This window comes from Larus michahellis, chromosome 1 (assembly GCF_964199755.1).
Source record: "Larus michahellis chromosome 1, bLarMic1.1, whole genome shotgun sequence".
Taxonomy (NCBI): Eukaryota; Metazoa; Chordata; class Aves; order Charadriiformes; family Laridae; genus Larus; species Larus michahellis.
This window is the reverse complement of record NC_133896.1, coordinates 93,775,176-93,895,782: the sequence shown is the minus strand read 5'-3', so window position 1 is coordinate 93,895,782 and position 120,607 is coordinate 93,775,176. Positions and strand designations below refer to the sequence as shown.

Below are 120,607 nucleotides of genomic sequence, written 5' to 3'. Positions count from 1 at the left end.
TTTGCTCTTTGCCATTCTTTTTCTGCAGTTCTAAAACTGAAACAGGGATGTTGTCAGGAGCCAACATTTTCTGGATGCCTCATGCTAGTCTGCTTTTGCTACACTCAGGGGCACACAGTGCAGCAGGAATTGATTTGAGGAAGCAAGGAGAACCAACAGCTTTTGCTGAAAGGACTTTTCTCATATTTTTATCATGATGATATTTCTGGTTGTGGTTGAAAAAGCATATTCAGAATAACAAAACCCGAATCATTTTCTTCTCCTTTATCCCTCTCACTTTTCCCTCTTGTTTACTCTTCTGCTTTACTTAGCAATGGGTATAAGGAGGAGAAAAGGAGGTGAAAAATAAACAAACAATAATATTTTTTTAATAGAAGGGAGAGAGGGTGCTTGTATTTCTGCCAAACAAAACATAAACGTTGCATCAAAACAGAAAAATCTGTGAAAGTGGTTGTTGGGGGAAATTCTGTCAGACTATTTTTATTGGTATTTTTATCACCATCATCATTAACACACTATGCTTTCAGTGCTACCTCACACTGTTAGGAAGACTGATGATTTCTTCAGAAGTCCTGGAGCGGATCCAAAGACCTAACTCCTGAGACGAGGTCAGGCCATAAAAGCAGGAGGGTGTCAAGCAGTGTCGCAAGGGCAATTCCAGCTGTGGAGCTGGTGATGCACTGCTCCTGTCCCTGGACTAATGGCCACCTTTTTCTCATCACATCTTGATCTTTCACTGCCACAGAGCACAAACGACAGGCAACTCTCAACCAAGAAAGTAGTCCTTTGCCAGAAGAAGTCACCTCGAAATGCTCTGATGTTCTGACCGAGGGAGATCTCATCCAGTCCCTGACTTTTCCTTTCCTCCAAGAACAAGGCATCTGGCAAGGACAAGCCAATGCTAACAGCACTGTCAGGCCTAAAATGCTAGGGACATCCCCCTGCAGGAAGCTGGGCTGCGTGCTGTGCCCCAGGGTCTCCTTAGGGCCATGGGCAAAAGTCAGTACCCTCTGTAGGAAACTGCTTAAACTCAGTACTGATCAAAGCTGTGGCTGTCTAGACTCTAAGACTAAGAAATACTCATGCAAGTTTGCTACTGAGCAAGATCAAGATAACGTGCTGTGACAGCCTCTCCCTCCAACAGGTCCCAGGGAAGACACGTCCCACCACAGCATCACATCTTGCATTGCGTGCCTGTGCATCATGCTCAGGGCATCTAAAAAGTTTGTATGAGCAGTATGCTACACGAGCAGCAGGTCAGAAGAGTTTGTCCCGAATCTTTTCACAAATCTAGATGTAGATGCTGGATGCGTTCACCACACGTTTGATAAAGCTGGTGCCAGATGCAATACAGGTTCACTCAGACAAGACAGAGATGCTGGTATTTGGAAGAGGTTGTACTGTGAGAAAATATGATAAAAATCCATAAGCTGTCAAGTGAAGCTATTTGCTTGACTGCTATCAGAGGTGGGAGGGTACAGTCAGAGGTAACTCTACTCTGAGACTGCTCTGCAGGCCAGAAGGACCTTTTCCATCATTGCCTGACAAAAGAGCAGCATTGCTGTCAGGAGCAGATCTCACTCCTGTGACCCATCTGTGAAAACTACGTCTAAGAACAAGGAAATCAAAGGTTTCAGATTCATAATTTCACTGATCTTAAAACATATGCAGGAGATTTTTAAGATTAGGGGGTCAGTTTTCCTGCTTTTCTCAAGCTCTTTCTACAGCAAAGTAGAACAAGGAACGGTCAAGGAGCTGATGTAGTCCTACAGGACAAAGCAAAGGGATGGGAAATGGGGTCCTGCCCTGTGCTTGGGAGGAGTTATACAACATATAAGAAAGAAAAAGTACTTTGACTTTGGTGACTGTTGTGCAGACTGAGTGATTTATCATGTTTCAATTTTTCATTTGGATTTGAGACAAACAGATTTTGGCGTATTAGCTTCTCCCATGGGTATATCCCAGTCATTCTCACTCTTTGGTGGGGAGGACTATCATGGAAAGAATTAGGCAGGTTGAGCAGTGAGTCACTGCCCTTGTTCCTTCAGCTGATGGGATGTGTTCCGTCCCCAGGGAAATTACAGAGAAATGCAACCTCCATATTAGTGGGTCGAACAGAAGAGGCATCCCAGCCACCTGTGAAAGGCTGATATAGACATAACAACACTAGGCTTTGACATTTCCCTTGGACTCATTCAGTTTGTGACCATGCGCTGTGGGCAGCTCTGGTCACTGCAGGGACTGGTGGCCTGTGCCACGAGCAAGAGGGAGCTGCATCCCTGAAGCAGCTTGCAGCAAGACCAACGCAGCAACAGAAGGTGGGGATACCACGCCTGTGCCTGAGCAAAGACAAACTCGCTCCTGGTGGTACAACGACACACGAAGAAAGGAAGAATTAACCATGCAAGGCATTTGTACAGAGATGGACGGGTCCTTCTCCATAGCCTTCACCGTGTCACTGGCCTGCAAAACTAAAAGGCTAGTTGCAGAAACTGAGTTCGATCTGCCCTCATGTGCTGAGAAAACCAGCAAGCAGCATGGTGGCGGCTTGCATTCCCTTGGCTTCAGGCCACAGGAAGACTCTAAAGTAAATGAAAGCAAAGTAGGAAGAACGTGAATGCCCCTGCTCCAAATGTGTCGCGTATAGGTTGCTTGACACAGAGCTGATGAGAGGAAACTGAGAGCACAGTACCACAAGGCTGGCAATTACTATCTGCTAAGCATTTTGCAAGTGGTTGCTACCATGACTGGAGCTTCTTGTGAAGACGCTTGGAAGAAAGTGAGTGAGATACAGCCAGAGAAGAATACAGCCAGATGCAGCCAGAGAAGACTGAGCAGCAAGTGAAGGAGGCAGAGGAAGTCAGAGTATTTTCAGAGCCCCACAACAGTGGTTGGAGTGTGAGGAGAGGACTGAGTAGAAAAAAAACATCTGCAGGTGAGTAGAGGGGAAACAGAAGCACGTACGGGGATGAAGTGAGGGGCAAGTAGGAGAGAGGGGAAAGCACTGTGTCTAAAGGACCCTGCAAGGGTCCCCCCAGAGGTAGAAATCTTTCCCTTAGGGGTTGCAAATCACAATTACACTGGCTGGATGATGGGGGCATGCCACTGTAAACAGAAGTGCTTTATCCAAAGAGCAAACCTCTCTGCTAAGAGGTTACCTAGACAAGTATGGAGACATTAATTTAGGAGGCAATTTTTAACTTTGGCAGCTGCCTTACCCATTCTCACCAACAAGCCAGATGAAACCTGATGGATACAGGGTTCTGCAATGCTAAGGGATATTTCTTGTTTAGTTAATGTTCCTGATTTATACAATGATAACAAGAGCCCAAGGAAAGCACTGCTCTGCATTCTATCTTTATAGGTCAGAAGTTTAAGTTTTTTGTATTACCATCATTTTATTTTTTTTGAACATTGAAATACCCAGGCTGGACACTGTGTCTCTTTCCCACTAGCTGGCATTCTGCAGCAACAGCCTCATTTGTATTCTGTCTTTTACTTGAGCAAAAAAACCCCCACTCTGCATTGCCACAACTAAGGACTTCCCAACTGCGATACAGAGATTGCCAAACAGTCACACTAAATTCATCATGTCCCTGCTAACATATTTTATTCATATTGATGGTCTGCTTCACAGTATGTTTCCAAAGACTTGCTTTAAAATTTAAGCTCCAGACTTCCAAAAAATATAAAGCAAAATAAAATTAGTATCTTTTTCTACGTAGATGTACAATGGAGCTGCCTCTCCTTCAAGGCTGACCTATCACAGATTCCAGGCTGGTTTTTTCCCCACACAGAGCTTGAATGTTTTCCTGTACAAAGGAGAAATTTGTGACTTCTTAAAGAGTTATTGTCTATAAAGTCCTGTTCCTTTTCCAGTTAAAAATGAATTTTGGGCCATGGAGAAGTTTCAGACTGGATGATCCCACAAAGCGAGGCTTCCTCCAAGACCATGTTCATGAGTGGACCCCACCAGGACACGCAAAGTCCCTGACACTAAACCAGCCCTTGGGGCACTGTATTTCTGTCTTGAGCAGCAGGGGTGGCCATATCTGTTGGGGATTAAAGTCTCACTGGCCTCTCTTGGATGGATCTTTGCACAGTAGCCTTTTCCTCACACTCTGATTTTGTTTGTGAAAGGAAATCCAGCTAAACCCATGAAGTAACTTCAAGTAAAGCGTTGCAGGAAATCTGAAAACTTTGTGGGCCAGAGCCACTTTTCATAGGGCTCTTCCTTGCTGTCAGCAAGTCCAGGGTTTCCCCCATGGGTCTGGGGAGAACTTACAGAAGCATCCTCCAGGTACAATAAAGGCTGTGTAACATTTGGCATTCTGACACACATTGGATACTCCTCGGTCTGGGAAATATCTGGGCTAAACTAGACTCTTTCCACAGCCCACGGGAAACACATGATCTGCACAGGATGGCTCACAGCCTCTCAGACATGTCTCAGGGTAGGAGGACTCACCATCCAGAGCTTCCTCCATCATGTCAGAGAGATGCAGACAGCATTCACAGTGAGAATCACTACTTTTCTGATACTCAGACTGAACAAGGAAGATGTATCCTTTCTTTCATGGACAAAGCAAAACACCTGGGGAGAAATGGGGAAAAAAGAAACATCAGCTGCTGGCGGTGATCTGTGTCAGGAGCAACAAACCAGAAAAGATGCCTCCCCTTACCCTGCGTGAGATATTTCCTGCAACACTTGGAGTTTCCACTCACTGACTCTTACTGCAGCCACTTTTTGAATTTTCACTGGCATCACTATGAGTCCACCCTTGGTGTTACATACGCTCCCTACAGTCATGAGGTTGAACACTGCTCCATGAGTCACAGTGCAGTCCAGGGACTGCAAGACTGGGCTGCTCCATGGGGGAAGGTGAGCTGTGAGCCAAACAACATGATCAGGGCAGGTCCAGTGGCAATAACTACGATCAGCCACAGTCCAGGGATGTCCAGGCAAGGCCAAAGTGACAAGGAAGGTCTGAGGTCAAGCTGGGAACTCGAGTCACTGCAGTCCAAGGCTGGATGCAACACACACTTGAGATAGCTCAGGCAAGAGCTAAGGTCAAGGTACCAAGCTTCAGTGCTGCTCCTGGGCCTGCGGGTGATGAAAGGTCCAGAGGAGGCTGGTCAGGGCAGTGACAGCTTGCTGGTGACAGCCATCACAAGGGGAAGCCTAGGAATAATGTTACCCCTTGGCTGGTTAAGCACTTCTAACCCTTAGACAATAACAGTACTTATCCTCAGATATTCAGCTTTTAAATTGCCACCATACTTTATTCTAAGAACTCTTCCTTTCCCACTCTTTGATGTTACATGACTATTAATAGCCTCTCCCACAAGGAGCTGGAAGCAGAGGGAGAGCTAAGAAGATTATATTACGAAATGCTACAATCAATGCCCTGCAAAGGAGTGGAGAAGAGATGCTCAGTGCCAGCTTCTCCTTCTCCCAATGGAGCCTCCCAGGCGGCACCAAGCTGCTCGGGCAGCTTGGCCACAGCTATAATTCAGTGTGAGTCAAAAATTCTATTTCAGCAGGAAAAGCTGAAACAGCAGAGGGCTTCTTGTCACTGTCTCTGGACAAGCCCAGGAGAGGCAGAAATGGTTTGTTTAATGCCGTCTCTCATTATTCCTGGCACTTTATGACTCATTAAGTGTTCTAGTTTTGTAACTAACTCCTGCTGAGCTCAACATTTGATACACATTTATGGGTGGCCTGTTGGCTGTAATAACGATTGAACTATTCATAATTCCCCAAACCATGTTAACTCCTTCCTTTGCATGCCAGTTTTTCCTTTAAACAACTGTAAGATAAATATACTGGGGACTTCAGTTCTTAACACAGAATTAATTTCATTTATCTGGACAATTTATTAGCATAGCTATGCACTAAAATTAGACACACTTGTCCTGGAGCCTAGATAAAATATGCTGTGTCCCAATATCTTTTACCCTGCTCCCCTTCTGTATCCACTATTTTTTTTTACCATGGATTTATCAATGCAGATGGATGTCTGATATCTATTTCCCTCAGAAGAAGGTTGGCAGCACACACATCAGTATTCATTCACTTGTATGGAATGGGAACAGGAGCCAAAAGACCCCTCTTGCCCATAACAGGTGGGAATTAGAAGGAAGGGACTTCTGTTCGGGAACCTTCTTGTGTTATGAGTGATCTTGTCGGCTTCTGCACTGTTTTCCACCTTGCCTTCTTTGCAAAAGGTCAATGAGAATTCAAAACAGAGCCCAGCAACATGTTGACGCAGCCTGCAAACTGATGCAAACAGGGCAACGGCAAGCGGTCAGCACGAGTTTGACAGACACAACTACTTTTGGAGATGACAGCACATTTAACCTGTCTCTTCTGAAAGCCTTGTGCACAATCACCTTGGATATAGGTAGATGGGTCAGTGATTTAGGTTAATGCTCCTTTCATTCACTTGAAGCACAGAGTCACTTAGCCTGGCCACTCTGAAAAGATGTGACTTTGTGTCTACAGTCTAACAAATTCAGTCTGTGTATATTTTGAAGCATGACTGAAAAGTCACCAACAAAATCACACAGGTCTAAACCAAAGGTCTGTATCGTGGTCTGCTTTAAATTCAAGCTGGAAGTTATTTGCAGCTTCAACCAAAGAGTCTGACATAGAAACGTGGCTGATTTCAGACTTCTGACTTGGAGGAAAACGCTCTCAGAAATTATCCTGTGTGTAGGACAGTATTCAAGATGGCCTTGTAGTGGGTCTAGCTGGGATGGAGTTAACTTTCTTCACAGCAGCCTGTATGGTGCTGGGCCTTGCATCTATGGCTAAAACAGCATGGGTAACACACCAGTGTTTTGGCTATTGCTGAGCACTGGTTGCACAGCATCAAGGCTTTCTCTCCAATGCTCCACCACCAACCTCAAAGGTCTGTAGGCTAGACATGGGCAAGAGTTTGGGAGGGGACATAGCTGACCAAAGGGATATCCCATACCATATGACGTCATGCTCAGCAATAAAAACTGAGGGAAAGGGGGAGGATGGGGCGGGCATTTGCGGTTATATCGTTTGCCTTCCCAAGCAATTGCTACATGTACTGAGGCCCTGCTTCCCAGGATGTGGCTGGACATCTGCCTGCCGATGGGAAGCGGTGAGTAAATTCCTCTTTTTGCTTTCCTTCTGTGCACAGCTTTTGCTTTTCTTAATAATTGTATCTATCTCAACCCATGAGCTTTTCTATCTCATTTTCTCCCACAGTTCTATTGAAGCGGGAGAGTGAGAGAGCGGCTGGGTGGGTGTCTGGCAGCCAGTCAAGGTAAACCCACCACAGGCTTCTGGACAAGTACTAATTTTCTTGGCTAATTCTCTCTGTTTTGGTTCCTGATGATCACAAAGAAAACAGATGATGTAAACTTCAAAGGCATTTTCATATGAGAATTGTCAATTTGATTCAATACTCCCAACCTCAAACATTTAGTAATTATCAGTCCTGATTAAAAAGAAGAAAAACACTTGGGGTCTTACCTTTTAAGTCTTGGCATTTGAGCCTACAAGGATGTGGTTTTATTACCGGTACATTCTAGTTCAAGCCTGTGTCGCCCTACTGAGAGTGTCCCCACTCTCACAAGTGCCTGCTTTATATTCCTGCTGCTTGTCTTAGGTCAACACTAGCAGTCAGGAGGAGAGTCAAACAAGCTTCATGATCTGGCCGGCAAAAACAGGGACAAGAAGGGTCTCATTCATTCTTGCAAAATACTGTGTTTCAAAGGTGGTTTGCAGTCAGGAGCCAGGCTGTGTTAGGAGTCTGCCATAGGGTGGCCCAGGAGGAGTGGATGACGCAGGAGGTCTGCACAGGAGTCCAGTTTGTCACTGCAGCATTTCTCACTGTGCGCAGCAGTTCCTGTCAGCAGGAAAAAAACAGTCACTGATTTCTGTCAAGTGCTTCAACTGCAGTATTTCTGTCTTTGTCCTGCATTGTTTTATGCAAGGGTTAGACATTTGTCTCGGGCTTTTGCTGAAGGATGCTGTTTCAAAGTTAGAGACATAGCTGTTATGATATGAAGAAGATGCACAAAATCACCTCTGGAGGAGTGAAAACAACAAATTGCAATGCACAGGCTTGAGTGTCAGCAAATACACATCTCTGGAAAGGATTTAGTTATTTTCTTACCCCATGAAACAACTGACATCTCTCAGGAAAGACTCCCTGTGGGGAACTTGATCCTTTGGGAGGGAGGATGAGTTAGTGATCAGGGATGGAATGCAAAGGTGTTTTCAGCATAGCGCCTGGTTGCTCCATTTTCTAATACAGTACATTATGTTGTTAATGGAAATGTAGCTTTGCACCTTCTGTTTTTCTCCCAGTAGAATTAATTTCAGCACTGTTTGCATGCCAAGCATGCACACTCGCAGCTGTGAGCTCCGGGGAGAGGGAGAAGGCACAGCTTGGACCTGCCCAGATAAGATCACAAAAAGTCTGCAACAAGGCCAGGAGCTGAACCCGCTGCTTTTGCCAAGTGACTTCACCACAAGACCATCTTTGCTCCTGCCCACAGGAACTGTCCCGCGCCATTACAGACAGACCTCAGGAGCCAGACAACGGAGGGGGGAAACCATCTGGCTGTTTCAAAGTCCTTTGGGAGATCCACAAGATGGGTAGTTTTCTGTGCCACTCTGTGATGCAGCAAAGAGGGGAAAAACACCCATTTCCCACTGAGCAGCTATCCCTTCCCAGTAATCCAACCCGCACGCCTGTTCCTGCCAGAAATCTCGCTGTTTCAAGGCTGCATGTGTCATTGATTAAGAAATAAGACAGAGCAGGGAGGAACAGCTTTTAAAGAATAAGGCCATGCACGGGCAGGGGAACAAGGGCTGCTGAGTGCTTGGGAACCCTCAGAGATGAAAGTTCCACAGGACTGCCACATGGCAGTGCTGCTGGTATATCTACCATGCAGCTAAAGGAGTTCTCCACGTGCCGGTTATGGAGAGAGACAATCCTGGAGCTGGAGACGGTCACAGAGCTCACTCCATCTGACGGTCATGAAAGGGGAAAGTAAAGGGAGTAAATTGTTCCATGCAACAGGAGACACTATCACAAGCTGGAAGCCATGGGAAAGAAAGCAACAGGGTATGGGACTTCCTTGGGAGCTGACTGCGAATGAAGCAGCTGAAGTTTCCACTTGGATTTGCAGCTGCATGTTTGTGCAGAAAATAAGGGTGGAAAAGCTGGAGAAACACCAGGAGAGAGTTTCTGAGAGGACTGCAGGCTTGTACCCAAGAGAGGGAAAAGCACCTCCTGCTGTGCTGGTGTGCTCAAGGCACACAAACTGCAGGAATATCGACTCCTATTTCGTCCTGCTTGGAATCAAATCACAAAGCCCCAGCTCTCAATTAGCTGCTCAAACAAAAAGGGAGATGATCTATTTTCCAAGCGCTTAGGTAAAAGAAGAGTGAAATCATAAGATGTGAGGCAGAGCTTCTGCTCTGTTGTTGTGGTGCCAAAGCACAGCGTCTTAAATAAAGTCAGCAATATTATTTTGTGTGTGCTTAGGAGCAAACTGTAATCCCTCACCTAACATTACCTGAGTCTGTAGAGCTACCCTGGTGTAAATGAGTCCATAACTATATATACACAGCCATCAACTTACTCAGTTCCCATCAGCATAACTGCTGTCATTGCTTTGTATACCAAAGAAGAAAAAACAGCAGAAAACTTGTTTCCTGGCACGTTTGTTTCCAGAAAGACAGCTTGCATATATTTTTTTTACATCTCTGGAGAACAAAGCCCTTAATACTGACCAGACAGAAACTTCCTGAAGTCAAAACCTCCAGGCCAGAGCTCGCTTTCTTTGCCTTAGTATGTTAATGAGCGGAGGGCGATTTGTGAAGCTGTCAATAAAGTTTATCAGGGCGGTGAGTCACCACACCATAATCCTGAAGGTTATCTGGCGGCTTATCTAAGCAGCCTGGCCTTGGTTAAGGAATCAAAGAGATGATTTGACGCCGAAAGTCACAGACAGTGGGATTTTGCAACTCCCCGTTCGCCTGCAATACAATGCGTAATTTTGGATATTCTGTTTAAATGTGCGTAGCCACAGGGCTGCGGAAGAGAGACAGCGCAGCAATGGCTGCCCTGCCACCGTTATCCCCTGTGTACCCAACAAATCCAACAGCGGGAGATTTAGATTAGGTATCAGGAAGAAATTCTTTCCTGTGAGGGTGGTGGGGCACTGGAACAGGTTGCCCAGAGAAGCTGTGGATGCCCCATCCCTGGAAGTGTTCAAGGCCAGGCTGGATGGGGCTTTGAGCAGCCTGGTCTAGCGGGAGGTGTCCCTGCCCATGGCAGGGGGGCTGGAACTGGGTGATCTTTAAGGTCCCTTCCAACCCAAACCATTCTATGATGCTATGACACCCCCGAGCGATTCCATGACACCTCTGTGACGCCCGCGAGCTCCTTTTAAGAAATAAAAAGGGGGGCGGGGAGGTGACAGGCCATTTAACCTGCTGGGACTGTGGCCGACAAGGGACGAACCTTCCCTGGACGCGACCATCGCCCCCGCTAGGCCTCAGACACGCACACCCCCCAACCCACCGCGGGGTGGCGGACGGACGAACGGACGGACGGACGGTGCCGCCGCCAGCCGACAGGGGGCGCTCCCGACGGGGAGCGGGGCTCCTGCGGCGGCGCCAGACCGGCATCGTCCCCCCCCCTACCCCCCCCTTCCCCCCGGCGCCTGCGCTTCCAGGAGCCTCCAAGATGGCGGCGGGCCCGCCTCCCACCGCCGCCCAGGCCTACCGGCCCAACCGCTTCGTCTCGCTGCCGGCCGAGCTCGACCCCGAGACCTACGACTTGTCGCCGGAGAAGCGCCGCGCCGAGGCCGAGCGCTTGGCTATCCGCGCCCGGTTGAAGCGGCAGTACCAGCTGCAGCTCAACAACCCCAACCCACCCGCCATCATCGTGAGTGGGGAAGGGGGCCGCGGGCGGTTGGGGGGGGGGGCGGGCCGCGGGAACGGGGCGCCTCGCCCAGCGTGCCGGAGCGGGGCCTGGGGCTGGGCCTGGGGCTGGGCGGGCAGGGTGATACCGTCCTCATGACCTTGTCACCCGTCCCGGCCTGGTCCCGGAGGCAACCGGGGGCTTTCTAGGCCACTGCCCCGCCGCGGGGGGTAAAGGGGGCTGCCCCCAGTCGGGTGTCCGCTGCAAGGTCCCTGGGCCCTCACGGTGGCTTTCTTTCCAACCCCAGGAAGATCCTGCCTTGATCCGCTGGGCCTATGCTAGGTCGCAGAACGTCTACCCTACTTTCCGCCCGACGCCCAAGACGTCCTTTCTAGGAGCCGTTTTTGCGATAGGCCCTATCCTCTTCTGGGCTGCTGTCTTCAAAGCTGACAGGGTAAGTCCATTGACGACACTGAATGTCGGTGGACGCCACTGATCTGCTTGGAGACTTAATTGGTGGAATTCTCTTGCACCTAAGAATTATTAATACCATTAAAGTAATGAGGAAAGGGAGACTGATAGCGAGCCTGCTAGCTCAAAGCGTCGGAACTGATTGCAAAGTCCTGCTGCGCTGAGAGCCCTTGTACCCTTGGGTATGGCCAGTCACAGTTTCCCTGATCAGGATATTTTGCTATAATAAAGCGCTCTGTAGCACTGACTGTAAATTAATTATAAGGGCTGTTGACACACAGTAACTGTGCATTCTAAAATAAATAAATAGAGAGTTTATGGCTGACAGACCTAGTGAGGTCTCTGCAAATTGCTTAACCATTTCTCTAATCTCATGAAGCAAGTGGTGAGGAGTACTTACACTGATTACAGTGCCTGCTCTCACATGGATTTTTAAGGTTTTGGAAGGTTTATCTTGCTTCTGTTCTGAGTCCTGAAATGTGGACGTCAGAATCTGAGCAATGGTAGACTATTCTGAAAATACTCATCTGTATACATACATAAGAAAGTGCTAGGCGACTGGCAGACAGCGACTGTTTTTACCAGTGCATTTGTGGCTATTGTAAAACACTCTTACTTCCCTCTTTCACACAGAAGTAGCATTTTTAGATTAAGTCATAGACCAGGAAGCACAAACATCAGTTAAAATCAATAGCATATTTGTAGGGAATGCTGTTTACTAGGAAAATTAAAAAAACAGGTTTAGGAAACATGCTGAGCATGTTGATATAAATCTCTGCAGTATTTTTGTCATGCTGGTTTGGTTTTGTACACAAAGCCGCACTTGAGCTTAGCCACCAAGTGTGGCTTAGTGTGTGAGTGCTTAAAAATAAACCTGTGTGAGTGAAATATAGACATACTTGCCTGGCAATATTTAAGCTGAAGTCTTTAATGTAGTCTTCAGGACAATTTGTTTTCCATTATTCCAGTTCCCTTACTGATTGGCGATTTGTCTTTTGTTTTCTGTTAGTATAGAAAGCACAATAACTATTATACTCTTTTCTCTGAGGAGTGTTTGTGGTGTGTCTGGGAAAGCAAAAGATAAATTGCCGAGTCTTAAGCAAGTCTTCTGGTTTTACCCAGCAGAAGGAATCTGTGCAAAATCTGCAGTGTCTGTGTACTGTAACAATACCTGTCAGAAAGGTACATGACTGCAGAGTGAGATACAAATGGGCTGAAAGTGAACGCAGGCACGTTTAGGCAAGTTTTACTAAGAAGTTTCTCTATAATTAGATCTCTAAACTGGATTATTCAGCAAGAAGGAGGAGGTAGAAACTAAATGTATAAATTAACTGATGCAACTAGTTTGGTAAAAAATACATCACAGGAATTGGTGTCTGCTGGCCTGTGGGAGTGGATAGATGTGCAGAGAGGTCAATCTGAGCATGTCTTCCCTGGCTGGAATGCCGTGTTCTTTTTTTTGCTTTTTAATTAAACAATGGCTGTTACCAGAGTTTGTGCTTATAGAATCATTTAGGTTGGAAAAGACCCTTAAGATCATATGGTGCTATCTTCCTATAGGCTGTGCTGAGATACTAGAACTGCTTTTCTCTTATCCCAGGCTGATGGAGATTTCTTCTCTAATAGGATAATGATGAATGTTCTCTTTCTTCCACAGGATCGTAAAGAGAAGCTTATCCAAGAAGGTAAATACAAGCGACCGTTCAGTGTATTTTAAGTCCTGGAATTGCAGTGCTGTTCATGGGATATAAATAAAATAAGATGTATTGTGTGCTGACATTTCTCCTTCATAAGAATAAATCTTAATTGCTCGTTGGTTGTCTTGCATCTTTAACAATTATGGAAAATGCAGAAATACAGGATCTTTAATGCAGATAGATACAGAGAAGGTGTCCGGAACTCAGCTAGGGTACTCCTTTGGTCTACATGCAGAGGCTCCTTTTAAACTGTGGAAGTTGCTGCTGTCAGAGCAGCACAGGCTGAAGTTTAAAATTAGTAGCAGGCTAAAAAGTTGAGCAATCCCAAAGCAGTTTCCCAAAGAAGTGCTACTTGCCTACTAGGTATTTCTTCCTGGCGTCAGTTTGACTATGTAGTTTGCACTAATGGGATAATAGGCAAGTTCTGCAATACATTTTTAATAACTTTAGGAGCCTGCCTGACTGCTCTCAATAAGTTGAGTTAATTTTTGTTTTCCCTAATAAAATACAAGCCTAAACCATGCATTTGTTTACTGTAATAAACTTTTCGGTAAAATTACTGTACCAGACTTGGAAATAGTGGGCTTAACATTGTCATGCTATGTGTAACACGCATTTCCACTAATTCTGCGATTCCTGTGAGCGGGAGACAAGAAGTAAAAAGAAAGGATTTTTATTTTTGACACTGATTCCCTTACAGTATAGGAGAATTCCATTTCACCCCTGCAAATGGGCTGTGATTAAAAAAAACCAACCCACAAAGCATAACTGAACTTTGTACCTGCAAAGATGTCTTTTCTGCTTATTTTTATAAGAACCCAAGTCTTTTCTGCCCAGGTCAACTGGTATAGGGGACTCTGGAACTGTGAGCCAGTTTGTCACTTGCATGGCAAAGTACTGCAAAGAAAAGATTTTTAATTCAGACTTGAATTTTCACGTGGCCTGTAGGTGCCATCATGATCCAAACAACCCTCAGTCTTCAGACATTATACAGGAGTGGTTTCCCGAACGTTGAGGTCAATGCCAAAAACTTAATCTGATGCAAAAGTTGAAAAAAACCTTCCCTCCGCCTCCTGTGAAAGCAGCCTATGTTCTTGACAGTGAAGTCAGCAAGAGCAGGTCTGATGAGTCCCTTTGCTGCATGATTAGGATGTAAATATGGGCTGTTCGCAGCCCTTGTTCATCAGAGTGAGATGATGAGCTTTTTCACAGAGTGGCTGAGGTTGGAAGGGAGCCCTGGAGATCATCTGGTCCAAGCAGGGCCACCTTGAGCAGGCTGACCAGGATGGCTTTTGAGGATCTCCAAAGGTGGAGACTCCACAACCTCTCTGAGCAACCTGTGCTAGCGCTCAGTCACTCTCACAGTAAAAAAGTGTTTCCTGATTGATTAATTTTATTATTTTTTTAAAAGTATTTCCTGTCGTAGCTCTTCCCTTTCCTGTCTGTCTCATGAAACGTTCAGGCTTGGCGCTGAGGCTCTGTGCAGCAGCTGTGCAAGGCCATGGCCTGCTTTTGCATTCCCGTATGTGCTCTCAACAACCCTCTCTGCACCTGTCTCTGCGGCTTGTTCTTCTGCTGGCTTAACGAAAGCAAGCCCAGATTATTCTCTCTGCAGAACAGCTTCTAAAAGACTGTCACAAATGATATTACAAGGTACGTCTGTGGGTCAGTGGAGAGAGAGAGGCATCAATGCATGGAGAAAGAGGTATTTAGGGAAAGAAATAATTGCTTGTCTGAGCATGCTAAATTAACTATCTTCTTGCTGCCACGGACTAATTTGATCTCCCAGGACCCATTTCCTCCAGCTAATTGGAACTTGAGTTGCCACACATGTAAATTCTCCCTTGCAGCTGTATTTGTTTCAGGCTGGTTGAGCAAATGGTTTGGGATGGGTTGTGGATGGGCGCTGCGTCTCTTGTCTTTCAGGCCAGCTTTGGATTGTTGCTCGTGGCGCCTGCCACAGCCCTTTCCTTTGCAGATGAGAGAGTCTGATGCTACGTCCCTGCAGATTTGAGCGCGGTGCTTGGGGAAAGGCTGCCCTACTTTTCCTCTCTCCTTATTTGCAGAACTCCTCCAAGCTGTTTTCTTGCAAGGAACGAACGTGCTGTGCTACTGGAGGTGGGGTTGGTGCTTTGAGGCCGTGGTGATGGGTGCATAGAGGAAGGAAAGGGGAGTTTCCCTTCAGAAATGTAGGGTGAAGACCGGAGAGTGAAAGTGCCTCATGGAATTTTACCCTTGACTGATGTGTTACCACCCGTGTCTGCTTCAGTCTATAGGAGGAGAAATTCAAGCCTGCAGGTCACTGGATGATAATTTAGGCCCCAAAGAGAAAACAAGCTTGTCCCCTCTGCCTATGAAACATTTAGACCTCATTTATCCCTGGATCAGTCTGATTAAATCAGCTTCTCTGGCAAATTGATTCTCCTGAACGTCCTTTTCTGAGCTGGCTATTTTAGAGTAAACATCTCCCTGTAGATTTTATAATGTAATACTTTGCTCAAAGCCAATGCTTTTTTTTTCCCCCCAAGGATCTGGTGCAGATCCAAAACCGATGATGGATGTAACTGACAGAAGTTAGGTGTTGCAGTTCTACATTTCATACTCTTTTGGAAGATTGAGCATTTCTTCTCTTGGAAAGTAAGAAACATAAATGCTGATGGCACCAAGCTTAGTAAATGTTGCACATGGGTATGTGCTAAAGCACAGGCCTGAGGTTTGGGATCTTGGGCTGTGCTCCTGGTTCCCAGCCTACTTGGGGCTTTGCTTTCTGCCTCCACCTTGTGGAACTCGCCACCAGGAGGTGAGGCTTGCGTACTCCAATGAATTTTGAGGTCCTCTGTGATGTCTGCTCTTGAACTTTCTTCCAGGTACCGTCCCAGGAACAAATGCATGGATTGGCCAGAGAAGCCCCTTGCACTTGCTATGCTGCAAAGTAGCTCTTGACTAGGGAGAGAATTTGTCAAACGCTGACAAACAAGTTGATGCGGAAGGACGGCCAGAGCGTGAGGTTGGAGAGCAAATTTGGATTCTCCAGCCTTTTCTAATTTGCAGTCTACTTTTCTGACAAGTCTTTCCTTGGCAACCCTCCACAGAGCAGCAAGTTGAAATCGCTTGTCTAATAGGAGGCTTAGGTCTGGTAGAGCCTTCAGCTCTGCTTGGGAAGCTCTTCCCCTACAAACAGCATAAAATGCTTTATTGATCCCTAGTTTCTCCCTGTGAAAGATGCACCGGGTTGTATTTTCAGGAGGCCCTGTGAACGGGGGCTGGCTGTTACCTCCTATCCGCACAAGGTACAGCGTTCACACCAACTACACATAGTGGCAGCCACACAAGTACTTCAGCTTCAGCGTGTCACCAGGAAAGCTTTAATTGGGTACTTGAAAGTTAAAAATAATGGTGGTTTTTTTTTTTACTGCATTTCCCAAGTTACATAGGGATGATCATTTTCATGGCTCGGTGGCTGCTGGAAATGCCGTTCTGTGCTGGGGCACTCTGGATAGCCCGAGTCAACTGTGCCACCACACGTAGGTATGCTGGATTTGCCTGTCTTCACTCACTCATTGCAAGCGACAAATACTTCTCTTTACTTGCACTTTGGGTTGAAATGGCTTTTCAGAGGCTCCCAGCACTTGTAGTAGTTTTTATCTAGGCAGTTGGAGGTCTGGAGGCCCCATTTGGTGACGGCCAGACTGAGGGACGATTCGAACATGAAGGCCTGTTGAGAAGAGGGAAGGTAGGTTAGGGCAAGAGAGCAAGAGTTTGCATCCAGGCGAGGTGGCTCTGCTCTACCACAGACAGGAGTTGCGCATGTGGTCCAGCCCTGCCAGGTTCTGCCTCCATCCCGATCAACCCAGGGGGAGAAAGCTCTTCAGAGCTGGCATTGCAATGCTGGTGTGATTCCCTGCATACCCGGGAAGGATTCCCTGCATACCCGGGAAGGCTAGGTTGTTCCAAAAGCTCGAGTTCAAGGTCTGTTGATGATCATCATTAGATTTTAGGGGGTAGAGAAAGGAGGACCATTAGGGGTTTCGTTTCTTTGTCCATAGGCTAACACAAAAATTAAATAAATCAGTATGAAAATTCCTAGCTTCCTGCTCAGGCAACAATTTATGTGGGACGATGATCAAAGCTGCCTGGCATCGCATGTCTCCAGGGGAGCTCCTGGGAGTTGAGTGGTGCTGATCGGTAAGGGAGGCGAATGCTGCAGCTGTTTGGTCCAAGTACTTTTCCAACTTGCCAGCAAGAAGCTAGGCTGTACTTGGAGAGCGGCACAGCCGCAGTGTGCCATGCTGTATTCAAAATTTTACCATCTCTCTTGGCTCCTTACCATGGTCCCTTCTGCAACCCTCTCAGGTTCCAGCTTGGCTTTGCTCGCCTTCTCAAAGCAGTCAGCATCCGGCCCGTGAGGAGTCATCATGCTGTGCAAGCTGCCCCCTCCAGGCTGGAAGCCTTCCTCCTTTGCTTCGTAGTGGCCTTTGATGAGCCCCATGAACTCGCTCATGCAGTTCCCTGCAGGAGGCATAGAGAAGAGGCTGCAACCCCAGCTGAGCTGTGAGCTCCTTGAAGCCCACGAGCTAAGCTGGGCCAGGCAGTGGGTGGAGTGGAGGTTCCTAGGCAGGGCATCACAACAGAGGACATCAGGGCTCCTACAGGCAATGCTTGTAAAGCTGTATAGGTTTTATTCCGCTCTTAATTATCTGGATTCAGAAACTGGCAGCTCCCTAATGAAGGTGCATTGATGTTGGTAGACGTGTGTTTTTCCTACCACCTGGCGCTGTGTAAGTACGGCACCTGCGTGGTGTAACCTGATATTTACAGACTCGGATTAGAGATCTTAAAGTGCTGGAAAGAAAGTTCAGTATAATCATCCCTGTGTTACAGGCACTGAGGCATAAAATGCCTGGCCATCAGTCTGGTGAGAGAGGCTGCTCTGCTCTCCCAGGTTGTAAGCTTGAAATCATTTTGTTCGATATTCTTCTACCACCTCCAGTCCAGCCAGGTGCTTTCAGTACTTTATGCTTTTGATTTGCGCATCATTTACTTATTTCTTGAGAGCCACTGTGTGCCCAAAGACAAGGAGCCAAATTCATCTTTCCCCAAGGAAGAATACTTTTAAGTAGACCCTCTGAAACCAAAGGAGTAATAAACGACTAACTTAGGTAAGGATGGCTGTATCTAGTCATTCAGTACTCACTGAGTTATGCTCCCTGGAGTACTTTAGTACTTTAACAAGTGCCATCCCAAGGTTTCAGCTTTAGTAGACCTGATGTGACTAAACAATATGGCAACTTTCTGCTTAGCGGTCAGTTTCTGCAAAACCAGGACACGCTTGTGTAGCTATGTTATATATAGCCCTTTTTAACCACTAGTTCAGTCTTTGTTAAGTACAATCCAGGGTCTGAAACATTTAACAACAAAACTAATTTGGCTCAAAGCAGACTTGGCCTATATACGTATGCAAACATTTATTAGTTTTCATCCCAAGTTGTCAGTATCTCATGTAAGACTGGATTGTTATGGGCTTTTCATTGAACTCGCTCACGTACTGCACTTGGTGTGCTCAGACGGCTGTACAGACCCTAAGAGCTGGAAATCCAACGCGTCTGCAACTGGACTCATGCTACTGCTTAGGAAGAGTGGGCTGGTGAGCAGGAAGCCAGGCGAGGACTTAAGAGATGAGCTGAGTCCAGTTTCTTATTTGTTCACAGATTTCCTACCCGCCCCAAGAACTTAGGCGCACCTCCATTCCCTGTCGGTAAAATAGCATTGTCCTCTACAAGCAGGATGCTGTGAAGTTAAAATCACTTAGTGGCCGTTAGATTCTAGGTCCCACTGAAATGAGAGTCACACAAGTACTCTCCCAGGCACAGGGGAGATATATGGTATAAAAGCTGTATCAGACACATTTTTCAACCTGTGGTGCAAAGACCCTAGGACTAATTCACAGGCTCCAGGGATGCAGAAAGGTGACCAAGAGAAGTCAGTATTTATGAGCCGCACAGACACCTTTGTATGTGAAATTGTTACCACGTCTAGGGGGAAACTTCGGGCAAAGCTAAGGCTAGACAAAAGCCATGACTCTGAGTGCACCAAAGTTCTCTGAACACAGGCTTTCCACTGCACCTGAGAAGAGGAGGCAACAAGGGATTTCTGGCAAACAAAATGGGCCTCTCGTAAAATATCTGGAGAGAGGAGAGTTCAGCAGCACTGAGCTCATGCTACTCCTACCCCAGGGTTGCTCGGTCCTGTTATGCCTCTCTAATGGTACAAGACTCATCACCGCCCTAATTTCAGAGGGAACTAAAGTGCAGTGTCTTGATAATTAACTGTTGTGATGTCTGCCTTACCCACTCAAGCTCTGCCCCTCCATGGCTGGGCTAGAGTAGACAACCAACCTGCTCATCACTAATTTACTGCTCAAGCCTATGGCTGAGATACTGTGGTCAAGTGAGTAGCTGTGGTAGATACGGGTACTCTTAGCTCACAACACAGACAGAATGAGAGTTATTTCAACCATCTTTTACCACAGACTAAGCAAGGTCGAACAAGTTTATGTTGTTCAACACAACGTGTCTGTGGAAAGTTATCACAGCTCTGCTGATGCCCAGCAACTTAATCATGGTAAGGTGGCTGTGTGTCCCACCTTTTAGGGTCTAATAAAAGAGGTGACTGTGACCTGGCACTGTCCCAGCCAGTCAGGAGACACGTTTCCATGTCACACATGGAATCATTGCGATTGAAAGCAGAACAACCGGGCAGGACTTTGCCTGTGGGATTTACTCAGATGGCAGCACAGCTACCTACGGTGCTTGCAAGCGCCACTTAATTCTGCCAGCCCCCAAGACGCTTGGAAATATGTCTAATAGCAAGAGGAGCTGGCTATTAAACTGTGGTTAGTAAGTATGCAGTAAGTAAAGCCTCTCAGCACTTCAAAGTAACCATAGGGCGTCCTTGGTAGCTTCTGAGATGGGGCCTTTTAGCTGTCGACAGAAGGGGTGCAGCATGAGCAAGCTTTCCCCCTCAGTCTCATAGAGCAGGTTGCCTCATCCCTACCCTGGAAGGGCGAGCCCATGTGGGCAACTGATTTCTAGCATCTATTTGGCGCAACGTGTGGCTGTGCTCTGCCAAGATGAAATAAAAAAACTGCCAAAAAGAAACTGTCTCTGGTGATGGCAACCAAATCCCCCCCAAACCAACCGGCTGCCTGAGAAGGAGCTCAGTTCCTGATCTCTGACTTCTTAAATGCCAGAGGTACCTCCATCACTGTGCAGATGGTGAAGAATGGCTCAGGAGAACCAATTCAGTCCCTTGCTGTAACTTTGGTCTCACCCTGTGAGTGGCCTTGGGCAGCTCTATGTCTCTCTCTGCTTCTCGCCACCTGTGAAGTTGTATTTTCCTTTCTCCTGTTCTTCATCTATGTACTCTAATAAGACGCTAAGCAATTCATGGCTGGACGACAGGACAATTTCTGACGCACTTGTGCAATGCCAAGTTCAATGTGCACCCGGTCTCAGTGGGAGCCCCCTGAGTACAGACGCATCCACCTATGCAGACACCGCCAGCCCGTCACCCCTGAGTTTTCCTGAGATGCTCTAAATAGGAACATCTTTGGGTTTGTTCGTTTTCCAGGGAGGACTGACTGACTCCAAGAAGCTGACTCTAACTGTGCCAAGGGCAAAAAATCAGACTGCTTCTTCCCCGCTCGTGCTCTCCAAATAAATGGAGGCTTATTTTTTCCCTGAAATCTTGTACTCAAGCATAACCAACAAAGAGCAGACGTACGGTGGTAGTATGGTGGACGGAAGGTGTTGTTAGCTACCCCCCATCGTGGGGGGAATATGACAAAGTCAGCGAGTGCCACCCCAGGACGAGTCGACTTGGCTGTCAGGACAGTGAAGATAGAAGGATCCTGAAAAAAGCAAAGCAAAAAGCATGAAACAGAGCAGGGCTCTGAGCTGTCTGCTCAGGTCATCCAGCTGGTGAACCTGACTGATACAGCCTCTCCCTCACCAAAACACTTTTACCACCTCCACCTGGTGGTATGGGTGATATTTGTGACCCTGCGTGACAGCACCCAGCATCTTGATCCCATGCTGAACATGGGAGGCCAGTGGTGGGACTGGATGGTTCTTCCTTTAGGCGGCCTTGGAGAGCCTTCCCTGACCCAGCAGAGGTGCCCCTGCAGTCAGCAGCACAGATGCAGGGGAGGGACAGCCCTGAAAGATGGAGTACTGTAATACCAGGAGAAGCCTCCAGCACCTCTCCTACGACAGAACCGTACCTCTTCCTTAGCCAGTTACAGAGGACAGGAACATGCTCCGGTGGCATCTAGCCTCACAGCCCTGTTAGTTTACAAACAGGGGGAACAACACACAGAGAAATTGTGGCTTGCTTCAAGGATTTTTGAAGCCTCTAGTCCTGTAAAGTGATTTTCTGGGCTTTGATCCCAAATCCATCCTTCTCCTGGCAGGTTTTTCTGGAGTTTAAACAATTCTTTCTGGTGGTTGTCTCACTAGAAATTCTCCAGTCTCCTTGCACACCCACTTGCAGAAGCAGCGCCAAGAGATGGCATTGCTGTGGGCACCTCTCCCACTGGGCTGGTTTCCTTTTTAGAAGAGCTGCTCACATTAGTTTTGGCTTTAGTTATTTTCCATAAGATCTCGAAATTATTGCAATGAAAGCTGCCAGCTCTTCAAATGAATTTCAGTGCTGGGCTCAGAAGAACCAGGGGAAGGAGCCTGTGCCATTGCAAGAAATAAATCAAGGCAAGAATTTGAAGGAAAATTCTTTTTGCTGAGTTGCACCGTGTGTGTTGGCTTCGGTATTCAGCTCTCTTCCAGGGTGCAGGAATTCTACGCTAAGCTGCATAAAGCTGTTTAAGAAGTGGATCAACCTCCAGTTATGTCTTTGTACCAAAAAGGAGGTTGTCTTTCTCTACAAGAGCTTGGTTTGGGCCCAGAGAAAGCAGCATAGGAGATTTCACACTGTTTCTTAGAGCGCAATATATTTTTTAAGAGGCGCTAAGCCCATGGAGTTCAGGGTGCGTTTGGATGCTACGGTGCCCACGCAGCATTGCTCTGCCTTGCCCAGCCCCAGAACTTACCGCGTGGTCAAAAGCAACAGAATTAATGACCATGAATTTTTCCAGATGGTATTTGTATGGCGTGTAGTTCCCGTGCCAAGCTACAACATTGAAGGGGGAGAAATCCTACCAAAGCAAAGAGACAGAGGGTTACCATACACAGCCCTCCGACTTGCTGCACATGTGCAGGGCACTGCTCTTTCCCAAATTAAAAATGGGTTTTGTGGAGGTGAGAGGTACACCGGGAACCTGGAGCACGAAGCCCTTTACGCGCAGCCCGCCACTGCAAGGAAGTGTTTTTTCTCAGCATTTCCACTTAGTGAGCCTCATCCCTCCCTCTGGGGTTTGGTCTCCAAGGGCTTTTGAGTGCCCAGGCAGTGCTTGAACAAGGCCAGCTGCAACACTGGCTCTCTGGTAAGGAAACCCTGGCTTTTCACAACAGCCCCAGTTCCTCTTTTCTACTCTCTCACTATAAATGTATGGAAACAGTGAGGGAAAGACCATCTTTGAGTCTTTGGGCCGCAAAGTCTTCACAAACACTTTTTTCTAGGCTGTGGAGCCTCAACTGGGAAGATGAATGACCCAACAAGGCAAGGGCTCAGTCCTGCTCCACTTGACCCAGCAGGACCTCCTGAGACTACATGCATGCTGCTGAGTTGCATATCCCAGGCCATGCCCTGGCAGTCGCTGCGCTTCAGCATTACCTGTTCTCCTGGGGCATCCTCACCTGCTGGGCTGCAAACAGCTTGCCCTGGTACTTGCTGATCACCGTGTAACCCCCTGGCACTTGGCGGTCCTCGTACCATGCGACAGGCACCAAGAAGTCACGCGGGTTGGCCAGGCCGTTGGCTCCTGCGAAAGAAAGAGAGATGCCAGAGCCCTTTGGGCAACCTGCTAGAAAAGTGAGAGGCTGGTGCAATTTCCTGGCTTTGTGGGTGCCCTTCTGCATTGTGAATGACCGTACTGCTTCTTGGCCCACCACAAAACCTGAGAGTCATGTACTTCTTGTGCTCCTACAAGTAGGTAATTGTAATACATCCGAGCGTTTAAGTCCATGCTCCCCTTATGTGACTAAGACAGGTATCCCTTAGTCGCCTTCTGAACAAGATTAGTACATCATCCTCAATTAAAGGCACACAACAACTAGGAATTAAGCAAAAAAAGGAGGGTGAATTGTTCTCTGCTCCTGGACATCCTGCTGGTTGGACACATAGCCGTGCAGAGGTTACGAGGCATGTCATGAGGGGGCCAAATACATTTCTGAATGCTTGCAGGAAGAGTAGTAAAATAAGGGCTAGTGATACCTACAGACTCTGGGCATACTGAGGGGTTGGTTGTCGTGAGGAGTGCATTTTCAAAGTGTAAAGCACCGTATGGGTGCTGAAGTATTCTTCTTCTTCTCATTAGTATTATTGTTACGAAGGGTTTTTGAATTTCTTGGATAAAAATGCAGACATTACTACCTGCTGCTAGGGTTTAACAGTCAGTGCTTTTCTCTAGCTGTCATTTTTTTCAAGTGAAAAGTGAAGTCAGAATAAAGTAAGACTGAAATACAAAGGATCTTGGTCTCCGAGGGGAAGGCGGGTAGGTGGTGAGAAGAGGAGCTCTTATAATTACCACCTCCTGAAAAGGTTTACAGGCAAGTGCACTCATTTTCTTTTTCTTCACAAAGTAAACGTTATAATAGATTCCTGCCTTCTGGAGACCGAAAAAAATCCCACCCCAGTCTAACAGTGTCTGAAAAACTAGCTAATGGGAAAACTTGTTGCAAACAGGCTGGGGCAACAATATCAATAATCAAGTGGAGCAGGCACAGAGCGCGAGAAGCGGGTGAAGGCAGGTAACCTCAGCTGGCTGAAAGGAAAGCTGCTGAAAAATCACTGTAGGCTCGATGCGGAAAGAGCTGTGCAGTGTACGTCACACGGGAGAGATGCTCGAGACGGGTCCCATTAAATGGCTGGTTCCTAGGGGGCTAGTTCCCCCCTGCAGGAATGACCAGCTTCAGATTGACTATGGCTATGAGATGTTTACAAATGCCTTCTGAATGCAGATGGTCCAGACCAAGCTGGTTACTGGTTGGTAATACCTAGTCAGTTGACTTCAAGCATAGCCAGTCTTTTAGATCTCACTGAGAGTTATAAAACAAGCCCAGTCAGGGAGGTAGCGGGGGAAGCAACCTAAAATGAAAAACAACCACCAACAAACCACCAGTCTGAAGATGGGAAACTATTGTTACTGGGTTTGTAGTTATTTTAGCCGTTGCAAGGGAAGTTTCTTTTCCCTTCCCTGGGGCAATCTTAGTAGCACTAACCAGGAGGTGTTTTCCTGAGTAAGAAAACTTTGGAGGCAAATACTGCAAGGATAAGGAAAGTGAAATAACCTGAGCTGAGCACCGCCAGAAAGCTGGCTGGGAAAACACAGAGGGGTCGGCAGGGCTTCAGATGCCGTGCACCCTCATGATAGCTTTGTCACAGCAGCAAGAGACTGTGTCTTCGCGACCTGCGACATTGCACGGACCAGGAGGCAGCTGGCAGAGAGGATCCGTAATTTCTGAGAGCTAGGCCTGTGCTCGGGGAAAGCAGATCCGCCCTGGCAGCGCAACACGGAGATGCAAACGTGTTGCTGATCCTAGTCCTGTGCTGCTCGTTTTATTGATTTCTAATTCTCCAAGAGGAACAGCTTCTGACACTAAGGTGTTCTGGCTCTAGAGCTCTAAGGCACCTCTGATAACAGGGGTGGGGGAAAAACACTACTTGATTAAATCTAAAATGGGGCTTCAAGAATATCTGTTGACTCTCAAATCTGCCTTTCCTTTTACCAGGTAAATTCTCCCTATTAACTCCAGTTTATGCCATATCCGTAAGTAAGAGGCATTGGTGATGATGGCCTTTTGAGTTTCTTTTGGTAGGAACAGGTTCAGAGCCAGCAGCTGGGGACTCCCGAACCAGAAGGAAATAGAGAAAGTGGAAAAGGGGGTGGGAGAGAAATAGTCACTTCAGTCCCAGGGGAAAATTGGGAAAACTGAGCTGTCACATTTTTGGGGGAGAACGCTTGCTCTGCTGGGGAATAACAGTGTTGGGATGGAAAGTGTCTTTGGGAAGAAGCGTGTGCATGGGAGGAAGTATTACATAGGAGATAAAAGGCTGGATTAGGGCTTGTAATTCCTGGCTGTATCTATGAAATTCACTGTAGCTCTGATGGGAGATTGTTACCGATGGGTCCCAGATCAGGCAGCTCAAAGTGTGCCCCATACACCTCCAGGATGTAGCCTCTGGTCTCTCCAAACACCTCCACGCTGAAACGCATTCCTTGCTGGAAAATAAAGGAAGATACTAGCATCCTCACAGGACTTCCCTGACAAACCACAAATAGCTGAATGCGGGAGCTGGTTTGCTCCAATGTCAGGCTCTGAGACACAGGCAAGGTGCAGCCAGACCTTACCTGGATGACACAGATTTCGTTGGGCTCCACTAGCATCTTCCCAAACTCGGTGGTGATGAGCAGTTTCCCTTGCTGGGGCACTGTGGAAACAAAATGCAGGCAGAAAAGCTGAAGCAACGTGGTGATTGCCGCCTTCTCTGTCCCCCAAGAGCACCAGGCTCCAAGGAAGAGCAATGGGCCCTTTCTGATCCTGCTTCACAGCAGGACCGGGCTCCCTCTCCCATGCAGAGCCTTGCAGCAGAGATGCCCATACTGGAGGGAGAGCTTCCAGACCAGCCCCATGGCCCCCACATCGCAGCAGGTCATCCAGCACCTCATGCTCCCTTAACATAGGGTTTGTGCCACAGTCCAAATAAAGGAGACTTGATATATTTGGGCTCATACCTCTCAGTCTCATGATCTTCACGCAAAATGGTGCATGTGCCCATCCTTGTCATGACTGTGGCAGTGTGAGATGTCTGGGAATATCTAATTCTCCCTGCTTCCTGAGGCTAGAAGTAATGCTTCGCTAATGTCTGTGTTATTTTCCTTGACTGTCCTGGTGCAGAAGAGCTCACATTTTGACTTTAAAAACTAGCAGATTTACAAAACCTGCCCTGGCACTTTTACTTCATGGTAGTGAGGGAGGTGAGCGAGAACAATTTAATAGCTATTTGATGGGAGAAATGTTTCTTTTGGTGACCCCAAGGCATGTCTGTCCCTTCGTCAAGAAAGATACAAGTAAATATCAGGCTTCTGATACTGCTCAGAATATTTTTCAGTGTGTGTGCACGTTATGTGCCAACCTCAACACTCATCGTGGCAGTCTGGTTGCCTGGGGCTGGCGGAGTGCAGGAGCTAAGCTGCCGTGCCAAATATTCTTGGACTGAAGCAGAGAAGGCATCTAGCTGTAAGCTGTTCAGAAATCCTGAGGCTTATGTTTTCCAGAAAACCTCCGCCTGTGGTGCGCCTAATACCAATCTGGGGAGCGCTGGGAAACGATCCCTGAGCACCACGCCAAGGAAGCTGGGTCACTGCTCAAAACCAAAGTTGAGGTCTGGCACAGATGGGCGCTCTCTGAGCTGCAGGAGAGCGGCGCAAGCCACCCGACAGCCCAGCTGGTGCCAGGCCACCGAATCTGGATGGCATGAGGGTGCAGCCAACCCTCTCCTCAAAATCTTGGCTGTAGGGACCAAGGCTGTGGAGGAACAAAGAGGCAGGCAGGTGGCAACCCAGATAGACCCTCGTGGGAGAAAGGAAAAGCCAGAACATCAACTCACCAATCAGGAAATCACCATCCGAATTATAAAGACATCTAAAGAAAAAATAAAACAGGAAGGTCAAGGTGCCATAAACACCAGGCGCTTGCACATGCCACGACCACAGCTGTGGAGGTCTGAGCTAGGAGACTGGTGTGGCAGAGGTCTCCCCTTCAGCACCCGAAAAGCTACTTGTGGGTCAGCAAATGCAATATACAGACAGGGGCAGAGGAGGCAGGGAGGTTTAATGTGCACGCTCTGGAAGCAGGATCTCCTCTGACCTCTGCCAGGTCCCTGCCTTTGTGGCCATGGGTGCATCAGGCGCTGTAAACTGGGGAGCAGGGCTGACTTCCCCCATGAGCCGTTGCAGGGGGTAGCAATGACCACCAGAGCCTGTGTACGTGTTGACCTCTGAGGAGCATCTCTGGTCCCTGGGATGAGAGCACCTGAATCCAACGTATCCCCTCTTGCTGCATCCCCATGCCCAGCTCCTTCCTTCTCTTGGTGGCTCCCCACCCACTCCTCCAGTGCTCAACCGGGGAGCACAACTTGCTTCACCAACACCTGACGTGGACACCATGGACACCTTCGCCTGTGCACACAGGCACACAGGGACAGAGACAGCACTGCTGGGAGCAGCTGGACTGAAGCACCGCGGTGACAGACATACACAAGCAGGCAGCCAGCCTGGGGCAGCCCAAGCCTCCGGCGTGGCACTCACTGACCTGTTGAGCATGGAGGTGTTGCAGATGAAAATATGGACGGCGATGCCATTGCGTCCTCTGGGCTCACCGGCGCCGCACAAGGTGTGCAGCCCCTGCGGGCAAACCCAAAGCATGGGGAGTGAGCGGCAGGCAGCGGGGCAGGGGACAGACCCCTTTCCTCCCCTCATCCCACCCCCTTGCTGGGGCTCACCTCCCTCTCCCCGCTTCCCATACCACTACCAGCCTTCCCATGGATGGCCTTTTGCCAAATGTGTTGGCTTTTCTTTAATATTTTAGGTGTTTCTTAAAAATCCATGTAAGCTGGTGTTTTCCAGCCCAGGGACTGGGGAGAGCTGGGGATTTGGGCTTTTTTTGGAAGAGTTCCTTGAAAGCCGATGAAGGTAATAAGGTCCACTGTCAGTTGGTTGAAATCCGGGATCCTCTCCCCTCCCACGGATACTCTGCCAGCCCTGCGGTGTCAAAACCACTGCTGTTAGCCCAATGCCGAGCATCCCATGTGCCCCACTACCCCCCCAAGGGGAAGCAGAGATGGAGGATCCCCAGATGCCCAGGCCCCCCTCAACTTACGCTCACAAAGTCCAGCTTATTCTGAGGGACTTTCGGGATCTCGAAAGGTTTCCAGCGCAGCTAGATTGTGGCAAACAAAAAGCAAAAAGGCGGTGGCCAGTGGTTATAAAGCAAACAGTGGCAATTTGAAAGGAAGTAGAACCCTGCACGCTCCCTGCTTCCCTGCTCTCTGCTAGCTGAGGTAGACTCTCTTTCCTCATTGCCTTGCTTAACTTGGTTTACAGGTTTCTTTTGATTTATGAAGCTTTTTTTCCTTTTTAATCATAATTTTGTGAAATATTTGGCAGGCTTGTGTAGTGCCAAGGTTTAAAAAAAAAAAAAAAAGTCCTATTTAAAAGCTGTCTCTTCCTTTATTACTAACAACACTGTTGAGGGCAAAGAAATTCAGATGCGCCGGCTTTCCACATCCAAATTGTCACGGTCCTGTGCTCCACTCCCTGCTGGATGATTCACTTCATCCATGAACCAAGCATATCACTCCTGTTTGCTCCACCTCATTTTCCCCACATCCGAAGCAGAAATATCTCTACCTGCGTGAGCGGGAGCTCTAAGCAGCACTAATTACTTCTTGCAAAGCCTGTTGAGATCCTCAGGCAGAAGGTGCCAGAGGAGTCCAAAGTATTTACTGCCTCTAATATCGTATTAAGGTTTCGGCTTTGCAGCTCTTGGGAACGAGGTGCTGTGACTGACAGCCCCTCACTGGGGTGGGGGGGTTCAGTGCAGACCAGCCCAAACACCCCAAATTAGGAGGATGTTGACATGGCCAGCTGCCAGATATATATCCCCTGCATCGATACACTTGACCCCAGATGAAAGTGTCTGTGATTCTGGGCATCCACGAGAGCATTCTCTTGCTTTTAGCTACCCGACCTGGCAATTCTTGATACGTTTTTAGGCTGGTGCCCTCAGAAAACAAAGCTTATGGGACTCTGTGCCTGTGCCTGCCTCTCCCACTAATTTTGAACTATGTGAAATTTCAGCTAAATTTGAATAATTTCCCCCATGCCTCATGGAAGTTTTCCAGACCCAAATCAAAATGTGGGTGGCCGGGCGACTTGTCAGGCTCTCCTGGAGAGCCGGCCTTGGGAGGAAACAGGGAACTGTGCCCAGCGAGTGCATCTGCCAGTAAAGCTGAGCGAAGCAGGGGCTCATCACTAATTAATCAGCTGCACCCCAGGCCTGGCCCCGCAGCTTGGCCCTCTCCGCTCTGCTCTCTGAAGCCATCTGCTTCCTGAGGGCATCCAACCACTAGCAGCCTTGGGTCACCTGGGTTCAATCCATCCCTTGTTCCTTTCTCCCCCCCATCCCATCTGCTGCCAGGCAGAACCGCATTTTCCTCCCCAGGACACCCGGGCGGCTCCGTGATGGTGCCTGCTCAGGGTCACACTGCTGGGGTGCCTGGCGGTGGGGAAGAAGCTGATGGAGAAGTCACATGTTCTGGATGGAGAATGCAACACACCCACCAGCAGACCAGATGTGACCCTTGCAAGGTATCAACACCTTACTGATGAGCCAGTAAGAGAGCGCTGAACCTCAGGTTTTGCTTTTGGACTTCTTTAAAGCATGTTTTCCTTTGGTTTCCAATCCAGTCTTCCAGACATGAACCAGAGCCAGCGCAAAGCATGGTCAGAAGGTGTTCCTGAGCCTGCTGCCACCCCCCGCAGTGGGATCTTCCCCTTCCCTGTTGATTTCATGGCAGCTGTGAAGGCCAGTGGTGACATCTCAATGTGAACTGTTCCTCTAATGGTTCATTTAAGCCTCCAGGGCTGGAAGTTGTGACCCACTTGACAGAAACCATTGGGAAATACTGACAGAAAGGACACAGGGAGGGACAAAGACAGAAGACCCTGAAGACTGGGGGGAGAGACAGACAGGGAATGAGAACAGGCAAAAGAAAGGAAATAAATGTCAGGTATAAAGATGGTCTTTTCTCACTGGGGAATACAGAAGATGACAGTAACTCTACAGATGAAGTAATAAGTATAGTGCAGTTCCTACATAACAGCTTCATTTTCACTTTGGTCCCTGTGGGCACCTCCACAGCTGTCATTCCTGTGGGACAAGGAAAGTGGGAAAAATGATCCAGCCCACTGGTTGCAACCAAAAATGGTGTCTGGCCCCTCTCCTCAGAAACGCTTGCAAATTGCTAAGCTACTGCCCGGGTCTGCACGCCATTCATCTGGTGTTTCTCTGCTGCATTGGGCTTTCACTGGTGCAAGAGAAGAACAAGTGCCCTGAGCAGAAGAGAAGTCTAAGACAGCCAGCGGCTGCCAGTGCCTGGTGCTTAAAACAAGGAAGCTTTTAGTGTTGTTTCCCTGCTGTATGATCTGTGAGCCTCCTGAAATACAGCACCTCGGTACTTACTATTACTTTATAGGTTTTCTCTCTCCAAGGTTTGTCCAATCACTTTTCGAACCCACCTGGATCCTCTGGCAAGAAGTTTCACAGTTTATGCTTTTATTTATTTTTTAATGTGACATTCGTTATTGGTATTCATTTTCTTCCCATCTCTCAATCATAGTTTCTCTTGGTCATCTCTGTTCCAGGCTGGAGAGCCGTCTTCTGTTTCAGCATTTCTTGCATGGATGTCGCTCCATATTTTTTCATCCTCTTAGTCCCCTTTTCTGTTTTGTGCCCTGTGCCTTTTATAATTCTGCCATTGTCTTTGGGCAACATTAAGGGATTTTTTTCCTATTGACTTCAATGAGCTTTGCATAAGGTACCTCCATATGTCCATCCTTTTAGATGGATAATGATCAGGAAAGCTCCTTAAATGAGCTGGGCGAAACACAGAGCACTGCAGGGAAGTGTTGGTCTTGTCCAACCAACTGAACCTGGCCTCTGGCTCTGGTTCAGAGAGGATGAGAAGGGAAGGATGAGAAGAAACTGGATGGCTCCCACTTGCTGCTGGGAAATAACCCCTCCGGGTGAGAGAGAGAGTGGGCAAGAGTCTCATTGCTGTTCTTTTAGGTAAAAGATGTATTACACGTAAATATCTTGAGATGTTTGAGAGCTAGGCATCTTGGAATTACCGTAATCATAAATAACCGTAATGGTAGATGCGGGCTGCGAAAGGGCGTCAGGGATGGATGAGGTGGTAACAGAAGTCATTGGAGCTTCATGTAGGAAGGAGCACCAAAGGGTGCTAAATATGAGCCTGTCACCGCTCCTTGGTCAGTGGCTGGAAAACATATTCCAGCAGAACTGGGAAAGTATTTAGACAAATGGCAAGGCTGCTGGGAGACTGGAAATTAGCTAATGATGATGCATCAAAGGGCAAAACCTGAGAGGAGTAAAAACCGATGACCGTGATATGATGCTGAGAGGAGAATGGCAGGAGGAGAGAGTCAGATTAACAAGCCAAATGTTCTGGGGCTGGCAGGGAAGAAATCATGATTAAAGATGATAGCGGGGCTGTAACAGAGGAAGACAAATGCCACGTCTCTGTGTGACTCTCCAGAATGAAGCTTGATTTCCCATGAGGCCTGCAGGGAAACAGGCTGGCAGCCAGCAGCCTCAACGAAAGCATGGGGAAGGAGGGGATGGATGGCAGAGACATGCTGCTGCTCTACCTGCTGGGCTGGGGCATGATGAGCCTTTGATGGGGGAAACTGAAGAGGAAGAGGGAGCAGCCTGAGGGGTGGCCAACAGGACCCCCCAAGGGAGGTACTAGATAGCACAGACCAAACCCTGTGACATTGCAGCCGTGCTGGGAGGCAGCACAAGCATCCATCAATGTGGGAAGCAACAATCTTCGAGGGCTTTGCGTCGAGGGCTGTCCTTCCTTGGATGACCCATAGGTGAGGAACAACAGCTGGCAGAAAGGATCCAGCTCCTGTGTTGGCCAGACCCCCAGCTTCCTACTGCTCTCCTCAGACCTCTTGCAGCTCAGTGCCTTTGCACCCCTGATTAGCTTAATATTTGACTGTCCTCCTGGCAGGACCAGGGCTCTTCCCAGCACGGTTACCTGGTTGGGGTCAGGCTCAACTTCATCCCAGTCATGTGTCAAGTGGCCCTCCTTGAGAGGTTTGAAGGGTTTGTGGCAGACTGAAGGTAGGATCCGATACAGCCAGCTATAAAGAAGGAAAAGACCTGGATTAGCCTGGGGAAGAGGTTAAATCCTCTGAGTGGTGGCCAGCTGATTGATCTTCTAAAGGTATGAGTAACATTTACATTGGTGGCAACTGGACCAAAAGGTGTATTAAATATCAAACACCAGCTCACAGCCAGAGACTTCCAGAGAAATGGCTTTTTATTATAGGCTCTAAATAAAAATCTATGCTGTTATATGCAGGTAAATGTCTATATGTGTGTTTACATATAATTACGTATGTTTACATTCACACACATGTATATGTATATAAAAATAAAAGATACAGCTATCTCTGAGGTGGAAAAAAACCCTATTTAAACACAGCTACAAAGCAGCTCAGACAAAACAGGGACAAGCACAGTATCTAACTACAATACAGAGGAGCTTTCAGGAGGCAGAAGGTTCACAGCCAGTGTCTGAATTTGGGTGGATTACTGAAAGTAGCATCCTATGCCTAGCTGGCCACACCCATAGGACCACCAGTGAGCTGATGCAGAGTCCGGATCACCAGAGTTTTATGTGGGATGACGCTTCCTACTGCTGTAGGAGGTCCCCCATGCCCCCACCCCTGCCTGGGACCGTCACTCTCCTTCCTTGCTGTCTGATGTGTCCGCGGCTGCAGCCCCTGCCGCTCCCACCACTCCGGCAGCCATGGCCGGCATCCACACACCACACACCGGCACGGCCAAGCCCGAAGCTGGGTTTTTAATCAGGTGGGAGAGCAGAGGTAATCAGGAAAGCCTGAGCTGGGCAGGGCTGCCAGCGCCTTTGATGTGTTAACAGCGGTGGTTGCAGTTTGGGTGGGTGGGAGAGGGGAGGAGGGAGCTCTCCCTTGAGAGCTGGAAAATTTCCATCAAGGACATCTTCGTGCCGCAAACAATGATTCATCCCTTTCCCACGCACACTGCGAGCTGGCACCAGCCCGGAGAGCAGAGCTCTGCTAGGTAGCTCGGATGATGCATTTGCCTTTCATTTGAACGAACAACAGAAGGGACAGAAGAGCCACCATGGGAGAAGCAAAACGAGAAACCCATCTTCTGCAATCTGGTCATAGCTGGAGCACGATGACCGGGACAGAGCTCTGGGATGTTTGCTGCCAGCTGGAACAAGCTGTCCCCAGCTCTGCTGGGAACGGCGGGTAGTCACCAGAGTGCTGGGTGCCTGGCGCTGCTCTGAGCCCCTGGCCAGCCCCAAACCAGGTACAGCCTGAGCTAGTGCCTCACTGGCCCTGGCCAGTCTGCAGGAGCATCCCTTAGGAGGAGGGAAGAGTCCTGCTCGGAGGCTCGGTTTTGACACTGTCCGTCAGGTGCTTACCAGTGCCGGTAGCAGCAGTGATGTTTTCTCAGTGCCATCAGGGCTGAGACCCCGAGGTTGTTTCACGCAGCACACAGCCCCCTCGAGACCCTCTGGCCCCCATGAATGTCCCCTCCCCTTCCTCTCCTCTCTCAGAAAACCATTTTCTTCCCCATCCTGGCACCTTCTTTTTCAGCATTTTCACAACCCACTCACCCCACCTGACCGCCCTGCCCCTCTCCTGTGGTTTTCTGCCTTTGCCCCTCTCCCAGCACACAGTGGAGGTTTTCCGATGCGTGTTTCTTTGCCTCCACCCACCCAAGCTCGCAGAAAGCTCTGGTGGCACAGAGGCAGGCTCTCCATCGCTCCCCGTCCCTCACCCCAAGCTCCCCACGTCACCCACCCGCTGCCGGGAGTCACCGTACCTTCGCTTATTCGTCGGCCGGGGACAGGTGAAGGCAGAGCCCGAGAGCTGCTCAGCGTACAGGCCATACGGGCAGACTTGCGGGTTATTCTGAGTGGGAGGAGAAGGAAAAATAAGGAGTAAGAGGCAGCGGCATGGGGTTTAGCTCTGGAACCCCCATCAGTGGGCTGCAGACTGATGCCATGGGGTGGACTGTGCTCCTGAGCCTGTGCATCAGCCCCAGTAGTCGTATCTCCTTGCTCCCGTGAGGCTGAGTGCCCTGAGGGTACCAGCCAGGCCCCAAAACCCATTCCCACATGCAAGAGGCTTCAGAAGTGCCCTAAAGGAGTCGGCGCAGCCATTGAGGCAGCACGCCTGCTGCTGGAGCAAGTGGTGCTCGGTAGGGTCAGCGACAGGAGCGTCAGGGAGAAGAGGGTTATTCCCGATGCTTACAGACTGCAAAGCAGACCATCATTATGCACAAACTTTTTTGGGACCAAGTGTTCAGAGGGGTTGCCCCAGACCACTATGTCTGTCTGGCTTTCCAGAGGGCTGATAACGACTCGCAGCAGCTGCACCTTTGTTTCCTCCCTCCTACACACTGAAGGTCCCCTTCTCCTCCTGCCCTCTGCCCGGGGGAAGGATGCCCAGAGCGGGGATTTTGGTAGCGTGCTGCTTCCTCCTGCCAGTGCCGTTTGCTGCCCAAGAGTAAGAGTGACCTGTGTGGGAGTCTTTGCTTTTCCACAGGGCTTCTGCGCAGCAGCAGTCCTCCTTTGGAGTACAAAGGGGGCACTTTCCCCTTTGCAGAGCCGTGGGTGTGACTAGCACAGGTTTAGCAGCCCTTGTGAGTTCATAACTGAAGGACAGATTCCTCCTTTTCAGAGAACAGAAACGAGACATTTTGATCTAAGTAGGCCAGCGTCTATTTGAGATCAGCAAGAAGCAAAGGCATCCAAGAACTGCAGGAAATACCCCGGTGGGACAGTCATACGCCATTTGCTGTCCCATCTCCCTCCTGCAAGGTCTAGTTTAGCATCCTCTCGTCCTGCTGCGGCTGAGCGGATCAGCCATCCATACAGTATCAAACGCTGCCCTGACAGGTGGGCAGGAGGAAGAGGTAAAGCTCTCATAATGCACGCAGCTTCCAGCCCTCAAACTCCATCTTGTCGGTACGGGTATGCAGTGAAGCAGGGGGATCAATAGCCCTTGTCATTTTTATCTTAGCCAGCACTACTGCAGATGCCAGTCTTATAAATACTGCAGAGGAGAAAGGATCCACCCCTGGGACTGGAGACTTTTTTTGTCTAATTTGTTTTCAGATTTTTCTATTAACTCTTTTGACACCGAGTCCAAACTCTGTCCAGATGAGGGTACCTCCACCAGGAGCTGGAGGGGTCTCCTCACCTGCAAAGTGGTGCTGCTCTGGGAAATCACGAGGAGCACATCCACCACAGCCCACTGCCTATTCAGACCAGCAGTCACCGCTGTTGATCTCCCAGTTTTAAGGGGCCTCTTTCTTACGTCTTTTCTCCCCCCATCTGCTGTAGCCAGTCCCAGAAACAAGACACCCCACCGGCTGAGCCATCAGTCTGATCCAGCACAGCAGTTTTTCTTTCTTGTAGGCACACCATAGGCTGCAGTGCAGACCTAGGGGGTATACATACGCATTTCATGTGTCCTAGTGTTGTGTGTTACTGTCCACACTGACACACAACATGTAGAACATCAGAACCGGGGGGATCCAGCAAACTCAGGAAAAGCGAAGGGTGAAGTTCCCTATTTGACCTGAATTCTGCTGGCCGCCTTGCACAGAGGATGAAGAGGAGCTGACTTGCACCAAGGGGTGCCACTGACTGAGCGTAAAATGCTGCCATCCAAGTCCAAGGGACTGCAGGGCATGCAAGGGAGGGCACAGTCAGCCTCAAAACACCAGCAATAAGGAGATGAGAGAGCTTTAATTATTCAGGGTTTCATCCTTGCCTCTGCAGACCGAGTGGCTAGCATCACACGCGTCACTGTTCCTTCCCTTAAAGCAGAAAGACCCAACGTAATTTATTTTATTCTAACATGCTCAGAAGTTACTTACTTTTAAGAATGAATCTCTCGGCTTATTACTACAGGCGTTCATGTCCCCTCCCTACAAAGAAGCTGCTGTCCTGACAAAGGCTTCTAAGCCAGCTTCACCAAACCCAATTCCTACAGGAATCCCAAAAACCGCATCTCCTGCATGATCATGTCTCTCTGCCAACCTTCAAACTTCCGCTCCGGTTTATTCCAGAGCTGATGGCTTCCTTCTCGGTGCGGCAAAGACACTTTTACTGCAAACTCCTTTTGGAAAAAAAACCCGCTGTTGAGCAGAGGTAATTCAGAAAAGTCTTAATCCCCTAGGTGAAACTTGGAAGCTCACAAGTAACTTAAAAATAGAAAGCATGAATGGAAATCTTTAATTTTGATTTTTGCCAGCATGTTATTACAGTCCTGCATAAAGAAGGCTCCTGGAGACTTCTGTGGTGGCAGAGAGAAAGGAAACATGTTAAGATGAAAAGAAGCCCAGGGAACAGATATTCACTCTATTCCATGTCATTTTAATAAAGCGCTTAAAAAACCTCAGTACCTGTCCCTCTGGTAAAGCTCCTGGACAGCGTGGATCCTCAGAAACATGTTCATTTCCAAATCCTGACATGTACTGTAAAATAAACCACACAACTCGTCAGTGTTTTGAATGAACAAGCAAAACATCTCCAAACAAGCCATCCATTGCTTCCCATGCTTTTTTTCCAGGCTCAAGTCATCAAGACTTTCCCAAGTTATCTACTTGCGTATTGCCATGGGCCTCCTGGGTTGGCTTCGTTGTCTAACCGCATGGTGGACTAGGAAGGACAGACAGGATTTGCTCTTCTGCTACATCTGCATGTACATTTTGACCACATCTGCACCGTGAAGGCACTTGAGAAATATACCAAATATCGCATACGCAGTCAGCCTCAAGAAAAACAGGATGGTGTATAGAAGAACTATGCATCAACATTACGGAGGTGGGCTAGCACCATCCTGACTTGGCTTGAATAGCGCATGTTCCAACATCTGCAGACTGCCTTGTAAATTCATGCACTGAGTCATGGCCTTTGGATGCTCAGGGACTGAAACTGGGAGTCATTTGGTTGTTGAATTCTTGCCATACGTCCCCATGACCACCACGAAAAAGGTCAGGATGTAGTTGGGATGAGGGAAGAAAGGAAGCTCTGCTGGGACTCACACTGTGTTACTGATTTGCCCTAAATGAGTATCACCCCGTTGGGCGTGAACCATCCACCATGGTAGTAAGCAAGAATTAAATCATTAGCAGGTGATAATCTGATTTTCTAGGGCGATGCATACCCGAGAGACCCATGGACTGAACAGACCTGCATGCCCTCCCATGCCTGCCCTGCCTACGGCCGCTGTGGTCTGAGCATGGCTAAAAGCCACAGGACCCCACAGGATGTGGCTCCCAGCTTTGCGGCACTGAGAGTAGCCCTACAGTGAACCTGAGACACGTGAGGGAAGCAGGTATAACAGAGACCTTAGCTTCGCACTGACAGAAATGTAAAGACAGTCCCTCCAGATGCTATAGAAAGGTATGAAGCAACTCAGCTGAACTCTGCATGAACGCAGAGGTGTGTTGGCAGCGATCAGTGGTTCGGCTCTGCGGCTTGGGGAGAGAGTTAAATATTAATGCTTCCTTCTATCAACTGCGAGAGTAGCCGGGCTGCTCGTCTGCCTTCAAGCAGTGGCTCTGGGGTGGCAAAGCCCAGGCATCCCAGCGCTCGGCTGACACATGCGTGCTTGCGGCGACAGGGTGGCTTCATCGCTGCGATGCTGCTGCTCCCCAGCAGCTGCCTCGGGGCTCTGAGGAACCCCAGCGAGCGGCGGGCACCCTCCGTCCCTGCGGTGCGACACCCCAGAGGGCAGAGGCCTGACACGAAGGTGGAGGCACAAATCCCCCATCCCTGCTTTATTATATCCTTGTAGTGCCTGGATTAGTTCCCCCAGGGTTTCTCAGCCTTGTGCAATTTGCATCCCTCCCTAGAAATTTCCCAGTGTGGCAGACACTCGGAAAGCAAACCTGAAACCTCCTGACAAGCCGTGTGCTCTCCTCCGGCACCTTTCAGCGACCCATAAGAAAAGCCCATTCCCAGGAGGAAGCCAGGCTGGCTGGAAGCCCTGCTTAGCCTGAACCTGAAAACAGCTCGGTTCCTGTCAGATCAGGGAGGCTATTTCTCTCCTTCTTATGAACGAGCGTACGCCGCTAGGACTCTGCTCTCCACTGGGTTCTGCAAGAAGCATATTGATATGCAAAGCAGCAGGTCACCTAAGCAGCCTTGGCAAATGTATTGTACTGGAGCGGGTTTTTTTTCTTTTTTTTTTTTTTTTTTTTTTTTTCTCCCCTCGTTTAAAAGGAAATGCAGCAATATCTGATGGGACTGCAGCAGTTCCAGAATTAACCGAGACCTCCGCACTGCATCCTCCTCTACCTGCAGTGTAGAGGTGGTTGGAGCGTTTGCCTGAGGGACAGCCTTGAAGAACAGGGGAGGAAAGGAGGAAGAGGAGGAGAAGGAGGAGGGGGGCATGCTTATTTTCTGGAGGCATAGCCAGCAGGGCCCAGAATGCTCTGCCATTAGCACAGCAAGGAGAGGGTTAATGCAACATGCAGGCTGCTTTGCTTGAGCACCACCTGAAAAACGCTCCACTGAGCTGGTGGAGAGCTGGGAGGGGATGGTTTGTGGTTCTTCGGTGGGTTTGCGTATCTGGTAACCAGCGTGTGCTCCCCGACAGCCCCCTGCCACGGTGCTGGGGCGAGGGGGAAGGAGGCACAGAGGTGATATATCCATCCCCCATCCTTCAGGCTAAACAGCCGGTGACCTGCCCAGCTGGCCTGCCCTTCCGCATCCACAGAAGCCCCTTTACTTCTGCTTGCTGGGATTAGGAAGGGGGTGGGGAAGGAAAGAAAAGAAACTCAGCAGCCAGCATCTCATGCCGGCAGCCGCTGTGTGCCCGTGTTGGTGCTGCACGGCTCCTCGCCAGCCCCAAGCACAGCCATGCAGGCAGATTCCCAGCGGGCTGCCAGCCGGAGAGCTGCTGCCTTCCTCGGCTGGGCATCACCGGGGGCTGCAGAGCTGCTGGTTCTCGCCCAGCGAGGAGGCAGGGTTGGGGCAGGGGAGCCTAGTCGGGGAGGAGACGGTGTTTGGGAGAGGGTGGCATCACCCCACTGCCCCCAGGGCCGGGGCAGAAGCTGCTTCATCATTGTTTGGTCAAATCAGTTCTTCTTTGCCAAGAAAAGAAAAAAAAAAATTAATCCTCAGGTAACTGCATCGAGGGCTGAAAAAAAAGACATTGGCAGGACTGCAGCTGCGGGAGGGGAGACGTCGTCCTGCTGGTGATTTATCACCCTGTGTGGCTCCAAGGCTTTGCCTGGATGCTCAGTGTGGCTTTTCTCATTCACTCGTTTTATTTTGCCTTTCCCTGTGACAGACCTCAGAGAGGCTTCTCTCCTCTCCATGCCCTTAGGGTTTGGTGTCAAACACTACTTGGGCTGGCAAAAATAGCTGCGCAGCTGCGCATCCAGGGCTCTGGAGCACCACAAGGGGACCCAGCGGATGCAGGTCGGTCAGGAACAACAACACAAGGGCCAGGCACACAATGGCCCTTCTCCTTGCCGACCCTCTGAGCCCGCCTCCACCTCCCAGTCTGCGTAGTACAGGGTGGCCCCGAGCCAGGAGAAATGACCCCTTTCTGCCTGCCCGGCACCGACACCGGATCACCCTTCCCGTGCAAAAACATCTGGAGAGATGGAAACCAACCCTTCTTCTCCATGGCACGGCGATGGGTCGTTAGTCCAAACTGACCTCCATCTAGGTCCCTGCCTGGCCTCCATGGTTCCTAGCCACGTTGTGAGTTACTCCAGGTCGGGTCGGTTGATGAGAACTATTTTGGTAATTGAGCTAGTGGTTTCATAAAACAAAAAGTTCTCTGCGGTCCTTTGTTTTCACTTCGGCTTTTAATTCCTGCTGTTGTTATTTTGTTCGAGATCCTGTAGCTTTTTATGCAAACGGGATCTTAGGAATTCATCTGACTCCACTTTGTTTTTTATTTTGTCGTTTTTCAATAAAATGGGAGAGATAAAAGCCTGGCACAGCATAAAAAATTCAGCAAAGCTCATTGATTGGGATAACCAGGATGCAAAACAGAGTGCTCGCAATGGGTGTCATGCTCTGACCTATAAACCATAACCTTTTGTTCACCGGATTAGACAGCAGGCATGGGAAAAAGGCATTTGAAGTCTGAACACATAGACTGCAAAATAATTAAGGCCCTTCTTCAAACGCTGCATAATACATTTCTCTATCAGCTCCTGCTGCAGGACACAGGAAAACAACATTCATCTCTAGACAAAAGGCATGGCACTTCGTATCAGCTCCGTTCAGTCAACACCGGAGCATCTAACACAAACCCGCAGAAAGAGGGACATGAGCATTTGGGGCGATGAGCAGAGCAAGTCTTTCACCTTCTGCATGGGGCTCCACAGCCTCTTTGCGGGGTTGAACCAAAGCACCCACACCGGAGCTCTGCCCTGGTGCTGCCATGGTCCTGCAGGGCCAACATCCCTGGCAGGAGCTGACGTCTCCCCGATGTCTGACCAACCCTCTGCTCTAAAAGTACCGGGGATGGTCCAGGGCCAGGCCCTTCCTGAAAGGACCTGCCCAGCTCCAAGGTGGGTCAGGGCACTCGGTGGAGGAGGGAAGAGAGGGATGGACGCCAGGAAGAGCAGAGAGGATGGGTGAAGCAACTCTTTCCTAGGAAAGACTCAAAGAGAAGATTGGCTGGGGAGAGGTGATAATGGGGTATGGATGTATGTGATATGTATATGATATGTATATGAGGGGAGATGCTGGCAGAGCAGCCCGTTCCTGTGGGCAGCCCTGGGCAGCCCCATGCTCAACCTGTGGCCAAAGTCATACTGGCCAACAAGGTGCTAGGGTCTGCTAGGGATGAGTTGGAGACAGGGACATGGAAGATGCTGTCATGACCGTGACCAACACCTGTCGGCCACTCATCTGGAGTGGTATGGGGGCAAGGCTGCCCCCAATGCTGAAAGAGGACATTTCAGAGCTGTGGGGTGTCAGGGACAGGCAAGGAAGAGGCGCAGTGAAATTCTACTGTATGAGGAGACAGGACTCTTCAGAGAGGCTGGCCCTGGCGCAACGACAGCGAGGTGACGATGAGATTCAGGGCTGTGAGCCTCATGTGAGCCTGGGCGTGAGCCACCCGCCACATCCCAGCCTTCTCCCCAAACTCCCCCATGCTCTGGCAAATGGTGGTGGGGAAAGCTCCTGCTGGCTGCCCCGCTGAGGCTCGGAGAAGAGGGCATGGCCGGAGCCCCAGTGTGCCGGCATGCCCTGTGCGGGGCATTGAGAAACTGCCCCAGGACGGAGCTGCTGCTCCCCTGGGCTGCCGGGGAAGATGGTGGCCAGGGTTGCAACATCTGGGCAGATGTTGCCAGCCAGATTTCATAGGCTGAGGGGGAAACACCCCCCTGGCAGCCGGGGCAGGAGGAGGGGTGCGTATGGAGGGCGGGGGAAGGACAAATTCCCCGATGAAGAAGTCCTGTGCTGGGACAGGCTGACCAAGAACAATTTCCAAAGGAGGAGAAAAGGGAAAGAAAAGCCCATTGGTAGAGGAAACACAGCAAAAACCTTTACCCCAAGAGAGCTTTAAAACACACCCTGAAACACAAAAGAGGGCCACGCTGAAGTGAAACAGACGCCAAAAATTCGGTGTCAGCGGAGAAGGGGTGTCCACAGCCAGCACTGGTGGGTCGCAGGCGCCCAGCCCCTTACCTGCAAGCCCGCCATCCTCCTCCTGGTCCTCCTCCTGTGGGAGCAGACACAAACCCCAAGCAGGTGTCTGGCCGAAGCAGCCCGCCAAGCAAAGCCTGCTAGCCAGTCGAGCGAGCCAGGCCGATGGCAGGCTGACAGTGCTGGAAGTGAGAAAGTCCAAGGGAGTTTTCAACCTGTTTGCTCAGCCCGGTCTGTGTTTAACCAAACGCCAGCCCTTCGCCGCAGAACCAGCCCCGGGATCGATTTGAAGATAATAATGGCGGGGGGGGGATGAGTGGGAATGGGTTTCCTTGCCACTCTTTTTCCTCCTTAGATGTTAAAAAAGGGGTCGTAGTTCCCACACATAGGGGGAACGCCCCCCCCCTCACCCCCCCCGAGGTGTTTAAGAACAAATAAAAGTAATTTTTGCAACTGTTTTATCAGCTTCTTCCATAAATCATACCTCTAGCAACTTTCATATTCAATCCTCTAAATGTGTAACAAATATGTGTTCATTATGCTTCCGAGCTGTGTTACATTGGGGACAGAAAGGATCACATCCCTGTCCTGCTGAAGGTGGTGATACTTGTGAAACACGTTACACAGCAGTTTGGGGCCAAAAGCCGAGGAGGATTTTGTATTCTGGTGATTAGAGCTAGTGAGGGGCGCTTACAAATTCTGAAATATTAATATTTTTCAAGAAAGCTGTTGCTGAGGCAGGAGCAGCAGCAAGCATTTAGCTATAGAATACTAATGAAAGTAGCTCTGCGTTTCCAGAAGCTGCAGAAAAAAAAGATCAATTGATTTTATTTGATTTTTTTTACTTTGAATTCTCCTCTCTCCTTAAAAAAAAAAAAAGGCCAATTTTTATTGTTTTTTCCTTTCCATGACCTGCTCTACTGTAAGTCCTGCCAGGAGGAAATCTCTAGGAGGCACAACTGAAATTTGAACATGACCCTGGAGTTAATGTCTCCCCCTCTCCTAGAGAGTCCTGGAAGCCTTTGCTCCCCAAAGCAATTACCAGTTTGCGTGGTGACCGCAGCAGCCAGCGAGAGCTTGGTCTGCAAGAGGGACAGGTCTTAATTGTTTTGTCTTCTCTAAAAACTGGAACTTCCTCAAACCACCCCGAGTAATATGTCAGAGCCACCGAGAGCTGCCACTTTTTAAGGTCTGATGAATGAGGCTGGCTGCTACAAGGGAGATGGTGTGGTGCACGAAGAGACGGTGGTTATTGGCAGGGGAGAGGTAGAGATAGTCTTCCTTGGTTGTCCCCTCTGATCTTAGGATGACAGGATCATGAGACAGTTCAGGTCAGAAAGGACTTCAGAAGGTCATTAGTCCAACCTTCAGCTCCAAGCAAGGTCAGCTCTGAGATCAGACCAGGCTGATGACGACTTTATCCAGTCTTCTCTTTAAGACCTCCGAAGACTGAAACTGCACAGCCTCACTGGGCAGCTTGTTCCACTGCTTGGTTGCCCTCACGGTTGAAAAGCTTTAATTTATATGCAGCTTGAATTTCCCTTGTTTTGATTGATGGCATTTGTGTCTCATCCTTCCACCAGTGAAGAGACAGGCTGGATCTTCTTGCTAACCTCTCCATAGGTATTGGAAGCTGCTGTCTGGTTCCCCCAAAGCCATTCTCCAGGCTGAACAAGCCCTCGCAGGATGTGGGCTCCAGCCCCCAACCATCTTGGTTGGCCACTGCTGAACTTGCTGCAGCTGATTGGTCTTTCCTGTATTGGGAGCCCCAAAACCAGAGACAGGATCTCCACTTCCCCTACAACACTTGCCTCCCTAAAGCAGGAGCACCGCAGCCCTGGAAGGCCACATCATCTTCACCTACTCTTCTTTATTTCTTCATTTGCTTGTCTACTCCGCTAAGATGTTTTGAGCCAGTTCTGTCATCATTTTTGCATACTGTTTTGCACACTACAAACTGAGCAAATAGCAACAAAGCAAGCCCTGGAGACATGGTGTGTGTGGGAATTGCTTGGAAATGGAGATAGAGAGCTGCAGTTGAAGACTTGTCTGGAAAGTAGCAAGGCTTATTTATTGGTGGCACGTGGTGGAGCTGGTGCCTCACAACCAACAAGCAGGAGTGTTGTGGAGAGATGAACTAAGCAAGCGAGTGCCCCATCCTTTCCTAAACTCTGCGGGGACTTTCTGCCTGCTTGAGAGCCACCTTGACCCACTGCCTCCAGCACCCTCAGCTCAGAGACCATGCAGGGGCTGAGCCGAGCTCCTCTGGTATCATGAAGCCAATGGTTTTATCGCATAATCACCAGGAACAGGCTCAGCTAACCCGGCTGTACTATATCAGGTAGCAGTGCCTCACTGATGCTTGCTCTAAAACAGATAAAAAATTAGCCCCATTACAATGTGGGTGGGCTGAGGATGAGTACAACTGGGAACTTACATAATTTTATTACAGCAGTACCTGAAAGTCTTGAACCGTAGAACTGGACTCCCTTGTGTTAGGCTCTAGAAGAATATAGACTGAGTAATCTTTAGGTCTCCATTATGGCTTGCTGTCTTACCATTTGCCCAGGACAGTACTCTGGCCTCTGCCAGCTTTCCTACAAAAAAATTGCACCAGCAGTGAGCAGTTCTCCAGCTCAAGGTAGAGATTGCAAATATGTTAGTTCACCCTGAGCAGTGATTCATCATTGCCAAAGAAATAAAGTACCCGGCACCTGCCACCTACCCTTGAGACTCCTTTCCTACCAGACAATATTTAAGAGTAAAGAGTTCATCTCACTTGTTTTCTGACAGTGAAGAATTACAAGTTTGACCACAGTTTTGGAAACTGAAGTTGCAAAGTTTCAGAGGTTTCCAAGATCCCCTTCCCCTGACCCATGCAGCAGGAGAGGTAATGCCGCATTTTAGCTTACATTCCACTTTGAGAACCTACATTGCGCCCTGTTCACACCTCTTTACAGGCCCTGCACTCTTGCCTTCTTCTTGTGGGACAGATGAAAATAAAGGTGTTGCTTTTTAATTATGGGTAGACCTACTTCCTGCTTGTTCTTGTTTCCTTTAAAGGAAGGAGAAGGTATGATTCCTTTACTCACCTGATGGCCATGTAAGTGTTTTAGAGCTTATTAGGCTGTCTAACCTTGCTTTTCCATTACGTAGAGGGAAAAACATTCTTTCATGATAGACTGTTGAACTGACACTGTTGGCTTTTTTGATTTATTGACCTCCAAATTACATGAAGTGCAGAAAAGAATGTTTCTTAACACTTTTGTGGCGTTTCTGACCTAGCTCATCCCATTTAAGAGTGAAATAATAAATCCACGCTGGCTACTTCCAATCGTCTTCATGTCCAACATGTGTCTGGAAATGGTTGCCAGGATTAGTTGCCTTGAAATGATGGTGGATCCCTTGGAGGGATGGAGCATCCCTTCTCAGGCATGGAGGTGAGGCTTACTGGCCTGTAGCTGTGGATTTTCCTTTTTGCCCTTGAATGTGAATATTAAGTTCTCCAGATCCTCCTTTTTGCCCATAAACATGAATATTAAGTGGCAGTCAAACACTGGAACAGGTTGCCCAGAGAGGTTTTGTATTCTCCAACTCTAAAGATACTCAAAACGCAACTGGACACGGTCCTGGGCAACCTGCTCCAGCTGACACTGCTTGGGCAGGGGATTTGTACTAGATGATCTCCAGAGATCACTTCCAACCTCAGTGATTCTGTGATTTAGCTTAAACAATCCCTTTAGTTAGTTGCAGCAGCTCTTAAATATAGATCTTATAAAACATTAAGTATAGATGTACTTCATTAATATTTTAGCAACTGTCTTTGTTATCACATAAATATGATGCAGAAACACAATGAATTGCTATCACATAAACATGATTCATAAACACAATGAATTAAGGGTGGAAGAATGAGCATTAAAAGCGCTCAGTGTCTTCTCAGCTATCTTTCTGGGTTTACGACACCTATCCAGTGCATGGCTCCATGTGGCCTTTACCCCAAAGAGATTTTGGCTGAAATACATGACAAGACCCAGGAGAGATACGTCAATGCAACAGTATCGGCTACCACACGATGTATATGCGCATCTATGGTACCAGCAGCTTACTAGATGTGAACTGTTCTCACAGCCATCATAACGGAGACATGCAAGGAGCTCGTCTAAGTCAGGCAGAGTGAAAGTCTCAAGGGGCTTGCTTGGAAATTTAACAGCTTGAAAATGGCATCTAGCATTCAACATCTCAGTAGTGAATGAAAGATGAGGAGAATTGGCAAAGCCTTTTAAATAGAAGATGAGGCAGCTTGTATTTGATACAGTAGGCAAAGGGGACTAAAATAATTCAACTTCATAGCATGTGCGTTAAGAGGCCTTTTGTTTCCTGCCAAATCATTTAAGAGTTCAGGTGGTGAGCCATTACAGGGGTGAATGACCTGGGAGAGAAGGGAAAGGAGAGACAAGGGACAGCAATCCTTTTGCTTCCCTATGCTTTCCATGGGCATTTTCCTATGCAATGTGTATTTATGCCATGTGACGGAGGTAAGGCCGTATATTCTTCCTCATCCCTTTCCCTTAATCCTTGTTTATTAAGGTATGTGCTTTCCGGAGCAGGGCCTACACCTTCATAAATTTCTACTCAGTGCTTAGCATGGGGCTTCCCAGCATGGACGGCACCCTGCCCGTCTGCCCTGATGAGTACAATTACTGGATCACGGCTCACCATCACTTCTTGTAGCGAGTGGTTGTCCAGTCCCCAAAGTAAAGCTCTTCTATGTCGCGTGTGTTGATCTGAACGTGTTCACAAGGCTCAGAAAAGGAGACCAGCATGAACAGAAGGAGCCAACCGCACACTGACGCAGCAGCACAGCTCAGCAGTGGTGGGTTTTGTCATTGGTGAAGGCAACCAGCCCTGCCAGAAAGCTGGTGTGACGTCTTCAGCTGATGTCACAGAATAGTCATAACCAAAACAGATGTCACCTGGGAATGAATGATTTGAAATGTCTGTGAATTTTACTCAGGTAAACTGCCAGATTTGGCGTGTGTGCACAACATCTGTGCACAACTGAGAGCGACAAATTCTTTCTGATGTGGCCACGGACCTGCTGTTGCAGTGGCCCACTGCTTTTCACAGGGATGTAACTTCTTTCTAAAAGGACCAATCTCTTCTCCTGCCTAACTTCGTCCAGCTAAAATGCATTCATTGATGTACGTAGTTATTAATATGTCTCTACGATCTCAGCTTCCCCACCTTGCACTTCTTCTCTGCATGTTAACCCTTCACACACTGCCAAGTGGGACAGGAGCTCTCTAGAGCAGCTGTCTTTATCTGCCAGTGTACTACTTAGTACCAGAGGATTTAATCTCTTTTTTGAACCTTTCATCATAATATAAGAAAATGAAGCAATATTATTTATACTTTTTTATCACTGCCAACAGCTTTGCAGCAAAAAAGGCTCTTTTTAATAATGTACTTTTTTGTTGAGTGGCTCTTATGAAATACGTCCTTGTCATTTTTCTGGGACCATTCAGCAGCAGATGCCAGACAGGTTAATTATTATCATTTATTTGTGCAAGAAAGGTCATAAAAGTTGTCTGCAGTGGAAAGCACACACTCCTTGTCGCCAAAAAGCAGATGCTGGATGAACAGAGGCTGGAGAAGCCACCTGCTCACCTTGCTGTGATGCTTCTGCCTTCAGGCTAAAAGAACCACTCCTAGGAGGCAGGAGAAAATTTAGTCACCTTGCCCTGTCCTGTTCTGTCCTCCCACTCTGGTGCAGTGGCTAAGGAGGGTGCTAATTTTGGGTTGTCACTGAATTTTGTGATCTGACCTTTTATTCCTCAGGAATAGGACAGCCCACCACATCCACATAAGCCACCACAGAACAAGCCTCAGGAAGACAGGATGGTCACAGACAGCAAGATAAAAATCTCTGAATTTAGTCCTAGTCGTCAAAGCTACTGGGCCCCCTTGTCCTTTAATAAATCTTTAACCCGAAGCCAGCAGTGCTTTTCCACTTTGTAAATGTTAACTTTCAGGTCAAAGGGAATGTAGATGTGCATGGGTTAATCACACGCTATTTCACTTCATGCTCCTTCTCCTAGTCAAAAGAAACGACTGAACTTCGAGTTGGATTGCCCACCCAGCCCAGACTTTCATTTGGTTGATCTAGTCAGGAAAGAGCATGTGTTTTTATTTACGAGCTTGTCTTGTATTCGACATCTTTATGAGAGAAGTCCATGGTGATACGCTGAGAAGGAATTACGCTGTGCAACTTCAGTAGGTATGGAACCAGGGTTTCTGCACATTGATAATCCCAAGGGGCACAACAAGCTGTGTCTCAGTGATATACTGGCAAGCCAGGAAAAATAAAACACAGTTGTGCATTTAATACTACTTGCAGCAGGGGTCGGCTAAGCAGTGAACTGCCCAAGCTAGATTTCACAGTCTCTTTTGCTGCCACAGATAGCTCTGATCATCTGAACCAACTTCCGTACAAACACACTGGGGTACTTTTCCTCAAAGCTGTGTTAAAGCACATCTTTCAGAAAACTGACAAAGCCCAAATGATGACAAACCTGCTTTTTTCCGCTAGTTGTTTCAGGCGTTATCACTCTCACTGTTAGAGAGCTACCTCTAATTTCAAGATCCTTTTAGGCTTGGGTTCTGAGAATCACAGTTTATTGAAGCTTTGCCTGTACAACTGGAAAGTCCTTACGCTGCCCATATGCCCATGGTTAGTGATGAAGACTCTCCTTAACTTCTTCATTGGGTTCTCATGTACCATAATGAAACATTTTCCCCATTTGCTGATCAGATGTTAGAATAAATCCACAGTAGCGCAAGTGGATAATAATAAAAATAATACTTCAGGTTTTGTTCTCCTTCCTCTCTTCCACCTGACACCTACCTGATGTTTTTTTCCAAAAAACAGTGTCTATCTGAGGACCCAACGCACAGCACTGCAGGAAAGCACACCCTAAGGAAAGCTTTACCTCCGAGCGCTTTCTGGTAACTTGCCAGCCAGTGACAGGTTCATCAATAACGATAATGGCTTTTTGTCAAAGAAAACTGGCGCACTAAGCCACAGACATGCTCAACCCTATAAAGGAATCAAAGTAACTGGCGTCCTTGTAAGGAAAGTGAGACAGGAACATGACTTCTAATGGGAAGAGCTGGCTAACAAAAGAAATAGAAGGATTAAGCTCCCTTTGCTGAACAGCAGAAGCAGGTTTTCTATCGGTAAAGTCTGTCACCTCCTTATCAACTCAGAAACGAGGATTCAAGCGCCGACTTCATTATACCTCACTGAAAAGATCTGACTTGACTGCAGGCTACGACACAGCAGTTCATATCTCTTTTGTGATAAATGGAGCGTATTGCAGCTGCCGCTGCAAATATTTATGGTTGCACCCAAACCCCCATTACTGGTTAGGTTTCATACTCTTAAAGCCAGGGGCACCTTTGCTAAATGTTGCCACAAGGAGCAGGCAATCCTGTTGCTACGAGAACAGAGACATATACTCAAGAATTTAAGGTTACTACTGTACACGTGGGTTTCCTACTTTTCTGCAGGGAAATCGAGAGGGGCAGATTTGGGGGATTTTCCAAATTTAGGACATATTCATGCTTCTGACTATCCCCTCAGTCATCAAACTGGCCATAAATCAACCAGAAAGCTCTGCCGAGCCCTTTGGGAAGAGGGGAAGCTTATTAATATTTGCTATACACTTCACCTGTGTGGAAGTCTAACACAGCTCAAATGTACCTGACACCTGGTGGCATGAGCCACCTTCACTGACACCTCTGGTACACAGCACCTGAGTAAATATTTCTGCCTTGGAAATAACACAAAGAGATTGAGTAGCTCCGGTTTAAAGGAACCAGGTAAAACTGCTTTGATGTGAAATGTGTGTGCTTGTGACAGACACCAGAGAGACAGACAGAAGGAGAGATGCAGGAAAACAGAGACACATGGAGATAGGTGAACAGAGGGACAGAGATTGATATCAGGTGGTACAGCAAGAGAGACTAAGCATGGTGGAGGGAAATGGAGAGAAAAACAGAAGAAGAAAGGGGGAACCAGAGAGCAGAGTGGGGGGAGCACAGAGAGAGGGGTCTTTGTGACCCCTGGTGACACGAAGGGATCAGACAGGTGGGACGTGGGGAGAGAAAGTGGGATAGAAATTGGGAGAAAGGGATCTGGAGGAATGGGGGCATGGGTGGACAGAGGTAAGAGACAGAAGGCGAGACAGACAGAAGTGTCATAGAGGGCATGAGAAAGTGGGAGGGAGCAGAGAAAGGAAAGGTGAAACACAGACGGAGGAGTGAAGTGTGGCACAGAGACCACAGACCTGAAATTGGAGGTGAGCATTTTTTGGGCAGCAGAAATAGGTGAGGTGCAAACAGCAACGCAACTGACTCCAGCTGCTCATGTAGTCCTGGTTCTGACAAGAAGCTAGCACTTCCTTTGAAAAATAAATGTAACATCATCAACATACACGACTCAATTACACATCACTGTGACCTAAAAGGAAAAATTATACTTAACTGTGGTTACCTGATGAGATATAAACAAATAAGATACTTAATCTGTACTGAAGATCTATTTGTATCAGAATAGCTAAGATGTTGGATTCATGGCACTACATTAACACAGGTGTAAGGCAACCAGTACACTCACACCCATGATCCAAAAAACTAAAAAGGATTTGGCTGGACAATGAATATTTGTCAACTTCTTTTTAGTGACAACTTAATACCGATGTTCAGACATTTTAAGATAGAAGTAAAGCAGAAGCACAGAAGGGATGGCGCAGCGAGTAATGGTAAAGTCAATGAGAACAGCTAGGGATGGTCATGCCACATCACCTGCTGGATGCTGAACATTTGATATACACCACAGCAAGTGCAAGATATTCTTGCTCTATACACACCAACAATATTGGTACAGCAAGGTACGGTGCTAAACTGGTGGCACTTGCATATGGTGCCACTATCCCTGATCAAAATACATATGTACCTAATCCCACACTACACCCAGTCAGCAGATTAATGGTGCCTGCAATGGCTTTCTGCCAGTTCCCATGGTTTATCTTATTTATAATTATCAGTCCATTCTGTCCCTCCATTACATTTAGGAAAACAGAAGCTACCACTCCAAACAAAAATCATACGGACCTATTTCAAGAGAGCTATAGTGCTCTCTTGCCTTGGTAAGTGCCAGTCAGGTAAACGTGAAAATGACAAAACAGGCATAGTGCAATTATCCAAACCCCAAGCATGGGAAAAAAACCATAAAATTTCAGGATTATACTTAGATGTAATTTGAATATGCTAATATCCTTAACTTGGCCCTGATGAAATACTGGAAGAAGAAAAGTAGGCAAAAATACATGGAAAAGCCCACACAGGTGTTTTACACAGCAACCCATTATAATCTGGGACCAGAAAGGCTAAAGCATCGTAATCATGGTCAAATGGGTCTGCAACCATTTCTCAGGGCTACTGATGGAGAACAGCACAAAAATTTAGCCTTTACCCTTTAGAATTATAACCAAATGACAGCTACGTAAAGGATTTCAGTGCATTAAAACTAACAAAGACGGCCTACAGGAAAGACGGAGAGGGACTCTTTATCAGAGATTGTAATGACAGGACAAAGGACAACGGTTTTAAACTGAAAGAGGGGAGATGTAGGTTAGATATTAGGAAGAAATTCTTTACTGTGAGGGTGGTGAGGCACTGGAACAGGTTGCCCAGGGAGGCTGTGGATGCCCCATCCCTGGAAGTGTCCAAGGCCAGGCTGGATGGGGCTTTGAGCAGCCTGGTCTAGCGGGAGGTGTCCCTGCCCATGGCAGGGGGGCTGGAACTGGGTGATCTTTAAGGTCCCTTCCAACTCTAAGCATTCTATGATTCTGCGATTCTATCATTTGTTTATGCAGGACAGAGTTAAGGTTCGTGGTATCAGAATAAATACTGTGACAACACAAACAACATGAAACAACTCTGGTACTCGTTTTCTTCAAGTTAAACATCCAGACTAAAATTAAAAAGGGTAAACTCTTTAATTCCAAGTGTCCTGAAAGCACTACAATTTGACAAACAGATACATCAGAACCATGCCTCCAAGGAAGCATCCTTCGCTTTGCACAGGGGACAGTGAGACTGACCATGAAGTCACTTGTCAGCTGGTCATTTCAAGAATGGACGGAGATATCCTGGGAGGAGTTTTATGGCTCATAGCTGAATGAGTGAGCCCAGGAAGACTTAGCTGAGCCTAGAGCAGGAGCCACAGCCCCAGGCAAACTTCTCTCTCAATCTGCTAACCTGCTACCGCTTGCCCATGTGCTCTACTTTTCCTTGATACTACTCCCTTTATTTTCTCTCCCTCCTATCATAACAGTATCTCTTTCTAATTTGCTCCTGGATACCGACTGCCATAACCTACAGTCCCACTGATGCACAGGACCTAGGAATTCTCTCCTCCTCCTGGAGCATGAAATGACCTTCATGAGATTTTCCATGTGAAGACTTTGTTTCTCCTTTGTGGAGCCTCAGGAGTGAAACGCACAAATACAGGTAAGCTGCAACTAGGGCTTACGCCACCCTACAGCATACTGAGCAATGTTCCTTTTTTTCATTAATTGAAAGGGGCTACTTTGGAGAGTTGCTTATTGCAACTCAAAGACCTGTGTAACTGTTGCTTCATGCAGCCTCTTATACTAAATGACCTCCCTTACTTTGCAATGCTTCCAATTCTCCCAAAACCATAGGGTGACAGAAGAAATAGGCCTAGCTTTCTTCTGTTCTGCAGTTCCTTGGTAACCTGAGGGAGCATAGTTCTACTTACCCTAAGACAGCACCTGACCTTGAAAAAATAATTCCAGCTTTTATTGTCAAGGGAGCAGAGAGACGCATCGGTGCTGTCATGAGCTGCATAGCTCAGACATGGGTTATCTGCTATGAATATTTCAGTACCTTATTTTCCCCTGGTTATAAAGTAAAGGTAACCTAATAACCTATTTCATACAGGCATCTAAAAAACTTACCGCCGTCATGTTTGCAAATGCTCCAAGACCTTTCTGGAAACAGCGTAAGGAAAAGCAAAGTATCCATATTTTTAATAAGTTTGACTGGTGCACCTAGCTGTCATTTTTGTGCCTGATTAGTGGCAATAAGCAGTTTTCCATTTATTTCCAGGCAGCTGCTAGAGAAGAGCTGCAGGCAGATGTAATCTGGAGACTGCAGAACTCTGCTCACTGTCAGTTTCACACCAGCATTTTACTTTCTTCTATCCCCATTTATTATTAATCTGTATTTATATCTAACTCCAGCTCTTAGTTAGCCTTTGCCAGAGGCTTAACCATTAGAGGTGACTGTGAGGAAGGAGGGGAAAGAAGAAACTGCGATAAATCAGGCTTTTACCACTCCATATAATTCTAGGGAGGTGAGAAACCATGCAAAGCTGGGGCTACTTAGGAAGACAACAGCTTACACAGTAGATCAGACCAGGTCAAGTCTCCTTTATCCTTAGTACTAAATATGAAAAGGAAACAACTCTATCACAGAACTTTCCTTCTAATCATGCTCAGTTCCTACTTTTTACGGGCCTTTATATCCCTTCTAAATTTCTATCCATTCTAATTCAGAGGATGTTCTTACATTTCATGTTTTCTGAATCTGCGAAGCCCCGAGGCTCAGTAAGACCATGTCACATTTGTTCCAAATAAGCACTGTATAAAAACCATACTTTTCCCAACAGCTTTCAATGCACTGCCTTTTGATTTAAGAACAAGAACACACTCAATTATGAAAAGATAAACAGGAGTACCTGATTCACTTTGTCATCTCCAAAATAAACAATTTTAATTTAAGCAGCAGAATTAATACCATGTTTTCTACTCATAATTTTCTTTTTAAGGCTTCAAATCTTTTTTCATGTCTGCCTATTTCATTTATCCCTTTTGAATAGGGCTGAACAGTGTGTTCCAGGTGAGACACCACCATTCATTTAATGAAGGCATTCTATTATTTTCCAGACCATTTCTTATCCATTCTTACATTTTGCTCACTTGTTTTGTTCACTTTACCATAAATAAGAAACCCACTCAGTGTCATCTTTCCTTTAGAGGTAAGATGAATGTAATTCATTGCAAAGACTGTCCATGAGTTTTCCAAAATGGAGATAAAGATGTCACGTATATTTGCTGTGTATGATAAAGTTTCCCACAGCAGCGCGAGAGGCATTCAATTTATGGCACGCTTTCCCCAAATGTTCCCATATATCCAGACAGTCTGCAATGCCCAGAAACACTGTAGGCTTCAAATTAGATTTTCGGAAATTCTTCCCCAAGTCTCTTCCAGTAAAAGTAGCTTCAGCAGTCTACTCGGCCAAAGCATAATACCGTTTTACTCTGCTTGACAGAGGCGTTATTGTCTTTAAGCATCCAGTCGAAATGGGAATGTTGTTAGGAACTTGGAGAAGTCATCTTCCACTTCTTCAGTGTTCAATCATAATGAAGGCTCTTCAGTGTTGCCCCTCCAAACCTTTTCCTTTCAGAGAAGCCAGGAATCTAGAGACAGGAAAGATAAGTCATCATGTCAGAATCAGCATGAGCTCCCTCTAGCCCACATTTGAGTGGCTGTTACCAAGCCAACTGCAGCAATGCCTTCCTCTTCCACGTTGTCTCCAGAATCAGGACTAAAATGTTTCAGCCTACTGCTACAGGAGCACCGTCAATTAAACAAGTCACAAAACCTGAGTATGGCTCATTTGTCCTATGGACCTCCTTAATCCTTTTTGGCAAGGGTTACAATGAAAAGCTTAATTTCTTGGGCAAATCCTGAACGAGTTAATTACAGATTTCAAAGTCTGTAATTCAAATTCAGATTCAAATGCGTACAAGAATTTCTCTTCCACTCATTTTTAAAACTATAAAATAGTATTACCAAGTTCTATTAAACAGATGTTGAGACTTTACACCTTCTAACCTGAGACAGCAGCACTTCACTGATGGTTGAAAGTACAGTTTTAACAACTGCTGAAAGCTTTAAGAAAACCATCGGAATAAAAATGGCCACAACAATGCAAAGGATTAGCACTCCTGCTTTTGCAGCCAATCTGTAGAAACTGCTTACGCCGAGACAATGAGTGCTTGCAAAGAAAATCTACTTGAAACCATCAGAAGCTTCTCTGGCTTAATGGTATTTCAAACAGATCTGCGATCCAATGCACCTGTGAATCCCACAGAAGAAAGAGATGTACTGCTTTCTAATAGGTATGTCTGTCCTATTGGTGGCATCATAAAACTATTTGATGACAGCCCAGAATAACTTCTAAATATCTAACCACATACAAACAGGAACAACAGACCCAATAAACACACCCTCCCAAAACAATTCCACACAGTATATTAAAATGGAAGGTGTCAACCAAGCACTACAAATCACGCCAGGAGAACATGGGCATGTATGGATAGTATGGGACGAAAATGTAATTAACAATACCAAGCAGGTATTAGGTTACACGCTTCATTGGTAAACTGAGAAAGCTAAAGAGCTCACCCAAAATAAAAATCCACCAAAACGCCCACAATTTAAATTTAGTTAGGGTTTTCCGGCACAAAACTCAAACAGATATGCAAGGTATTCATTCAGGAATTGTTTTGTTCATCTCTGAAAAGCAATCATCTCTAAGGGAAAAATCAGGCAGATTTTGCACAAAGTTGTATCTCATCAAAACTGCTTTGGGAATTCAAAAAAGAAAAATGCAATCATTGTAACTAAAAAGTAGCAGGACACCGTAGCTAAAAACTTATCTGCTTTAGCATTTTTTATATCAAAGTCACTAATTAAGAGTAAGAATTATTTATCAGAGATCTGATCAAAGTCGTAGCTAAAAACAATTTGAAACTTATCATTCTTTTCATCCTGAAGAAGTCTATAATAGAAATACCTCAAAACACGAGTGATCGAAGAGACCTATTGTAGAAAACCCACAAACACATTTGTAAGATTTACATTAAGTAGATAATTTCAAATAATAACATTAAGAGGTTATAATGAAATCTCCAGTTCCAATTTGGATTTTGCCTCTTTAAATATGACTGTCCACTACATAAGATTTGTTTTAAGCTTTTGAGCTGTTTTCAGTGAGGCAGATGAAAGTAGTCCTCAGAAGGCTGTAGTCTTTGGCGCGTGGCCATAAGGAATATAAAGTTAATCCCTAGCTAGCCACTAAAAATGATCAAATAAGAAAAATAAAAATCATGCGTCAAAGACAACCAGCACACAAGCAGATTTCTGCATTAAGCTATTATCCCCATGAAAGGGAGACTTCCTTTCACTAGAACGTGGGAAGGAGGGAGAGGGGAGGAAAAAAGGCATCATGCAGAACTGAAACAGGAAAAAGCAAATTTATTTTTAAAAGGCATTTAAAAACACTCAGAGAAAGTAAGCATTTTGTAATTCGTGACTATTTTTTACCCCGCTCTCCCTAAGGGGCTTTCAGCACGGCTACATCTAACCATACATTCAATTGTATTTCAGTGGTGCTACTCACGGCAATTTGCAAGCACCTCACAGACAGGGTAAGTGGAACCTCACTATTTCCTGCACGGTAGACTGTGCATGGGAAGGTGGGGGGCACAAAAAGTTAAAATGGCTTGCCCAACCCAGGACAGTAATTTTTCTAATTCTTTACTAACTGTATTGAAAACAGCTAATTCTGCCATTTAGAAATGAATTACAAGCTGGTATCATTACTACCATTTTCCTTGTGGCTCCACTGGTTCTATGAAAACTACCTGTACAAAACATAAAATGCTAGTTCCAGCTGTGCAAAAAAAGCCTTTTCTTTGACCTTCAGGACAGCATCTCTGGCCTAATTCTGCAATCAGGCAGTCTGAAGCTGACAGATCTGAAAGAGATTATATTTGCCCATTTTACCTCACTCTTGCAACTTCTACTATGTTAGAATACTTAATTATTTCACTGCCAAATACTTCAGCTGACAAGTCAGCCATTTTTCTGTCTATCCAAAATTGCTGTGCTCCCACATATTTAAAAACTCAGTTACCAGCATAGATTATCATTTAAGTCACATGAAGCCCATGTTTTATACAGGACTCTGTCAGCAGTTCACATTACGCAGGGAGAAACGAAACAAAAGTGGAAGAAAAATGACAAACCTGATTGCCATCTCTTAAGAAGTATCTCTTCTCTATGACCTGGGAAAAACAGAGGATGATCTTAGTTGGCACAGCATACGCATAACCTCAGATTTCAATCAACATTTCACATGTAAGCACCAAAACTCACGGCTAACTGGGACAAGGTCTGAACCCACACGCCCTGCTCCAAGCCTGCTGCTTTAAGTGCAATGCTCTACTACTAATAGAAGGAGTTGCCACTTCCAGCCATTCTTAGTAAAGCTGTGTTGTCCTCAACTGCTAGACACCTAACTGAATTAGCCCTCTTTAGTAATGGAGATGATGGTTTGGGTGTCTCCTTATTGCATCAGAGTCAGTTATTCCCACCCCTCTCTGCAGGCGCAGCAGTTCTGAGTACCAGCAAAAGCTGACTCTGCAGGTGCATAACAACTCCAGTGGCTCCAAGTAGCCCCTGGCCATAGGTGAAGCTTGAGAAGAGGTAGCCCAACTCAGCCTCTGAGAACGATGCACAAATTGTCTGTGCTGAAGAAGACCTACGGAGGCAGTACCATTGATCTAAAAATCAAAAAGTGGTTTGTATCACCCTGTACAATCTACACCCTCCTCTGAAGAAAATTCAGGCCAAATTTCTTCTAAAGCATGACCTGTTACAGGAGGTGATCTGCTCCACTATGATCTCTTTGTCCAGGGTATGCTTAAACCAGAGCATTCCCCTTTTGTCATTTTCACAGTTGGCCTTGATGCTCTCTTGTGCAGGAAGGGAGAGTAATATGCCCAATTTCTTAATTCCTACCAGGAGCAACAGTGTCTTGTACTCCCCACGTTGCTACCTCAGCACACTGCAAACCTTCTGGCCTGCCAAAGGACTCCAAAAGCACATGCAGAGTGTCTTTGCACATTTGTGAGATTTTTTTCATTGCTCTACCCACATCAAGAATCAAACCGTCAAGCAGATCAGCTATTTTCTGGAGGTTTCCAAAAGCAGATTAATCTTTGGCCTCCCCAGATCTGGCTTGAACCAACTCAAAAAATGGAACACGAAAGGAGCAGCTAACTGTTGTTCCACATTCAAATCACGAATGGTGTTCAACATATAGGATAAAACATAATTTAATTGACTTGGCTTACCTTATCAAAAAACCTGCTTAGTTTGACAGCATTGGATGAGCCTGCAGCCAGGTAACGAGGATTGGTGCAATCCTAGAACACACAAAAGGCAACAACAAACCGAGCGCAAGGAGATCAATGCAAGGAAGCCATACACATGGAAATCAACATACCCTTTCCCCTGACACATGCACATGCAATCAGCTAGGGAAAACACTGTGTATCTGCTGATTTCTCCTCCACAGTCATCTGAGAGAAAAAGCCAACTTCTGTTCTACGAATCAACCGGAGAATTCTAAGTACTCCACTATGCGCTCCACGTATTCCTTCTGCCACCAGCTATACAGTCAGCTAATACTTTATACAGCCTACACATGAGACTGTGCGTGCATGTGTATGCATGTGTGTGTATACACGAGCATTCACACAGCACATGTATATTTTTATACATATATACACACACACGTTATACATACATATATACATATATAAATAAAGTGACCTTGATGATTCTTTCAAAGATAGTCTGTGTCAGAACTAAGAATAGAGAAGAGAAAATTTAACTCACAACCATCAATTCTAAGCTTTGGTGATCTTACCCAACATCCCCTATACCTCCCTATAGTGAAACAAAGATGATTGTTTCATCAAGCAAGAGGGACGGACAACCAAAGTGTGCATGACTCCAGCACTGCGAGCGTCTCATTTACTGAGAAAATCTCCAAAAGACCAATTTTTGTAACAGTCTCTTTACTTACTAAAAATCAGACTCACTCCTGTATAAAAGCAAAATAACACTGGTGACAAGGATACTAACCAAATTTATCTCTTCAGCATTGAAATCCTCAGCCAAGAAAGCTGTTCTGGTCAAAACTTCATTCCGCTTAGTTTCTGGGATCTGATCCAGCTTAGTTCCTATTACCAGCAGTGGAATCTGGTTATCAGCAAACTGCTCGCGGTCATAGTCACTGATGAGGGAAACAAATATAATGCTGAATAAAGCATTGGTCATGTAAGTGGGCACAGAGGTGCCATCAGCTCCCCTGTTCCTTTCAAATACTGGTCATTTATTTATTAATGGTCATTATTTGTTTAAGTGAGAACGTGCTATATCTGTAAATTAAAGAAGGGCTTCTGCATCTAAGTCACTACACAGGAACTGAAAGGAAAGAGAAAAGAAACCACGAGTTGGATTTCTTCTCTGCACAGATGAACAGCAGAAGAAATGCTAACACAAGCAGGAAAGAAAGAGGAATTCCAGTATTGCACCAACCGTACGCAGCCACCAGAGACAGATCAGGGAGCTGGCACCTCTGAACATCTAAACTTCCTACATACATACACTTTTTAAAAAGGGACAATGAAATAAATTGCAACTATGAAACACTACCCCTTTCCACCTTAGACCAAAGAGGGCTGCAATAACAATTGTGTGGTGTCAAGTTACTAATTCTTCTACATTCAAGTAAAGGTAGCCACCATAAGCTATATTCCAACAAGCCTTGATTCAGATATGAATAATGATCAAAGACAGCCTTTATAAAATAGATAATATCGCAATTAAATGTCATCACAAATCCAAGTTCAAATCATTCTCCTCAACTAAGATAATCACTTGTCTTTCATTTTTACCTAAAACAAGCTTTCTAGAAAGTAATTTTACAACGAACAGCAACAACTTAACCGAGCAATTGCTAGTGGCTGAGCATCTGTCGCTGACAGAAGTTAAGCTTTTGAAAATTAAAATGATTGTCAAAAACCTGCATGTGGAAAACCTGGAGAAATTTGCAGTTTATATAGTGCAAACCCTCCTTCCCTTCTCCCATGTTTCTACCGAAACACCTGCATACCAGCATAGGCAGAATAGCAATTGATATTCTTCCCACGAAAAGCTACTCCTTATTATTGCTTCCCTGCTCATATGTGAGGTTGATCAATGATCTTAAAACCTCCCTGACTACATGTACAACAGGAGCACTGAGGCACAGGAGGAAATACTTGATATGATGTTGGAAAGCTAATTATGAACATGCTGCTTAAGCAGAGTTTTCTAAGCCCTTTTTTTAGCCTGAAATAATTCCCCCACTGCCCCAAATGAAAAATAAAGGGAACTTCCTCAGTTTTAGTGCACAGACAGAAAGCCTTTTGGAACAGAGTCATATCCCATGACACTTCCTGATGCTTTGCACATCTCAGTAGAGACACACAAGTCTTCAGGTATCAGGGACTGGACCCACTCTCACAGAGGCCTCAGACAAAAGAAAGACACAGTAAACATCTTTTCCCTTAAAGCAAGGTCTCTGCCACACAGTTCAGCAAACTACTGGCAGAATGGCCTGATTGGCAGCGTAAAACAAAAAGAACAGCAATTTTCTTTGATACCTCCCATTTGTTTCCTTTCTTTCTTAAAAGTCTAGGCACACCTAATTTTGTGCAGACTTCGAGTAGCCTTAGAGATGAACAAAGACTTCCACAACAGCTTGGAACTACTGTGTCTTAACTCTGCACGTATGTTTTTCACTTACCCATTTGTCACAAGAACTCCTGTTGGAGCAACATCTCTGTTGAGTGCTTCCAAAGACCAGCGATACAAATTCTGGGATGATTTCTTGTTGGTTAAGTCATGCACTAAAATTATCCCTAAAGTAAAAGAGAAGGCAGCAAGATGCTATTTAATGATATATATTTTTTTCCTTATCTTCCAAAATGACATCTGCAGGTTGCCAGATATCTGAGAATGAAGAAAGGGAAGAATAACCGGTTCAGTTACAGTGAATGCGTAAAGCTGAACATATCAGGATGCAACAGTTCTTTTAAAGCTGCTTATCAGGAATTGGATAAGAGCTAAGAGAAAAATCTCATGAAAGGAAGAAACGAACAGCCACGTCAGGGTTTAATCTGCAAGAGGCTTGCAGGCATTCCCTGATTCTGCTCTGTCTAGTCCTAATGATATTGAAACTCTATATTATTGTAGCAGAGAATTTTGCCTTTCTGTTTTGACTAATTGGTAAACATAACTCTTTTTGTCACATCATCTAAGAAATCTAAAGGTTCTTTCTTTGTTTCAGAGCTTAGAGAGCACTATTGCTTTCCTGCATTTTCAAGAACTAATGCTATATACTTGGGGAGGTATCAAAAGGGGAAACAGACTCTGATGAACTTTCACAGTCCACCAAATGGCTGGTAGAAACATGAACTATTAAGATTTCATATATTTAAGATTAAGCTTCTAGCACTTTTCATTACCGTGATCCTTCAGAATGTAAATTCTGAGACAAAAAAACAGCCAGCCAAACCTCCTAGCTGTGCTATTAGCAGACACCCACTTCTGATAACCACAGTTCCTAACTCAATTACCAACTCCTGCTAGCAAATTTCTTCTATTTATTCACACCTTCTGTAACCTGTGGAACGTTCCCACTTCCTCCAGACGTCAAGCCATCATTAATTCAAGGACAAAATGGAATTACACCCCTTATCTTCAGGATTCATTCTCAACACACTTCACAGTCCACAGGTGGAAAAAACTTACTCATTTAATCTTTCACCTTAACTCCCAAAGGTGCCACCCACTGTACACATTATGAACAAACCACATTTCCACAAACATTCTTCACTACCCCACACAACTGTGCACAGACTTTCCTATGAGATTTCCCAGGATAACAGAACCATAGCCCTGTTTCAAAGCATTTATCTCAGGAACAACATAAAAAGGCAACTCAACTGCGTGTCCACCCCCAGTGTAGGCAGAAAAAGCCTGATACAATATAACTTGGCCTACAGCAACAGATTCAGAAGCACTGCTGCATAATCTGCCAGAAACACTCTCCACCTCCAGACACTCTTCCCCAGTTATGTTTTTGATAGGGCAGTTCTCTTATCTGCTTCAGTGAAAACCTACATAGTTAGTTGCACCAGCAGAAAAAGGCTATGTCAACATCAAAAAAAGGCAGGCAGGACCAATGACTACTCAAAGAAACGTTCCTCCCCCACTAGGGTCTGCAAGCCACAGCCTTACTGCCTAGTCACTGTCCTAGACTATCATGGCCCACACACCAGATGCAGGGACACCAAAGCTGAAGATATGCAGTAGAACCAAAAGCAAACCACACCTAACCTGGTCAAAAACCAGGTTATGCTGACAGCCTGCACAGATGCTGCCATGACCAAACATTAACTGTCTTTTGATCTCTGATTTTTCAGACCACTGCAAGCCCAGAAAGCACAAGCAGTCAGGCAAAAGGAATGCATTCATCTTCTCTTCTTGAATCACCTCTAACAGAGGCAATTTGTGAGACAAGCTCTAATGAAGGAATTAGTTTAACGAAAGAAACCAGAGCCAAGGCTAACTACCAAAGTCAACAGCTGTCATATGTAAGCTGCGTAATAGCATCTTTTGGACAGTGGAGATAAATAACTCTAATTTAATAATGTCATCAATTATAATTCAGACACATAAGTTCAAGATTTCATCTCCTAATGGGCTGTTCTAGGATATTTCCAAGTCTGACCCACACTCACTGGCATACTGTGAATATGGCGTCAGAAGAAATAAATTTCTTTCACATACCAAATAGGCTTGCTTTGGGGCACACCTCAACTCAGATCTTATTTGCAGAGGTCTGGTTAACACTATAAGCAAGAGGTACCTACACACAGTTTTCCTCCTGGGAAAGGAGGAAGAAATAACTAGTTAAATAATCACAGAGCAAAAATGTTTATTGTATGGCTTAAGAGATTATTTAAAGGCCCTCAAATGATTGGGAGCAAGAAAAGAGAATCAAACGGAACATTTGAGACAGATTTTCAGAAGCAGTTGTTCATCTGGTATACATCTATTTTTAGTGAACTGTCCTTGGATGCCAAAACGTAACAATTGAAATATTGCATTACTATATTCATACTCTCGTGTTTAGTCTTATTGGTGGTACAGATGAACTACTAAGGCCTTTAAGTCAGTATCTCAACAGAAGGCACAGAATACTACTCTCTATTTACATTAAGTTGCAAAATTCAATTATTAAAAATAATTTGGCAAATTAAATGAGCAAGACGGTTATCAGCATATTGCAATTTTATGGGAGAACAGTTCAAATTTGCCAAGGTAGGATGTAACAATCAAAGTTTATATAAATTCAAATAACGATTCCCCTGCTGTAGGTTTTGGAAGTGAACAGACAAGAAAATATAAATCATACTTCTGCATGTGTATCAGGACCGGAAAGGTGAAGTCAACCTTTATGTCTGCAAGCGTAGCTGGAAGGGGCACCACTGCAACTTCAAAGACTCCCTGTTGCACCAGCTGCACAAGACTGAAGTGAAAGGCTGATGAACCTTACCTGCACAGGTTCGCCTAAAATAGCTTTTCTGTTGAAAATTGAATCCATAAAATTCTGCCTACAAATAGTATCAGTTTTTTTGCTGTATAAATTTACCGGAATCAGAAAAGAGAACAGTATAACCCTCAGCCAGACTTAAAGGAATCCTGCTTCAGAATCAAGAGACAGCTCGTAACTGAAACAGTGACAAAACCAGACCTACACCAAGCAAACTTACCATTCAGCAAGTTATAAAATACTGCTCGTGTGCTTTTCACACTAGTGGCACTACCCACTGAACCTCCAACATCCCACAGCTCAATGTAGTAGGTCTTCTCCTCTGGAGTCCCTTCTTTGTAGTCATGGATCTGATGAAAAATTCACATCACAAGTAATGACAGCACCAGCTCACAAGAGTTAATCCACACAACACTTACACATTCAGCCGAAAGGATTATTGTACTTGGACAAAAATTTGCAATTCTCATGTTGACACCATTGCAAATCTCTCAAGTAGAAGAGAGAGGGAATGAGTCAAGCAGTGGCCACCGGATACCACAGCTCTTATATGAGATGGAGCTTGGTGGTCAGCAGAGAGTATCCTTTCCATCTCAATATAAACAAACCTAACACCTCATGATGTGCTTAGAAATAGCATGTTGCTAAAGCTGATGAAAAAGTAAGGTCATAACTTCTTACAGTTGTTAAGACTACATATAGTACTGCAAGAATATTAACACAGATGACCACACTGGATTCCAACTGACCACATCTTTTTCCTCTCCAAATTCTCATTGACATCTCAACTGAATTAATCAATTAACATTTTTTGCCCCAGGATCTGCTAGGTAGTTCTGCTCCACAGTCAAACAGGAGTGCCATGTTTCTTTCCCCAAATTTTAGAAATGTATTTCAGCATGCTTTGAGGTGAAATGACAGGATCATTCCTAACCTATGCCAATACATTTCAAGAAGAATGCAGCAAAGAGCTATGAAGGAAGAAAGCCTTTATCACCAGCACATGAGAACTGTAGGTTGGGCCAAAAACCTATTAGATTAATATCCTCACGCCTCTAATCGCAGGTCCTGCAATAAGCAGAGGGGAAGAGCAGCAACCCTATGGTCATGGTCAGCACCCTCAAATTAAACAAGCAAATTGTTTTTCCCCAATATGTTTGGCTGACAATTTAGCTGTGTGTTAAGTGTTTCTCAGGGAAGTGTGGTTTAAGTGCTATGCTTTCTGACTTAAACTGGCCAGTCCGTGACTTGTAACACGCCCGTGACCACTGCAGCAAGGAGAAATGCCATGAATGACAGGTATCTTGTTTGCTTTTGACAAGCTTGTAAGGTCAAAACTTGCTCAACACAAGTTCTCGGCTCACTTTTCATAGTATTTGTTTCAAAAGATTATATGCTTAGCAAAAGAAAACATCAAAACACACCTCCTTCTGGGGTGCAAAGTAATGAAAAGAAGAAAAAAAATGTCAAGGCCCTTCCTTTCCACTGTAAGCTAGGGCTACCAAGAGGTCGGGCACGTCACCTACTCGAACATCCACCGAGCAGCCCACGGTCCAGGACGGGTTCCCCAGCACCTGGTTTTGGCATAAGAGGTGAACAAGCGAAGATTTTCCGACACCTGCAAGTGCACACAAGAGGACAACTCCTGGGAGGCCACCCAAGGCAGGTAACAGGGCCGTGAGGTGATGGGGCAGCAGCACCGACTAAAAACCAGTCCCGCCACCACCGCCCTTCTCCCAGTAGCGGCAAGTAGTGGCCAACGGTCATCGGCCAATGGCCAGCGCCCAGCGGCCGGGGCAAAGCGAGGAGTGAGGGAGCAACGACGGCCAGCGGGGTCGCCGGCACTGCTTGCCCCAGGGTACGCGACGGGAGGCGGGCAGGGCCTCAGGGAGGGGAGCGCGGGACAGGGAGCGGGAGGCTCCCGGTGGGTGTCGGCGGCGGGGCCGGGGGAGGGAGCGGGGCGCCGCGCATGCGCCGCCCGGCACCTCCGGGGCTGGGGGGGAGCGGGGGAGAGGGAGGGAGACTCACCGGAATCGCCCAACACCAGCACCTTGACCCTGTCCAAAGCCGCCATCTTATTCTACCTAGCAACAATACCTCCCTCTCCCGGCGCCACCAATCGCGGCGCACGCTCCTTCCCCTTCATTCCACCCATTGGCTGGCTGCTCGAGGGGGCGGTGCCGCTTTCACTCTTGATTGGTCTAACTCATGTGAGGGCGGGAACGGCAGGGCTTTCTGAGAACGCGATTGGCTCATTTTCCTGTCGCTCACCGAGAGGGATGACCGAGGGCCACGGAGGCATGGTACTGCGCATGCGCAACAGCCCGAACGATGTTGGGCAAGGTGCCCTGCTGACGTCACAGCCGCGCGCGGCAGTGACGTACCCTTGCGGCGCCGCCGGAAGCGCCGCCTGGAGCGGGGAGAGCTGGAAGCGGTGGCAGGTCAGTGCTGACCCCGGGGGTGGCGGCGGCAGCGGCGGCCTTGTCCGCTCACTGTCCGCCCTGAGGCGCCAGGATGGCCCTGCCGGGTTCCCCCCGCTGCCGTCCCGTCCCGTCCCGTCCGAGGCTGGGCGCCCCCTCTCCGCTTCCCAGGGGCCCCGCCGCTCTGGGCGGCGGGTACCTGGGGCCTGCGGAGACCCCTGTCCCGGCCCTCCGTCCCTCCCGTCCAGCTGTGTGTGTGCGTGCGCGTGTCGCTGCGGGGCCGGGCACGCCGGCACCGCCCGCAGGAGTCTGTGCCTCCCCGCACGTTGTCGGGCTGGGCCCTGCCCCGGGCCCCTGCTTCGGCTCCGTACCCCACCACCTGCCTCTGCTCTTGCGCTGTTTGTGAGGGTTTTCTCGTTTGTTTTTTTTTTTTTTTTTTCAGGAGGTACTGCTGAGCCCTCGTCAAGTCTCTTGTCCTACAGGAGCCTACACAACTGGATGTTTAAAGCTCACCGCATAGAAGTGGGTAGGGAACAGGAAGGTGTGCAAATAGCATAAAGGATTCTCTGCTTCACTTAGCTTTAAAGTGTAATCTGCTACTATAGTCTAGGAATTCTGTGCAATTTCTAATTTGAAGGAAGCTGCAAGATTATGGGAATCTGAAAAGTAACTGACGTGACAAATCTAGCTCAATTCTTTTTGCCAGGCTTGAGCATTGGTTGAACCCATGCAGTGAAACCATTCAGTTCTCTATGTCAGCAAGTTACTTTCTTTCTGTTTGTTAGTTTTCATCTGTCTTCACAGGCTTGCCGGTTCCCTGAGAGGCAGATGAACATCACATCTTATAATGGCACTAAACTGTTAAACAGGTCCAGCTGTGCAACAAATGACTTGGAATGAATAAAGAAGATCAGCATTTTGAAAAGGGTGTTCATCAGTACACATTTAAAGCATATTTTCATAAAATATAGGTAGGTTAGTATTTTTCAGCCATGAAAGGTATTATCTTCTCTCATCTCCTGCGCTTGGATCCTCTCGCATCTGCTGGTTCAGTTGCTCATCGGACTTTTCCACTAGTCAATTCAACTGATGAAACTGTTGAAAAACCTAGTAAAAGGAGGACAAAGGAAAAAAAAAAAAAGAAAGTGGTACATTTCTGCCATTTAGTGATGCAAATTGGTACACAAGCAAGTCTTGTGAGTGCTAGAGCTGGCAAGGGAGACAGCAGAGCCGTGTGCTTGAAAGAGGGGCAAATACCGTTCCGGCAGCAATACAGGATGATGGGAGTTTCAGTCCTACCTTCCTTTGAGATACTATTTACAGCTCGCTTTCACACAGGATGCTTTAGGGAATTCTTCTGGGCAAGAAACTACATGAGTTAAAACTATCCAGTATCTTTATTATTTAGTTTCTCTGTTTCTTAATGGCTTACATCCACAGTATGTATCCCTTTTTGCTACCCCCGATTAACTAAAACTTTTCTGAACCTAATACTTTCATAAATCTTTGTGTTACTACTTCCCTGAATTTCTGAGAGTCAGACAATATCACTCATGTTATCTGTCATGATGAGTGTGGTCTTCCAGGTCTCATTGAATCCAGGATATGAAAAAGAATTACTACTTTCTTCCCATCAGAAACTTAACAAGGAATGCTGGAGTTAAGCCCACTGTACTTCAGTGTAATCATGACTTCTTAGGCTTGATATTTGTAAGAAATGCTCTTACTTTTTTCCTTTAAAAAAAAACCAAACTCAAAACCTTACAGTTTTGTTCTGTAAGGGGCAATGCTGAGGTGTCTCCAAAATAACAGACATTCTTCTGCTGGTGTACATTCAAATCGGAGTGTAAATTCTAAGCGTTTCTGATGTCCACGGTTAAAATGTTCTAGTGGCTTCACATTGCAGTTGATCCAATTGCACATCTTTGCAGCCCCATGGGGATACCTCACTCTTCTACATCCCTAGCCGTGTTTTCTTTTCTCTGCTTCGTGTGGACTCTAGTCTGGTAACATAAATGATTCGGTTCTTGAACTTTGCCCCCTTGCCCTCCCTTTAAAATACATTAGTTTTTTGCCATGTTAATTCTTCACTTTTTTTCAACTTGATTCACCTTGCTACGTGAATAGGCAACTGGCAAAATCAACACAGAATGGGCAGGGGTTGTGGCTAGAGGCTGGGAAGGAAAAGAAAGACTTCTTTATGGAAGGGTATAATTTGACTTAAGCTGTAACAGGAAACTTGTACCTTCACTATTCTAGCCACCAAGATTGGCCTTCAGTAAATAGTGCACTCCATTTTTGTCTACAGCTGCAATTATAAGCAGTTTGCTGTTGTCTATTTGAAATACTTCTGAGTACTACATCTGTTTGTATACATGCACATAGGTAGCCCTTTAACTTACTGACATCTTGCTATCGTTATGCGACGTTTAGATTAAGAATGTGATTGGGAATTACATCCTGAGCCTGAATTGTTCAATTTCTGCCATGTGCAGTCAGGCCTTGTGGCCATATCATGTATGGTTCCATATATTTTTACTTGTGAAATTAGGTGAAAAAGTTGTAATTTCAGCCAGACCCTTCAGGCTTTCTATGTGCAGCTGTAGCACAACTTTTCACCTTAAGAGAAGAAAACCCTTTGATACCTGTGGCCTCCTGGTTCCTGTTTGTGGAATGCCAAATAGAAGGTAGACTTTGAGCAAAAGCAGGTTGTTCTTTTCTCCTTTAATACTTCAGAGCAGGGCTTGCAATCAAAATATGTGATTTCTCATCAAGATGTAGTACAGGAGGAAGGCTGAGCAGCAGTGTTCCTGAAGTCTCCAGGGGATGGAATTCAGTAAGCTTTTGGTAAAATGCCAGAAGACTGGGGGTTTGCAACTGAAGTGGAATAAAGGCAGTTCTGGATAATAGGGACATGTTGCACGGATCATCCACTCACTACAGAGAAAGGCAAAAAAAAATCCATACTTCAAAATGGAAGATTCTGTGCCATTTTCCCTTTTCTGGAAAGGACAGCTAGTGGCTGAGATGACATTGTACAGACATCTAGAATCTTGATGGCATGTCTTCCCACTGTAGTTCTGAAATGTGTGCCCTCCTTCCCTGTACTCGGGAAGATTCAGAATCGCTTCTCTCAGCTTAACCTCATCGTACTCTGGAAGACAGAATTTTAAATTTTATTAGAGTGACAGACTACAAAACTAGGATCTGGTGTTTACAAGTGACTGCTGGAGTGGGATATGCTATACGCTGGCTCCCGGAAACCTGTCATACTTGGCCACGTTTACAGGCGAGGGACTCTCTTCTTATAATCTGATTTTGACTTTTTCCTGGAGAAACTGCGTTGGTGGTGTAAGCAAATAATTTTTTTTGCCTTTAAAAAAATATTTTGGCAGAAGCCTGCAGAAATGTTTTCCAAACAAATCTGCAAAACCTGATCTCAAAGATTTAGTGAAAAAGAGCACTAACAATTTAAATTAGGTGTGGGGAGGAAAACAGGAAGCACCTTTCCAAGTGTAAACAGTATGTCTGATAGACCCAGGTTTCCAGCCAATGCTGCAACTCCCAAGTTTTCATCCAAAAGAGATCTGGGGTATTGTATACCCAAGTGAGTCTGAAGAGTAGTCTGCTTCCTTTTTCAAGATCCTGCGTATAAAATGTTTACCTTGTCAAATATATGAACAGTGAGACTTAGTTTTTTTGAGGTAAAGTTACTAGTGGAATCAGTATAAGCCTCAAAGTTACATGTTAAAACAATGTGATGATCATTTCCAGTATTAGATAAAAATTCAGGTTAATTTACTGTCTGACTCACGTTTTCATGACTTGTAGTTCTAATTTCATCTACATTGTGGCTTCTAGGTATCACCTTTTTAGCACTTGTCATTTTTTGACTCAGCTTTAGAGAGGAAAAGCGGGAAAGAAGAGGTCCAACATCCTTAGCACAATTCCTGTTAGAGTTCACAAAAGAATTCTTGAAATCTTTGTAAATAGAGAAGAAGAGTTCAGTTACTTTGATGCTGCATCAGGAAAGTCCTGGCTAATGGAGATGTTTGGTGCATTGAATTTCTGGCTTCTATGTGGTCTTTGGTCCCATTATATTGAATGGTTTTTTGCCGTCCCTTGCTCTCCTCTGGATTTCCTTACTGACAGCCTAGTTATGCTCAGTACTGATACCTCATGCATTTTACTCAACCTGAGGTATGATTGCGATTTTTGCGGGCTGTACCCTGATTTCCTTAATCCAACAGATGTGCTTGTATTGTGTCGCTTTCAGTCTTTCTTCCCAGTGTTGTCTTTTTTAGCCATGTCAGTATTTATTCTTATGTTTAGAGGAATTGTTTTAAAAAAACCAAATGTGTATTTAGGGTTGCTGTCCTACTGTGATAACATAGACAGATCTGCTTTCCTGCTGTACCTGTAATACTGATTTGTATTCATGTAATTACCCAGAACCATTCCGCAACAGCTGTGTCTTTTAATGAAGCTCATGTTTAAATTTTGAAATTTTTCATTTGGGTATTTCTGAATATCATCCTGTCCAGTGTGCTTTATTGTTGGTGCTGTAGGTGCTTACTGCATAGTGATTTATCTTGGCCGTTGTTTTTCTTTTGTTTTTTCCCTGATAATGTCCCTCGATGTTCATACATTATTAAGGTCAGTACAGACATTATTATGAAACAGATGCACGTCCATTAAAATCTTGTTAGGAGATGTTATCATATTTCTATGCACGCGTAATTAATTCAGGCTTGACTTACTGCTTCGATGGAAGGTGAAGTCACTGCCTAAGGACGCAGTGGTAAAGTCCCCTGCTTTTGAATCAAACTGATATTCTCGTGGCAGTGGACTACCACTCGTGAGCTAGTTCACTGTCTGTCTTGCCCGGTGAAAGGCGGTAAGGATTTGGAGCTCTTATTCTGTAGCCTGGGATTCTTCATGGCAGGGTGGCCAGATGTCAGCTTCTCTTAGAGAAACAATTTGTTAGACCTTGGCCTAGTCAGGTCTGGAGTGGTATATGCTCATTCTCATGCCGTTGTTCTGTATCACCTAATTTACATGAGAATGGGATTATCAAGCATGATGTTGCAAAATATGTCCTTCCTCTGACCATACAGATCTTGTTCAAGGCCTTGCTGGCATTAGGCCTCAATGTAGTATAAAACCTGGTGTTTGCTGAACATGCGCCAGTGCTCGTTTTCAGAGCTAGGTTAGTTGTGTTTAGCATTGTTGACCCTTGACAAGGGTGGGTTTTGTTGTCTTGCGTTTTTTTGTTTTTTTTTTTTTTTTTTTTAAATCTGACACTAGTCAATTCGATGTCTCACCGAAAAGCTGTCTTCTGCAGGATTTAGAATTTAATCCTTGTTAATCAACTTTTTGAAGTGGAGATTAATGGGAAAGAATGGTTTGTGGTGCTTTCAGAATGCTTGTATTTCCACGTACCCAGCTGTAAATCCAGCATTACGCCCAAGATGCCCACTATTGCCAGAGGACATAGAAGATTTGGACATCACTAAAAATCTCCAGTAGAGGAGAAGAAATAATTGTGTAAAAACTCCTGGTCCCACTAGATTAAAAAAAAAAAAATTCTAGTGATTGACACTAAGAAGTATTATTAAATCTCTCACTATAGCTGGAAAACAAGGGAAAAGTATATACTCTTAGAGGTGGTTTTATTCATTGGTCCCTTGTAAGTCTTAGTTTAAGCTTTTTGAGTACGTTATTCAGGAAATTGTACCTTAAATCTGTTTTGTGAGATCAGCACTTAAAAACCTCTTGCCTTTCAAAATTCGACTTCTTAAATCTCTTCTGGGGTGCCAAGTTTTAGTTAAAATTGATCTTTACATTAATGTTATACTGTGCTTAAACTCCGAATAAGAGTTAATCGGTTTGAATAAATAAAGGCTTCTGGCCAGCTTCTGCATTGACATTGTTTTATAGTATCAGTATGTTGCTGACAGATTCAGTCAAAAGCAAGATTTATCTTTAAGTGACTGAAAGATGTAAAAATATGAACAGAATGAAATTGATTTTCAGGGACAACGTCCTGTGACGGTATATTCAGATTGGGTCTGACTTAAGGGTTGAAAAATACTGTATGGCTAACTCATGACATCATTTATTGCTAACGCTTTTACCTTTAATGCAAAGCTCTAGAAAATTGTCCTTTGTGCGAGGTAATTCGTTATGTATCTGGTGTGCAAAAAAAAAAGCTAACTGACTCTAGAAGTACTTGTTTCATGACTAATTCATGCTGTGATGAACATATTTCAATTTCCTTGAAGGGAAGCTGGACATCCAAGCATTGTTTCCGTAAACTGTTCTCAGCCTGCGCACCAGCACTCAACAGATGTTGTTCAGTTCATTTCAATTGGAGCACTGTGAATTCTGTTTGGCTCTAAGTTAGAGAAAAAGAAAAGCTCAGGGAAGCATTTCAAAAGAAAAGAATGAAAGTGGGTGGTTTTTTCTTACCCAAAAGGCAAGCAAGACAGGACAATCTTAATTTACTTATGGTTAAGCTTCAGAATCCACAGCGTAATTGCTTTGCAGTTAGACTGGCCATAACCCTTGAGAGGAACATACCTCTTCTGTTGCAGAAGAAGGTGGGGGTTGGACAGAAGTAAAGCTTCAATGGGTAATGTCGCTTAAAGTTTTTTGAGAGGGCAATGTTTCTTATACCAAAAAAAAAAAAAAATGCAAGCAGGCTACTGTGATAAATGTGCCCAGAGTTTTGGGTAGTCTTGGGTGATGGAAGTGAGTCATCAGCTGCTTGGTCACATGTAGAGCTTGGCGATTCTAGTAGCATGCCTTAGTGTGGGGAGTATAGAAAAGTTCTGTAATGGTGTTTGTCAAAAAGGATATTATAGGTTTTATGATAGCAATGAGGAAAATAGAATACTCATCCAGATCCTTTCTTCTCCTGTCACTCTCCTCTTCTCTTCATTTGAGACTTGAATGCTGGGGAGGTACATATACAGTGTGTGAAATATCCAATAGAAGTGAAAATTGATATTGGCAGAGTTTTACTATTTATGATATTAGTTCACAGATAAAAAACGCTTAGCAATGGTGAACAAACAAAACTTCAGGTGTGGGGTTTTTCCTCAGCTGAAGGAACCTTTTGCTTAAGAAATGGATGTTCATATCCTAAACCAGCATGGAAGTCTCATACTGAAAAAGACTATTCAACGTTTTATTTGAAGTTAACTGGAAGTACAGCCCCCTGAAAGAGTATTTCAAAAGCACCTATAATATTTCATCTTATCTTGAACTTTTCGTACATGGAAATCCAAGTGCATTATGAGTGGAGGGGAATTTTGTTACTGCCTACAGATGTATGGACTTGAAAGAGTGGAGGGAAAATGTACAAAACCACCCTGTGAACTGATAGTAGACCCGTGCTCTGTGCCTTATGGAGTTGCTTCCCTTTTTCTCTCCACTGGACAAAACTGGCTGCTTCAGAAGAGTCTGTGCTGTTAGCTGTCTGCTGGGGTGTGATTTTTGGCTGTGTCTGTGGCAGGGCTGACAATATGAGGAACTCCTTGCATGATGTGAGCCTATATATGATCACATGTATGTCACAGAAGCATGTGATCGGCATGACCATTTCTGCCATTTCATGTTAAGAAATTATTGTCTTGTCACAGAGAGCACAGTAAGTCGTGATAAGTAAATCAAAGGATACTTCATGGAATACTTTTTTCTTTTTAAGCACATGGTCTCTTCATGTTCACTACATTTTGATTTTTACTTCATTTATCGTGCTATATTATCCATGGGCTTCGAAGGCCTGAGCATGAAACACTTTAAATGAAGGATCAGTCCTTTGGAAGGACCTATTTGCTCATCTAAGGTCAAGGCTGAAGCAGTCTGTGATGTAGGAGTTCGCAGTGCTAACATTTTCATGCTGCAGAGAGTTGACTAAGGTCTATTTATCAGAAAGTAAGGAAAAGGTTTATCTGTTCTCATTGTGTGGCTGGGAGCTTTTGCTTGAATGCAGACCCATCCGCACTAGCAAGCTATCCTCTTATCTTTGCCCAGTGATGCCTAAGGGGTAGAAGCAGGTAGGGCTACTTATAACGTGATCAAGTGATATCAACTGGGGCCATAAGACTGCCCTACTCTTGGGCTGTCTTAGGACCTTTTGTGCTTCAGTCTTTCTCTGCTTCTCCCAAGCTACGTCTCAGCTGATCATGAAGCTGTCTACTGGAGCTCAAGTTCAAGACAGCTTTCTTATTCCTGCTCTGTTGGTTGTGACTGAGCAGAAATGAAATCTGCCGTATGTTATGGTACCAATTTCTTGTACACTTTTTAAAGTTTTCCATCATTTTGTTTTGAATAAGATGTACCACTTACTAATTCTACTTCTGTAGCATTGGCATTATTGGTACAGGGCTTGGGAAAGAGAAATGGAAAACACCCATCCTTTTCCTAGCTCTAAGTGAGATAAATCAAAACTTCTGAAGTCAGAAGACTAGCTAAGAATCCATCTGCCTTTTTTTCATTGCAGTATACATGAAGCTTAAGATCTGAATCTGCTATGACTGACCCAGACGTCCTCACTGAGGTCCCGGCAGCTCTCAAACGCCTTGCCAAATATGTGGTGCGTGGCTTTTATGGCATTGAACATGCTTTGGCTCTGGACATTCTCATCAGGAACCCCTGCGTGAAGGAAGAGGACATGTTAGAGCTCCTTAAGTTTGATAGGAAGCAGTTGCGGGCTGTACTTAACACCCTCAAGGGTGACAAGTTCATCAAATGCAGGATGAGGGTAGAGACAGCTCCAGATGGCAAAACCACCCGTCATAACTACTACTTCATCAACTACCGCCTTCTGGTTAATGTGGTGAAGTACAAGCTGGACCACATGAGGAGGAGGATAGAGACGGATGAAAGAGACTCCACCAATCGCGCCTCTTTTAAATGCCCCATTTGCTTCAGCACTTTCACAGACTTGGAGGCCAACCAGCTGTTTGACCCCCGAACAGGTAAGAGTACAGGTAACAGAATGCTCTTGCTCTCTCCTTCATCACGTAAGTGCTGGACTTTAAGGAAACAGTCTTAACAAAATTCTCTTGAGTTCGGTCAGAGCTAGAGGGCACTCTGTTTCTGCACGTGGTAAATGTTTGAGCAAAATAGAAAAGTAATCTGTACAGACTTACATAGTCTGTACAGGCAAATGACAATGTTGGTAAAATGCTTGAGTGACAGGCAGTAGAGAAATGGAGGTCTTATCTCAATCAAATTCAAGGTGAATAAGGCAGTCTGTCCTTGTTGGAAGCTGGCAGTTTTTCAGTATAACCTGGTCTTGCCTATCAACCGTATGATTTACTGGTAGTTTGCAGAGAGGACATATGTATAGTCGACTTTGGTATGCAAAAAAATTTTAATTTAGAGATGGTCATGCAAGGAGTGAGTTGTTACTGTTTAATTTTCTTCTAACTGGTTCACTATACTGCACAACCTTGTTTCCCTAGTGTAAAGCAATGTCACTAAAGTTAAAAGAAATTAATTACAGACTTGTCTGTGGTTGGGAGTAAACAAGATTCTTTTTCAAGTGTGTGTCTCAGTGGAGGTGCATATTTGTCTCATGCATATGAAATAAGAATCGTTTCTGGGTGTCATTGTCTACAGGGGCAGTCCAAATACTTTGTCTTTTGTGCCAGGGAAAAAAAAGGAAGAACACCTGCACCTGATGACATCCTGTATTGCTAGTCCAGTCTGGGATTACTCTGGGGGGAAAGCAGGGAGTAGGGGTTGGGCGTTGGGCTTCCACCTTCTGAATTAATTTCTTTACTTTTTAATTTTTCCTTTTGAGTTCTTTGACCTGATCTTGCTTTTCCAGAAAAATAAAAGAGCAAAAGTCAGGAGAGCTCTCACAAACATTGGAGTGTGGTGCTTTTTTTCAGTTATCTTAATAAGAAACTGTAAAATTTCACTGTTTAGTGGTATTGAAGCTTTTAATCTAGGCTTAGTGATATCTTATCTGCTTTGGAGAAGGGCAAATACCCAGCAAGTGTTCAGTCTATCATTTTCCCCTCCTTCCTGCCTGCAAAGATCAAGAGCTGTGAAAGTCCTTTTACTTGAACAACCATGAAAATGATATTTAGTACTAGGGAAGCAGAATCCACTAAGTCAAGTAACAGTCACTGCTGTAATCCATCACAGCTCTCCAAGTAGAAGTTGTTCCCTTATGGAACACCAAAACAGAAATGCCAGCACAGGTTTTCTGTGCTCACCACTGAGTATAGAAACTACACATTCTCTCTACAGTAATGATCATCTGTGGCAGCTACAGTTGTGGGTGTCGAGCTGCAGAGGAATAGTGCTTTTGCAGTTTGCGTCAGTAAGAAGACAATAGACAACTTGTGCAGAGAACATAGTTGGGAGTGTGAGACTGTCATCCCAAGGGGACCTGTAACACTTTGCAGGTGAATCCTCCCAGCCTGTGTGGGCGGTGAGTTCTAAGAGCAAAGAACTGTCTGTCGAGGAGATGCAGAACACAATAATGCTGGGATTCGGCTTTGACAGCAGGGCCTGTGCTCCAGGAAATGATGAGGTCAACAAAGGCTTTGCCTGCCGTACAGGCACTGGCTGCCTTCACAATGCAAAATAGTTCACTGGCACGCTGTGTTTTGCAGTTTTGCTGATGGAAGGAAAGGTTGAACGCTGTTTTCCCAGCAATTCCCAGCAGTTGGTTTCTGTCAGTATTAATGCAAGTAACAAGATAACCAGTTTACCTTCGCTTACTTCAATAAGAACGTACCTGTCTAGGATTTATGTATATTCTGTTTCTCTTATATAACTTCTAAGTCAATGATAGCTTCATCTAGATGGTGCATGATGTTGTTTCTCAAGAGCTGTTACATGGAATACCAGTTTGGATAGGCCTCTCCAGTCACCGTTTAAGAAGGGCTCATACTGTTTCCAAACCATGAGATAGGAGCTTGTTTCCATTCCAGGGGAATAAGTGGGCAGTTTTACTTGATTGATTTATTTATTTATTTATTTATTTTTTACTGGGAGTGGCTGCTTTATATTGCAGTGGATTGTACTGTCTGCATATGTTTCCCACTCCTCTGGAATTCCACATTAGAAAAGAACTGAGGCACCTTTCAGCCTCCCACAGAGGTTGCTTGTGACGGCAAGGCATGTAGAGGAACAAGGTTTGTTGGACTGTGAATAGCAATCCTTTTCCAAGGATGTCTTTAGCCCTTATCAGCACTACACAAAAACATCTCCCACTCGTTGAAACTCATGGCAGTATAACTGCTGAAGGGGGGCTGAAAGCCACATGAATCTCAGTCACGGTTGACCTGAGCTGCTCCTGGACAGCAACCATGTTCATAAAATTTTGTGAATTAAAAGGCCTGCAGGGCCAAAATCTGTTAGTCTATGGAGCAGGTAGAGCATGGAAGGCATCCTCTGCATGAGTCTAGACCAAGCTGCACTTAAATTGGCAATCTCTTGTTAAAAAACATCCTGTTTCATTATCTGCTTCTTGTCCTTGTCAGTCAGAGCTGGGGATGGTTTGGACGTCCAGTGTTTTCTTCTGCTTCGCTTTCCTCTTCCCTAGTTACAACTCGAATGCAAACTCTGAGCAATTGTTGTAGAATGAAGGGGTTAGAAGAGGAGGTTCTTGCTCTTGCCCTTCCTCATCAGTGATGGTGAGGAGGTTTTCAGAATCTCTCCATGCCTGTAGTCATTCTATTGTGACTTGTGAATTAAGAGCGCTTGCGAAGAGCCTGTCTATAAGTTGGATCTATAGTGCTCTTTAATGTTTATCACAGCATCTGTGTCTGTCTCTTGCCTTTAGCAGCGGTCCATTTCTTAAAGGTTACAGGCTGTCAAATGGAAGCCCTTTCAGCTCTGTGCTTTACTCCATTTGTGAATAATTTTGAAATGAACTGAGATGTTTATTTTTTTTCTTTAAAAGATGTGATTATTGATGTTTTTGGAAGGTGGAAATGTGTCTGCTGAGAGAAAGTATTTGATAGTAAGAAGGGTATGTTTTCAGGGTACATAGGTATGGATGTGCTGTGGTTGCTGTTCATTCAATTTACTTGGAAAAATATTTTTGAACAGAGTAGCAGGTTTGCTGCTAAGGTAATTTTAAATGTAGTTTTTAAAATGGTATAAATGTTACTTTGAGAGTGTGAACTCTCTGTTTTTAAAAGTATTAAATGATTTTTCTCCATCTCTTTTTCTGGTATTAAACATCTGAACCCCCAAAAAGCTCCAAAAACTTATTATGCTGTCAAAGTTTGAACACATGTTGTCTGGTACTTGTAGGAAGTTCAAGGACAGGAATTGTGCATTGTTAAACTGTCAGATGGTGAAAGTCAAGGTAATGAAAAAAACCTAGAGCTTTGCTGCTTCTTCAACTCACAAAGTGAAAAGAAAAAAAACACGTGTTGGAAGAGTCACTTGGTTGTATGACCAGTGAGTGCCCGCTAGCTCTAAGCATGATGTGCCGAGGTCATGAGTTTTAGCCCCACCTCTTCTAGATGAAGAGCTGGAGCAGGTCTCCAGATACCGCAGTTTCTCCTCAGTTGTCAGTTTTTACTGTTGCCTCCAAAGAAGCAGTATCAGTAACTTCTGCTTTTAGAGGTGAACAGCTCGGACAAAGCATGCTTTTATTTTGCAAAAGTTTGCTGTGGAAGCTTGTAGCAAAGCTAAGAACTTTCCAATTCAGTAGCTTGCAGATTTGTGGCTTGCCTATTAACCTGGCAGTGTCTTTGACAGGAATTGGTGCAGGCTGGGTTGTTACACTGAATGGACAGTTCTTACCCACTTTTGTGAGTGTTTTGAGGTCTACAGAAAGGAAAACGCTAATGCTGTGTGAATTGTGTGACTTCTAGCCCTGTGTTCCAGATGGGATGACTGAGAAGGGAAAAAGATTGTAGTTTTCCTAGAAGATCCTAATATAGGCACTTGAAATGCAGATAATTGCCTCTCACTTATGCCATTGTCTGTTGTCTACCTGTGCTCTGATATTTCTTCACTCTTTGTTCTGCATGCTAGTAATTGCATGCAGCTGCCATTGCGATGAAGCCTCATGCAAGTGGAAAGCTGCAGCTGTTCCCTTAAGGTAAGGGGTATCTCTTGACGCAGGGATGTACAAGAAGAAGTTTAATTGAGTAGTGGTAAGGAAAGCCAGATGTTAAATGTGTACTGTGAATAACGCTGCTGAACTCTGTCTATTCCCAGACCTGGTCTGACAGTGGACACTGACAACAAGGATTTTCAAGTGTTTCACTGAGAGATGGGGTGTTACTTCATCAAGCTCTTACACAGACCTATGGGAAGAATTTTCTTCTCTGTGTTTTTCAGTGTAGAAACTACAGAAAGTTGGTTTCTGTAGGCCAATTCCTGAAACTGCAGAGCAACCGAAACAACTTGATACCATCTTGTGTATTGAATATTTTTTATTTTAAAAGAATCTTGGAGAATTAAATATGCACAAGTTTGTTCTGTGGACCGTGGGGGGAAGGACAAGAGGAGCTGCGTTGTCTCACCCAGTAGAGGGAGCTGTCTTCTCTATACATATAGGCTTGGGTTGATTAATTTATTGAATGTCACAAAACTGGGAATTATGTTCATGGATGTGTGTTCTGTAGCATGATTAATTGGGTCTGGTTGGGGAAGGTCTCTCTGATGTATCCTGTTCTCATACCCTAATCATATTTGTAAATCTAGTGTAGTGTTGGAGTTGACTCTCAAACTCAAGGTCAATTTGAAAGAAAGTATGTGACTAGAAACCACAAAAGGGAGAGTGGGGTTGAAGTGAAGGAGTGACAGAAATGAGATCCTGCAGTGCATCACACTCTTATTCAGCCCTGAGTTTCCTTAGGTATTCTAAATACCAAACTGTATCAGGATGCTCACCAGCATAGCAGGTAAATTTGATGTTAGAAATAAAATACAAAGCTAGACAAAATAGGTTTTCCTCTGTTCTCTTCTACCTTTGCAATATAATTTTTATGCAGTCTTGTGTTTCTTTCACTTCTGTTACTGTGAAGAAAATTCTTGATGTTAACAGTATATTGCAAATTACATTTGATCTCTCTTATATACATCTATACATTAAGTATCCTCACCATAACGTTCAGTTAGATAAGACGTGAATAATAGAAAGAAAAAGATGGAACATAAATGGGTAATGTGGATCAGGAAGGTGATGCTGTTAGGATGTTCTAATTGCAATCATAATCACTGGAGTCTTTTGTTGTTGTTGAAAATCATAGCAGCTAATTACTTGCCTACTCTTTGTCCTCCCGCAGTTTGCTCTCGGTTTGGTGAATGATTTTGGATATAGCTATCTTACTGTTACTGAAGATGCACTGTACCATGTATCTCCATGCCTTTCTTATTCTGTGTCCTGATACGAAATTTAATTTGGGGAAAAGCAGATTGAAGGTGGCAATATCAGTTTTACAGAAGGGAAGACAACAACTGGAACTTCATTTTAACCCCACTTGTTTTACTGTCAGCCTCTTGCATGTCATTTGTGTACTTCGTAACAGAATTGCACATAACGTCTTCAGAAACAGGTTTTCTGTACCTGTCACAAGGCAATTTATATCACGTTCAGGCAGTCTGTGTGCAGCTGAGCGTTTCAATGGTTGGGGCCCTGTTACTGAGATTAGAAATTTGACTAGTCTTTGATTTTTTTTGCCTTGGTCTTATGTGTTGACTTCTAGAGCTACTGCCTTTACTTCCGAGTGCTCGGCTTCTCACTTCATCCCCAGTGAGCTATTCAGAACACATCTGTCTTCTCTTCTTGTTTTGAATTTCCCCTTCCTCAGGCAAGTTCTACACTAGCTTCAAATCTTCCTCACGTGATTCCAATTGCTTTTGACCCTGTCCTATCTATTTTGTTAATTTTTTCTTATGCTTCCCCTTCTCCCTGTTTTTTGCCTTGCCTTTCCTTGTTGGAGCTCTGGTGTCCATTTCTGGTACATCTCTTTTTGTGTTCTGTCCCTCCCAGCCATTAGAAGAAATAAATCACTTAGAGTGAATACATAGAATAAATAGCTCTGTGTAGTCAATCCTATTTGATCTTTAGGCTGTTGATTCTTGTCGTTTTGATTCAATGATTTTCAGAATAAGCATTCTGGATAGTTTTGTCTACCATGTACAGCTATGCATGTGCTATATGATACTACTACTACAACAATTTACAGCTTTTTACCAGCCAAACACAGGTCTTTTTGTAAATTGGCATACCAGAAACTTCCCTTGAAAAAGAAAGGATTCAGAGCAATTCTGTTTTGAAACAACTTCAAATTCTGTGAAGACTTTTTTTTTTTTATTGTTGTTAGCTTTCCAAGTGTATGTAAACCCATCAGTGTGATTTTTCTTGACTTTACAGGCACATTTTGTTTGTCTGTGCTGCCACTGAGAGTTTTTGGCAAACACCAACAGAAGGAAACTGCCCATGCTTTGCCTAGTTTCTCTGTTTCTATTCAAATTTCTGGCAAAAGTTCCATGAGTATTCCTGTCAGCTTTCCTCTGCTGCAGCTTGGTAAGGCCTGGAGCCACAGGGAAGGGAAAACTGAGAAAAACATATCAGAATTAATGCATGTTTTTCTAAAAATAAGAATACTCTTTAGAACGACTTACAAGGGGTGTGTAGGTTCCATCTGTAACTTGAATTCATTCCTTGCGTGTTGAACACCCTGTCTGGAAGATAACCATCTAGTCTAACCACGGACATCTCAGCTTTGTGGAGAAATAGGTGAGGGTAGTGTTAGAGCTATGCAGAGCCTGTTAGGATGTTCTGCGTAGCTTTCAGACCAGAACATCAGACCAGAGGATTGTAAGTTACCAGAGTAACTCAGAAAAGCTGTTGCCTGCAGGGTGCGGGCTGGTCACTTCCTTGTATTCCACATTGACCTCTAGCTGGTGTGCTGTGTCTCAAAAAAAAAAAGTATCCAATAAACACATGGCCTGACTTACAGTAGTGATACCGTTTTGGTTTTTTTTTTTTGATCTGCAAAGGACACTTTATTATTAGAAGTGCAGGAAATAATTGCCCTTCAAGTAAAGGTTATCACTTTACCTTTTCTCTTGGCTTTGCAAATTGAAATAGATAACAGCAAGAAGATCTCTGTAAAATCTGTGAATATTGCTAAGCCGTTTGCGGTGATGAAAGCTGGACTGCAGCATTCCCATCTTTTACTCTCGTAACTTGCTCTTCTTTTGAAACTGCATCCTCGGTAATACCGTCTGCAACGTGTGTCATCCATTTAGGCATGGGTATCTGTAAGTTGGATCAGGATCTCATGTAGAATCCTGTTACTCGTGTTGCAGTGTCTCTGCTGTTGGATGCAATTCTAGGGTACAGTATGTTGGCTCAGTTGATGTTTCGGTGTAGTCTTCTTGAATGACGTTTGAAAAAAAAAATAAATTACTGAATTCCTTTCGGGCTTCCTCTGCATATTCCCTCTGTCCAGTTGCGTCTTTCTCTGCTCAGTTTATCCTCAGTAGGACAGAAGGAAGAACTCTTGTCAGGTCACAGTTGCTGAGGTTGTGCGTATGAACTGGAGCAGAAATAGCTCTTACTGAGAAGAGGAAAGGATTCCTCTCTTCTTATCCAATTTTATGTTGAATACATATTAAATCACCTGGCGCTTCTGAACAATCAATAATTTGATGTGTGTCTCATGCCGTCCATTTTTTGGAATGGTTAATTCAACCTTTCCAAGAGAAATGTCTTTGGAAGCTCAAAAATTCTGTTACAGTATTTTTAATCTAGTTGGGCTAAAAATGGTCTGCACGCTGAGATGAATGAGCAACTCATAGTGCTCCTTTAGATAATATAAAGTGGTTCTGAAGGTGATTTTATTTTTTTCTTTTTAAGACATTAAATGTTAAATTGCTCTCCTTCTCTAATTGCAAACCCAGGTCAGCAGGAACTGGAAACTGTAGCATGAAATGTAGATTAATGTTGTTGTTGTGAAACACAGAAGCAGATTTGGTTGATATCTTTTGAACTTTCTGGAGTTTGCAACCTAAACTATGCCCAAGAAATAAATACCTATAGGCAATTGTGCATATACATGGCATGCCGTGATGAAGTTGCTGTTTCATAACTGAGTTACGGCACTGCTATGCCCTTAGAGCACCTTGCATGCCTCATTCTTCGCTGATAACTGCTGTGGCCCCCTGGCAGAGCTTATTAGCTCGCATCCCATACAGTGCTCTAGAAGAATTTATTTTAAACTGCTGCCTGGGCCCCTGGACTGTCTTTGTATAGCTGTACTTAGTCCTTGTCCAGAAAAAGCTAGTGTCTTTGTTTTCCAAATTCAGATCAGAGTAATACAGCATGAGCATGGTTTGTTTTCTCCCAGAGTGCTATCGGGGTAGAATTCAGAGGCCCAGATGTGTCCATCCTGTACAGAAATTCGTCTTCCAGCAGACACTGCAGGTCAGGCGTGGTGCTGATGCGTTGTCAGTGTCACCTGACGGGTGGTGAGATGGCACTGTAATGCTATAATTATTGTGGTCAAAAAATGGTAACTAACAGTGACATGTAATAGGCATCTGTATGAATCCTTCATAAGTCTATAATAAGTCTTTTATAAGATTGAGAAACGTGTGGTACCAGGGGCTTTACCATGAAATGCTTCATTATCTTGATTCGATCAGCTTTACTTCAGCGCTTCACAAGTTGGAAAGGCAAAGCATCTGTGGTCACCTCACCTGGCATTTCTTCGAGAGGAAGTATTTTACTTCAGGATTATTTTTTTTTCTTGATTTTTCTGCATGTACCTCTCAGATGCACCAGAGATGTGTCTCTCTCTCTGCCGCGTAGAGGCAAACAGCAGAAACTTCTTGCCCATCTGGCAGTATGTTCTGAAGGAGTCTTTCGGGAGCCCTGAACAAAATGTGATTTAAACAAGTAGGTGTAGAAGTCTTGAAAACATTACTAAGCTGTACACAAACTCTAGAAGACAAACGAAAGATGCCCAGAATGGTTTCCTGAAGCCAATTCCACGGTTAGAGGAGTTCTGACTTAACTTGGTTTGAGTCGTCATTATAGTGTTTGAGGATAGAAAGTAGGTCATCTACAGACAGAAGTAGAAGTTGTAACATCTTGCAAGGTAAGATGTTACACCTTACCTTGCAACATAAAGCGTTCCAAGTTAAGTTGCTATTTGTTAACGAAAGATGCCTTCTCAGGCAGGCCTAATTTTCAGTATGTCTATTGAAGTAATCTTCTGTTCCTTGATCTTTTTTCATTGCCTGAATTTGTGAATAACCTGACAAAATGCGGTTATGGCAGAAGAGTGAAATCTCTTACTCTTAAGGGGTGGGAAGACAAGGGAAGAGAGTCCTTCTCTTGCCAGTCTGGTAAAGTGCTTTTAGGTTGGTGTGGGTTGTTTGTTCTGGGGATGGGGTGTGCATGTTTTTGGGGGGGATATTTTGGTGGGTTGGCTTGGGGTTTCCTTTTGTTTGTTTGTTTATTCGGGGGGTTATTTTGGTTTGTTTTGGTCGTGGGTTTTTTTTTTTTGCATTTCATGCTTTAAAGGTATGAATGCATTTTTTCACGTGTTGAAAAGAAGGTCAAAGTTGGTCCCTGCTGCCACTTAATTTTGTACTCAAGAGGTGAACATTTGAACCTTGATTTGTGGGTTTGGACTAATAGCCTTTTCCACTAATCTGTTACATTGTCTGAAAAATTAACAACTTCCCCTCTGGCAACATTCAAGCTGTTCTGTCTGTTATCATGTCAGTTCAGACTGGTTTCCCAGCTTACCAAGAAATAGCAGTTGCATGAATGAGTGAGAAACATGGGGTTTCTATAGCGAGCTGATCAAATGTGCTGCAGGGGCTCCAATGAGGATGGTTTCTGATAGCCAGTTTGCACAATAGCTGAGTATTGTGAGGACAGAGTTGCTTGCAGGAGTTTGCCAAGCGAATCTGCACCAGGTGCCCTAATGGAAATGCTTGACAGCTGGCAGCGATGCCATCCCCCTACATGCCAAACATACACTTTTTGCAGTTGCCATCCACACGTGCCCTGCCAGCACACAAAATCTGCTTCCTTTCATTTACAAGAATAAGAACTACTTGTTTCCCTGCCAGGTTCAGTCTGGTTCTTAAATGTGGTGGATGGCTTTGAGGTTACCAATAGCAATCTCAAATCCAAAGCAATATTGAAGTTCATTTTAATAGCAAGTTGCTGGTTCCTTCTACCTTGTGTGATGTTTGGGGGCAAGAAATTCAACACCTGGTTTTCCAAAAAAGTGGCCAACTGCTGTGAAGCTGTGTGCGCACCACTGTTATGTCAGTATAGTGTATGGGAGAAATGTAGGCATGGCATTTGGGAGACTTGTCCAGAGATTTGACAAGATAACAAAGGAAGAGAAGCAAATGTTCTTTGCTGCTTTTTGCCTTCTGTTGAGATACAAGAGAGTTTAATCTTCCACTGTGTGTCTGAAGCTATTGCACATTTCAAAAAGGCTAGGTGTACAAATTGGAATTTTGTCTCGGAAATACTCTTTCTGATCCTCGTCACTTGGCCTACAAGGCAGCCGACTCAAGGAATCTGTACTTTGGTGGCCTGATACACATGCTTGTGGCAAAGCGACTCTTGAGAAAAGATGGCAGGAGGAACACAAGTGCAAATTCTTCTAGAGAGCCCTTCCTTGCCCACAGACTGTGTGTTGATTGTCATTGCTTTCTTTAATCAGAAGTGCAGACAGCCTGGTGTATATCTAAAACTTGCACAACTGAAATGGAGAGCCAACAGTGTATGCCAGTGTTGAACAGATCTGTATTTAAAATATTGGAAGGGACAAAAATGTTCCACAAGCAATAGTGCTCATTCTGTTTCTCGCTAACCATGCTTTGTGAGGAGTAGGTGCAATTGGGAATTCATGTAGGTAATATATTCATTGCTTTTCTTTTTTTTCTGGAGTGCCATTACAAAATAAAGCCAAAAATAAATGAAGTTTTGTATCGATACAAGTGTGCCGCTAATCAGTTAGCGGCTCTGAACATTAAAATATCTGTTGAAAGTGTCTGTAAATTCTTACTGATACTAAACTATCATTGTTGAACAGAATAAAGTTATTAATTTCTGTTCCTAAAATAGAGTAATGAAACCCCTCTGAACTCTACTTCCATCAGTATAGAGTTGCTCTTAAATACGTATTTTCACTGTATTTTTCAGTCTTGCTTTAACTATTCTAGTGATTCAGTATAGGCCTCATCACTGACTTCAGGAGAATATTTTGCAGCGTGAAAGATTTTACTGCAGAGCTTTGACCTGTTGCGCAAAACTTTTAACTTTAATTTTTGAAAGTAATTACCTTGCTGTCTGCATCGTCCCCCACAACTGTGGGACGGAATTGAACTGAAAGAACAAAACTATGCTAGGAGTCTTCCTGACACTTCCTTCCTGAGAGGATCAGATTCAGTATCTTCTTTTCTGCTGTAACGTATTAGATTATTGGTTTGTGTGCTTCTTACTCCTTCTAATTGTACTCATCCTTTTTAATTAAAACACTATTCCCCTGCTTGTGCTCTCCAAAAAGGGGCTGAGGAAGAATTTTTCTGTTAACAACACGAAAAGAAACATTTGGACTGAATGTTTATTCTTTTAAGATCTCAACATGTAACAGAAATAGTTAATATTTGAAGAAAGAAATAGTATTGAGCCATATTGGCTATGCAGATAAGAGAATTAATGACTTTGCTGCTGGAGTATCAAGCTTTTTTGGCATCTAGAGGTAACAAGCTTTTTTGCTTGAAAAATGTGAGACTTGGGGAGGAGGAAAGAGGAAAATGAAAACGGAGAGATTAGGGGATCGCAAGTGCAAGACAACATTCGTTTTATAAGATAAGTAAACAGTCCACTGTTCCACCTAACATGTGCTCTTCAGGGAGAGGCAACAATAGCAAGAGGCGTGAAGCCTACTTGGGCAAGATTTGCATTTCAAAAGGATTGGCAAGGCTTTTAATTCCCTCCACCAGGGATGGCCAGGAAAGGCATTTCGTCAGAACATAGCATCCTGTCTTCTATGATTAAAGGAAATCTGGGTGTAGGAAGGAAATAGGCAGCTGCTTTGGCAGAACAGGAGAAAGCTCGATAATACAAAATTGCTGTGATAAAGCCAGTTAAAATTGCATCATGGAAGAATTTTTTCTCTTTGCAGTCAAAAATTTTCTTCCTCCTGGGCTGTTTAATAGTTTTATTCTTACTCTGCTGCTTGCTCCTGGGGACTTAACTGTGGCTAATAAAAGTTTTTTTTTTTTTTTTTGGTTGTGCTTATAGGTGGAGCTAAGGCAGGCTCATTTTTCTGGATTACCTTTGCCATTGGTCTGAAACGGTATGATCCAGCTTAATGAGTTCAGGCTAAGAAAAAGGGTTAAACCACTTTGCTTCTGAAAACACTCTTATTAACAAGTAGGTAAATGCATTTAGCAGTTTTACTGCATGACTTGAGTATATAGATTCTAACATCTGTGATTATGGGAATACTTGAATGCCATACTTTTAAGTTGCAAAGAGAAGATGAGCAATTTCTGAATGTAATTCACTGGAGTTGAGAGAAGAGAGAGCTGCTTTTTAATTTCCATAATAATTGCACTGAGCTGGTGAAACTGATTAAAAAGTCTGTCTACCCTCAAGTCTAAAGAGCAGCAAATGTAGGATCTTGCAGTGAGTAGAGGACAAGGATGTAACTTGACCATAAAAGACAACGGATTAGGTGATTTGTGATACTTCATTCAAACAGAAATGGAGAGATGGTGATTCTCCCTGCTTTGTGAACAAGATCACAGGAATATATAATTATTGTTGGGAACAGACCACATCAATTTTAAAAACAAACAAAAACCCACACTTTTTTTCATAGAAGTCAGTAACATCCGTAATTAAATTGGCTGATATGTATGTGTGTATAAAAATATGGATGTAAAATCTTAAAAATGTCAGAGAAGCTGATGAAGGAAGACGAAATAATCCTCACCTGATGTATTTGATGTTATATAAGCTAAAACTTTCTGAAGACTTTGGACTGGTTCTGTGCTTGACTCGATCCTTTTGGGGATTTAAAAGTATTTAACTCGGGGAGATCTGTGTGTGCTCAACACAGAGTTGAGCTGCTTACTATCACACAAATATTTTTAGGTGGTAACTGAACATTGGGTGTCCAGGCTGGAATGTTTTTGCTGAGGAATGAGTTCCTCAGTCCTGCCTCTAGTCCTTCCTCTCAGCCAAGGGTCTTGCCCCTGGTAAATGCTTTGGTGTTTCATCTTAATCTGCCTGGAACTGAAAGTTAATGACCCACAAAAGCAGCAACTTGTAAAGCAGACAGGAACTTGTTGCTTCCAAGCAATGAAGTCTTCTGTGCTCCTCAGCAGTTTAATATTTGCTTCCAAAATGTAATCATCATCTGAACCTGTAGTACACATTCAGGAGTTTGAGTGTTAAGGATTTGCCGCCTTGTCCATTGTCAGGACTGCAGTGGTTACAGTCTAATGCAGGGACAAACAGCTTCAGTTGTGGAATTGCGAAGATGTGGCTGAGCCAGAGCTTGACCCATGCCCACATTAGCATGCAACTGTGGATCCTGCTAAATGTTCCTTGGGTGACTCTGTCATTTAGATACCACAGCAGAAACTTGCAGGTTGACACACTGGGCATGAGCTCCAGAGATCCCCTTTCCACCACATACTTGTATGGCTTTATGACTTACTACTTAGGTTGCCCATCTTCAAAATGGGAAATGTGTAATACCTTTTGTTCACGCTTGCTTGATTTGTCTGGTTAGACTGACAGCTTTAGAAGTAGAATTTTTCTTACCAAGTGGTTTTTTTTTTTTTTCAAGTCTCCCAATTCCGTGCAGCTCTGGGCCTCTAGATCCCACCTGAATAGGACTGATGCCTCAGAAATACTGATGAGTCTCTGCTAGTCTTCACCACTGTTCCAAAATTTCATCTTTATATTTAACTAGAAGACAAAATTATAAAAAAGGGTTTACAAATTTCTGAAGATCTTCTATCTTTCTGTCTTCTCTTGGATTTAAAGAGGCTTTGTTATCTTTGGCAAAAATGAATCTTTTATACCCCACTTCTTCTTCAGAGCACAGGTGATGAGTTACATCACAAATTCAAGTTCATTGGTGCACTGCTGCTTTCCCACCTGTAAGGGAAAGGAGTAAGAGCTTGTTTCTCTTAACCCCTTTTTATTTGAATTTTAATTTATTAGCTCACTTATATCAAATCTGGTAGAATACAAGTTAAATCTGTGCACAATGCATCTCTAGCAGCAAGATGGCAATTTACCTTGGAGCTGTGCCAATTCTGCTTGCTCCGACAGAAGCATTTATGGAACCAAGCATGAGTGTGTACTTAAGGAGAGGGAAAGCAAAAGCAAGTAAACAGCACGGCGGGCCTTCTATTTGAAACTCCCTGTGAGAGCTGAGGGATTTGCAATTAATGTCCGTATGTTTGTTTATAATCAGTTTTGAAAGGAGCATTAAGACCCTGTAAGCTTCTGAATGCTGAGAGACAGGAAATCAGTTTTGGAAATCTGTGTCTGAGAATTCGTTTATGTAGTTGTTTTCTTCTTCTCAGATCACTGCCTGTATCAGAATTTGTGTGACAAAAAAATTCAAGTATGCATTTGCTGATCTTTTTTTTTTTTTTTGAAGGCTATATGAAGTCACTTTCTTTAATGTAATGGCAGTGTTTGCTTGCAGGTATGCTATACAATTTCTCAGTGTCAAAACATTGATTCCTCCACTTTTGATGACTCTTCATTTAGGAACTGCTGTCAGCTGTGATGCAAAATCCTTTAATATATTCTGTGATATGCTGTTTCTTCTCAGGTTATAGCAGTTAAAGCTTGGAATTGGTATCTTACTCAGAAGTTACCTTGCTGGAGAATATCCCTAGTGGTATAGTCTCAAGCATAGGCACTCACTTTGATCTTGTCTGTGTAGGTCCTTGTAAATGCCCCAGTATTGCAGTATCTGCACAGTGATATGACATACTGTTTTCATCCCTATTCTGCCAATCCAAAGGTGCCTTTGTAAGGCTCACAACAGTCTTCTGTAGGCAGTACGGAAGGTAAAGTGCTGGTATGGGTGAATAATATAAAAAGCACGATGCTTTGGGCTTTAGTAAACATCATCTTGTTGACTGATGACAATTTCTGTATTTTATAAAGACAAGTTTTCATTCTAATTGTCTTCTACCAAGGATTTGCCACCTTTTCCAATTTTGTCTTATTAGTATATTGCAACGCATATACAGTTCTGCAATCAAAATCCTTAGTAGAAAGTATGAAATAGGGCTGAACCAGGATAGACCGTTGAAATGTCCTCTAAGGCTGACAGTGAACCATGATTTTTTTTTTTCTAAAAGTGGTGTTCTCCACCAGTTATGCAGTCATTTTCTGATGAATTTATCTGGACTATGTTTCTTTAGTTTGCTGATGAGCATACAAAACAGTTGAACACCCTCCTTTCCCCCAATCAAAGTAGATTGCTTCCCATTTTTCCCATTATCCTTCAGCTTCTCCAAAACTTAAGATTGGGCTCGCTATTTTTTTTTTTCTGTAATAACTCAAACTCAGTTCCCTCCATATGAGTAAATTCTCTTCTGTGCTTTGGCCTCCACCAGTGTCCAGTTATCCTTGTCTGTGTTACAAAGTGTAATCCCTAGCTGTGAGTTTCAGCTCTCCTCTAGCCTTCCCCAAATCCTGAATGCCAGTCGCAGGGTGCGCTGCCGTCATAGTTGTTTATCTCTGCATTAGCTCAAGGTAAATGCTGTCCCTCACTGGGCTGCAAGAGAGTAGATAATCTTCTTGGGAACAAGAAGGAGGAGAAAAGGCCATCTGCGGCAGTCTCCAAAGTGAGGTGCGTGCAAAATAATCCACTGAGGTGTATGAAGAAAATATTTTTTGTACCATTAATAAAATCGAAAACTTGTAAACCAATTTTTCATCTTAATCTTATCCTATTTCTGTTTGTGTGAATGTTTTATAATGTACATAATATATTAGTACAGTAGTACAAGTATTTAATTTATAAGTTAATATCCTTGTATTGAGGGTGTGTGCTCAAAAAATTTTTTACTGATGGGATGTGCAATCAAAAAAGTTAGGAGACCAATGATCTGGGGCTTCAGATTTCTTCCAAAGATAACTTCCAGTCCCTTGCCCAGTGTCAGGATCTTTGTCTTGGATTTTATTTTATTTTATTTTATTTTTAGTCCAGAGCATTATCATTTTGTTATTTACGGGTTAAATCAGGCTCTGGATTTGTTTATGAATTTGAAAGGCAGTGTTCTGTGCTCTTTAGAAGACTTGCATGGATTTTAATAAAGTACCTTAATCTCTTGCTGACGGCTTTTGTCAAAAACCTGAATGTTTCTTCTTGCTTCCACCAAAATCTTTTGTCTGGCTTTCCTTGACCCTGAAGTAAATCCTTTATAAATACTGAATACTTTGTTGTGAAATGGAAAGAGTTTTCTCTTGCATCTTTGACCTGTATCACGGTGTTTTTGTGAATCTCTTTGGCTGGGTATTGGGCAGACGATGAACGGATTAAATGGGGATAGCTGTGACTTTTAAATGTTGAACTAGCTGAAAGGTAGTCCTTGGAGCACACAGAAGAGGATGCCACTAACTTTGTAGTGCTGTTCTTCATCTTGTGCCCAAGGAGAATTGGGAGTATTCTGGTTTGGGATTGCAGTGGTAACAAGTGATGGCGTTTGCGCCCACTTCCTGTTAAAAGCTCAGCTTTTCTTCATGCAGCAAGTGATCGGTGCAGGTGCCTGCAGAGCAAGGTTATGTGGTTTGGGGTTTTGTTTTTGTTTTTATTCTCTGTTCACCTCATCTAGTCGTAGCTCTAAGGCAAAACATCCCTTGGTCTCTGTGTGTTCAAATGGAACCAGAGCAAGTTGCTTCATTCCCTAGATTGTTGTGAATAAGGCAAAATTAGTTTGAAAGTATTTAGGAAAGTCAGAGTTTTTTGTTAAAAGGAAAGCTGATGCAAAAGTGACAGAGAGGATCTTGGATTGTGTAAATAAGGAAAGACCCTTGATCTGAGTGGGAAGAGAAATCTCTGATGGAAACTTGCGCTGTAAAAACTATATTTAATGGAAGACTAGAGAAGTGCTCAGAATACAGTTTCTGTTAGATTTTTCAAAAATGTATACATTCCAGGAGGTAAGGCAGAGCAGAGACAAAAATTTCATTGATATTGGACTCTAGAAGTCACTGCAGCGATGGACGTGAAAGATGTAAACAGAACAGTACTGGAGCTTTCTGGCTTTGATTGAAGAGTGGATAGCTGATACTCAAACATCAGTAAATTAGCAATGTTAAGGTAGATCTGCAGCTAAATTTCTTACTTCTGTACATATGCATCTGACAATATGGAAATGCCCTTTCTTCTCAAAAGAAATGCAATATATTGTTTTTCTGAGTTTACTGCCTCGTATGCTGTATCAGACAGTGTACACTTGCACTAAACTGTATTTTCATGTATAATATTAAAATATGCTGGCACTTACTGGCCACAAAATTATTATTAAAAAGAACTAATAATTGCATGAATAATGTTCTTGTCTAGTGGTGATAACTGACAGTGTTGCAGTGAGGTCTTGTGGAGTTATATACATATGTAAAGCTATGTACATATGTGAAGTTAGGTATATGATATGTTCCTAATTGGAAATAATTTGGTGACAAACCTAGGAGGAGTCTCTGAGTTCAGACTTCCAAACTCTCATCCTCAGAGAAAACCTGAAAGGCTGGGGTATTGTTATTTTCTTTCTCAAGTCACAGTTTGAAACTGTAAAACCTTTCATCTGTCTGTGCTGCAAAATATCAAGTGTAGGGTGGCACTCTTCTTTAGTTAATACTGCTAAAATGAAAATAAAATGCAGCTCAGGAAACTGATGCGGTTAACTTTTCAGCTCTTTTGAAGACTTTGTAAGGAAGCCAAAATTAGGTTCAACACTGGCTTTGTTTAAAAACGTATTTGCAGGACCTTAGAAAATGCTCCAATAATACAACTGGATAAATGGGAGAGAGGGGGGGAGAGATTCCTCCCAGACATGGGCATTGATACCAGACAAGGTATTCATCTCTCCTAACTTAAAGCATTTACATGCCAGACGTGGACATCAGAGGCAGAAATGATCTGTAACGGAGCTTCTTTCTCTCTGCTGCCAGCACAGGGATCCCTGTGGACTAGTAGCCCCTATGTTTGTGCCTGGTTTTAAGTGGGAAGGATCAAGAATGTTACTGGTCTGGGTTTTTTTTAGTGGTGATCAGTTAGATGAATTCAGGCGGAATTAAGCTCTCTTCCAGCCCACTTTCAAATCAGCAAGTTCACTCTATCCAGAGTCTCCCAAAGGGTGAGTGTGTGTCTTACAGCATACCTTGTAAGCGAGTGTGCTAGGAGCAATAGAAAAGAATGTGAGGATCAAGAATTTCTCATAGGAATCAACCTGCAATTTTACACTCTTCTTTCAGCCTGCGGGTGTTGGGAGACTGGGAAAACAGGACAAGAGCACCATGAGATGTTCAGTGCCAAGTCAGACACGAACTCCCGTGTTGAAGTGAAAAACACCGCCGTGACTTTCACTAAAATGGGTTAGCAGATGGTCTGTGTCAGTCATACGTGTAAGGCACTGGTCCAGGTGTTTGCTATGATCCCAGTAAGAAAGGCACTCAGACTCTGTGGGGTACAGGTTAAAATAGCACTTATTGGAACTAACAAGAAGGAAAAGAAGAATGGATAATCTTACATCCTTTCCGATGCTGGGAATCCCATGTTGTTCATCATTGGACAGACCTGCAGTCGGGGCATGTCGTAATGTGCAGAACCCCATCCACGGAGAGGTTTGCTGGCGTGGTGGTCTTCACCGTTCTTAAAGGAGCTTCTTAGAAGAGAATGTTTGTAATAATTTCTGCTGTTGAGCAAAAGAACGTCTGCATGAGAGCGTGTTGCTTCACTTCAAGATAAAGACGTGGTGATGTAGTTGCCAGAGTGAGGGCTGCCTTACAGACATCCTCTGGTAGGACTAACAGGCCGAGCGTATCCTGCGGCCAGGGTATATGTGCAGCTCGGGCCTGAAGGCCAAGTGCTATGTACAGCACGGCACAGACCTGCTGCTACCAGGCAAACTGTTCTGTGTGCAGTAGCCTCCTGGTTCAGCTCGCTAAAGTACCCAGCCCTTCAGGTGGGGCAGCCTGCGTTGTTCCGTCCTGCAGCGAGGGAAAGGTGTATCTCACAGCTCTCAAATGACCGCTCTGCTTGCCAAAGGGCAGCTGACCCAATCATTTGCCGTGATTCCAGTATCTTCTAAAAAGGCCAGGTTTTCTGTCTGTATGGCGCACTGCTGCACAGAGTTTGCATATTGAACCAGTTCTCTCTGGACACTGTTTTCATGGGTTAGTTTCAGTAAGGAGTACAGGGCTCCGGAGGTGGTGTGCCGTTTGGCACCCTTCAATTACTGTCAACCTGGTTTACTGGGTTTCAGCATAAGCATAGTAGAAAACGGTATCCTAAAATTGGCAATCTGTTGATTAAAATGTACAGAAGAAAGCCTAAAACAAGAGATAAAGCATTTGTTTGTGAACCAGAATGATGATATGCAACAGAATTTTCCAAGGAAAGCTGCTGTTAGCGATCTAATTTATTAAACAGCCCTCAGTGGTGGGAGGGGAGTTCTGTCTGAATTTTTCATACCAGGTTGTCAATTTTATGTTTGTTTGCAGCTTTAAAAATGTTATGTTTGTTTCTGCTTTGAAAGTAGGTACAAAGTTGGGAATGAGTACACAATAAAAGTATCTGCATTTCAGAATATGCTGAAGGCTGTTTTCGGATACAGGGCATGCTAGGAGAGATATCCTGTTCTGAAGCAGGACAAATTTAACCTCCATAGCTAGTACATTCCAGACTTTTTATCCTCAGTTTTTCTTACTACCCTAACCTAAAGGGTTTTTTACCCCAAATTAAAGCTGTGAGTAATCTTTTGTGTGTATGTGTGAAACTGAAGAACAGTTTGTCACCATTTTCATTACTGTAACATACTAAATATCCAAAATTTGCTGTTCCCTACCACCACCTTCCTAAAACTAAACAAGTCTGTCTTTCCAATTTTTCCCTAATGAAACATGTGTTAAGCTGTGTCATTTTGTTCCTTTGGAGTTGTTACAGTTGGACTCCTTCAAGTATGCAATCTGAAGCCGCACCTGGTTATCAGCAGAGATATTCATAGGGCAGAATAAAGCAGGATAACATATTATTGTCTCATGCTTTGCATGACATAGTTATTAATTTACATAACAGACAGTTTTTCTTTTACTTTTTTTTTTTGCAGCACAACACTGTTGTTTCTTGGCTTTTTCCTCTGCTATAAACATGAGGATTTTTTTCAGTGTGCTGCTGAAACAATTCTCCCCTTCTGGCCCCCCTGGCCCACCCACACCTTTTTAAAAAACAAAACAAAACAAAAACAACCACAAAACCTCAAGTGCAGTATTCTCTAGCCATCTCTACTGAATTTCATAATAATAATTTTGAAATGAGAGGTTCCAACCTGATATGAGATCTTTTCACCATGAGGATGGTCAAGCAAGTGCAGCAGGTTGCCCAGCACAGTTGTGCAGTCTCCACCCTTGAAGGTTTCAAGATGCGATTGGATAAAGTCATGAGCAGCCAGGTCTAATTGTCCTGATTTGAACAGAAGGCTGGACTGGAGACCTTCTAAGGTCCCTTTATGTTTCTCCTCTTTCTCACATCCCTCAGAGCTGCTCTTTTTTGCCCTCTGTTTTTCCTACTGAGAGTTTGACAATCCTTGTTCATATCCCAAAGTCTGCTTTCAACAGTTCCCTCTTTTTTGCGGGGCAATCATCAGATCTTGCTGACGGTATACCAAAGATGTATAGTTCATTTCACCAGCTGTACAAAGCTTTAGGCTCCACCTGATTTCTTTCTAAGTCTGTATTACAATGTGATGTCAGTTTCCAAATACGTTGTCATCCACCTGCAGTAGTTTGCTGGTGACAGTGGCACTTCTCAGCAGTGGCATAGCCACAGTGACACTGTAATTGTCACCTCCTGGACTGTACTACTGTACCTGAAAGTGAGTGTGAAGGCAGCGAGCAGGGTCATGCAGTTACAAAATGAACCTCCCCACTGCTTTACCACTTTATCAAGGCTGTGGTCCTGCCCTTCCCACAGCCCCCAGCTAGTTTCCCGTGCTGATGTAACACCTTGGTGCTCCTCTTCAAAGGAAGTTAATCAATCAAGTCCACGCTACACAAGGGATGTCATAGGTTGAGACTACCTGGCACAACAGCACACCTCACTTGGGGCAGTGTCAGTCTGTGAACGTTGTACAGTTTTCACTTTCACAGATGAACAAAAGTGATCAAAAAAGCTTTTTTTTTTTTGAGATTTTGCACAGGCCTCGGTAAAAGCGGGGATGCATATTCCCATCAATAAATGGTCGATTTACGTGACCTCCCCCTACTTCTGCTAGCTTCTTGGACCATTTAACATTATCAAACCTTCCCAAAGAACCGAAAAACCAGCAGGTATTCCCTGGCTGCTGGAGGAGAACAGGCAAGTTGCCTGCCCCTATGGAGAAGCAGCAATTTTTCTTTCCTCTGACTCTGCGTTTATCCATCTGTTTCCTATCCACTGTGATGCTCAGGGGTGCAACACTGGACGTTCTCCCCTTGCCCCCTGCTACCATCTCGCAGCACAGCACTTTCCCAGGGGAAAGGGTGCCGTTCCTGCCATGCTCACCACACTGGAGGGAGCGATGGCTGGTTAAAAATAAATTTGGGAGCAGATGGCGAGGCAGATTATTGTTCATCCTAGGGCGATGATGATGATGTGCCAGCTAACTGCTGGTTGTCTATCAGAATTAATCAGGAGCTGTTGTGGCACATGATCAGTGAAGCCACTGCTCCCCCTGGGAAAAGGGAAAGAAGAGGAGAGAAGCAGCTCTGTAAAATGAGTTGTCAGAGAAGCACTTGATTTTTGAGATAGGAGAAGTTTCTTATGGAGAAAAGACTATATAAAAAGAAAAACAGGCATGTTTTTAGCATTTGGGGTTTGGGTTTTTTTAATGTACTCATACTCTTTCATATATCTGCAGGTGGGCCTGGCTCCTAAATATCAAGTGGGAAAGCTTCGTTGCTTTCTTTTTGCTTTTGTCTCGGTGCAATTGTAGATCATCAGAAATAAAAATATTTAAGTGGTTTATAGGACCTTTACGAGCACTGTCTATATGGATAGTATGAAACATTGTCCATGGATGCTTCTGGTTTAGATTTGTGGCCTGTGTCAGAGGAAAGGAGTTCACGCTTGCTGTGCTCAAAACACTTCACAAACATTAATTCTCTGTACAGACTCAGAACAGACTAGGCGAAAGCTGGCTCGACCTGTTGAGCTGAAAGGCAGCATCAGAGGTACAACTCCAGAGTTTTGATGCTTTAGCCATCTGAAGGGTAGTTTATCCATATTATCTTTCTTTTTTTTTTTTTTCCTGTTTGACTAAAGAGGTTAATGAAATGATGAAAGAATTACCAGATGTTTTGTTTGATCAAAATAAGAAATAAAGAGTACATTTTTGGTTATTGTTTTTGTAATGGAAATCAACAGTAAATTTTGATCGCTTAGTCCACTTAGATAACCCGTCAGTCTATTTTGTTAGCCTAGTAACATTTGTTAAACTAAATTTCTTATTTTGTGTCATCAGCTTCTATTGTCCAGGCTGTATGTCATGGCATCTCCTTTCAGTGTACATCATAGGACCATAGGGTTGGAAGGCACCTCTGGAGATCATCTAGTCCAACCCACCCTGCCAGAGCAGGGTCGTCTTAGAGCAGGTTGCACAGGAACGCATCCAGGCGAGTTTCGAATGTCTCCAGAGACAGAGGCTCCCCCACCTCTCTGGGCAGCCTGTTCCAGTGCTCTGCCACCCTCCAAGTAAAGAAGTTCCTCCTCATGTTTAGGTGGAATTTCCTATGCTCAGGTTTGTGCCCAATACCTCTTGTCCTGTCCCCGGGCACCACTGAAAAGAGCCTGGCCCCATCCTCCTGACACCCACCCTTTAAGTATTTATAAGTGTTGATAAGGTCCCCCCTCAAGCCGTCTTTTTTCCAGACTGAAGAGACCCAAATCCCTCAGCCTTTCCTCATAAGAGAGGTGTTCCGCTCCCCTAATCATCTTGGTAGCCCTTTGCTGCACCCTCTCCGGCAGTTCCCTGTCCTTCTTAAACTGGGGAGCCCAGAACTGGACACAGTACTCCAGGTGCATCCAGTCTGTTCTCCAAAGATACATTTTGCTAGGGTGTAATTTATGGGAAAAAACCCATGGTTCTGTTTCAGAAGATATTTCAAGTGATACTTTTTATCTAAGACTGTCAGGTATATACAGCCTATCTTAAATAGCACATTCTTCACAAACGTACATTATAAAATACAAAAGATGGGATGAAATTTGCCATTTCCTTACATTTTTAACCACTTTTTTCTTTTGTACTTTCTTTTTAAATGGTAGTGCTGTTTTAGGTTGTTAAAGAGGTATTTCCTGTGCAAACTAATCTGAGGGCTCTGTCTTGTATGTAACAGTGAGTGGAAGACGAGGCAAGGCTGAATTAAGCTTCTTCAGCTCTTATTTTTCAGGTGATCTAATTTGAATTGTTAGCAGGAAGAAGAAATGAACTTAAAGCAGAAATAAGATAGAATAACATGAAGAGAGGTGGTCCCTCTGGACACTCAAAATTTGCAGACGTCAAGGAGGCTTTTTATTGTTTGGTCTGGCATTACTATAAGCTTTATTAATACTTCTTTTTAACAGTTCATGAGTGAGACAGCAAATCACTAGCAGGTTATCTGCGGCAGCAGCAATCTTTAGGTCAGAAACACTGTTAAAACACTCCTGATATTAACAAGTCCTTTTCTTTTGCTGGTGTTGCAAATGATGAGAATGGAAATATATTACTTCATTGTCTTATTTCTTGTTATGTATAGGTCAGACTGAACTGCAAAACTAGTCTTCCTGTCTTTGTTTCTGATCAATTCACCTGTGTACCACTGCAGGAGGGCCAGATTCGTAGTATTTTGCATCCCTAGTGCCTGAAATGTCCTGTCTGTCTTACTTTTTAATAACTGAAATAACCTCAGAACCATTTTATTTCATTGTCCTTGCCCTTCCAACCTGCTTTTTTGGCTTGCAAGTTGCTGGGTGGTTTAAAGACAGTTGTATGCACATGGGATGGCTTGCTCTTTAAATCTTTTTAAGTGGTTGGAAGCTGGTAAGACAGGGATATGTACAAACCCTGCAGTGCAGAGGTGCTATTGGTGAGCGTTGCTCAATTTTAGCATGAAACCTGTGAACAGCCAGATCAGTGCAGAAGGCAAAAATTGCCCTTAGCAGTAGAAAATCTTTTTCCTCTTTAAGGAGCAATAATTGAAAACAGCACCTCCTTTCCAAGCAGGTAGTGAAGGTGAGAGCGCTGGGAATTTGGTCTTTGAAGAGTTTTTAGCAGAAATCTTGTTTTTTTAACAGGTGCTCATGGCACTTGTGGCTGTCTCACTAGGCCATGCTATTGTTTTGTCCCTCTCACCTCTGTAAGCCCATGTGGTTTCTATTGCACGAATCAAAAGGAAAGGGATAGATAAAATCATTCTCTGGGAAGGTAAAAGATCACGCGCACACCCCCCCATTGCATCTTTCTCTAAGGCAGTGTGGGAGATAGCCACCCAGACCTCAGTCCTGGCTTCATGAGAGATCCTGCTTGGCATCATGGGCCAGCATTTGAGCAGCCTCAGCAATTTCTCCTGCATATTTCGCCTGGTGCCCTATTTTCCCCCCCTAATTTCTTTTTCTAACATTTTTGTAGGCCTGGCCTGTGTTAGCTTCCCTTTGTGCTCCAGGTTACCTCCTGGCATCTGTGCAATTCTTTCACTTAGAAACTGCCAACTTTTTTCTCTCCATGGCAATTCTGGCACCATCCTGCAGTTTGGAGCTCAGCTTAGTCCCAAGGAACTTCTCTTTCCATTTGCTCTCTCTTTTATTTAATGAGAAAATAGGATCCTTCCATCCAGCCACTGCCTCGGCCGTGGAGCACTGCCCAAGCTTTCAGTGCTGCTCCCATTGCTCTAATGGCTCCGGAGAGGGAAGAAGGGCAGGGAAGAAGGGCAGGCAGGCACTGAGTGCATGGTCTTTGGAGGAAGCTTTGCCATTGCACTTCTTTGGACTAACCTTCATTCCCTTCTCCCGGGTCTGGCCACAACGCTGAGCACTGTACTATATACAGGGGGTCCTACAGGTGGGATCTGGCTTGGCTGTCATCCTTTCCTGGCCATAAGAGGTGGCCGTTCATGCAGCATTACTTGGACCAGTTTGGGGTATCTCATTTGGCATTCCCAGTTTTCACAAGGAAAGGGGAAAAGATATTTCCTTTGAGAGTAGCATTAAGAAGGAAAGGGAACGAGGGTAGCATGACTATCCAGAAGAATATCTAAAGGTATAAAAAAGAATACACAGATATTCCAATTTTCTTGATGGCAGTGAGGTTTCATGTGATAAGATGTGAGAAGTATGAAAAGAATCAGATTTCTAAAAATACTGTGTAAGGCAGCAGTTAAAAGGTGGGACTTCTTTCTGTGTGGGATATGTGCACAGGTCTCAGAAGGGGATCTGTTACCTTTTCTATAGCTGAGAATACAAGTTAGTTGAATAGGAAATGCTTGCTTGCATCATCTTTTGTATTCCCAGCAAAAAGTGAATCACAGAAAGTCAACTAGAGAGCAATGCTCATTCTTATCACGTACTGTTGTGTGTTTTTGCAGTGCCAGGGCACTTTCAAAAACTGCAGGCTAGGAGCACGATCTCTTCCACCAGTAAATTGCTGGCAAGCGTTGCCCATGAGCTTTTCCAGATCTTCAGGAAGGAGGGTAAAATGACATCTATTCTGATAATAGACGGTCTTTGTTCTTAAGTAACCAGCATCTGAAAAACCTGCTTCGTTCATTGTGAAGGGCCTCCAGAGGCTCACGGAAAACAAAAGGCGGAAAGCAGACTGAAGAGCAGCTTGTCCTCCTGGTGTTGGCCCATCGTGTGATGACATTGAAAATAAGGCTGGAAACAACATCTTGGAGCTCACTGTTATGCTTCCTCTTTCTTGCTGCCATCCCAAGGCCCACCACTGCTTGAAGCACTGGTATGGAAACGCATGCTTCTGACATTCGCCCCGTTAGCCTTTCAAATACTGCCTTGGGACAATGGTTTAAGGATTTCGTTCTTGCTCTTTGTTCTTAAATAGATTTCTTGTGTGTACATGAGCAGATTTGCATGAAATGCAAAGTCTCCGCATTCATGGCATGTTCCCTTGGTACCCTTCTTTTCAACCAGAGTTTGTTGTAATGAGGAGAAAATGACATTTTTAAATTTTTTTATTAATCTATGTTGTTCTCTGTTGGCGGCCCTAGTAGCTTTTGGAGGAAGCTCATGCAGTAGGGAATTTTTCTTGCCACTCATTAACTCTGAAAAGAATTTGAAAGTAAAGGGTTTCAGTTGTTGGCATTTCTGAGCCACCATCTATTGAATTTGAAGCTCTTTTTGACTACAAGTAGCGGAGTAGGTGTGCCAGAGCTGTAAATCTCTCTCCTCGGGGAATTTGTTGTATGCTACTAAAGGGATTCAGTAGTGACAGTGAACATGGAGGAATAGATCTGTTCCAGAAAATCAGAAGTGCTGGTGTGGTTTAACAAATGAATCTCGGGCATGGGAAGTACTTAATGTTTGCCATTGCCTGAAACAGAGGAGTCTGGAACCAGCCTCTGAAACCTTCTGTTTCCCTGTCCCTAAGTACTTGAGATTTTCAGGGAAGAAAAATGCTGTCCTTATGTATTCAAAGGTGTTGCCAAGGGTGTCTTATCTCAGCAATTCCTACTTTTATTGTTAACAGCAGGGTTCATTTTGTGCTGAGAGGGTCCAGAACAAGTGCTGGACACTATTCTTGGCCATCTGTAATGACATTCCAGCACCACCGTTTTTCCAAATTATGGCTAGGATAATGTAACTGCCTGAGTGAAATCTGCTCTGCAGCTTAACAGAGAGACCTTCTGTTTCCAGGACTGCCAGTCCCTCAATTTTTATACATTTACACACTGCTCTCAGGGAGAATAAATAATACATGAACATATGCACTGGCTAAGTGAAATTTCCTTCCGATAATAGTGAGGCACTGGTTAATGGCAATTATAAAATACATTTATTTCATCTTTTGCTAATCTTGCAGTGTGTTTAAAAGTATGCCTTTCTCTCTTCTTTTTTTTTTTAAGTTGCCATTTTGTTTTTATTTTCTAAACTAATTGTTTTGATTGTTTTTCATGTGTTGGCAAGTTGCAGTTTTGAACCCCGTTAAACACGTTTCTGGCAGAATTACCTCATCTGAATCAGAAATAGTGCTACTGCATAAGTGCCCTTAAATGCTGTGTCTGCTACATCTATATTACAATAATAGAAGCTTTGGAAAGAAACCGATTGACATTAATCCCAAATGAAGTGTTTATTCTCTGCTTAATACCTGGTGGGCAGTTCAATACTCTGAATCTATAATGAACAAGAAAAATGTTTAAGGCTCAAAATCAGGTGCTCAAAAGTCAGAGCTGTATCTTGGTGTGCATTATGAAATGGTGTTGAATAGTGTGATCAAATACTGGGTTTTGCACTTAATAAATTCATAGAATAAACCTTTTTTGAAGGCTGATTTGGAGGGTACAAGTATATGAGTCTCCATCCCAAACTTGTTATACATGTGGGCTAGACAGTTGAATGCTGCATTTTATCCTCCTGCCTCCACCGTAGAGTCCGGAGTCATGTTGAACAGGTCAGTGAAAGCAAGCTGTTTGCAGGTGAATGATCCTTGCTTGTTCTCTAATTCACCGAAAACTGTCTTAAAACCTTATGGTCTGATACTGAGAAGTATCAGTCTCATTGCTGTTGACTTAGTGGCATTTGTGCTAGAATATGTATGTGCCTAGGAAAAACTGGATCTAGATTTGGGGCATATAAAGTTAAAAGGAATTTTTCTTCATTTTGGGGTCTTGATCTCATTTGTAAACAGTAGATAACACAACTTTCTTAGGAATTCAGATACTGCAGAAAAATTCATAAAGAGATTAAAATCTCTTTTCTGATAACAGTATTACATTATTTGTTCCTAGCCCCATTTCTAGCTGAAGCGATGTGCTTGACATTTTATAAATGTGCGCGCCATACGCTTCCTCACTCATCTGAAGCAGAATTGTGATACAAAAGAAGGTCTAGCAAATTTCAGTTTAGGATGTGATAATAGGATGCGTCAGGCCGCCTTTCATATTGGTTGTTGCTATCCTTCCTGCCCATAATCCTAATTGTATGTGCCTGGTAGTACCTCTTCAGGAAAGGCAGAGAGGAACAGAGGAGATGCTGTATTTTCTTAGCCTATTATGAAGAGAGCTGTCAGGTCTGGGGGCAGGATGCTGTATTTAGCAGTCCACGTTCACGTCTGCTCAGGCCTCATCTGGCGAGTGTCTCGATTTGGTTGCAGTGCCGTTCACAGGGATGCTGCATACCCGGCTTCATACTACAGCCACTGCACTGACCGCCTCCTCTGGGCAGCATCGTCCTGTGGACTTTTCAGATCTCTGCTTTCAGATACCATTCACATGTTCTGGATTTGCTCTGTCACTGTCTGCACTCGATGTTGCGCATCTCAGTTGCAATATACGTTATCTTCTCTATAGTTAGAAATTTTAAAGTAAGACTTTTCAGACTGTTGGGATGGAGCTTGATGCATTTTGGGTTTCAATGGCAAAGCTGGATGTTTTATTACAGATGTGGGGTTAGCAAATCTTCCCAGAATGCTAACATTTCCTACACATGGTCCAGTGTTTGTTCTTGTACCCTAAGGAGCTCTGACAACAGCATCTGTTCTAGCCTATCCCAAACAGGACTAATATAAAAACATACACTTTCTGTGTCACATTTCAAGATAGAGTCAGCCCTGGGCTGTGGAGTGTCCTCAAGAGCTTGAGATCCAGCGGACCATGAAACCTGTCTTAGAAAGATGAGATGTGGCATTACATTTTATGTAACACACTGTGCTCTGTAATTGGCTCTTTTAATGCATGTGTAGAAACACTGAAATACTTGCAAGAGAGAATGGTATTGCTGTGGTGTTCAGGAGACGGATTTTATTGGTGGGTTTCTCTATTTTTTTCCTAAAACAGCCGGGGTTTTGGAGGTCAAATGAGAATACAAATGTACTTCGGACTGTCGGTCTGCAATACGGGGAGAAAAGAGAGACGGGGCCAGGGAAGGCTACCGGATAAAATCAACAGGAGACTCATCTTCCCGTGGGGCAGGAGCACATTTTCCACTCCGACACACTGGATTGCTTTCTCCTTGAGATGCTAAGGACAGCTTAATCTGTTTAAGACTGGGAGTCACTAAAGATCAAGAGCTCCTACAGTCTAATCTGCATTATTATTAAACCAGTTAACAAGCAACAGTTTTAACAATTAGCTCTGTGACTAGCTAAGTTCATTAAGGTCATTACAACTCTTTGCTTCAATTTAACCCCTTAGGTTGCTACTTCTAGTAGGTGAGTATCCTTATCATGTAGTGTGGTTTATGTTATGGTTGCTGATGATCCAGGTCTGTTGTAGCCACTCGGGCTACGATTTGTGTCTTTAATGATTCAGGAGAGAAATGCCTGTAGGTGCTGTCATAAACAGTCCTCTATATCTTGAAAATCAATGAGAAATGAAAGGAAGTTAATTACAATTTGTACTGACAGCACTGCCTATTACTTGGGTTGCTAAGTATTTCCATTACATGAGCTTGGATCATTCGTTGGAGGGCAGGCGTGGGAATTGCTCTGTGGATTTTGTTCTGTTCAAAACTCTGTCAAACACTTAATTTATGATGAATTTTTCCTATTCTATGCATCCAACTAAGTTTAAATTGCTTTGGAAAATTTCATCAAAAAACAGTTTGGCCATTTTGAAGAACGGGCTGATGAGAAAATGGAAGAGGAGGCCCGAGAAATGCATATTCCTTTGCCTGTGTTATATTGTTCCGAATGACAGGTTGTACTGCGAAAGGATTTTCCGTCTCTCTGGCTTGAAACAGGAAATTAATCTGATGACCAGGGCTCAAAGTTAGAAACAGAATTAGTTGATCAAAGAGCAGAGAAGCACGGGAGCGGAGACAGGCCGAGATTGGAAAAGAAGGATGGACAGGAAAGTCTGAGAAGTGAGTGAAGCCCAGGCTGAGAAAGCAGGACTAGATAGACCAGGACTTGCTAGCAAGGAGAAAAGGACTGTCAGATTGGGGAAAAGCCTGGAACTGAGGTGGGAGCAGATGGGAAGAGCTGGGTAGGAAACCTCAGGTTTGGGGCTAGCAGGTAGGATAGCAGGTTCCCACAAAGCACATCTCTTCCAAGAAGCTCAACCAGGACCCCGAGGTGTTTCCATTTCATCCTCCTTTTGTTGCCAGGAAGCAATCTGGCAAGGCATCCTGCTCCCTCTGCAGCCGATCCACGCAGCACTAGCAGGTTGTCATCTTCTCTGTTATTTCATTCCATCAAATGGCGAAGGCCTGTGCGGAACTGAGGGTTCCAGGTCTGCAGATCAACCATATGGCTGTCGGCACAGCGTCACATGGCGGGAGACATTTGTCCAGCTTCATGTTGGTAGGAACCTAGGAAACTCCTGTCCTTTCCTCAAGGTCTTAATACTCTCTTTTTAACATCAAATGAAGCACTCGGAGAGTGCTGAAATTAAAGTTGCTTATGCATCCCGTAACATTTTCTCTGTGACTTTTTTTTTCCCCCTCACAAAACATGTGCTTTTCTCGGTGAGAGAGATGAGCTGTGCGCTTATAGTGCACTTTTTGTCTGGCTTGCTGAAGAAGAAGGAAAAATGTGCAGTGTGAGAGTCGGGGAATTACTTGAAGAAAATGGCTGCAAGTAGACACAGGAACATGATCCGATCCTCCAGGCCAGCTTAGTTTCTCTCTGGTGTTGGACTGGTCTCTGTGGTGTGGGACTGGTCAATTTGAGCTTAACTTTTCAAAGGCTATCTTTAGCTGTTGGACCCAACTTGTTTGAGATACCGGATTCTGCAGCCTGAAAGAAGATTGGTGAAAATACTGCACGCTCTTTGGTGAAACAGAAGTTTCAGGAAAGCATTTCTTAGGCATCTCAAATCAAGTACTGCTCAAATCAGCAGCTCCTTCTGAAATTGTGCCATCTGTGCCTTAGCTCACTCTCCACGTAATGGGAATAATGCTACTTCTAAAAGAAGGTTGTGGAAGATTTTGAAAATAAATTAGCTTAATGTTTTGTGATGCGGTTGAGAATAAAGAATTGGGTGAGGATGAAGGCTGGAGGAATAAAAAGGAGCTGAAAGATTCTAGTATAAAGTACAGTGTCATGCACCGAGCATCTAATGCAAGTGTCTCCTATAAACGTGGAGCTCAGCAACTGGAAACTACAAAGGAGGAAGAAAGATCTCGGAGCGTTGCTAGATCTTGTGATAATTGAGGCAGCACTTTCATGATCAGTTACACTGTGATCTTAAAAGGTCTCAGTGGCTATCAGAGAAGCACTAATGCTTTGGGCTTTTGGGAAAACTCATCTGGACACTTCTATATACTTCCAGCTTTACAGCAGAAAGATGAGAGCAAACTGGAGAAAGTGCTCAATGATGGAGGAGGAACGGGTGGCCAGTTTTAAAAGGCAAAGAAAAATGTGTCTTATTGAGCCTTGCAAAATGAAAATGGAGGGATGAGTAAGACAGCAGATCGTAAATATACCTGAAGGATTAACAGCAAGATGGAAGCTAGCTGAGCTGAGGTACGGTTTTTGGCTCAACAGTACATAGGCTTGAAATGAACGGGAATGAGTTTAGGTTGAAAACAAAATAGTTTGTAAGTATCAGAGTAGTGAGAGCCTGAGGCAGCATCCCAAAGGACAGAGTGGGAGAAAGACACCTTGTTGGGCTGGAGATGAGGCTTGAACTCTTTGAGAAGGGTGTGAGCAGGACCTGGGCTGAGACTCACGAGGCTGTAGCCAGTTAAATGCATTAATTATAGCAGATGCAGCATGCACGCTTGGACATCGTGCATGCAATGCGTGTGGGCAGTTGACCTTTTCCTTCTCTCAAGTGAAATCAAGTCATTAGGAATTATCTCTAAATATTCTGGCCCTATACTTCAGAGCCTGAGCTGCTTTAATCTTAGTATGCCTTGGGGAGCCAGATTACCAGCGTATCTGCCCTGGAGAGTCTGGGAGCAGATGAGGAGATCTCTTTCAGATGGCTGGTTTTTAACGTGCAGCCAGAGCGCTCTGTTGAGTGCCTGAGCATATGTGGAAAGGAGGGGATGTATGCGCTCTCCATTAGCATTTCCAAAATGCAGGAAAGCCTCATGTCTGTTCGCTTCAGGATATCTACTTGTCCTGGTTTATGCAGCGTATTTGAATGGAACACTGTCAGTTGTGTAAGGGCTGAAGGAAGAAATACATTGTTGGAGTGGGAACATTGCCATTCTCAGCCTTTGGATGGCCTGCACTTCATGTTTGTCATATGCAGTTCACATCTGTAAGGAACATGTGTCACTGCTGATGTGATGTGCCATGTCATAAAAGCTCTGGTGACAGTTTGTGACCTCTTAAAGTCTAACAAAAGAGGTTTGCAACATATAAATGCCATCTGCCATGGCAAAGCAACTTCCCAGTTCTCTAATCACATATGCCTTTTGTGAAATGCTGCATCACCTCGAAAAAAAATCAGCATATTAATGGAGGAAGCTTGTCATTTCACTTATTCCCAGATTCTTTACATAATTCATCTATTAACTTTTTTTGTTGTTGTTGCTTATTAAGAACCCTGAGGGGTGGAAGTTGCAGCAAATCCATGATAGCTTTAGGAGTTCCGTTTCATTAGAGCTGTATTTACTTTCTGATTTTTTGGTACTCTGAATTGGAACCATTCTCCCTACGATCTTAATCTTTTGCAAATACTCATGGGGTTCACAGATGGAAGCGTGAAAAGTCTGAGCTGTCTCAGGAACATGTAACAGGACTTTGGGCGGGGGGGGTGTAAAAAGAGGAGAGTTTTCCTCATTAAGCTGTGTTTGTTCACTTAGTCCATTATGGGAACTGAGATGTGCTAATTATTTTGATTCAACTTGTTTGCCAATTTGTCACGCCGATAGCCTTAGATGTGGGATAAGGAGACCAAACTTTGGCTTCAATTTTTGCCGGGCTGAGAGCTTATATAATGTATAGTTCTTGAATCAGTAGGGGCCATATTTACAGCCTGAAAAAATAAGCAGAGTGTTTCATGCTTGGATGGGAGAGAAGAGCACTTTACCCACTTATCCTTTACTTTGCATACTGCTGTTGTTGGGTGCTGCAGCTTTTACATGTAGATAAGAAAAACTTTCTAAAGAGAGAGTCTATTGCAGGAAATGTGTACATATTACAGGCCACATATACAACACACTCACATTAATTTATGAGTAACAATGAGCAAAAGCTACATCAGATGGTTCCAAGGTAGAAAACTGCATCTCTACAGACTGTGATGAGAGGCAACAGATCTACCTCCTGTCATAAACAGTGCTTTTGTTTGTTTTCCAAGAAGCGCGCAGGCATTGTCTAGCCCTCACAGCCATCAGTGAAGAAGTTAGGTCTGTTTTTATCGCTGTCTTACAGGCAGAGAAAAAGGTACACTGAAAAATGAAGTGACAAGACTAGCAAATCTGTGTAAGCAGCAAAACAAGATACCAGAAGCCCTGGCTTGCCTGCCTGTCTCATTACATCATGCCCGTGTGCCCTGGGCAAACCCCATTCTTTCGACTGTGTTTGTACATAGCATCGGTGATATAGCAGGCTCCAATACCGATTGAATACTGATTTTTAGACATAAGCTTATCATTTCCCTGATTTAAGTAAAAAGAACTTTTCCTTTCTTCATTGGGGTATTGAAGGATGATGCTAGATGTGTATAGGTGTCACAGAACGGATAAATTTAAAAAAAATCACACAGGGACAAGAGAAATTGAGAAGCCTGTGAGCATTGTTCTGGATGTAAGTGTTCTGAGGAGGCAGAGGTACATTCTCAGTCCAGCACTTGCAAGGATAAGTCATTACACTCTGCTGCTCCTTTCGTCGTGGACCATATGGTAAGGTCCTACTGTGCATGTACTGCCCTAAGGGTCCTACTCGCAGGTGGAGCGATGAAACTGAAAAGCCTGCTGTTCAGGAGTTCGGTAGGTTTTTTGTAACTGCATTGCCATACAGCCATTTCAGTTGCCTTCCTGATTGACCTGTTTTTATAGATCCCGATGAGGTCTGAAAAACGAGCTTATTCTTAATTGCCATTCATACAATTCTTATCTTGCCATTCTTAATTTCAAGAAGTGAATAAAGGGGTTAGGTGCGATAAGTTTTTACATTTGCTGCTCTGCAGTAATGACAATTTCGCATGTTTTGACCCCGAAACAAAAGGAGAAGCCGTCTTTTTTGCATTAGTTGCAGAGTGAAAATGGTTATACTAGCAGTTACTGCAGAGTGGTTGGTGCAGTGTAAAACTTCACCCTGCTTCATTGTGAAATTAGCCTGTTCGTGTGGCCTGGGAGATACCAGTGCAAGCACCTGAAACAGGTATTTGAACTTCTAAGAGTATATTGTGAAGCTTCTTATCACAGCCCAGTCGTAATTGACATTCAAAATGTGCAGCAAGAAAGAGGGAGTGAGATTAGGAGATGTCTCAGCAGAGGTACTGCAGCCTATCTGGGCTTTTCAGAACAAGAAACTGTACCCAACTGGGCATCACTGGATGGCATCAAAATGCTTGCTTTGTTTTCTGCTTAAATAATAACCAGGTACACTGTGTGTGGGAAGGGATTGTCAGGGGAGGAAAAGCTCTTTAGCGTCAAGCTAAAAAACCAGCAAAGCACTGCTGTTTGAAAGACTGTATAAAAAGCAGGGCCTGTTGCTTTCCTTCCAATGCTTTGCAACTTTTTTTGTTTTAGGAACTTTCCGCTGTACTTTCTGTGAGACTGAAGTGGAAGAAGATGAGTCGGCGATGCCCAAAAAGGATGCAAGGACACTCGTGGCAAGATTTAATGAGCAGATTGAGCCCATCTATGCGCTGCTTCGTGAGACAGAAGACGTTAACTTAGCTTATGAAATCCTCGAGCCAGAACCCACCGAGATTCCTGCCCTGAAGCAGAGGTGGGAATGGGCCTGGTCTTCTCTCACTGCGCTGCTTTCTTGTAGTGTGTTTGCCTGCTCTGTGAGGCTTTCCCAAACCTTGCGCAGCCTCTGGCTGCATTGAGGACTTGTTCAGCACCAACTGTGCAAGCAACTGACGGATTCCCCAAGGAGTGTGTGGTTTATAAGGAGACAAAGGGCAAGAACCATTCTTTACTAAACAAGGCAGATGACTTTTTTTCTTGTCAGCCTCCTGCGTGTAGTTTTCCGTGGGGTGGGGTACTCAAATTACCTGCTGCTTGCTGTGCTGTAGCTGGTATGTATATCAAGCCCTTGCCCCAGTATGCAAGAAATGCAAACTGCAGCCATTTGGGAAAGCTCTGAAGGTGCCATCTACGTTGTCTTCTTTCTCTCAAACCCTTGTCTTTCATCTATTCCTTTTGCTTTTACCCAGCTTTTGAAACTAAGCTATCTGCATTCTACAATTTGCACTTCAAATCCACATGTAACAACATTCTAGTTCAGAGGCATTACTTGTAATAAGGGTATTTTTTTCTTCTGATTTTCTCCTACTTGTTACACACCTCTTCTTTTCGGGAGGAGACCATGTTACATTTAAAAACTCTTTAAAATGTTCTTACCCATGGGAAGTGACACTTTCTTTCAGAACATTCCTAGCTGTACAAAAACAGATGATGTTTAAATAATGCAGAAAGATGTGGGGAGCTGTCAGTTTTGTCAGCTGTGTGAAATGTGATGCACTTCTCTGTGTTTAAAAAAAAATAATTAAACACAAGATGGGGGGGAATGTACCATGAGGGGAAGCATTCCCACAGTGCCTTGGGGTGCTTGGCTTTAGTTAATGTGAGAGCAAGCAGGATACTTTTTTTCTCTCAAGCTAACCTTGAGAGAGAATGTTCCTCATATATTCATGCCAGACAGTTTCTAATTAATATAATAAAAAGTTCTTTTCTATTCATAGTCTTTTTCTAGCCAAGAAGGTAGCTAATTTTCCTCATAATTCTGATAGAAAAACAGAAGCAATATAGCGAGGGGAGGAGATTTTTCCCAAGGTCACTCAACATGTCTTTGGTGATATGGGGAGTCTTTGAAGCCGTTATGCCCAAGCTGAATCACTAGACTTTGCTTTAAAAACCCATTTGAGTAGTAGAACTGGGATAACCCCACCAAAAAGAGAGCGATTTCTCAGTCTTCCTCTTCTGCGCACAGGAAATTATCACAGCAGAAGCCTGGTGCAGTCCCGTGATTAAATAGCAGCACCCACTTACTTGACTCTTAAATACTTAAAAAACACTGTAAATGATTAATTACTCTGTGCAAGGAATGACAAAATAAATAGGCGGCTTTTTAAATGCTTACTTGAATACAACTTGCTTCAGTATATTTGTGATTTAATTATTTATTAACTCATTAATTCAAAGCAGCTAATTGCATGAAAGCACTGCTGTGAGATTATTTTTTTTTTTAAAGTGCCAAACCCTGGGTTATTTATTCCCTCCATTTTTATGGAGTCTTGAGTGTCTGAAATCATTGACAAAACTGACATTTGGTGATTCTGAAACAAGCAGAAAAGGTCATGCATCATCTCTTTGCACTGACACAGGCAACTGCATGTGTTTTCAGAAGAGTTACAGCTCTAAGCGACCACACTGACGTTGCATAACTGTCAGTCACCTGCCGTGGGAAACTAGGCAGGTTGTCATTTATATCTTTCTAGGAGGCCGTTAATTTTCTTAATCTTGGCAGAGCATGAATTAGCCCCACAGGTTTCAAAATAAACCTGCTTTTTACCTAAGCCCTTCTCTGTGGTTTTCTGAAACAGATGGATTATAATATCCCTCTGTTTTCTTCTGTCAAAATTGCATGATTTTATATAACAAAAATCTTCGCAGAATTAATCTTCTGTGGTCATGCTATCAAGGACCATGGGTTGTCTGCTGTGAATTTGAAGCTCTTAAAAGCAGCTAAGTGAAAAAGTGCTTTATTTCAAACACAGCACAAAAAGAGTTATCCCCATTATGCGGAACCTTTTCTTAATAGGCTGGGCAGGATTGAGATGAAAATTTCAAGTTGTTTCCCCATTGCACAGCATGGTTTCTGTGGGCCATACCTCAGCTATGTCAAGGATTATTTATGTCACCTTTAAAGGCAGCTAACCACTCATTAAGGGATTTACATCAGGGTAAAACAACTGATGGGTAACAGAGCAAATGTAGCCACATCTGGGCCACTGAGCTGACACCGTCTGAGTAGTTCCTAGTTGCAGGATGGCTGTGCAAAGTCTAGACCTAAGAGGGGGAAAGCAGATCTTGGATCTGAGAGAGACAGAGAGAGATGTAAGAGTGCACTCCCTTCATCTGCTCTGTGCTGCCTGTAAGGCAGCTCGCGCGTCTGGCCTTTTGCTGGTGCCTGATCCATGGTGTTTAATCCCGCACTTCGAAAAAGCGTTGCTGAACAGGAAGATCTCTTCTGGCAGTAGGTCTTGAGGGGTTGCTGACTCCTACCACCAGTGTTGTTGAAGATGCAGTTCCACAAACAAGGAAGTAAACTGAGACACGTTTGCAAAGCTCACCAGGGTTTGAAAGTAGAAAGTGTCTACATGGTTCCACCTAAGTGTGGGACTTTGCAGTAGTTGGCTTAAACTAATCCATGCTGTAGGTGTCTCTTAGGGTTGTTACTTTCATTTTTGAAATGTTCCTAACGTTGTGGAGTAAGTGTTTTGCTGCTAAATGATACCGCATAGGAAAAAAGTCCATTTCAGGCACGCTTACGGGGACCTCTGTGCAAGAGTATTATTAGGCAGTTCCTGGCCCTGCTGAGTATTCAGCTGTCACGCTGCAGTCGTGGGGAGGGAGAGCTTGAGGGAGAGCTGCATTGTGTATCTTGTGAGGAAAGTGGATTACATAAAATCGTCAGGGAAACGCTAGTTAGAGATTTCTATTGTGTGGGAAGCAGAGTGGTGCTTTTCACAGAACACACGCCTGTCTTGGAGAGCTGAAAGGTACCAACACTTGAAATAACACACTGGGAAGAAGGTCTCTGTGTGGTTCCTTAGGTTACGTAAGCAATACATGTGCACCAGTCTTCTGCCCCAAAATTCAAGGCTGATGTGAAGCTGTCTTAGTGGGGCTGGCTGCAGGAGAGAACCGGCTAGTGTGTGGACACATGCGAAAACCAATGCTGTGAAGTATTTTGCTAACAGACCCCAGCAAGCTCGCTATTGGGAGGCTGTGCACAGCCCTCAATCCAAACTCCGGCTGAACGCACCAATACTTTTTATGTGGAGAAGCGAGATGATCACCTACCTGCTTATTTTCCTCTCACTGTTCACCCCAAAAAATCCATCAGAATTAGCTCATCAAGCAGTGGTTCAGTCCTTGCTGAATTAAAGAAATTGCATATTACTCAGGTCTTCTTCAACTACAACCTTATTTTAAGCTTCTCAGTTGGAAGAGAGGTCATGGGTACATAGCAGTGTCTGAACTGTGCTCGCTGACAACTTCTGGCAGCTGAGCTGGCAGCAGAGCCGGGATGCTGTGGGTATCCTTGATGGATTTGCTTTGGACAAGAGGAGGAGTCTAGACAGGTCTCTTACCCGTGAAAAGCCTTAGGTACTACTGGCAGTCAGATGACTGAAATTATATGGCTGAGGGCGGGTGCGGTCTGCAGCGGATCTGTTTCTCCGAGAAGATGAAATATGATTTTGAATTAGAGGAACGGTCACATTTGGCTTTCCCCCACCTGGAAAGCAGTGAGTTTCCATTCATCTGCTTTCCCTGATCAATGCATATGTAGCAGCACAGACCAGAGAGAGTATTTTAGGCTCATTGCCATTACTGTGCAGAAAATACTCCACCTGATGTCCTCTTTCCATCAGATCCAAGCAGGAATGTTTCTTTTCTCCATCAGTCTCCTGAGTTAGAAGGGAGCCTGGAGGAAAATGTGCTGGCTGCAGCTTCTCTCAGAAAACAAAGGAGGGCTAGGCTTTGACTGTTGTACCCTTCGCATCGGTCATCGCCTTTCATTCTCCAGCTTTTCCACAATGAAGACAGTTCTGTCTTGCCTCCTCCCACACAGCATCACCACACAAAGCCCTTTGCCCAGCCCTAGCTAGTCCTCTGGTTTGAATGTGCCCTCTCATCTTTCTTCTCCTCTGCCTGGACTCCCCAGTACTCCCACAGCTGTGGATAGTACAGATCTCCTGTGCAACACAGGAGACGTGACATACCATGCGCACTGTCACTCACAATTGAAGCAAGGGTTTGAACTGTGTTTTTCATGGTGAGTTAACTCCTTCATGAGTCCCGTGATTAATAATGGTTCACAGATCTGAGCATGCTGGGTCTCTGCCTATCATCTGACTTGTTTAAACCTGGGTGCTTTTTTTATGCAGTATATGGTTGCTGTGTGAAGGCCTTTTCCAAACGCCAGATTACTGTTTGACTATGTTTTGCTGCTGTGGCTTTTATTTCAGGGTATTCTGGGATTTTATGTTTTTACATAGGTGCGTTAGAAGCCTTAGTGCTGTCTCTTCTTTTCAGTGTCTGTGGAGGAAGTTGCCATAGCCTCATGTAGGGTTTCCCATTAGAGAACCCCCAACCAAAGTTCCCCAAACCAGCAAGCTGGTGTAGAAATTCCTGGCACTATGTGTTAGACATGAGAATGCAAGTTCTCAGTGCAGATCATGGAAGATAACTAATCATGGTATGTGTTGTAATGCTGGCCAAGAAGGGGCTTGTTCTGAATGTTCTGTTTTTATATCTTTGACTTCTATGTAGCAAGGAACGTGCAGCTGGTGCTGGTTCAGGCACAGCAGCTGGCCTTGCAGGTGGACACCATCGGGAAGCATGGACTACAAAAGGACCATCGTATGAGGACTTGTATACCCAGAACGTTGTCATCAGCATGGAGGACCAGGAGGATCTTAACCGGTCTGCAAATGAAGGAAAGCCAGCCAGAGAGAGGCCAATTTGGCTACGGGAGAGCACAGTGCAGGGGGCTTATGACCCTGATGAGATCAAAGATGGTAAGAAAATTCACAAGGCAAAAGTACTGCTCTGCTTATGTGATGCTCTTAAAGTGCTGGCAAAAATATGTTTCCCTGTGTGTGTACAGCTGCTGCTCCCAACACTCCAGATTTTGGCTGCTCCCCTCTGCTGTGCAAAGCACCTGTGTGTAGGTAGATGTAAAAAATCCTGATTTATTAGATCCAGGATTGAAATCTAGGTCAGTAAAGCCGAGTTGCCCACAAAATTGTTTGTGGGCTTCTAAAATGTTAATTATCTGTTACATCTTCAACCTTGAGTGTTTATTACTTTTGGATGAAGGTCTTTCAATTTCATCTAGAAAGATGCCTGCCTAATAGGTCACTGCTGAAAAATAACATTTATTAACATTCGGTCATTCTGAAGCCTACTGAATCTACCAGCAGTGGTTTTGTGCTCCCAGCCTTCTTATTGCCAATTGGTTTTGAAAATGTGTTTTATATGAAGAATATGTCAGAAATACAGCTTCTGGAAGTACAATAGGAAGGTATGTTACCATGGCAAGTGAGTCTTTATTGCTTTCTGTTTGGTTCTCATTATGTTTGCTTTTATTTTCATTCATGTTGGGGTCAGGTTGTCCATAGACTATAGTCAAGATCTTGTAACTGCTCGTAGAAACATTCTGCTTTGTTAAGTGTACTATTTCAGCTTACACACTAAAAATAGGAAATAGAGACTTTTTATTATTTGTACGGGAGTGAATCAATAGATATGATCTTCCAAGTTGTCTGAGGATTATAGACTGAAACTTTTGATGCCCTAGGAAGAGAAGATGGTAAAAGGGGACCGCATGTATCCCTGCATGAGACCCTGGAACCAGTGCAGTGCTCAGGAGAGGAGTGGAGTACGTAGGTGTAGCAGAACTGAAGAAAAGGGACGGTAAAATGTCTGTAACGTCCTTCAAACATACAGATCCCAGAACATTTTCCAAATAGATTAAATAAAGTGAGGTGATTGAAACAACCTCCTCCTGCAGTCTGTAGCAGATGTTGTTGTTACTCACCAGCCATAGTGAGTTCTCATCCCATTTTTCTGCTAGACATTCAATTCACCTGTAGTTTTAAATTGGCTGCTTGAGATGATGTTTGGTGTACACAGCATAAATGTTCCTCAGATGCCACTGAAGGACATGGAGGGGGAGTGAGTATATCTCCTTACAGCATGATGGCATCGCTGCTTAACCTTCACCACTGCTGGAGACCAAAGAGGGGGCTTGTGGAAATGGCCTGAAAGTGCTGCTGCAACGCATTTCGATAGCTCATGGATGACATAAACAGGGAGGAAGGAAACTTGGGACTGTTGACAGAAAAGACCCATGGTGTTTAATTCACTGCTTGGATCTGGCAGGAACAGTTCTTGCAAGCAAGACACAGCCCCACGCCTGAGCCGCAAAGTCGGACTTTGTGGAGGTACTCCAGGCTGTGGTCACTTCACAGCTCTCAATGTGATGAGCTACAACATTATCTCACAGGGATGCTCTCTAATAGCCTCTTAGGTTCCACAGTCACGAGCAACAAGCTGAGCACAAGGCTGCCAACACAACGCCTTCATTCTTCCTTTCTTTCAAGATTTGTGCCAGTGCATTAATAATAGTGGTTTCAGCCATCACCCATCACTACAACTTCATTTACAATAAAAACACGAGTCCAGTGAAGCTAGGGGTGGGTCTTTTGGCCTTTATTTTACCACAGGAAAGGAGTGACCACAAACTCCCCCTGGCTTTTAGTGCTAAATGCAGAGCTTACTTCCCAAGTTCACCTGTTTCTCATCATTTTTTTCATTTCATAAGGATGAAAAATAACCGGTGCATTTTTGACCCTGGGGGAAAGGCTTGGGTGCCAACTGCCTGGATGTGATGCTGAAATCATGAGGGTCCTGGTCTTGGAGAAGCGGGCAAGTGGCATTAAAGTATGAGGGCAGAATGCCATCGCCTCAGCTCCAGCAATTGTTCGTAGGCAGCATCTGAGGTGCAAGAGAGAAAGTTTGCTATGGGGATGTCTGTCCTGCTTTTTAGGCCTTGTTTTTACATAAGGTTATCTGTATTTCAGTTTTTCTCCTGGGGTTGTTTATTTCCATACTGCCTGTAGTTTTATTGGTGCTGGGTGGACTCACAGTCCTGTCATCAAATGTAGGATTAAGAGACGTTTTCTGCAGAACGCCACTTTTTGAACAGAATTTTACCTTTTGAATCTGTGTACCCTGCCTACCCAAGTCATGCCAAACCCTCCCAGCTATTGTACAGCCAAGCTTACTGAAAGAGGAGCACAGGCCGGGTGTCTGTCTGCTGGGAAACGGCAGTCCCCTTCGAATAAGAGGTCCAGGTAAGCAGCCAGAGAGGCTGGCTGGGCTGTGTTTCAGCTTGGAGGGCAGGAGCTGGTTTAACGCAGGCTTCCACGCTGTGCTGCGCAGCTTGGCTGCAGGCTGTAGCCTGCATCTGCTTCACAAGATAGATCCTGCTCGCTACCACCGTGTTCCAGTAATGAGCGGTAATGAGCTTTTCCCCTTCCTGCCTCATAGGTGCACCTCTGAGCTTACCAGGCACAGCTACTTTGAATGTTGTTTTATAACACATGGTTTCCGCAATATTCCCTGTCTGCCTGGATTCATCTGCTGCTCCGTCTTAATCCTTAGAGATGAGGAGCTTGACAGGGCAGGGCCTGGTTTTGGTTCTGTGTTTATGGTCTGTGCCAGCAACACCCCATGGTCTTCATCACCACCACAAGTCCTCCAGGCTGTGGTCATACAACCTGTAAATTAAGGGGCAAAAAGGAAGGAAACAGGCTGTGCTTGTTCATCTGTGAAACAGCACTGAGATACTTGCTGTATCTGACAAGCATCATCATTAGGTGCGTGGTCTCGGTATCTGTAGCTCTGACAAGTGTCATCATTGAGTGCACAGTCTGAGTATCTGAAAGCCCAGATTTTGGTCCCAAGGACTACACTCTGCTGTACATTGACGAAAGGGTATCAGCCCAGCTGAGGGGTGCCTGAGTTGGGCACCTCCTTGGAGGGTCTTTTCCAGGTGCCTGCCCATCATGCGTTTGTTGTCTTCTCTTGTGATGTGCTTCTGGCTGAGACTATTAGCTGGGAGCCACAGTGACTCCAGGCCTCCCAGCTCCTAGGAAATGTCAACACTTGCTCTGCTGTTATGAGCAAAAACCTAACTATCTCTGTCTTTTAAGGGAGAGGAAGAGCTGGCATAGAGAAAGGATGTGACTTGCCCAAGCGTGCTCAGTGGCGGTAATTAATACGGGTCCAGAAGGCCTTCAGGGCCGTCACCCAGATCTCTATGCGGAAATGATCATTCCCTTGTGTCTCTTCCCAGGGAGCCGGGATCTGGATGCCTTCCAGGAGCGTGAGGAGGGCCGGGCAGCTCTGGATGATAATGAGGAGGTGATGCGTGCCCTGCTTATCCACGAGAAGAAGACACCTTCTGCTTCAACAGTCACTGTCGGAGGTGCTGCTCCTCTCTCCGGTGCCAACGCTAGTGACTCCGAGAGCGAGACAAGCGAGTCGGAGGAGGAATCCCCTCCCCGCGCTCCCACCACAGCCACCACAACATACGGGCTAGAGGATGAGGATGAGGATGAAGAGTTTGAGGTGGTGGCAGAGGACCCCACTGTCACAGTGGCTGGGCGTCCGCACTCCTACAGCCAAGTGAGCCAGCGCCCTGAGCTGGTGGCCCAGATGACGCCAGAAGAAAAAGAAGTTTACATAGCCATGGGGCGACGCATGTTTGAGGATATGTTTGATTAACTGCTTCCTGCCATGGCATTTTTTTAAAAGTGACTTTTTAAGCCAGAGACTCCCTAGTAAAACAGAAGACTGAAGTGCATCTTTCCTCCCCTGTGCACAGGGATATTGGGGCTTGGGACTGCTAATCTCGGGCATCTTGCCCGCCAGAGAGGGGGAGCAGGAAGGCTGCATGTGCCAAAACAGGTAGAGGAGGACAAATCTCAGAAGTGAGGATGCTTGCAAGGTAAAAATCTGCTTCAGGGTGCCCTGCACGGGCACTGCTTTAACATTCTCCAAGGCCCCAGCAGCTGCCTCTCCCCGATTGCTTTGAGTTGATTTTTGTTGCAGATCCTAGTGAAGTCCACACCCCTGCCCTCAGAGGACCCGAGTGCTCCGTGGTCTCACCAAAGTGCTCTGCAGAGGAGGGTGTAAGTAACGTTACAGCTGCCTGTGCTCAAGGAGAGGGAAGCACTCATCTGCTGATGGCAAGCTTGGGCCAGAGTTGTAGCCGACCTCCTGCCAGCGGCCACTGGAATGGCTATTTCCAAGCAGCCCTGTGGGCAGCAACCTTTTCTTGCTCCCATTCGCTCCTTACTAGGTCTTGGCACCTCAAGGTCAGGTGTAACTTAAAGCATGCAGAGTGAAAGCCTTGGCAAGCACACAGTCACTCATTTCCAGTGTAATGAAAGCCCTCCATGGATCTGAGCTGTCAGAGCGCTCCGGCTTATCAGGAGATACCTTCATTTTTCCAGTATTGCTGCCTGTCGCTTCTGCCTGGCCCTGTCCGAACTCCAGTGTTGCAGATGGTTCGTAGTGGGCAGGGCCACAGTCAGGCAGTGCCAGAGAAATAGCATAGCTAGTTTTTATTTGCAGTCACACCAGGGCTGTATCATTTTAATAGGAATTATGCAATTTTGAGTTCTGCTTCGGCACTCTTTTACCATAGAAGAACATTCATTAGTGCCTACAGAGCAATATCGTATTTTTAATGTTTTTCTCTTTCAACTGAAAATGTTGTTTTTTTAAAATTCTTGTGTTTTCCTATCCAGTACTACAATAAAATAAAATGATAAAAGAATTTTGTGTTCCAGAGGGTAGGGGCAGTATTATGTACTGTTCAATTTACATGGGCGGCATGAATTTGCTGTTCACTGAGACTGTAAATCTGTTTTATACTAACTATGCTTTCTATGTTCTGCTAACCTTGTAATGCCTCCTTTGTGGTTTTATTTTCAGCTTCTTGATATTTTGGACCCCCGTCTTTTTTTAAATAGTGTTTAAATTTGCTTTTAAGTCATTTTAAAGAGGAATAAATAAAGAGAAACTTCTCCCCTTTGTCATCTTCCAGTTTGTCATCTGCCTAGTTGGCAATGTTGCTTGCCTTATCATTTTGATTTACTCTATTCAAGAAAAAAACCACACAGTTTGAGGCTCTCCGTTGGGGGAAGGCCTATTTGAAATCCCACTGCACATTGTTTCTCCTTACTAGAACTTCCTTGAATGCCTCCTGGAATCTCCTGCGCTTCCGGGAAGGATGTTTCATTACACCGATGCTGTAGGGGAGGCCCTTTTTGATCAGCACTTCCACTCCTTTCCCCCTTCCTCCAGGGAAGCATAGGTTGATGGCAGAGGTCTCACAGACATTGTATCGCTGGTTCGAATGGTACTTTTGTGTAGACAGAATTCCAAGATCTGCTATCAAGCTTCTAGATATCAAGCCCCAGAGCTGGTAAGT

The 120,607-nt window shown here is 44.6% G+C and overlaps 4 protein-coding genes across 12 annotated transcripts; 2 read left to right on the top strand and 2 right to left on the bottom strand.

The window, feature by feature from the left end:
- Positions 1-10,602: 10,602 nt before the first annotated feature.
- Positions 10,603-13,205, top strand: NDUFB4 (NADH:ubiquinone oxidoreductase subunit B4). The gene is made up of 3 exons (XM_074593711.1): positions 10,603-10,943; positions 11,227-11,373; positions 13,048-13,205. The coding sequence occupies exons 1-3, from the start codon at positions 10,743-10,745 to the stop codon at positions 13,105-13,107; spliced, it is 408 nt and encodes a 135-aa protein (XP_074449812.1). The 5' UTR covers positions 10,603-10,742; the 3' UTR covers positions 13,108-13,205.
- A 3,218-nt stretch (positions 13,206-16,423) lies between these two features.
- On the bottom strand, positions 16,424-41,934 carry HGD (homogentisate 1,2-dioxygenase). Its single transcript, XM_074593697.1, has 14 exons — positions 41,807-41,934; positions 36,544-36,615; positions 33,952-34,040; positions 32,108-32,213; positions 28,141-28,200; positions 27,574-27,665; positions 26,870-26,904; positions 25,611-25,690; positions 25,382-25,481; positions 22,897-23,021; positions 22,191-22,295; positions 20,870-20,996; positions 17,415-17,596; positions 16,424-16,802 (listed from the first exon to the last, which is right to left on the bottom strand). The coding sequence occupies exons 1-14, from the start codon at positions 41,819-41,821 to the stop codon at positions 16,671-16,673; spliced, it is 1,320 nt and encodes a 439-aa protein (XP_074449798.1). The 5' UTR covers positions 41,822-41,934; the 3' UTR covers positions 16,424-16,670.
- A 9,875-nt stretch (positions 41,935-51,809) lies between these two features.
- Positions 51,810-65,544, bottom strand: RABL3 (RAB, member of RAS oncogene family like 3). The gene is made up of 8 exons (XM_074593684.1): positions 65,409-65,544; positions 64,907-64,998; positions 63,601-63,730; positions 60,567-60,681; positions 58,859-59,009; positions 58,063-58,134; positions 56,953-56,991; positions 51,810-54,336 (listed from the first exon to the last, which is right to left on the bottom strand). The coding sequence occupies exons 1-8, from the start codon at positions 65,452-65,454 to the stop codon at positions 54,271-54,273; spliced, it is 711 nt and encodes a 236-aa protein (XP_074449785.1). The 5' UTR covers positions 65,455-65,544; the 3' UTR covers positions 51,810-54,270.
- Positions 65,545-65,706: 162 nt separating this feature from the next.
- Positions 65,707-120,200, top strand: GTF2E1 (general transcription factor IIE subunit 1). Of its 9 annotated transcripts, none has more exons than XR_012588195.1 (7): positions 65,740-65,821; positions 66,243-66,326; positions 74,310-74,787; positions 109,891-110,092; positions 114,871-115,118; positions 118,463-119,116; positions 119,221-120,200. XR_012588195.1 is itself a non-coding variant. In XM_074593632.1 (7 exons), exons 4-7 carry the CDS (start codon positions 74,340-74,342, stop codon positions 118,891-118,893), a joined length of 1,329 nt encoding a protein of 442 aa, XP_074449733.1. In that variant the 5' UTR covers positions 65,776-65,821; positions 66,243-66,341; positions 66,605-66,771; positions 74,310-74,339; the 3' UTR covers positions 118,894-120,200. The 9 variants fall into 9 exon arrangements, 7 of the variants coding, with proteins under 7 accessions (XP_074449704.1, XP_074449724.1, XP_074449714.1 ...); XR_012588194.1 differs by having other exon boundaries at positions 65,765-65,821; positions 66,243-66,341; XM_074593632.1 differs by adding an exon at positions 66,605-66,771 and having other exon boundaries at positions 65,776-65,821; positions 66,243-66,341; positions 118,463-120,200.
- The last annotated feature ends 407 nt before the right edge of the window (positions 120,201-120,607 follow it).

Bases quoted from the DNA above. Each gene is read 5' to 3' on its own strand.
- NDUFB4 (XM_074593711.1), top strand. From the start codon at position 10,743: ATGGCGGCGGGCCCGCCTCCCACCGCCGCCCAGGCCTACCGGCCCAAC. The intron at 10,944-11,226 runs GTGAGTGGGGAA...TTCCAACCCCAG, and splicing joins CCAACCCACCCGCCATCATC to GAAGATCCTGCCTTGATCCG. The intron at 11,374-13,047 runs GTAAGTCCATTG...TTTCTTCCACAG, and splicing joins CTGTCTTCAAAGCTGACAGG to GATCGTAAAGAGAAGCTTAT.
- HGD (XM_074593697.1), bottom strand. The intron at 23,022-25,381 runs GTAACAATCTCC...TTTCTTTCGCAG, and splicing joins GCCTGATCTGGGACCCATCG to GAGCCAACGGCCTGGCCAAC. The intron at 22,296-22,896 runs GTGAGGATGCCC...TTGCTTTGGTAG, and splicing joins AGCTGTTTGCAGCCCAGCAG to GATTTCTCCCCCTTCAATGT.
- RABL3 (XM_074593684.1), bottom strand. From the start codon at position 65,454: ATGGCGGCTTTGGACAGGGTCAAGGTGCTGGTGTTGGGCGATTCCG. The intron at 58,135-58,858 runs GTTAGTATCCTT...TGTGTGTTCTAG, and splicing joins ATGCTGAAGAGATAAATTTG to GATTGCACCAATCCTCGTTA. The intron at 56,992-58,062 runs GTAAGCCAAGTC...TGTTTTTCCCAG, and splicing joins TAAGCAGGTTTTTTGATAAG to GTCATAGAGAAGAGATACTT.
- GTF2E1 (XM_074593603.1), top strand. From the start codon at position 74,340: ATGACTGACCCAGACGTCCTCACTGAGGTCCCGGCAGCTCTCAAACGC. The intron at 74,788-109,890 runs GTAAGAGTACAG...TTTTTGTTTTAG, and splicing joins GCTGTTTGACCCCCGAACAG to GAACTTTCCGCTGTACTTTC. The intron at 110,093-114,870 runs GTGGGAATGGGC...ACTTCTATGTAG, and splicing joins ATTCCTGCCCTGAAGCAGAG to CAAGGAACGTGCAGCTGGTG.